Raw genomic sequence first — 144,179 nt, 5'->3', positions numbered from 1 at the left:
AGAACTCTTTGGAGCCACATGGTGGAACATCAAGGAGAAGAAGTTGGTAGTAGATATGATTACTATCATATGGGAGTTATTTCTAGAGAACTTCTGTGAGTGTTTCTTACCAAAGGAATGGCAACAACAAAGAGTAGATGAATTTCAAAATCTGAGATAGTACACTATGACAATAGTAGAGTATGAGAAAAAAATCTATGAGCTTATACCTTATGTGGGGATCAGTGATAGCTTGCCACTGATGGCAAATCATTTTATTCAGAGCCTTAATAACCGTATCATTGGGGGTGTTAAGGCATTTCAGCCTAAAACCATAAAGGAAGTAGTACAATGGGATTTACTGGTAGAGCATAGTGTCACCTTAGGACATGTTGGATTTGTGGGAGCACCTATAGCATCAACGTCCAAAGGTAATAAGGGGGCAGGTAGTAGTAGGACAACTCCTTCTTCTGGAGGTAATCAACAACAAGGAGGATCTTATCCTTCCACTCAAAGTGGTGATGGTTGATCACACTCTAGAGATTCTTAGTACTCTTAGCGCAATAAGCGCAACCAGTATGGCCAGCCATCACAAAGTGCTCAATATTTTGCTAGTACAGGTACTTTTCAGTAGTCTAGTGCACCTAGAGTGCAAAAGAGTTTTGATAAAGAATGCTTTTCATGTGCACAATGTGAACACAATTCCTCCCATTATCCTTAATGGAAATCATAGTTCTCATATCATAGACCTATAGGTTTAGAGCCCATGGTTGGAGATATAGGTAGGTCATAGAGGGTGTTTTCTATGGGGTCTTATCTTCCTATAGAGGGAAAGGGTTCAATGGGACCTGCACAATGAGTGCTTTAGTTTTATTTGTCTTGTAGGCTTCTAGGAGTAAGCCTAAGTCTAGGGGGAGTGGATGTAATGCCTACCCTTAGTTGACTTTTCATTTTGGATTTTTGAAATCTTTTAGGCTAGTTTTATGATTATGCTTCATGATTAGTAGTATTTTTTTCTAGATTGTTGGATATTACTTCATACTCAGTTGATTATATGATGAGTTACTTTGGTACTAGTTATTTCATGTATGCATGATTATTCTTTCGATGATGATTGTAGTGTACAATATTGTTAGTTATCTCATGATGACAGTTAGATGAATTATTTATATGCTTTTTTAATGGATACTTACCCCATACTTGCATGTGTATGGTGTACTTGTATATTTTACTTTATGTATGATATTTCTAATATGCTTGAGGGAGGGATTCGTAGTCACCTGCTAGTCAGGATCTACACAATTCACCTCTCCTCGCCATTGTCTATCTAGTTTAGAATATATGAGTATGCACATGCATGTATTTTTATGTAGATTATAGGTACTGGGTATCAACTTCCTTGAATTGACTGGATGAGCATACCCTATTGCAGTATCTCAATGGTAAAAGAGGGGAGATAATTCTTGAGTCCAAATACTAACCTTAAGCCAATTGTCCTAGAAAGTAGGACAAGTATCTGAGTTTTCTACCCTTCTAAATTTTTCAAGTGACATAAATTCGTGATTTTTACCCTTGAGTTTGATCTAGCTTTTGTATTTAGTCTTGTGGATATGTGATAATTTTCAGTTATAATTAAATCAAATTAAAAGAGTTTTTAATTATTTAATTTAATAGAAATTTTACAAAAAAATTCAATAATTAATTATATTTAATTAATTGATAAATTAATCAAATAAAATAATTAAATTTAAAGATATCTTTAAAATTCTAATTTTGGCATAATCATATTTATTTAATTTAATAATAAAATATTTAGGAGATTCATTTTTAAAATAAAATTTAAATATTATTATTAGTTAAATTTAAAAATATTTTATTAAAATGTCTCGAGAGTTAATTAAAGAAAGAAAGAAATTAATTTAATAAAGACATTTTAATTAAACTGTAAAAAAGTTGCACATGAAAAAATAAAATATAATAAATATAAAGGATAAAGGGTTTTCGTGTGATTGCATGATCAAAGCCCTAAATTGGGGGAGAACTCTTTATTAGAGTTCATTTCTTGATTACCTGGATTTGGAGGAGCAATTTTCGAGAAGAAGAGTTTCAGAAGAAAGGGGATAACTTGTGTGCTCTATGCATTTGTTGTATTAGCATCAAATTCAGGTAGAATCTCGTGTGTTTTCAGCAATAGTTTTTTTGTTTTTCAAATTCCCGCTATTCTTCATGTCTGGATAATTTTGTATTCAAAGTTTTAAATTGGGTCAAAACCCTTCTTGTAAATTTTAATTGTTCATCGTTTTGAAATCATGTGTATATGAGAATTGAGAATTTAGAAACCTTTTTTCTATTAATGTAATAGAATGACATTTTAATCATGTAGGGTTTGGAAATGAAATCAGTTTATAAAATATAAAATTTGATTTTTTATTTGGGTTTTCCCTATCAGATCTAGTTCGCAATTTTATATTTAAAAAAATTATAAATAAAATTTGTTTGGGAAGGGTAATTGCATTTTTTATTTTCATTTATATTTAAAAAAACAAAATTTTAAAAAATAATTGTTGTGCATGCAACAAGTACTACTGCTGATGCAACAATACTCTACTACAGTCGCAGCAGGTAGCTGTGACAACCATAAACCAACAGGCTGGTGGGGCTTTAAATACACCAATATTTGATTTAATTTAATTTTAAAATTATTAATTAATATCTCTTTTAATATAGTTTTATTAATTATTAACTAATATAATTATTGTAGTTTTACTAATTTTTCATTTATAGTAAATATTATTTAATAAGTTTAAATTAAATTTTATTATATTATTATTTAATGATTATGATTATTAATAATCTTGTATTATTTTATTAATAAGTGGATGATTATTATTTTAATAATTTGGTCATTATTATTTAAATTGTTTAATAAGATTTAATAGGGGCATTATTGTTTTATAGAAGGTAGTAGTAATTGTGTGATCAAATTCAAAAGGGAAAATGAGTTTCAATTTTTCGGGAAAATTGTAAACATTATCAAACCAAAAACTTATAATAAAAATGCAAACTTGGACCCTAATCTTAAACCAAAACTATATGTTTTCAAAACCAATAAAACAATGAAACTACATTGTCAGTTGTATGTTTGCTTGTGTATTGGGTTTGGGATTGACTTAGAGTCTTGACCAATTTCAGGACATCTACCAAAGGTTGGGAGTTATTTTTTTGGTGATTTCATGTGATGTCATGATTTTTTATATGTGTACTTGATGTTGGATCAGTCCTATTAGGATGATTGTATTGGTGAAATTTGTGATTTTCAACCCATAATATTTCAGTGCTTTTCAGTTGATTGTTTAAGAACTAATGTTTTTTTAATGGTTGTATGAGACCTTCTTCTTTTACTAATCTTAGGGTAGGTTATCTTTATATCATGTTGGGAAGTAGCTTGCAATGGAGGTCGGAGCCCTAGAGAGGTTGCCTGGGTAACCCATTGTAGATTATTTTAATAAGTGATAGCATTTCATTAAATGAGAGTAAATTTTTTTTATAAGAGTCATTATTTTTCCTTGCCCATGCCTCAAATGCTAGTATAGGTTGGGATGGGAGTAGAGAGGATGCTTGGTTGTGACCTTTATTCATTACTATGCCTTGTTAGTATGAAAGGATACTAGTGTTGCATAGAGTCGCTAGGGGGCCAGTCCAATGAAGCTGCGAGGTTAACCTTAGAGTTGACTCATGCAGTGAGATTTTCTCACTTACATAGTATATTTCCTACATGTCATTGGTACCTCTAGGTTTAGATGTCTTTTGTGTCTTGGTACCTTGATTTAGATTGCTTTTAGGTTTTCCTTGACCTAGATGTTGGATTTGACTTTTGAGTTTTTTTATCTTGTTTGGGACTTCAAACTATCTCCTCAACATGGTTGGAGTGAAATATTTAGGTTTCACGAGGTCGGGTGATAGTTCTTTTTACTCTTTCCAATGAGATCTGATAGTTCAATGTCATTTTTTGAGTTCTCTATTCTATATTACCTTTCATTCAGTTCTTGTGTACTATGATGGATGGTTATACTCTATTGTATTGTATTTGATTTCATAGATCTTATGAGATGATGTAATATAATTTATGATATATATTCTTTTAGCCTTTCATACCCTGTGACTTGTACACTAAATGATTTTACATTCTTATTATTTCCAAGTGGCATCCTATAATTTGTATATTATTTAAATGGATTTGTGCTTGTAGTTACTCTTTAATGTATATTTGCTATATATTAGTTTTAGTATTAATTAAATTTAAATGTGATTCAACATCATGAGACCCTTAAGAGATGTAATCTATGTATGTGTTTCTTATGAATATGTGTATGTTATTGCTTCCACTATATTATATCTATTGTTGTTTTTTATCTTTCAAAAAAAGATGTTTGAAAAGCTTAATGAAAGTTTAAGTTAATTTCTTTTGGGTTCCCTGGTAGGGCTTTACACCCCCTCTCTAACTTTCATTTCCCGACATCTCTCTCCTAGTAATAATAATTTCACATACTCAATTAAATTTATTGTTGAACTATATCCCCCTCTCTAACTTTTGGCTAAATATTTCATACCATATTTTCATTCATGGGGAGGCATGAGGGTAACAAATGTGAAATTTTCTTGGTTGACATTAATGAATTGTAGTAAAAGGAATTACTTTACTTAGTTAGATTGTTATCAAATTACATTTGTTTGTTTTAATTTGAAGTGTTATTTCTTGTTAACAATTATTATTTTTCAAAAGCTAGTATCAATTACCAATCACTTGTGGGTAGTGTGCTTCCAAAAAGTGACAAAGAAAATATTGTAGCTTTCAAACTCCTATAAGTTGTGGTCTAGGAAAACCACAACCATAAGTCAAATAGATTGGTCCAATCCCCTTTTGGAATGATGGAAGGGAGTAAGATTAATGATTTGAACAATTTTGAACAAGTAGAAAGCACTAATTTTGAAAGAAATGATAAAATTGAAGAAGCGAAAGATTTGATTAAAGAAACCAGGGGTGATGAAGATCCCTTTGGTTTAAAAGAGGAGGTAGGAACTGAATATCAATGAACTATTTCACAAACCAGATTCATGGCCTCTAAGGGCATAATAGGTCACAAAAAAAAAGGGGGAATACAAATGATGGTCCAATTGTTAGAGGATGTTGAAAACTAGAAGGGTCAAACCAAGTTAAGATCAGGAAGGGATGAAGTCCCCCAGGAAGCCATTAGGTGCATAACATGGAATGTCAGGGGCTACAATGCTTGGACAAGAGGCATTTCATAAAGAAAGCTCTTGATCAAACAAAAGAAAATATAACTTTCCTTCAAGAAACAAAATTATCAAATGATCTAGCAAGCAAGGTCTTCTAAGAATAACATCAATTTATTAATGGATAAAACCATGAAAATGTGAACTATTGGTACCATCATTAAAGAGGCAAGTGAAATTTTAAATTCTTATCATAAAGTTATCATCTCTCATTCATACTAAGAGGCCAACTAAGTGGCTAATTGGACTTTGGATGTATAGGGAGAGCGAATGATTTTTTGGAAAGACAATCTTGCAAGAGATATTAACTTAGAAGTAAAAATTAACAAAAATATGACACGATGGCTTGTTGGAAACATAAATATTTATGATGAATATATCAAATATTTACATCAATCATAATAAGGTAATGTGAAAGACTAGGGCCATGAAAAGCTTTGATGAATTACATTTTTTTTATCATGTTCAACCTCATTCTCATAAAATTAGGTAGCACTTAAAGTGTTCTAGTGTTTGAAGAAGTGGTGAAAAGTTTTCAAAATAAGTGCCAGGGCCATGGGAGGTAGTCCAAAAGGAAAGAGATGAGTTCTTATAAGGAATGCATGGATATGCCAAAGGTTTAGGATCAACTTTTTAATGGTTGGGTCACTACTTATCATGAGAGGCTCCATAGTTTTGATCCTAAAGAATCAATGGAGTTTTTCAAAGGTTGGAAGGAGTACAATGCTTCAATGTATGTGGTCACTTTTCCATTGAATAGCTATTTCATTTCAGAAATTAATGCTTTTCCTTGAGAGTGTCTTAATTTCTTCAAGGAGATGAGGGTTACAAAGGAAGGTTTGGAGAAATTTTCCAAGGATGAAGATGAAATAAAAGTGTTGATCAATGTGGATATTTTCTTTTCTAATGAACAAATTTAGCCTATTTGGAAACATATCCCGAGTTTTGTTAGGTCCTATTTTACTTTGGTTGGCAAAAAGAAGAGAATTCACTATATTAATTTTTGTCTTAATCATTTCCATTATGGGGACAATTTTTTTTTTCCCTATTATATTTTAAAGTCTTAGAAGGGTAGTGTAGTTAATCACAAGAAAATGGTTTCTTGCCCCATTCTCCATAAAAGTCTTATTACTCTCTTTCTAGAATATAGTAATGGAATAAATCCTAAGTCGGGTCTAAGAATTAATAAGGATGGGGTTCTAGGCATAAGAAGAAATTTGTAGGGTCTGATAAAGATTCTAATAGTATTATTTTTGAGATGGGAATAGGGAATAAAGGGGAAGCCTATTGGGTTCATACATAGGGATATATAGTTTCTATGGACCCTTGGGAAGATAATGCATAAGGTATGCAAACAAAGGATGCTAGTAAGGAGTTTTCTTTTGTTAAGAAGATAATACTCTCTCACTACTGCCAAATCTAAGAAGAATAGAGGTACTCCATCAACAAATAAGGATAATAAGTTTTAGGAGATTAAAAGTAAACAGGGTGCACTGAATGAGGAGGTTCTCGTCATTAACATTGTTCAATACTTTGCCTCTAAATCATAGGATGTACACCTTGCTAATGAGAACAAAGGCCATGAGGATCAAGACCACAAGTTTAGTCTAAAACTAATGGATTTACCTAAAAAGATAAGGGAACAGTTGACTTATCTATAGCAATTGACAACTAGGTGTATAAAAAGTTCCTTTCCTTTAGAAAGAAAATGAAAAACCTAGATGATTAGTTACAAAAAGAAATGGAGGCAAGGAAAATGGAGGGAATCTATGACAACATTTGTAATTCAAATAAAGGAGCTACAGGGCAGAATGAATTAAAAAATTAAGGAGAGTGACAAAAGGGCTCATTCTTCCAGTTTGAAGATTCTAAACAAAGGCAAGATGGACTACGAGGGCATTGAGCTTAATGTTGACCTCGCCACCAAAGGTAAAGATTAGTAGGATGATGATGATGGTTGAAGAAAAGGAACAAGAGGCAAACTCAATAGAAAGATGGTGGCCACAGCTCTAAAGACTTCTAAAGATCTTGACTTGTGGGATATTTAGGGGGATAAAGCTCTTAAGTAGCTAGCTTAGGTTAAGTTTGGTCTCTTTACTATTTGCTGGATGCATTGTAAGATTAATTGTTTTTTCAAACATAACTCTTCTTTCAGACATTTTCATGAAAATCTTGTAATCTATTACTATTATTGATTTTGAGTCCATGTAAAACCTACTTTAATCTTAATCCAAAATATTAAAAAAGACTTCATTTTTTTTAACAGAATGATTTCAAATTGTAATAACACTGATTGAATAAAAGAAAAATAAATAAATTTTCTAATTTCTTATTTAAAATTGTACATAGAAAATAATTACACAAGAAAGATTTCTATAAATTATAGAATAATATATATTCTATATTATTACCTATAAAATATAAACAACAAATAATATATATTTTTGTAATCTCTTCAATTAAGAATATGCTTGGCCAAACAAGTTCTATCTATATTATTCTTATTTATAAAGTGCCTCGAGATAAACTTACTCACAGATCATTTTCCAACGAATACTCTTTTCCAACGATTAATCCATGAATTTAATTCTTCATTACTACTCATTTACTCAACGGGTTTGGTTGGATTCTGAGACAGATTGAATGAAGAAGAAATTTTGGAGGGTGCCCAAATTCCTCTTCTTTGAATAGCACAGTCAACCAAATCTTCACCAGTTGTAGCCTGGTAGCACACTCCATTCCATGAACCTCAAATTAAATGTCAACAAATTGTTGCTTCCTTTAATGGTAAACCAAACTGTATCCAATGAAGCAGCAACAATAAAATCTGTTCCACGCGAAGGCTTTACAGTATCTTCCAAATAATTTTTTGGAATAATAGAAATCAGAGACCAACTCTCATTATTCTCTTCTTTAATTGAAACCAATTCCCATATTCCAACCAGAGTGTGCTCAATAAAAGGAAAACTGCCCCCATAATTTTCTGCCTTCCTGCTCTAACCTCCCCACCATAATCAGCTTCCCATAACACGCAAGTAAGGAAGGCATGGTAGACTAAGAGTTCTTTTCCCTTTCACTAAGATCTATCTATGGAGGAAACCCTCCTTTGATTTCTTTACAATGGAACTCATGGCGGACAACGTCATAACACCCGAGAAGAAGACCAAAGTTGTTAGTAAAGTAAACCACGCCATTGTGCTGTGTGCTCTTCTAATCATGCCTATGAGAACCGAAGGGCTGAAACTGAGTAGGAACAACATTCCACTCATCTCTACTGGAATCATAAACATGAACAACTTTCTGGAACCTATCTATATTAATAACCGCTGACAATCAGTTCTACTGCCGTTGGGTCAATCCACCTCATAGGAGGAGGCAGGAATCTGTGGTCTTTTGTTAAGATAATTGGATATTGTTGAGGTTTGAATATAATATTGGATACATATTTATATTTAACTAGAAAGTATGGTACCTTTCTATTCAATGCTATACGCAACTTTTGATATGCGTGTGGAAAGGATGGGACTAATCCGCTTTTATGAAAAATTGTTTGTTCGCGACAACATCATTTGTACCCAAGTCTCGTCTAAAGTGGTTATTAATAACTTTATGTTTTTAACAAGGGACGCAATGCATCATACTTCTTGCCTAACGCATAATGGTTGTAGAGGCGTAGATAAGTGAGAATAAAGTTAAATATTTCTAAATTAACATTGTGAATGCATTAATTTTTGCCTACAAATGCACTTGTGATCAAATATGATGGTTCATATTCTATTGTTAAGTTCTCGTGTTATATTATTATATCTTTGGGCATTTAAGCCCAAGAATAAGAGGCCAACGTCCCCAATGCGGCACTAAGTGCTTAATATCATACTACAATCAATGCATATACTTTAGACAAATTTGCACCTTCTATATTGAGAACTTAAAATATGTGCAATAAGGGAACATATCCATACTAATATTTGAATTATAGAACTTGAAGAAGTGATGAAGCATTTTTAATCATTAACGCTGCACAAAAACTATGATAGAGATATAGATAGAGATAAATAGCAGTATAGAACAATGACAACATAAACATATATGTAGAGGAAAAAAAGATAGATAATATAGAGGAGGAAGAAGAAGATAGATAAAATAGTAAGATAGAGTGATACCAACATTAAGTTGTGTGTGTGTGAGAGAGAGAGAATTAAATATACTTATTTTTCTTAATAAAACAAATAGTTAAAATAAGATCATGGTTATAATAAAAAATTAAAATATCTTATATTTTAATTAATGAAACTAAGAATTTAATTTTTATATTAAAACTCACATTTATATAGGAAAAAATGAAATATATTGAAATATAAAAATATTTTATAAGTAAAACTAAGTGTTTAATATTACACAATTAGACAAGGTTTCCTATTTAATGTTTTGTATATCAAAATTTTCATAAAATTAAGTAATTTTTAATTATGAAATAATATCTATATAATTTAATATGTACATTTGTAAATAATAAATAGATGTAATACGTATAAATTTGATGTTGATGAATAAACATGATGAATAAATAAGAAATAGAATATAACTATTTAATTCTAATACATAATTTATAAAAACTTAATAATAATTTATATATCTTTTAGAATTGAATTATTTCTTTTTTTTTGGTTATTTCCTTTAGTATTTTTTTGATATAAAATATAATTATTAATTTAATATTAAAATATATATTTAAGTTTCAAATATATTTAAAATAAATGATACACTGTTTAAATAAAAAATATTAATAATAATAAATGATATAATTTATAAATTGTAACACTTATCAATTTTATATATATATATATATATATATATATATATTATCGGCGAAAAAGTGGTATACCACTTAGATATATATATATATTAATAAAACCTGGTTCAATGGTTCATGAAGGGAAGAACTAGTAAGAAACCCTTCAATCATCACCAAATACAAAGAAATTCTGAAAATAATACAACTAGTCCATCTCAATGTAACTAAGAACAAAAGCTCTCATGAAATTTGAGCTATTTACACCAAAATTTGATGTCATACTGTTACCTATCACATTATCTAAGCCCTACATTGATACAAAGACCTCCCAAGAATATAAGCAAATTTACGAGTATCAAAATCACAAAATACCCCTAAGGGTCCCGAAACAAATTAAACTATATGTTGATACAATATATACAATCCACCCTGCAACTAGATGCTACCAATCCGCTGCAAAATTTGAGATCACTGAAAAATACAGAGAATGCATCAACAAACTATGCGACCGATGCCCAATCCATAAAAGAAGGATCATCATCATCATACAGATGCCAACGGGCCATTGGGTTGTCAATTTGAAACACATTAGTTGACTGTTGTTCATGAAAAGCCACCAAAAAGCCAGCTTGTTCATGGGTATGTAAAGAACGTGAAACCTCATGCCCATGAAAGAGTAAGTCAAAAATGAAAACGACTTTCTCTCGAATCAAGTTTGCTTCTACAAATGACATAATATCTTTGTGATTCCATATAATGGCATCTAGTGGGCCCAAATCCCTATTCAAAACTATACTTTTCAGATTTAACAGAAAGCTAGAAAATCTTGGATCCCTTCTAAGAAATTTTTTTGAGAAAACACCCCCAACTGGTGCTAAACCCAATGACAAATCATATTTCCTCAATTCTTCTAAGATCACTGGTTTGTCAAAAGCATTATATCAAATAACCCTATCCATAATCCAAACAGCAATTTCATAATCCGAGATGATATCCATGACATACGATAAGAACAGTGAAACCACATGCGATAGCATGATCATTCTCGGTAAGGCAGGGTAGAGAAAATCTGGACCCAGAATTCCCAAGACATCTTCACAGCATTTCAGACACCTCAATTCAAAAATCTCCTTCAAATTGAAAGTGGACAGCCAACCAAAAATTGGGACTTCGCTAACATAGCATTTCCTTATCACTCTAAAGAAAAAACCATTCCCTTCCATTGTTCTGTTGAAAAGCAAGACCACTTTCGATTTCACTTTCAGTTAGTTTGGGAAAGAAGTGAAAAATTACAAATCTCATCATACTTAAATCGACCTCTTCGCGCATGAGAAAATCCATTCTCATCAATTGGCTCTGACTCAAAACTGAAAAATAAATCATACACGCTAATCTGAAAGCATAGAAAAGTTGTAAATATGATTGTAGATTTTAACATACGAAGTACCAAATGTGATTCACTATCCATTCATGATACACTAATGATTAGCAAATCACGTGTCCACTTGATGACAAAGTCCCATAACTTGAGATCCCTCAAATTCACAAAATTTTCATCGATTATGTAGTACCGATTTTATCCTTTTCAATAGCTTTGAAAAGATTGGGGAATAAAATGAAATCAAATGAACTCATTACCATGTGTGGGGTTTCTAAGTCACATCCCAGGTTGGATAAAATATCCGCAACCTGATTACCTTCTCTCAGAGTATGAGAAAATATAACGGAGTTAAATCTATCTATAATATTCCATGCTTGAGATAAAAGATACCCAAATTTCCAGTTACCCACATGGCGCTGGATACAAGCATTAATCACCAAAGTTGAGTCACCCTCCAACTGAATCTGTGTATAATTCTTCTTTAAAGCCAATTCAACTCCAAATAAAAGAGCCATTGCTTTTGCACAGTTATTAGTACCTGATGGAATTTTTCTTGCTAATAATTTGATGACCCTGGCTTCATGATCACGGATACATACCCCTATACCTGAAGATCCTGGATTACCTCTTGAGCATCCATCAAAATTTAACTTCAAGAATCCTTTCTTCGGGGGAATCCAATGTACTTTTAGTTTGTTTTCTTTTACCCTTGGCCCAGAGATAATGAAATTATAACTGGGAGAAATTAAGTTAAGCCATCTATTTGACATTAAGATATCCCAAGCTATTACCATTAAATGCTCATTAGTTTTCTTCACATAAGCCAAAATCACTTCAACAATTGCACTCTCTAACCCTTTCAACAAACTTCCTAAATTAGAATGAAGCTGTCTGAATATAAGTTTATTCCTCTCCCACCATAAGGCCCAAATAACAAGAGTTGGGATACATTTCCATAAACCAGCATAAAAGGAATGATTATTTGAAGAAGGCCACCCATTGAATAAATCCCAAAGTGTGTTTGGTAAAGGAAACATGACATTTAACTTCTGCATCACAAATGACCAACATTCTTGAGCCACTTTGCATTGGAAAAATAAATGATCAACTGATTCTGATTCCTCTAGACATAACACACATTTAAAATTTTGAACTATATTTAACTTATGTAGTCTATCCTCTATCAGAATCCTCTTCCTAAGTGCCAACCATGTGAAACAACCAGCTTTTGGGAGAACAACTGAATTCCAACAAAACATAAATGCTCTAGATTTCTTCATATCTGAAGTCTGACGTGAAACTGCCAAATAACCCATTTTGACCGAATATTTCCCCTCCTGACTAGGGGCCCAAATTAACTCATCATTATTCGAAGACACCAAGGCCAATATAGATTTACATTCATTAAAAAAATCATTTTTAATCTCCTCGAGTATGGGGAGATCCTCTGGATTCTTCTATGTTACTAAACCTGATGTAGCATCCACTTCTTTAAAATAATCATTAACATGAGCTCCCCAAAATTGACAAAAGACATGTTTCCATTTCCTGAAGGGATACAACGTAGTTAATGGTGGGAGACCATTCCAAGAGTTCTCCCAAAATAACACTAAGGAACCCTTATTAACTTTCCATGAAAGATATTTTGAAATCAGATCCTGTGAATCAGCCTTAAAGTTCCAAATTGCAGAACCCTTTGGAAGATTATCTAGTGTAAAAATCCTGGAAGGGAGTGATGTATCTAAATATTTCCACTGCATAATTTTGCACCATTTAGCATCTGCTCTATCATACATAAACCAAACTAGCTTAGCACCAAAAGCTTTATTCCTTAATTGTAAATTCGGCAAATTTACAGGCCCACAACTTTTGTCAATTGCCAATTCATTAAGAGAAATTAATGGATTTTTCTTTGCTCCTGACATGTTATTAGACCATAAGAAACCTCTGATTATGCTCTCAATATGCTTAATAACATTTATAGGTGCTGATAAAATAGAGAAAAAGTAGTTTGGAACAGCGGTAAGCACAGACTTAATTAACAAAATGCGACCTTATAAAGATAACCACCTCACCTTCCAAGAAATAGTTTTTTCCTGATCCTCCTAATAATATTGGTCCAATAAGAAGGTTTATTACTTCCCATAAAAAAAGGAACCCCCAAATATGAGGATGGTAGTTGATCCTGTTCAAACTGTAAAATCTTACAAATTCTACTACAAACTTCAGGCCTTGTGTTAAAAAGGAAAATCTTGGATTTAGCATTACTAATCTTTTGCCCAGAAAACTTAATATATAAGTCCAATATTGCCTTGATGTATTTGGATTCTTTAATACTTGATAATCCAAACAACAAGGTATCGTCTAAAAACAAAGAATGAGTAACAGCTATCTCCTTGCTAGCAAATTGAATACCCTGCCACTTATCAGACTGCTAGGATTTAATAATAGCTCTGCTAAGAGCTTCTGTCAATAAAATGAATAGGGCTGGAGAAAGTGGATCTCCTTGTCTGATACCCTGAGAGGATTGGAAGAAGCCTTCTGAAGAACCATTGATGAGAATAGAGAAATGTGCCCCTGATACACATGCTTTGATCCACTTACACCATTTTTTCCCAAAACCCATCTTTTCCAAAACTTTAAAAAGGAAAAACCAATTAACTCTGTCGTACGCTTTCATCATGTCCAGCTTTACCACAAAAGAGGGAATTTTCTTTTCTTTAATGAAATGCAAAGTTTCATGTGCCACAATTGCACCCTCCAGAGTCTCTCTACCAGGAACAAAACCCCCCTGTTTTGAAGAAATAATATTTGGAAAAATGCCTTTAAGTTTGAGGTAAATGGCTTTGGTGAATATCTTATATATGGTATTACATAAAGAAATAGGTCTAAAATTTGAGAATGATTGTGGATCACCTTTCTTAGGAATAATAGCCACATTTGTGGCATTAAACTCTTTCAGCATAATACCTTTCTTCCTAGATACCTCTAAAGCTAATAATAACTCCCAGCCAAGAACATCCCAACATTTCTGAAAGAATAAGGTTGTAAAACCATCAGGTCCTAGAGCTTTCTCAGGTGGGAAAGATTTAACCACTTCCCAGATTTCCCCGACGGTAAATGGTTTCATGAGTTCTATATTATCCTCTTTTGAAATTAGATTTGGGATAGCATCAAGAAAAATAGATAGCTGATCATCACACAATACATCTTCATTCCTCGAAGTAAGTAGATCTTTAAAGAAATTAGCCCCAACTTGCTTAATACCTGCTTCTTCTTTAATAATCTTACCAGACTTGTGATCTAAAATAGAAAAGATGACATTATTTGCTTTCCTCTGATTTGCAACAGCATGAAAATATTTCATGTTTCGATCTCCTTCAGAAAGCCAAAGTTCCCTAGATTTCTGCCTCCAGTATTCTTCTTCTCTACTACATAACTCCACCACTCAGCTTGTTTATCCTTTTGCAATGAGAATAATCTTGAGTTCAGTCCAAATTTGAGAATGTCTTCATTAATCTCTGAGAATTGCTGAAAGACAACTTCCTTTTCTTCAAAAATATTTTTAAAAACTTATTTATTCCAAAGCCTGATCTTAATTTTAAGATGCTGCATCTTTTTGAAAAATTGAAACATGTGATTCCCCTTAAGTACTGGGGCACTAGTCCATCATTGTCTGATTAATGGAAGAAAACGGGGATGCCTGAACCACATCCTTTCAAACTTAAAAGAGGATTTCTACTTATTCGAAGACCTATGTGAATTCTTGTTTATATTTAAGGCAGCTGGAAAGTGGTCAGAACTTGGAAAGGATAAAATTGATGAAGAAAAACATAATGGAGTTAAATTCCAAGCTTTAGTAATCAAAAATCTATCAAGCTTCTCTGCAATTTGCAAGAAACCATCCCTTTTATTAAACCAAGAAAAAATACCATTTGAAGAGCTAACTTCTGACAAATCATTCTCATAGATAAACTTATCAAATTCCTCCATCATTTTTGTAGAAGGGAAAATTCCCCCTTGTTTTTCCTTAATGTCTCTGATAGTATTAAAATCTCCTCCTAAAATACAATTCTGATCTCCTAAATCTCTGAGTTTGCTAGAAATCACATTCCAAAGCTTGATCTTCTCAACACCACTCATTGGCCCATATACATTAAATATTGACAAAGAAATATCAAAGTGCTCAAAACGACAACATAACCATCCCATTCCTTTATCAGTTAAATGGCCTGATATTGTTCTAGGATTCCATAAAGTTATTAAACCTCGTGATGCCCCATTACTTGATACATGGAATGATTTCCAATTTTTCCACTTAGAGACTGTATCATGAAATTTAGTATCTGACAATTTTGATTCTTGCAGTAAAATTATGTCACTCTTTGAGTTATCTAATAAATCTTTAATTCTGCTCCTTTTTTCAGTGGCATTAATGCCCCTGACATTCCATGTAATAATCCTCATAATAATGCCAGGGGACCTCTGGTCCTCCTGGTAACTCTTTTAACTGTTTTGAATTTTTCTTCCAATGTAGATTGGATCCTTGCAACAATTTCCTCTTTTGCTTTCACACTTTTGCTTTTCCTACCACGAGTTTTTGGAGTGTAAGCAACATTTTGTTTAATAGTTGGAGTTTCCACAATAGATAAGGTCTGTGAAAAGTCAAAATTTCCCTCCTCAACCTTGTGAATTTTATGAGAATGACAATCATCTTGATCGCAAGCTTCTTGCCAAATCTTATCTGCTGAGCCCTGGTGCCAATCATCCTCCTTATCTAATAAATTTACTTCCTTACTATCTTCTTCTCTACTATTTTCATTTGCTAATACTTGAAATTGCTCAGATATAATGAAGTCAGATATCTCATTTGCCAAGTTATCCATGTCCTTTTCTGCATTGTGACCTCTCTTAACATGCTTCATAATTTGTTGACATTGTGGAATGAACTCAGCCAATGATGAGTTAATAAACATAACTTGATGAGTAACAATATCTTCATAATTCCACTCAAGATTATCTCTAGAAACCTTATGATTAACGTTGAAAGAGATCTCTTTACATAAGGAATAAGTGATCGTTAAATGGAGGACTGAAACAACATATTCCATGAATTTAAATTGATCCTTAAAACTAAAACCTATAATGTAGATAGGGAAATGTAGAGAAAAATGACATTTAGAACTCTTCCTTTGACAAAATAAGCTATGACATTGAGGCATTACCTCTGAAACTGGAAGCAATTGCTGAACAGATAGAGGTTCATGATTATACTTCTTAAGAAGACCCGCTTGCTGTTTGAAACTCCAATCTTCCATGATTGACTCTAAAATCAAGCCACTCTTCCCACTGATCCCTGTAACCACTGTAGCGCTAACCCTTGTACCATCCAACTTCTTAGCAATTGCCTTATCCTGACTTGAATCTACTAAAACTGGAAGCAATTGCTGAGCAGAAAAAGAATTCTGATTGTTTTCCTTTATATAACCCACTTGCTAATTGTATCTCAAATCATTAATGATTGACTCAAACAACGAACCATTCTTCCCAAAATTCTCCATAACTACTATTGTGCTATCCCTTGTAGCATCCAACTCATAATCAATAGCCTTAACACAACTTGAATCCTAATTTTGCAAAATTGCATTCATGTTATCTTGTTGAATTGGAATCTCCTGATTAATCTTGATAGCGTCTACACTTTCGATCCAGCTTGAAGACATCTCTGCACTTCCATCTGAGAACTTCACTGTTTCTTTCAAAAATTTACAATTTTCAGCTCTAGTAGAGTGATCTTCACATACCATAATTCTATTAACATTGTAACCACGACAAGCAGAATTAAAGTGACCTAGCGACATAGAGTGTTTGTCAATTTCACCAAGATCTTGAATAACAATCTTTTGATAACAAACTCCCCATTTCAAATGACAAATTAAATTGTTGGGAAATGATTTTTTATTTCTCATCAAAATACAAACCCTAACTGACCTGAAAATATGCTCATAGGGAATCAAATCATGTTTAATGAAGATTCCTATCCTATTTGCTATGAGTTCAATAATCTTAGGGTCTCTATATTCCAGAGGTAAGTTTGGGAATTCTACCCAATGTGGAAAGAAGATCACATCATCAATCTTTGGAACAAAATTTGGTGAAAAAAGAAATGTAGATAATCCAAAGCCCTTGCAGAACCAACCTTTAAACTTGTGCACTCTATCCCTGTCCAAAGCTGATTGAAATAAAACTGTAAAACAATTTAAGGCTGATTCATGAAACAATAATTCTTTCATACCTTCCCAGTTTTCTTTTATCCAATCTAGAATTTCTTGCCTATCTAATTCGTTCTCTTGAATTTGCACATGTAGTGCTGTGTTTCTCAAAAAATCCACATGCAGTGCTAAAAGCTTTTCTGGGATATTGATCTCAAGCATTTCTTGACTAATGATATCAATATTCTGCTGCTGCATACTTTCAGGTTGCTTTTTCCTCCAGATTTGTTTAACCTTTATATTCTTTTACAAACCCTTTCCATTGTTTGAGACAGAATTTGGATTAAAGGCAGCTCGAATGGAAGAAACTGTGACCTTCTTATCAGACTTCATTGAATGCGAACCTTCTCCCATTTTATCATTTGTAAATTGATCTGACTCTACCAATTCAGCTTGATCCACTAAATCCTATAGATCCTGCCATTAAAGGGTGTATTTCTGTTGTAGATATCAAACGGTTCCTGAAGCTTTTCCTTGCCTTTTTGTTTTAACCGAAAATGAGGATTAATAAAGAACAGTTTAGCTGGTTGAACCACCGCCTTCTTATGGAAAATTTTCTCCCATGGGACATACTGCGCATTAATGTAATCATGTTCTTGAAACCCTCTGAATTTCTTTGCGAATCTCACAGATTGAAATTGTTTTATGTTTGCATTTGATACAAGCCGATCTGCCCTGTCTACCTCTGTGCTTGCTCCTACTTGTTTGAAAGGACCCTGTTGAAATCCTCTGAAATTTCTTGCTTTGAATTTTCTCGCTCGCTCACCCATCACTTGGAGTAGCCCCAAATGGAAATATGATCAATCATACATATTACAAACACTATTATAAAATATAATTAAAAAATAATATTGTTTAATTTATTTTTATAAAAGTAAAATAATAGTAATAATTTAACTACTTTTATTAAAAAATCAAAGTTTAAAAAAATTAGAAATTCAAATATAAAGATATAACATATATATATATATATATATATATATATATATATATATATATATATATATATATATATATATATATATATATATATATATATATATATATAGAGAGAGAGAGAGAGAGAGAGAGATTATGCATTACATGAAGTTTTAGGAACAAGTCATATCAAATAGTAAAAAATAAACATCAATGTAAAACTAATAATAAATATATTTAAAATAAGAAATTAAAAATATTTAACTCTATATTTGAACTTGGTAAGAAAATTAGATTGTGATGATTAATATTGATTAGACATGTTGTGTGAGGTGGAAGATAAAATGATTGAAAAAATAAAATCTTATCAACTTATCACAAATGTCGAAAAGATAAAGTTGTAATTAATGCATGATGAAGTTGTTAGAAAATATTTATATTTTTGTTGAATTTTTTAAATTTTCTTCCCCACCAAAAATAGTATGGACCAATAGAATGAATGAAAAATGTGAATTATAAAATAATTAAAAATTAGAAAAAGATATAAACATTTGAAGTTTCATATAATCTTTTAAATTCTTTGATTTGATTGGTCAGTGTTAATGTCATATTAGCAATGACATGAATCCATAAGTATTCCTACCATAGGCAGGAACTAATAAGTTAGATTTAATTTTATCTATCTATTATTATTTTGTAATTTATGACACAAGATGAATTTAAAATTTATATATTATTTTCAAATTATAATTTATAATTTAATTTACAATTTTTTCAAAAGAATGATGTTATTGAAAATTATAATTTGGTAATAATTAGATGTTTTGATCTTTTTCATCTAAAAGAAAACTAATTTATTGATGTCTTTGAGTTTGATTATCTTGCATTAAAAATATATGTAAATTAATATAGAAAAATTATAAACACATAATTACAAACAAGAAAAACATGCTAATTACTTTAGTTCTATTATCTCTTGTAAAAGAATAAGTTTTGTAACATAATCATTAATCTTACTTTAATATGGCTTAAAGTTCTATAACATAATACTTGATTTTTTAAAATTTTTTATTCATAATGATATTTTTATTCTAGTCATTTAGTGTATGAAAACTGTAACAATCAAAACCTATAATATGAGTTTGTGCCTACCAAACATATCAGTTTTTGTATGGAAGATATCATGAGGATTACACATTTCTCACATTAGTTATATCATCATCCAAAAGGGGGGAACAAGCATTTATACAAGCATACATATATAGAATGCCAAAAATAATTAAATTCTATAAATTATTTTTTGTGCGGTCCTTCCTATAAGGGGCCAATGATGTAATTGTTGTACTCAAATACACCAATGGAAGCGTCCCCAACTTTTGATATCTATGTTGTCACCTCTCATCTAGGAGCATCTACTCCATGTGACTTCTTTATCAAATCATTCTCCTATGTAAAATTAATATTTGTCTCTTTCACTGGTTTCCTTAATTCCTCATGTTCCTTCTTATGGCATGTCATTGCAAGTGTTGATGTAATAGGTAGATTGTATGTCTTCTTTATAGATTATCATAGTACCTTGTGACATAATGAAATATTCTTTGAATTTTATATCAAACTTGGTAAGTGACCTCATCTTACCTTGAAAAATAACCTCATTTATCCATTTCTAAAGGAGCTAAATAACTTTAGCTATAAGAATAGAATAATAAAAAGTTAGTTTACCATTAAAAAATCAACAAACCATGTAATAACTTCAATCAAAAATATGACTAGCCTACTAATCAAAGTGTCTAGGCACTAAAATAATAATTACCAAATCTTAAAAAAAAAACCTTGCAAGTGAAATATATTCTCACAGTGGGCAACACAAAGGAGAAATACCCACAAAAGGCAAAATTGATCCTACAATTTATTTTAAACTAGAACAAGAAATAAAAAATGAGATTTATTAGGTTCAGTTAGTTGGTGCTAGAAAAAATCAAGGGTAGAGTGTCATTTGGAGTTTTCTTAATCCATGCTCTAGTTATCAATTAAGCAATGTAGAATAATGAGTCAGATTTTAACATATTATAGATTTGCTCAGTGGGAACCTCCATAAATTTTGTGTCATCTTACCATTTTAATGGATTGAGAAACTCAATAATATTATTCACTTTACTAGGGAAATATGTACAAACTATCTTCGTGATCAATTTTTTTTTTTTTGAAAAAATGTAATTTTATATTTAGATTGAATCTATACCCACTTGTGGCCAACCTATTCCCAATCAATGTGTCCTTAATAAGAGAGATACATTTTTCATTCTACTATTTAACTATGAAACTTTGTGTAAGAGAAAGAGGCTTATTCTTAATGTTAATTCCCTACCACAAATTTTTTCAAAGGATAGAGGAGCATGGATAACCATCAACAATGCTCTCTAAATAGATTAGGTTTTTAACCTAAATCCTTTCTCTCCATAGGGACTAGAATACTTTTGATCTTAAGTACATAATATGAAAACATGCAATGATAGTCTTAGTTAATTAACAATTATTTCAAATATTTATCTTTCTTGACAATGAACATATATATGGTGTTTCTTATAAATACTTTCCATGGCTCATCTTTCTAAAGAACCTTAAATAACCTAAAAGCCACTATAGTACCAAGAGATGTAAGATCCTTCAATCACAACCCACTTGACTAGGTTCCTATTTTTTCTCTTCCATGAGACCCAAGGAAGTATTTTAAGGATTATATTAATTGAATAAATATGGTAATTAGAGAAAATAAAAAGTAGAGAGAAGTATATAGAATGAGAAGATAATTTTTTTGAAGTGCTTGGATTTTGGTAGCTAGATAGAGAATTATTATTTACCATTTTGGTTTTTTATTCCCCATCTTTTTGTACATTGAAGCCCACATATCCTTAGTGAATGTAGAGATAATAAAAGTGCACCAACATATCTAACCACAAAGGCGGGGCTAACCAAACTTTATACTATAGCAATTGAAAGGCAGTATCGTACTACCCTAGGACTATACACTAATAATGAGATGTTCTGGAAACTAAAGATAAATTTTTAAAACCTTATGAGAATAATATCAAGACATATTGAATTTAAATTAACATCTCCCTACTAGGAAGGAAGATAGCTCTTATTGGAGGTCCAAGAGAATTTTGCCTAAAAAATATAAAAGTGTATATCTACAACTATTACAAAGAGGGAAAGGGCAATGATGTACCTTTCCTAATGAATTTCTAGAGAAGTGTAGGTTATGATATTTTGGCTCTAATTTCAATGTATATCTTTCCTTTCTCAACAAGGGTCAAAATCCACTAATAGTAAGATGAGGGGTAACCAAGAACCTTTAGTATACTCACTAAGAAGGGTCATTCCATATTTATAATTGAGGGAATATTGTTATGTTAATCTTTAGAAGTTTTCCTTTTCTTATAATTATGTCATACTAAAATTTTAGATGTTAATTTAGTTAATGCCACTAATATTTCTATTCACAAATTTTATTGTTTACAATAGCAATGACACTCATCATATTACCAAAACTTTCAATATTTTTTCCTTCTCTATCTACAATCTCTTCTTGGATATTTATTGAACCATTCCCCATGCATTGTACTTCATATTGGGGGTAGAAATTACAACTTGATATTCCATCTTCATTCTATTGGCTACATTCCCTACTACCATGTTTAAATTCTCATTATATAGCTTCTTCACCCCTTATATAACATTTGAATTATAAAATCTATCTTCTTGCATTAATTCTTTCTAATTTAAGTTGCTTAGATCTTCTACATGTTTATAGTTGTTTCTACTAGAATCATTTTAATAAAATAAATGGGATATAGTTCATTTAAATGTGCTAACTCTTCTTATTATTCAATCATTATTTTTTCATTATATATTAAAATTGATTAATAGCCCTTCACAAGATGCTAGATTCTACTTATCCTTTTCATTTGTTAAATCTAAGATTCGATTAATCCATTTAAAGTAGGCTTTTGTCTCTTAATTATGTATTCTTGTTATCTTTGTGTCCTAAGTGGAGATTCATTGACATCATAATTTATATTTAATCTATATAAATTGTGATATTCTCAATATTTTTGTGTATCGACTTCCAATCTACTAGCTTTATAAATGTGAATCCACCACCATTATTAAAATTAAACCTAACCCTAGTAGGAAATCTATTTTTCATATTGGATATTTGTGTTACAATGTTATCAAATTTACCATCAATATTATCTTCTATCTATTGTCTAAATATTGCTATATCATTAACATATCCTTTAAGATAGGCATCATATTATATTTTGAGCAATCAGTGATGATCTTTAGTGAGTCAATAGGCTATATATCTAATCTTAAGTTTGTAAGAAAATTGAAATCATCTATATTTAAATATTTTATTTCAATTCTTATTGTTCCATCAAATTCCCTATCTATTTAATATTTTTACTAGGTACTACTTATGCAAAATAGTTTATAACGACCACCCAAGTAGGAACATATTCCAAATCAACTTGTAATAACTCATGGTTTAAGATGGTTCTTGATGAAGTTAGAATGATTTCATACATGGAATATTGAACTAACTGCCAATGTTCCTCTTTGAGATTAGTGACATGGTTTAACCAACTCCTATGTTCTATAAGTTTCAATTCTTATTGTTCCATTAAATTCCCTATCTATTTAATATTTTTACTATGTACTACTTATGTAGAATAGTTTATGATGACCACCCAAGTGGGAACATATTCTGAATCAACTTGTAATAACTCATGGTTTAAGATGGTTCTTAATGAAGTAGAATGATTTCATACATGGAATATTGAGCTAACTACCAATATTCCTCTTTGAGATTAATGACATGGCTTAACCAACTCCTATGTTCTATAAGTCTAGTGTTGTATCAAGCATTGATAGTTCAATATTTTGGTGCAATGACAACTCTAGCTTGTCACCAGTGTTATCTGAGCTTGGTTATAGGTTCAAATCTCCTAGGGTAATGTTGAGGGTAGATTTTTGGACTAACCACCAACATTCCCCTTCGAGGTTTGTGCCATGCCTTAACTTCTTATTGTGTTCTATGGGTATAGTGGTTGTATTGAGCATTAATAGTTTGATATTTTTGTTCAACTGAAACTCTATCTTATATAAAGAAATCCATCACTTGGTTTGACCCCGAAGTCTCTCTTTAATTTTTTCATAATTGGAAAGAGTAAAAAGTGATGCTTGGGAATATCACCTTTTAAATCAACAAAGAGGTGATAGCCCAAGCCACTATCTTATCTACTATAGGGAGTAAATGGAAAAATATAATTATGGTTACATATGAGGATAGTCCAAGAATGTTCTTTAGCAAGTATGAGGAACTTGTAAAGCTATGAGATTGTTTGAGAAGATCTTTCTTAATTATGGGACTAGGTTTTTCCCTTTATCATGAAGTATTTTATGCTTCAGGGTACATATGGAGAGGGTTATTTTTATTACTTTTGTTCTTGAATTAATTTCATCCTCATGACATGATTTCAATTCTATTTTATTTATTATATTCTTTAGACACAAAGGTTAAGAGTATTTGATAATATAGAAAATATGGGAAGAAATGAGATAATTTCACACCATGGTTAAATGTTAGCAATCTATTACTTCTATTTATCCATGTGTCCTCCCCACACTATTGCTATAAAACCTACTCCACGTTCTCCTAATCCTCCCATCATTGACCTCCCAAGGGGAAACAAAAGGCATAAATGGCTAAAAAATGCTTTCCTAGTGGATTCCCCAATCTTTTTTGAACAAAGAGGGTTAAGTTAAGAAAGGAACATTCCAAGATGGTGAAATATTCCAAGAGGGAACACAAGTATAAATATCTAGGCATCCCATTTTCAATCATCTCTAGCATGGAGGCCACATGGAAATAGGTGAAAATGAGATTACTAAATTTCCTAAGAGATGGGATAATCAATACCTTTCAGTGGTTGGGATGGTCTAGGTAGGTTGAAAGATATTATTATCATCTCCAATATATTATTCTTCATCTTAGTTATTGTGTCATTACAAATACTTGTTTTATAGAAAGCTAAGAGGGATTATATTTGGCCGATTAAAAGAAAACAACAAAAGACACTCAGTCAAATGGGAATGATGTATCATTTATAAAAGGACTAGAGGTTTAGGGTTGAAGGATTTGAGATTGCAAGGGGTGGATCTTCTTTCCAAATGGATCCTTAGATATATGGAAGGATAAGAACCACAAAAATCCCTACTTAGAAACAACGTCACATAGGATCACTATAAAAAAGGAAAATGATGGAAAAATCTTTATCTAAATGATATACTTTTTGGAGAAATCAATTTTTAAGGTCAAAGGGTCTTTAATCGTAAAATCAATTTGAAAAATTTGGGATTGTATTAGACAATTTATATCAGGTAACCAAGTCACTTCAAACAAGGTAATCTATGGTAACAAATCCATATAGGAGAATCTCAATAATAGAATTAAGATATTGGTAAGTTAGTATAGGAGTTCTCAACTAAAGCATGGAATGATAAAGGCATATTTTATTTTGTAGATGTTATAAAATATTATGCCTTATCAAGTTGGGAAGATCTAAGAAACTCATTTGATTTATCCTTGTCTCTATGTAATACCTATTCTATCTGCAAAGTAGCTTTCTTACCCTAATCCTGCCTAGAGATTTTGAGATTGATAACAACACCTTCATGAAGTACTTGATGGCACAATCTTTACCAAGGTCAAGTATAAGTATATTTTTTCCTTCCTCAATAATAATAAATCCATTTCCTTGCATGTTAACTCTTCTCATAAACTAAATTTAGAACACAAATTTTGGATCAAGATCTTTGAAGGTATGGGTCCTCCCTTGTTGAGGCTAAAATTAAATGCTTCCCATGGAGGTTTCTCCTACATAGGGTTCCCTTTAGACTCCCTAGTGGTGAACCAAGTTTGCATGTACATTTTGAACCCTCTTTGTAAAGACCACCCATATAAAGCCAATGCCACATCAGTAATCTCCATAAAATGCAAAAATCAAAGAGAGTAAAGTCATTTGAATATTGACCAGTCAACTTTAGTTGATTAATTATCATTAGATTTAACAAAATGATACATATACATATATGCTAAATTCTAAAAGGAACCATAATTCCATTACCAAACTAGCAAGATGTATTGATTATGTTGACCTTATTGTCAGAGGCTCCAAAACCTACTTAGAAAACATAAGGTGAGAATATTGCAAGAGTGCTTTACCACCCTACCATGAAGTTGTTAAGCTTCCCTGAAATCTTTCCTGACATGAAAGATCCCTAGCCTAGCATCGAGGAAGACTAAACAAGAAAAAATAAGAGGAGAGCAAAGGAATTATGTGCATCACATACTATATATCTTCTCTCTAGTATAGAAGACATTCATTCTCCATTGAGTAATATTCCACATATGTCATCATAACTTTAGCTCCTCTCCTAAGATACCATTACACAAGATGCATATATAAAAGAAATCAAATTTTAGTTTCTTTCTAGTTGATGTTAGTTCACAAAATTATAATCAACTCCCAACATGTGTATATAGTGGTATTTTCAAGATTAGAAAAATATGCTCATATTCAGCACCCTTTCAATTCACTCTTTCTCTTGGAAAAGATAACATAACAAAATCTTATGACAAGGTATTCACAATGATAGAAATCTCTATGATAGATGATGGATGAATATAAGGGATAATTGGGTACCATTATTTTAGTCCACAATGTCTTATAAGAAAAGTACTTCAAGGTGCATGAAGCACTAACTATGCTTAGAATCAACATCCACTAATGATTCTCTATGTATACATCAATATGCTCATCTCATAAAGAAATATAAAAAATATTCTTTAATTTTCCTAAAGTACATTGATAATCATAGTAACCACCATATTTCATAATGACGTCTGAGGAATTTCCAACCATAAGGAAATCTAAATGTCCAATTTCAAAAATCCATTTCCTTGCATGTTAACTCTTGAATCTTCTCATAATCTAAACTTAGAATAAAATTTTTGGATCAAGATATTTGAAGTTATGTGGTTCTCTTGCATGAGGCTTCACTTTAGATGCCCTAGTGGTGAACTAAGTTTGCATGTACATTTTGTAACCTCTTTGTAAAGACTACCCCTACAAAGCCAATACCACATCAGCAATCTCGATAAATTGTGGAAATCAAAGAAAATAAAGTTGTTTAAATATTGACTAGTCAACATTAGTTGAATAATTATCATTAAATCTAACAAAATGATACATATACATATATGCTAAAGTCTAAAAGGAACCACAATTCAGTTACCAGAATACCAAGATGTATTGATTATATTGACCTTGTCCTTAGAGGCTCCATAACCTACCTAGAAGACATAAGGGCAAGAATATTGTAGGAGTGCTTTACCAGCCTACCACAAAGTTGTTTAGCTTCCCCAAAGTCTTCCTTGACATGAAAGATCCCTAGCCTAGCATTGAGGAAGACTAAAAAGGAAAAACTAAGAGGAGAGAAATGGAATTATGTGCATCACATATAATATATCCTCTCTCTAATATAAAAGGCACTCATTCTTCATTGAATAATATTCCACATATATCATCATATCTTGAGCTCATCTCTTAAGATACTATTACACAAGATGCATAAATAAAAGAAATAGAATTTTAGTTACTTTCCAATCAATGTCAATTCATGGAATTATAATCAGCTGCCAACATGTGTGTATAGTGGTATTTTCAACATTAGGAAAATATGCTCATATTCAGCACCCTTCCAATTCACTCTTTGTCTTAGAAAAAATAACATAACATATTCTTGTGACAAGGAATTAATAGTGATAGAAATCTCTATGATAGATGAAGACAAAGGATAATGGAGTACCATTATTTTAGTCCATAATGTCTTATAAGAAAATTACTTCAAGATGCATGAAGCACTAAATATGCTTAAAATTAACATCCAATTAATCATGCTCTATGTATACATCAATATGCCCATCTCATAAAGAAATATAAATAGTATTCTTTAAGTTTCCTAAAGTACATTGATAATCATAGTTACCACCATATTTTACAATGACATCTGATGAATGTCCAACCATAAGGGAATCTAAATGCCCAATTTCATTAAAGAGAATAAAATGAATATAGTCTTTTTAATGTACTAATTCCACATTGGCATAACCTAAGATATGCTTGCAGAAAAATATTTAAATGTATGTATTAAATATCTTCCAACATATAATTTATCTAATTGAGGAATTAAATGATTCCAATAGACTATATACTCATGGGAATTTCCATGACTCATACCAATTAGATACACATTTCATTTAAATAAAAAATTTCATAATGCACCAAATTTTTTACTTGCAATAATTTCATAAAAGAACAATCACAATGCACTATTGCATAGGAATACACTAATTTTTCATAAAAGAAGACACCACTATGTACACTTTTACATGGGCAAGATAATGTATACATAATGTTCAAGGCTATATGCATTTTTTCCTTCCAAGAAAGGTTATACTTAGGTATATAGTATAAGTATAGGAAGAAAAAATATTAAAAAAATATCTCATATGTGTTAAGAATGTTAGCATGTGTGAAATTGAATCTATATTCTTTAATCTATACTCAATCTAATATTACATAATTGATTCATTTAGTACACACACACACACACACACACAGACACACACACACACACACACACACACACACACACACACACACACACACACACACACACACACACACACACACACACACACACACACACACACATCTCTGTGTGTGTGTGTGTGTGTGTGTAAGATTATATTGAATCCAATAATGTAATATTCCTTGTATAGTTTCTCATAGCCGATTGTAATCTATAATCATGTAGAGGTTGTTGACAATGTATTGTCATCAACTATTGATAATGTATTATCCTCAGCTATTGATAATATCTTTGTCTTATTATTATCAGCAGTTTATTATATTATTTCCAACTAAGGTTATTACTATCGAAAATGATTATATTATTTGTTAGTGGCAGATAATAATGTTTCATTGATCTCTATTGTTAAACAACCATTGTGACTTTTGATTGTAAATGGTCACCATGTCCTGTTCACTCCTTCATTTGATTATATAACATGATAGACTGTGATGGAGAGTAGACCAATAACAATGGTAGTCATACTCTCTCATCGCAGTCTACTATATATATCTATTACATATACATTTATTCTTCCACTTTAGTACATTATTTTATTCATCGATAACATTAAGTGATATGAATATAATAATACCATTAAAATTCAACTTTTGCATTATCTAGTAATATTGAAATTGAGATTTACACCAATCAAGACCTCAGCATATTAAAACTTTATATGGTATCAGAGCCAAATTGGTAGAGAAATCTTAATTTTGAAGGAAGAAATGATGACAAATAACATCAGAGTGGAAGAGACAGACTTGAAGGTGCATCAAATATCTTCTCTTGGAAAACTTGTATCATTATGATTCTAGAAGAATTGAAACTTGAAGACTACATCAAAAAAGATATCCCAATACCTCAAGATGAAACCAAAAAACTCACTTGGAAAAGATGTAATAATAAAGCAAGGAAAATCATTGTTGATTCAGTTAAAGATCACATCCTTCCTTCCATATCAGAGATCAAAAGTGCATATGAAGTATTCAAGACCATAAAAAATACATTTGAGATAAATAACTCAAGTAGACTAATCACCTCGAAATCTCAATTACTGAATACTAAAATGGAAAAAGGAGATTCTATTCACTCTTACTTTGAGAAAATTTTTGAAATGAAGAAACAATTATCTTCCATTGGAAACAAAATAGAAGATCGAGAACTTTCATTAATAGCTTTGAGGAGACTTCCAATGTCTTGGGATACCTTCATATGTAAGTAGTAATTAGACCTTCAATTCCTACGTTTTATCAGTTGAAAAATGAATGCATAGCAGAATAATCAAGGTTAATCTCCAGAGGGATCACTTCAAATCAAGAGGGAGAGAATCAAGCTCTTCACACTATCTTGAATAAATGAAAGAGAAAATTCAATAATAATAAAGAGAAATTTAATAAAGATCATTCTCATGTTAAGTGTTATAAGTGTGAGAAGATAGGACACACCTTTAGAAACTGTCCAAAAATAGAGAAAATTCTAGCTCCCTTGCTAAAACAAAGGAAGATGAAAATCAACTATACTATTCTGCACTTTCAAGTGAAGTAAATTCAAATAAATAAGCTTGGGTCGTAGACAATGGTGTATCCCGTCACATCTCTAGATTCAGAGATATGTTTGATACATTTGGAACTTATATCACTGAAGGAGTTACAATTGGAGACAATTCTACCTATCCTGTAAAAGGCATTGGGACATGTTCTATAAAATTAAAAGATGGAACTACACTTAATCTTAAAGATGTTTTATTTGTACCAGGCATAAAAAGGAGCCTAATTTCTATCTCAAGTCTAACCGATGATTTATATCGTGTCACCTTCAACAAAGACAAAGTACTATATTGGCCTAATAACTCAAATATGAAAAGTGCTATTATCATAGGGTCTAGATTTGGAACACTATATAGATTAAACAATATTCAAACTCAAGCTCTTAGTCTTGAAACATCCAATGTTAATGAATTATGGAATAGACAACTTGGGAAAATTGGGTTTAGTTCACTTCCTAATTTAGATAAAATAAATTTTGGTACTTCTAAACTAGACTCATCTCCTATTAGAACTTGCAAAGGGTGTGCTCTAGGGAAAATCATTAAAAAACCTTTTCCCTCTAGTGAACATAAGTCAAAATCAGTCTTGGAGCTAGTTCACTTAGACCTTTGTGGACCCATGCCCACACCTTCTCTAGGAGGTTTCCTTTATTATATATCCTTCATTGATGATTTTTCTAGGAAGACCTGGATCTATTTCTTGAAAAGAATCAAATGAAGTTATATCAAAATTCAAAACCTTTAGAGCATTAGTAGAAAATTAGATAAGTAAAAGGATTAAAACATTAAGATCAGACAATGGAGGAGAATATACATCTGATATCTTCAAAAGTTTTTGTAATTCTGTTGGGATTAAGAGGAAGTATACAGTACCTTATAATCCTCAACAAAATGGAGTCGCAGAAAGGAAAAATAGAACCATCATTGAAGCTGCAAAAGCTATGTTACATGATCAAAATATGCATGCATCATTTTGGGTAGAAGCTTCTAAGACCATTGTATACATTCAAAACAGATGTCCACATTCATTTCTAAAGAATACCACACCTAAAGAAGTCTTCTCAAGGACCAAACCAAATCTAAGTCATCTTAGAATATTCAGATGTCTAGTATATATTCACAAACCCAAAGAAAAGAGGATTAAACTTGAACCTCATGGAAAGAAAGGTATATTTATAGGATATAGTCAAAATTCCAAGAGTTATAGAATTTATATTCCTGGACAAAGATTAGTTGAAATAAGTAGAGATGTAATTTTTGAAGATGATTCTACCTTAAAACTTTCAACTAGCATAGAAGACAAACCAATCTCAGATGATGAGGAAATTAGACAAACTAAAAATCAAAGGGAGCACACACCTGAAGAGAGAGAACCAGATATAGTAATGGGAAGAAAAGACCATTATGGGCAAGGAAGATGCTTGAAGAAAATAATGTGCAACTAGATGAGATCTCAAAAGAAAACAAGAGAATTCAAAATTAATCATGCTACACTGCCCTTATAATTGAGCTAAACAAAATCAAACCATCAACAACTAAAGAGGCCCTAAAGTCACAAGAGTGGAAAGATGCCATGGTAGAAGAATAAAACTCCATAATTAAAAATGATGTTTGGGATATTGTAACTAGGCCTAAAGACAAAACAATTATATCTTCAAAATGGTTATACAAAATCAAATACGCCGTTGATGGAAGCATCAAAAAACACAAAGCTATATTTGTTGCTCGTGGATTCTCTTAGAAAGATGGCATTAACTATGAAGAAACATTTGCTCCAGTAGCTTGTTACAACTCTGTAAAAATAATTATTGCTATCGCAGCATCAAAAGGATGTCAATATTACATTCCTAAATGGAGTCATTAATGAAGAAGTCTACATAGAACAACCTAAAGGGTTTACCATAAAAGATAAAAAATTGTATATATGTAAACTCAAGAAAGCACTCTATGGTCGCAAATAGGCTCCTCAAGCTTGGTATGAAAGAATAGACAACTACCTATCCAAACTTGGATACTCAAAAAATGAAGCTGACTCTAATATATACTTCAAAATCATGAATGATGAAATGATAATACTTTTTCTACATGTTGATGGCTTTTTTGATAATAGGTGATGATAAATTAATTGAAAAATGTAAGCAAGATCTGATAGCTAAATTTGAAATGAAAGATTTAGTGTTACTACACTACTTCTTGGGATTAGAAGTTAATTAGAAGAAAGAATACATTTTCTTACATCAAGGAAAGTACACTCAAGATATTCTAACCAAATTTGGAATGATGGATAGTAAGCCCTTATCTACTTTGATGGAAACAAACTTACACAAGCTAAAGGAGGAAGCATCAAAATTTGAAGACATTGATCCCACTCTCTTCAGACAAATAATTGGATCACTTATGTATCTTGTGAATTCCAGACCCGACATATGCTATGCTAAAAATGTCCTTAGTCATTTTATGTGTAAACCTAAGAAGATTCATCTTATGGCTGCAAACCATATATTAAGATATTTACGAGGATCTATTGGCTTTGGATTAAAATATGATAATGTTGAGATAAAGTTGGAAGGATATACTGACTCAAATTGGGTAGGTTGTTCCTCTAACCACAAAAGCACTACAGGTTGTTGCTTCAATCTTGGGTCAGTAATGATATCTTGGTTCAGCCAAAAATAACCAATTGTTGCCTTGAGTTCTATTGAAGCTGAGTATGTATCTACTTCCATGGGAGCACATGAAGTGGTTTGGTTAAGGAAACTACTATTTGGACTATTTGGAAAATCTATAAAACCAACAATGATCCATTGTGATAATCAAAGTTGTATCCAGTTGTTAGAAAATCTAGTCTTCCACAATCGATCTAAGCATATCAAGACTCCCTATCACTACATAAGAGACATGGTCTGCAAAGATATCATTAAATTAAGTTATATTAGTACAAATGAATAGAATGCTAATATTTTCACCAAACCTCTTGCAAAGTTGAAAATTTTGTACTTCAAAGGTAAACTTGGTATGACATTATTGTAAATGCATTTATTATCTAATATATTCATGATTACAATTTATTTTTTCTTGCAAGCTTGTATTGTAAAAAGTGACAACTTTTCTTGTGAAAGGTGACGACCTTTCGTGTGTTCTAATCCTATTATAAAGTGATGACTTTATTTTAGTTGATCTATCTTCAAACAATGGTTAAATTTGGTGTTATCTTTGGGCTAAGTTTTTCCAGACATATTGATAACCTTCATGGGTCTTTGGGTGATAGCCAAACACCATGAATACCCACTATTTTGAATGTTTGGGTTATCCTTGTTCTTCGAGCTAAATTTTGCCAGACACATTGATAACCTTCATGGGTCTTTGGGCAATAGCCGAACACCATGAAAATTCATTATGTTTTCTGTCTCTCTCTCTCTCTCTCTCTCTCTCTCTCTCTCTCTCTCTCTCTCTCTCTCTCTCTCTCTCTCTCTCTCTCTTTCAGTTTAAAAACATAATGATGATTACAACTGATTGCCTAAGTTAACCTCATTTCAATTTCCCTTGCTAAAGAGGGAGTGTTAATAATGTTATCATGTGTGAAATTGAATCTATATTATTTAATCTAATATTATATTGAATCCAATAATGTAATATTCCTTTTATAGTTTCTCATAGCCAATTGTAACTTATAATCATGTAGAGGCTGTTGACAATGTATTGTCATCGACTATTGATAATGTATTATCATCGGCTATTGATAATATCTTTGTCTTATTGTTATTCGTAGTTTATTATATTATTGCTGACTAAGGTTATTGCTATAAATAATGATTATATTATTTGTTAGTTGCAGATAATAATGCTACATTGATCTCTATTGCTAAACAACCATCGTGACTTTTAATTGTAAATGGTCATCGTGTCTGTTCACTCCCTCACCTGATTATATAATATGATAGACTACGATGGAGAGTAGACCAATAACAACTAAAATCATACTCTCTCATTGCAGTCTACTATATATAACTCTCTCATTGCAATCTACTATACATATCTATTACATATAAATTTATTCTTCCACTTCAGTACATAATTTCATTCATCAATAACATCAAGTGATAAGAATATAACAATACCACTGAAATTCAACTTCTACATTATCTAGTCATATTGAAATTAAGATTTACACCAATCAAGACCTCAGCATATTAAAAATTTACAATATGAATGATCAAGATAGTTATAATTTCTTAATGGGAAACAAATATTCAAAGTTATTTATGTCATCACTTAAGCACTCAGTTCATATTTCATTTTCCAAGGCTACTAATGATGAAGTTGACTCAATTAATCAACAGTTATGTGAAACAATATTCTAGAAGAAAGACTATTAAAAGTTACAATAAATTATCATCACCATAGAAAAGCAACATATTCTACACTTAAGCATCATATTCATAGAATTATAGTTCAAAGTATGTCCATCAATGTCTGGTGAATTTTCTCATAAGTTTCATACGTTTATCCTTCAAAAGTTGCATAGTCTAAGTGGTAACTGCACGTTTGCATCTATTCCTTGATAATCCATGTGTTACTAAAGGTAAATAGACTTATAAGCTATGGCCCTCTTAACAATTCCTTACAGTTTCTTTAAACAAAGGAAAGGAATTCTAGGGTCCACATATTCATATTTAAAATAGGGATTCTATAGGAAAAATTGCCATTTTGTTTGGAATTTCTAACCTCACCGATCCAATACTTCATATCTACCCATTCTAAGGGATTTGTGAATAATTTCATGTATTTTGCAAAAACAATTCACATAAGTAGTACATTGATTTGGAGTGCTAAGATGATAACAAACTTCCAATGAAAAATGAGAATAAAATTACAATGAAAGAGGTTATGTGAATCACCCCTATAATGTAGTCAATGACCAAGATTCTAGAGTATTTATTCTCTTCATATCATAATTAATAACTAGAATTTCCTCTAGATTTTCTATTTGATTAATAGACAACAAACAATCGGTGTAGTCTAATTATGTCATTTCATAGTTATACCATTTAGTTGTTCAAATTATTCTGGATTCCAAAAGGGGAATCTTGCAACATTGCAATCAATGAAAGATCAATTATAAGAAGCATGGTACTGATTATTGGCTAGGAAGATTCAAGAATTGATGACCATCATTACAACCCATTGAAGCACATAACAAGTAAATGCTACACACTTTTAAGAAAAGGGGAGTTGATTGTTGTTTAGTGTGGAGCCTGATCAGTCCCCAAGTGGGAGATTGTTAGATTGTGGCGACTGATAAAGAAAGTACTGTACATACTTCATAAATTCTTTGGGATTCGAGGCATCACCTCGAAAAAATAAATTGGGCCATGGCTGACATTGTAGTCGACATATGGCCAACATATGGCTGACATTTTGTAACCCTAAAATGACATAAAATACTTGTATAAAAGGGTTTAGGGTTAGGTATTTTTCATTATTTTGTGATGCAAAATTGCTTCTTGCGGTGGTATTGAGCTATAAGGGATTATGAATTGTAATCAGGTTGTAATCACTGGATTGTTATAATATTGGACTTGCAGTTCGGTGGATGTAGCCCAGGGATTGGATGAACTACATTAAATCTTGGTGCCTTGTGTTCATTTTTGTGTGATCTATTATTTTTTGTTATTGGTTATATTTGCATGTAGTTTTAATTTCTATCTGTGGTTTTATCCTAACAAGTGGTATCAAAGCCTAGTTGTTTTTTTAGTTATCATCTGCAGGAAAGTTTCACAGTGTAGTGGGAGTCTCAGAGTTGAGTGGAAGAGATGGAAAACAAGGGTAAGCTAAGGGTTGATAGGTTTAATGGGCAAAACTTCCAGTTATGGAAGATGCAAATGGAAGACTATCTGTATTAGAAGGATTTATGGAAGCCATTGGAAGGCAAAACCAATCAGGGAACTATGTCAAATGATGAATGGGATCTTTTGGATAGAAAGGCACTTGGAAGCATTTAGTTATGCCTAGCACCATCAATGGCATTTAATATTACAAAAGCAAAGACGATAGAAGAGTTGATGAAAACCCTAGCGAAACTATATGAAAAGCCCTCTGCTTCAAACAAGGTATTTCTCATGAAGCATTTATTTAATATGAAAATGGTAGAAGGTGGATCTATTGCAGATCATTTAAATGAGTTTAATACTATTACTATTCAGTTATCTTCTGGGGGTATCAATTTTGATGAAGAAATTAGGGCTCTCTTGATTTTGTGTTCTTTGCTTGAAAGCTGGAATGGCTTGGTAATGGTGGTGAGTAATTCTATTCCTGGATCTAGTACCCTAAAATATGATGATGTGATTGATGTTGTTTTGAGTGAGGAAACTCGTAGGAAATCCTCAGGTGGATCTACATTAGGAAGTGTTTTGAATGCACAAAGCAGGGGCAGAATGACTGAGAGAGGAAGTAACTCTGAAAATCATGGAAAATTAAGAGGAAATTCAAGGGGGAAGAGGTCTCAATTGAGAGGACCGAAATACTACTAGTACTATGGGAAATTAGGTCATAAAAAGAAAGATTGTTGGAATCAAAAGAAAAATGAAGGAGATAAATCAGATGGAGACAAGGAAGAAAATGTGGTAAGTAACAAATCCGAAGAGGATGCTTTGTTTTTGTCTTTAGAAAGTGTTGATGATTCATGGGTTTTAGATTCTTGTGCTTCATTTCATGCTACACCTCATAGAGATTATTTCATTGATTATGTCCAAGGGGATTTTGGGCTTGTTTATTTGGGGGATAATCAACCCTGTCAGATTGTTGGAAAGGGAAAAATTAAGATTAAGTTGTAGAATGGGGATTGTTGGCTACTACATAAGATAAGACATGTTCCAAGGCTAAGTAGGAATTTAATTTCAGTAGGGCAACTTGATGATGATGGTTGTGTAGTTACTTTTAATGATAAAAATTGGAAGGTTTCAAAAAGTTCCCTTGTAGAAGCAAAAGATGTGAAAGTAGGCACCTTATATATTTGTACAGGTCATATTGTTCCTTCTAATTTGACGCAGGGAGAACAAATAGCTGTTGTACATTCTGATATAGCATGTGGCACAACAGACTTGGGTACATGAGTGAGAAAGGTATGAAAGTACTTCATTCAAAAAAAGTTTTACTAGGTCTGAAATGTGTTAATATGGATTTCTATGAAAGTTGTGTGTATGGAAAAAAAGAGAGAGTGAGTTTTGTAAAGACTGGGAAAGAAAACAAAAAGGAGAAATTAGAGCTTGTGCATACAGATGTATGGGGATTGACTTAGGTATCTTCCCTTGGTGGATCTCATTATTATGTTACATTTATTGATGACGCAACTAGAAAAGTATGGGTTTATTTCCTTAGACAGAAATCTAATGTATTTCAAACTTTTACGAAATGGAAATGCTTGGTTCAAAATGAGACTGGTAAGAAATTAAAATGTCTCAGATCTAATAATGGTGGTGAGCATTGCAGTCATGAATTTGATGATTATTTCTCCACTAATGGTATTCATAGATAGAAAATTGTTCCAAGGACTCCACAGGAAAATGGAGTGGATGAACACATGAACATGACTATAATGGAACACACAAAGAGCATGAGGTTGGATGTTGGGTTGCCCTTATACATGTGGGTAGAGGCTATCAATACTACTGTATATTTGATTAATAAATGTCCCTCTACTCTTTTGGGCTGTGGTATTCCAGAAGAGGCATGGACTGGTAAGAAGGTGAGTTATTCTTTTCTCAAAACCTTCGGTTATGAAGCATTTTCTCACATAGATTTTGAAAATAGAAACAAGCTAGAAGCTAAATCAAAGAAATGTGTATTTGTTGGATATGGCATTAATGAGTTTGGTTATAGGCTTTGGGATTTTGAAAATCATAAAATTGTAAGAAGTCAGGATGTCATATTCAATGAGAAAGTGTTGTACAAAGATCTGTTGTAGCAACATGGGAAGAAATAAGATGATTATGTAGTGTTGGATGATACTCCAAAAGCTGATGTTCTAGCCATTCCTCATGATGTACAACAACCGCAACAACAAATACCATACACACACTAGTGAATGTTAGATAGTCAACAAGGAAAATTAGACCTCCACAAAGATTTTCTCCCTCTTTGTTTTCTATTTTACTTACTGATGCTAGTGAACCTAAAAGTTATGATGAAGCTATGAAGGTGGATACTAAGATTGAGTGGGAGTCTGAAATGAAAGATGAAATAGACTCTTTGCTGAAGAATAAGACATGGTATTTGTGCAAGTTTTCTGCAGGTAAAAGAGCTTTATAGAATAAGTGGGTTTACAGGTTGAAAGAAGAGGAAGGAGGTAAGAAAAGATTTAAAGCCAAGTTAGTTGTAAAAGGATTTTCACAGAAAAAGAAAATTTATTTTGATGAGATATATTCTCCTGTTGTTAAAATGACTTCAATCCATACTATTTCAAGTCTTGTGGCTACTGAAGATTTGCATTTAGAGCAGCTTGATGTTAAAATAGCCTTCCTTCATGGTGATTTGGATGAAGAAATATGTTAGGCTTAGCTACAGGGTTTTGAGGTCAAAGGTAAGGAGAAATTAGTGTGCAAATTGAAGAAAAGTTTATATGGTTTGAAGCAAGCACCTTGGCAATGGTATCTAAAATTTGACAGTTTTATGCATGAGCATGGATATAATACATGTCATTCAGATTATTGTGTTTATTTTAAGAGGTTGGATGATGATAGCTACATTATTTTATGCTTATATGTTGATGATATACTTGTAGCTGGGTCTAACATGGATCATATTAAGGGGCTAAAACACCAATTAGCACATGCATTTGCTATGAAGGATTTGGGGGCAGCAAAACAAATCATTGGTATGAAAATTTGCAGAGATAGGAAGAATAGAAAATTGATGCTATCTCAGATTGATTATGTTGAGAAGGTGTTGCAACGTTTCTCTATGGAGAATGCTAAAGCTGTCGGCACACCTTTACTTGGTCATTTGAAATTGACTAAGGAGATGTGTCCTAAGACACAAGAAGAGGAGGATAAGATGTCCAAGGTACCCTATGATTCAGCTGTAGGAAGCTTAATGTATGATGTGGTATGCACTAGGTCAGATATTGCACATGTAGTGGGAGTCGTTAGTAGGTATATGAGTCATCTAGGAATTGAGCATTGGAATGTAGTCAAATTGATTCTTAGATATTTGAGAGGCACATTCAATAAGTGTTTACACTTTGGGGGCTCTACTACTAATTTACAGGGCTACATTGACTCAATTTGGTAGGGGATATTGATACCAGGCGGAGTACTACAGATTATGTCTTTACTGTTGGTGGGGCAGCCATGAGCTGGGTTTCTAGGTTACAAAAGATTAATGCTCTATCCACTATAGAGGCAGAGCATGTTGCTGCTACGGAGGCAACCAAGGAGATGATATGGATTTAGTTCTTCTTGGAAGAATTGGGACATCCTCAGAAAGATAATTATTTGTTCATAGATAGTCAGAGTGCCATTCATCTTGGATTGAATTCAGCTCTGCATTCTAAGACTAAACACATACAGTTGTGGTACCATTTCATTTGGTCAGTTTTGGAGGATGGACAGTTAAAGCTGGAGAAGATACATACAAATGACAATCCAATAGATATGTTGACAAAGGTTGTAACAAGGGAGAAGTTGAACTCCTCTTCAGCTTCAGTTGGTCTTTTAGACTGAACATGAATAAAAGAACAATAGAGTCCAGGGTGATTTGATCCAGTGGGAGCCCCATGTGGTAGTGGTATTGCTACAGGATCAGTCTCCAAGTGGGAGATTGTTGTTTAGTGTGGATCCTAATCAGTCCCCAAGTGGGAGATTGTTAGATTATGGTGACTGATTAGGAAAGTACTATACATACTTCATAAATTCTTTGGGGTTTGGGGAATTGCCCCAAATTTTTTTTTTTGGGTTGTGGCCAACATTGTAGCTGACATATAGCCGACATGTTGTAACCCTAAAATGACATAAAATACTTGTATAAAAGGGTTTAGGGTTAGGTATTTTTCATTATGTTGTGATGCAAAATTGCTTCTTGTGGCAGTATAGAGCTATAAGGGATTACGGATTGTAATCAGGTTGTAATCACTAGATTGTTATAATATCGAACTTGTAGTTCGGTGGACGTAGCCCAGGGATTGGGTGAACCACGTTAAATCTTGGTGCCTTGTGTTCATTTATGTGGGATCTATTATTTTATGTTATTGGTTATATTTGCATGTAGTTTTTATTTATGTTCATGGTTTTATCCTAACATTGATATCTATCTTGTGGTAGTTTTTGTGAGAAAGCTTGAATGCTTCATTTTAAATAGAAAATAATCTAATTTAAGCCTAGGGAGTTCCCCCATGATTTAATGCATTCATCATGTTTATTATAGCATGGTAGTAAATTTTAAAGTCTCATATCCTTTTGACTTTAGGGATTCTCACAGATTATGTTTGGTAAGAATCAATTTTTTAAATAGAGAGAAGGAAAAGACGTGCATGCAAGACCATTCCAATACAAAATTACATGTAGCTAATGTATCTCAAAGTGTTCTGACATACATGAACCCAATGTATATATATAATTATTCTCAAATACCATTAAATCTCAACTATTTAGCACAAGCTAGATTAATACAAATGCAAAAAGAAGGAACTTGGAAAGGTCTAATAGTTTCCAAACCCTTTTTGCCAAAATTTCTCTTCTAGTCCTCTCATGTTCAGCCACCTCTAGCCACCTACATCCCCTCCAAATTTCACAGACAATAGACCTTCAGAGCCTAAGGCAGCTCAAAATCTCATGAAGTATCAAGCCCTGAAAAGTATGAAATCCATTTCCTTTTTCTTCTACAAATTGAGAGCATTAAAAAAACACTCACTAAAAAACCTTGTCCATGTCCATCTACAAAACCATATCTGTATTTTAATAAAGGTAACCCTTAATCTATAACTACCTCAATTGCCAACTCCAAATAACGATGCAATATTTTTCTAATAAATAACTAAATTTCTTAATATAAGATGACATAAGTGTCTAGTTATTTTGTATTTTCATTAATATATATTTAAATGATTTTTTGTGTCAAGGAAATGAATCCATGTATCAAAGAAATTCTGAGTTATTTGGCATCTGGTGAAATACGTTGTGATATCCCTCTCCACTTAGAAAATGCATCGTCTAGATGCAGATATGTTAGAAATCACAATCATAACCATAAAATTCTAAGAATTTTGTATCATCATGGTTTATAATCTAGTTTTCATTACTTTTTTTAATGCATGCAATTGCATTCAATTCTATCACAATCTTGACTTTCAAGATAGTAATAACACATTTGAAGTTGTTGGTGTAAATAAGTATTTACTATTTACACTTACTTAAGTTTACTTAGGTTAATGCATATTTTTATTATTTATTTATTAGCCACCTAGGAGTATGTGTACTCTTTTGAGTTTTCATGTTGACAACATAGGAGTTTGCACCTCTTTTATGCACATGTTGTCTACAGCACAAGAGTTAGCACACTAATTAAGCACATGTTGTCTACAACCTTCTAACCTTTTCCACTCATCTAGAATGTTGGATAAGGTGTGTGCCTAGTTGTCAATGCTTATCTTATCTCCTAGTTGTTTCTAGAGACATTTTAGGTGCTTCCTAAGAGGCCTTTATATATAGGCACTCCTAGTGTGTTTACACATCACATACTAAATTGAGCAATGTATTAGGACATACTCTAATTAATTGATCATATCCATTTTTGGTCTACAATTGTGCTTGTGTTTGAGTTCTTAGTTCCTAGGTGAATTTTTCCCTTAGGTAAATTCTTACATGGTATTAGAGCTATACCAAATTCTTACATAGTATTAGAGCTCTTGGAGATTTTCTCATCACATAGCCATTTGAGACCACTATTGCTTCAACACCTTAGCCCGAACCCATAGTACTATAGAAACTGGGAGTGTGTAGAGCTAGATCTAACCTCGCCATTACATCCAAAACACTGATTCGGTAAAAATTGGCTATAAAGTTGCCTATCCTAGGCCAAAGTTGATTGTGAGGCCAAAAAAAATTGCAAACCGACACCCGAAGGACTGATTTGCAGAATTGGTATGATCATTTTAGATCTGTACATTTAATTTTCAGATCTACATTTTTTTATCTACATCTCTACTATTTTTTTTAGATCTACATTATTTTTTGGAAATTGTTTTGGCCATAGGGCCATAGGAGAGATTTTTTGCAGGTGAAGATTGAAGCTTGCTGGTGCAAATTAGATATTTGCATCACATTTAGAGTGTCCAAAAACTCCCAAATCAGATTTTGTTTCATCCAAATCAAACATCTAAGGCAAAATCTAGAGCCATTTGATTTTTGGAGCCATGGGGGCGATTCAGAAAAAATAATAGCAGCAGTGATTTTCAAACAACAATATCTTCCTCATATGGACTCCTTTTTGTGAGCAATTTGTTTTATTTTGGGGTAGAATTTCATGATCTACACATTGGTGTAGGTGGTTTGAGATCTCTGTTCCTGAATTTTTTTGCAACTCCAAAATCTTGATTTTTTCCACTTAAAATTCTTAGTACAGGCTTATCTGGACTCCAAATCAGGTTCCATTTTTTTTTGAAAGTGCATTTTTTTTGTCTACTTTCCAGATCTATAATCATATTATAGGATCTATAGATAGAAATACTACTTTCACAAATAGGTCCTAAATTGGCAAGTGGTTACCAAGTGCCTAAATCATTCATTAGGGGGTTCTTTGATTTATCTTGATTTCTTGGAGGTTCATTGATTGATCTCATGGAGTCTTGTCAGATTTGTCAGTCTGGTATTAGACCATAGTTGACAAAAAGGAACTATCACAAATGGAGTACTTTGATAGTTGATCATCTAAGAGACCATCCAGAATTGTTTCCATATCTCTTTTCAATGCGACCACATTTTAATTGGACACAACTTGTAAACCTTCGTCGCTTTCTATATAACAGTATGACTAAGGAATCTTTTGCTCCTCTTAGAATGGCACATTTTCCTTATGATATTTGGATGTCTATTTGGGAAGCATATGGAGATCCATGTGTTCCTCCATCTCTAGAGGACATTCTCCATCTAGTCACTCCAGCTATGGTTTCTTCAACTCTAGATGAGATCATACCTCCTGCTCCTGTTGCTCCTACTATTCCTATTCCGACCACAGATGCTTTGGATTTAGTGCAGTAGGACCCTTTATGTCTTCTTTCTCTACCTTCATGCATTGAAGTCTCATGGAGTCTCAAATTGAAGATGTGGGAGACACTCTACATGATATTCATCTTATTTTTGAGGTGAATTCTATTGCCACAGTGATAGATTCATGTACTTCAACACTACCAGGTACACATTGTCTTCCAATTCTAGGTGATGATTTTTTGCTAGACATTTTAGCTCTATTCTTAGAGTTATACATAATAGATATGGAAGACTTCTTTTATTACCTCTCGCTTCTCTTTGTTGAGGATGACCCTTCACCAATTATTGTCCATTCTCTACATGATCCATCTTTAAAGGCTAATATGATTGTGGATACTTATGTAAAACATCTGTAGGAGGTCTTTTTGACATTTGAGAAGACTATTAATTTTTTGAAATAGGTTCTACATCACTCCTTGTTTGATTTGCACTTCTTCTCAGTAGTTTTGGAGGAAGCCATCATTAGCATCGACACAGGGACACTTGAACAAGTTTCAGAGACACCATTCATCATCAAGATTCCTTCTTCATACATGGAACACATCTCATAGGTACCCTTGCATTTGTTTCTTCCAAAGGGGAGGAACATCATCCAGTGGTCATGGATCAGCTTCTACATTGGAGCATTTCTTATTGATCAACACACTACCTTTGGGGGGGGGGGACTACCTTTGGGCGGGGTTGAAAATGTACATATCCCTCTTTCCCCACTTTATGAGAACTCTATATTTTCATTATGTACATGGGTACCTAACATGGCCTAGTAGCTAGGACCCATTATGAATTTCATCCTAGTTGTCGTAAGCTTAAAGGAATTCCCCTAAGTTGCACTTAAGGGGGGGTGTTGGTGTAAATAAGTATTTACTATTTACACTTAATTTTACTTAGGTTAATGCATATTTTTATTATTTATTTATTAGCCAACTAGGAGTATGCATACTCTTGTGAGTTTTCATGTTGACAACATAGGAGTTTGCACCTCTTTTATGCACATGTTGTCTACAACATAAGAGTTAGCACACTAATTAAGCACATGGTGTCTACAACCTTCTAATCTTATCCACTCATCTAGAGTGTTGGATAAGGTGTGTTCTTAGTTGTCAATACTTATCTTATCTCCTAGTTGTTTCTAGAGACATTCTAGGTGCTTCTTGAGAGGCCTTTATATACAAGCACTCCTAGTGTGTTTGCACATTACATACTGAACAGAGCAATGTATTAGGACATACTCTGATTAATTTACCATATCCATTTTTGGTCTATAGTTGTGCTTGTGCTTGAGTTCTTATTTCCTGGGTTAATTTTTTCCTTAGGTAAATTCTTACATGGTATTAGAGCTATACCAAATTCTTACAGAAGTAAATACTTTTTTAGAGATTTAGAGAACATACATTTTACCTGAGCATAAGTATAAGTAACCATCTTAAGTACATTTTCTACATGTGAGTGTGTGGGTTCCATTAGGTCTCATCTAGAGTTTTGCAAGGTTAGACTACCTCTCTGACAATATTCCCCCTTTCTTATGATGTGTCATTCTATCTGTTGCATTATAGGAACAACACCAAAATGTCAATACAACATATATCATTAGTAATCCAATGCCATCATATTAAAAGGGATGAAATCCATTCCCTTGTTCTTTTTCAAATAAAGAGCCTTAAAAAAAACATTCATTGAAAAAAATTGTCCATGTAAATCTATGAAATCGTATCTGTATTTTAATAAAGTAAAACCTTAATCTGTAATTGCCCCAATCCCCAACTCCCAATAATTATACAAGTTTTTTTTCCAATACATAACTAAATTTGTTAATATAAGACTATGTAAGTTTCCAAGCATTTCATATCTTCATTAATATATATTTAAATAATTCTACGTGTCAAGGAAATGAACCCCTGTATCAATGAAATTTTGTATCAATGAACCCCTTTCTTATGATGTGTCATTCTATCTGTTGCATTATAGGAACAACACCAAAATGTCAATACAACATATATGATTAGTAATCCAATGCCATCATATTAAAAGGGATGAAATCCATTCCCTTGTTCTTTTTCAAATAAAGAGCCTTAAAAAAAACATTCATTGAAAAAAATTGTCCATGTAAATCTATGAAATCGTATCTGTATTTTAATAAAGTAAAACCTTAATCTGTAATTGCCCCAATCCCCAACTCCCAATAATTATACAATTTTTTTTCCAATACATAACTAAATTTGTTAACATAAGACTGTGTAAGTTTCCAAGCATTTCATATCTTCATTAATATATATTTAAATAATTCTATGTGTCAAGGAAATGAACCCCTGTATCAATGAAATTTTGTATCAATGAACCCCTTTCTTATGATGTGTCATTATGTTTGTTGCATTATAGGAACAACACCAAAATGTCAATACAACATATATCATTAGTAATCCAATGCCATCATATTAAAAGGGATGAAATCCATTCCCTTGTTCTTTTTCAAATAAAGAGCCTTAAAAAAAACATTCATTGAAAAAAATTGTCCATGTAAATCTATGAAATCGTATCTGTATTTTAATAAAGTAAAACCTTAATCTATAACTGCCCCAATTCCCAACTCCCAATAATTATACAATTTTTTTTCCAATACATAACTAAATTTGTTAACATAATACTATGTAAGTTTCCAATCATTTCATATCTTCATTAATATATATTTAAATAATTCTATGTGTCAAGGAAATGAACCCCTGTATCAATGAAATTCTAAGATATTTGGCATATGATGAAATAGGTTGTGACACTATTAGAGTTTGTTAAGCATGTGCTCTTTGAATACTATTTATAAAAGAGGTTTGGGAGATGCTTATTTTTTCTAGCAAGACTGATATATCCATTTATGAGATTATTACTAGTAATACGAAGGTTCATAACAAATATTTTAATAGTTTCTTTGTCCTTCTCTCCACTTTAATATTGTGACATACAATTTGGATGTTTCCTAATGATAAAAATTTTGTGAACAGTACCATAAATCTTATTGGGTCCCCTATAAGACTTAGTTTTCACATTGGTGTATTATGGTTACTAGGTGGTCTTTCATCAATGCACAGGGGCCCAATTATCAAAAAAATATGGATCAATACAAAGATTCACAATAGAGTTGGAAGAACAAAGGAAGACGGTTGGACAAAAGAAACATAGGTCAATCAATGCAAGTCTAATTGTAATGATTGTAGAAGATATTTAAGGCAATGATCCAAGTGACATGATAAATGTTACACAAGGTTTTGTATCAAGTGTTTCTCCTAATGCTATACCAATGATTGCACATGGGTTCACTTGGACAAGGATCACAACTAAGAGAACAAAAATTGAGAATGCCCTTCATATTGCAGATCTTAATGAGACAAGAACCAAAGAAAAACAAATAGAGAGACCCCTACAAAAATTATTCCTCTTGTAGTGATTCCCCCATAGGCAGGTCAACAACCTAAACAAAATTTGGAAGAAGAGTAACCATATAGATACTAGGTATAGCTGAACTAAATATTAAAATGAAAGAAAGGGTCCAAAGGATGGGTTTCTTGGATCAAAATGAGCAAAAGTGAAGTTTAATTTCACATAAAATTGTTATATTTTTTGAGCATCTAATAAACATTGTATCAAGTCTTATTGTATGAACTCTTAGTAGTGGTCTCACTAGGTGAGCCAACCTAGAATATATCTCAACACTGGAAATAAGTTTTTGTACTACTATTTAAATGATATCTAATATAGAAAATGCATATGTTATATGATTGTGTAATATACTTTGTGAACTGATCTCATTATCATAAGTCTACATTTTGATATGGTGAAAATTCTTGTCTAAGTGTAAATGATGATGCTTTCACAATACTCACTAGAAAATAATTATTAAAATAATTATTTTTAAATTATATATTATATTTCTTTGGTGTCTCTACATACATACATATACACATTGATTGCATGCATACATATATATACATATATATATCTATATACATACATACATATACATGTGTGTGTGTATACATATATATACATACATTCATATATACATATATGTAAATATATATGTATATATATACACACACATATATATGTATATTATATATATGTGTTTGCGTATGTATATATGTATGTATGTATGTATGTATTTACATATACATATATACATATATGTATAAATACATATATATGTATATATCTTATATGCGCACGTGCGCGCGTGCACACACACACACACACACATAAACCACATAGACCCATTAATTACACCAATATGATCATACAAAGAGAAGACATATATCAAAGGTGATGATGTACATATGTCTAATAAAGTTACTATCACATAGGAAATAGTGATAACATGAATATATGCACATAGGGGATTAAGGACATCTAATAAAATATATGTAAATATCACATGAAGTGGTTTATATGAATTATATTTTATCATATGTATTTTGATTATAAATCAAGTATATACTATTTTCATAAAAGGATAATTTAAAACTATAATGAATATCAAATATTAATACATCAAATAATATTTTACTTTAAGTTATTTATGCTATTATTTTTGACGTTATCTATGCTATTATTAAACATGTTATTTTAGTTTAATTTTAATTATATATAAATGTACATGAATATTTTATAAGATTAACAAACCTCGCACACATAAATTATGTTAATGGAAGTAGAAATAAGAAAAAGAAAGTAACAAGTGGCAATAGATAATTGTAATAATGTCTTTATATGAATATGAAATTGTAAATATGTAAGTTTTCTTGTGAGTTAAAACACAATTATTGAAGTACTCTTTTGGAGATAAAAAGTTGAAGGTTCATCGCTCCAATTAATCCTAAATAGAAAAGTTCTGAAGGTATAGTTAATCTCTTTTTTCTTAATTCATTCTCATTTCTCTTTAGAAAAAATTCTTCGATAACATGACTAGGTTTTTCAATTACAAAAATTTAAAGAAAGAATAGGGTTTTGATATTAGAAAAATAACTCTTTTCTAATTTTCTGAGGAGCTGTTAATACTTGCAAACTTATTTTGAAAACAACTATATATAGGTATCTTCATATGAAAAGAAATACTTCAATCATAAGATAACATATCGATGCCACAAGTTAAAACTCTTTTTCATTGATATGAGTGAAATGTTTAGGTTTAGGTTTACTGTATTAAAAATTTACATCTATCATATTAGATAAAAGATGGGTAAAATATTATCTGAAATCATTTGTTAATAAGGATTAAAATTATTTTTCAGAAAGCTAATGGAAAAAACAAGATTATGAGTGTTGAAAAGAATAAGAGTTGAAATTAGGTTTCCAATAATAGAACAATTAGAAGTTAAACAGTTCTTTCAAAAGTCGCCAATAACAATGAACCTGTTGATGTGACTAGGTTAATCCTATTTACCCTAAACAACCAGACCGCCTTATCCTTCGAGAACTGACCTCTTTCCCTACATTCCTTTCTCTCAGTATGTATTATAGGGCACACTTTTGAAACTCCTTACCAAAGACAAAATTGTTTTTAAGAAAAATGGTCAACTAGACTATATTTGAAGAAAGCACTTAAAATTGTTTTCCGGTGGCGATTGCTGTGTATAGTTTTAGCAGGAAAGGGAAGGAGGAAGTTAATCTGCGCAGGGCAGAAACGGTGATAGCAGTTTTTCCTGCAACAGTTTTCATCATGGCACCCAAACTTTTATTTCAATATTCAATGGAAAGTGTTTTAAATTTGGATGCTCTGCAAAGTCTTGAGCTGTCAAGTTTTAAAGGTTTTGAAGTCAATGAGAGCAGGCCAAATGAGAACAATGAAAGAAGAGGTAGTAGTGCCGAAGAGCCCAGTAATAGGAAACCATCAATCATTGGAGTTAGAGAGGGGCAATTTAGAGCAGATGGTACTTGCAGCTCATCTATTCCAACAGACACAGTAAAAGATGATACTGATTCTGAGAGGTATATAACAGATAGTGGTAGAGATGATACAGAATCTGAGAAGACTATAATGGATGATGACAGTGATTCTGAAAGGACTATAATAGATGATGACAGTGATTATGAGAGGACCATAATAGATGATTACAGTGATTCCCAAAAAAGCATAACAGATGAAGAGTACAGAATAGATGAAAATAAATACCGTCTTATGCTTATAGAACATTTGAGTAGAAGGCAGAAAATGGCTGCTTCTTCTGCTGGTAATGCTAGAAGAAGAATCGAAACACCTCCTGTCTCTCAGGATAGAGTTTCATGTGAATTATTAGAGATAGGCAGTGGAATTGTTTTAAAAATACCACCCACTTATGATGCCTTGGCTCAATCATTGAATTTGCCCACCCTTTCAGATGTTAAGATAGATGCCTCTGTTGATCTCACAAGTTCAAATTTCAGGTTGGCTGCTGAAAGGAGGGCTAGGAATCAAAATGTCGGATATTCACTGAAATATCCATCTCTTCAGGACAGATTAAGTCAGTCATTACGAGATTCTAATTCAATTCCCTTCAATCTACAAGTTGGTGATTCTGATGATATGGAGACAACAGCAATGCAAGCTTTTGTGTCTGATCATGTTGAGGCCCCGCAAATGCAAATTGTACCAGTGACAGAAAACCCATCAGTCTTAGAGAGATTTGCAATGCCTTCAACACAATATCTAAGACTGACTCAAAACTCATCAGTCTTAGAGAGGTTTGCAACACAGCATGTACCACTGACTAGGAACCCATCAGTCTTAGAGAGATTTGCAATGCCTTCAACACAATATGTACGACTGACAGAGAACTCATCAGTCTTAGAGAGGTTTGCAACACAACATGTACCAGTGACTAGGAACCCATCAGCCTTAGAGAGGTCCACAATGCCTGCAACACAACAATATAGTAGTGGTATGCAAGCTTTTCATGAGTCTTATCATTTTGAGGTCCCAACAATGCAGCACGTAAGAGTGACACAAAACCCATGGGTCTTAGAGAGACCAGCAATGCCCATAACACAACAATTTATTAGTGGCATGCAAGCCTTTCTGTCTGATAATGTTGAGGTCCCATTAATGCAGCATTTACCAGTGACAATAAACCCACCAGTCTTTGAGAAGCCTAGGGGCAACCAAGCAATTGAGTCTTTTCGTAGAACTGAACATCAATTAACTACGATGCTGCAGAATAGATCACAGGATGGCTCGCTTATAGAGGATCCAGATGAGATTACTGTGGAAAGCTCATGGGAAAAGATTGTGAAAAAGGACATCTCAGAGCATCACAAACGTTACATGTTATTTCATCAGAAAGCTAAGTCAACTGCTAAGAAACTTGCAACATGTTGCCAAAAAGAGGTGAAGTACAGATTTACAAGGTCTTTGAAACTGATGAAGCTTGCAGCGACAAGAACCAGGAAGTTGGCTCGAGAGATGCTGGTTTTCTATAAAAAAATAGACAAAGAAGAGGCTGAAAAAAGGAAAAAGGAGGAGAAAGAAGCAGCAGAAACCCTAAAACGTCAGGAAGTTGAAAGAGAAGAGAAAAGACAGCAACGGCGACTAAATTTTTTACTAGCCCAATCTAAAATGTATGCTCACTTTATGCAGCCACATCAGGGAGATGGGGCAGCCTCTACTTCAGAGGCAAACTTAACAGAGGCAGAAGAGGGAGATGATGATGGTATAAAACAAGAGGCCATGAAAGCTGCCTTGGATGCTGCCACTCGGCAAAAGGAAATCACAAACAAGTTTGATGATGAATGTGGGAGGTTTGTTGAGACTGAGGGCTCTTGTAGTAACCCATCTTCAATGCCTTTTTCCTCAACAGTGAAAGCGCCCAATATGCTCCATGCCACACTGACAGATTACCAATTGAAGGGTCTTCAGTGGCTTGTTAACTGTTATGAAATGTCAGTGAATGGTATATTGGCTGATGACATGGGTTTGGGTAAAACAGTCCAGGCAATATCATTTTTGGCACATTTGGCTGAGGAGAAGAACAAATGGGGACCCTTTCTAGTTGTTGCACCTGCTTCTGTTGCACCTAATTGGGTTGATGAAATGGAAAAGTTCTGCCCTGACTTGAATATACTTCCTTACTGGGCTTCACAGAGGACAGTTTTAACAGGAAGACTAAATCCAAGAAATCTTTATAGAAAAGATTCAAAGGTCCATGTACTCATCACAAATTATGAGATCCTTGTCAGGGATGAAAAGTACTTGAAGCGAGTTAAGTGGCAGTATATGATTTTAGATGAAGCTCAAGCAATCAAAAGTTCTAACAGTCAGAGATGGAAAACCCTAATGAGTTTTGAGTGTAGAAATAGAGTATTGCTGACAGGAACTCCTATTCAAAATAACATGGTAGAACTATGGGCACTGTTGCATTTTATCATGCCTACACTGTTCAACAGTCGGGAGCAGTTCAAGGAATGGTTTTCAAAAGACATTGAGAGCCATGCTGAGAGTGCAAGTCTACTCAATGAACACAACCTTAAGAAACTTCATGATGTCCTCAAGCCTTTCATGTTGAGAAGACTTAAGAAAGATGTTCTTGGAGAAATGATGCCTGGTAAAAGAGAAGTAACAATCAACTGCAAACTGAGTTCTAGACAGAAGGCATTTTATCACGCTATAAGGGATAAGGTCTCATTAACTGAATTGATTGATAGCGAGTGTGTGGAAATTCGTAATCTCTTGAACATTGTCATGCAGCTAAGGAAAGTATGCAACCATCCTGAGCTATTTGAAAGAACTGAAGCACGCTCAACAATGTATTTTGGGAAAACTCAAAACTCTCTGTGGCCACCCCATTCTGGTAAACTAGATGATGTATACTATGCTGGAAGTCACAATCCTATATCCTACACTATCCCCAAGCTGGTTTACAAAGAGTGTTCAGAAAACCTACCAATATCCAGCTCAGGATCACCTCAGTGTTTCCAGCAGAAATGGTTAAACAACCTGATGAATGTATTTTCTATAGACAATGTGCATAGATCAGTGTTCCCAATGCAAGAGAATGACATGGAATCTGTTGTTACAAGTGGCACATTTGGGTTTTCTCGTATGGTTGACCTATCTCCAACTGAGGTTGCATTTCTAGCCACAAGCTCACAAGTAGAAAAGTGGTTGTTTTCTCTAACTATTGATCAGAATCCAGATGAGATAGAAGAAGTAAAGGTAAGAGCTGTAGCAAAAATGTTGATGATGCCACCTCGTTCTGCTGATTATTCATTCTTAAGAACAAGTATTCATGGCCTCTCAAAGGCTTTGATTGTTCCACTTTCCTACCGGTTTCTCAGGTAAACATTATTTCAATTTGTTTCCACTGTTAACTTCTTATATGTTGAGTGAAATTTTGGTAAACCGGTGAACGTTATTTGAATTTGTTTCCACTGTTAACTTCGTATTTGTTGAGTGATATTTTGGTTTTAACAGCACATTTCATTTGAGCTTCAATTTATTTGAGTGGTTCATCTTAATCAATATAACAGATGGGTTCTACTTTTCAAATAAACCACCTAAATTGCTCAATCCTCTTAAGAAGAGTAGCTTTTCGTACTGTTTTCTCTTTTGATGAATACACATTGGAGAACCCTTTTGTTTTGATGAATACACATTCGAGAATTGGAGAAGCCTTAGAGCAATCATTAGCATTGAAGAAATTAAGTTTGAAAAAATATGTCAATTGACTATTTAACATTTTGAACTTACAAATCAAACCTTTAGCGTATGATATTTAAACAGTACCCATTTTTTATCTTAACTCACTCCGATTCACTGATTATAGATATTTGATCAGATGTTTGTTTGTTTTCTTTTCCCTTTCAGGAAAGCAAGGAAGTATAGACCATTTTACTCATTTGTTCCTGCAGTTACTGCTCCTCCTATGGATATTGTATGCTCTGACAGAAGATTTGCATATCAGAGAATGGAGGAGCTCCATCATCCATGGATGAAAAGGCTATTTGTGGGTTTTGCTCGCACATCTGAATTCAGTGGTCCTGCAAAGCCAAATAAACCTCATTATCTGATACAAGAAATAAATTCTGAATTGGCTGCCCAACACCCACTGCTTGAGCTGACCCACAGAACATTTGGAACTTCTCCTCCACTCCAAAGTTTTGATTTTTCAAAGATGGTTACAGATTCCGGACAGATGCAGACTTTAGATGCTTTGCTGAAGAAGCTACGCGCTGATGACCATCGTGTGCTACTTTTTGTACAGATGACAAAGATGCTCGACATACTCGAGGATTATATGAATTACAGAAAGTACAAATATCTTAGACTAGATGGGTCTTCATTAGTGGCAGATCGAGGTGAAATGGTGAAGGGATTCCAAAGAAAGTCTGATATATTTGTGTTCTTGTTGAGCACAAGAGCTGGTGGTACGGGTATCAATTTAACAGCAGCAGATACTGTCATTTTTTATGAGAGTGACTGGAATCCCACACAAGACAAGCAGGCCATGGACAGGGCGCACAGACTTGGACAGACAAAGGAGGTGACTGTTTATAGACTGATTTGCAAGGGCACCATTGAAGAGAAAATTTTGCAGAGAGCCGAGAAAAAGAATGCTGTTCAGCAGCTTGTTATGACTGGTCGTGGAGCAAAGGGTGATGAAATGGCTGCAGGTGATGTTCTTCCACTTTTTGTGGATGATGATAATAATGATTATAATCAGAAGATCAAAGAGATGAGCAAGGATAAGATGAAAAAGAGAACATGGAAGTTTGATGAAGATGGTAATGCTCGCATTGAAGAAATGGAAGGAGACAAAGGTGGCGAGGTTGGGAATGTAAAAAGACAACATAAGAAAAGAAAAGTTAGAGATAGTGTGTAAATCAATGGACCTTCAAAGCTTCCAAATTTGAGAAAGAAATGTACAAAAAATTATTTGAAAATCAATGGAACTTCAAATTAGCCTCTCCAAATATGAGAAATAAATGTACGAAAATTAGTGAAGATTGAGCGAATGTTTTGTCCGATCAATTTGCAGAATTGTGTATGATATCATTATATTCTTTTGTTTCTGTTAAAATAAGTATCTCTATCTAAAACTTAAAGTATCTCTATGTAAAACTTAAAAGTAAGTCAATTAATCAGGTAATTTTGAAGAGGATTGATAATTGTTATATTGCTTATGTTTATAATAAATAGTTTAAATAATAAATAATAAATAAATGAGATTTTTTTAATCTTTTACATGCTGATAAGCTGTTTTTCAAAAAATTTAAAAGCTTTTTAAAAATCTTATAATTTTCCTTTCATTAGTAAGAGGTCGAAGTCAAAACTAATTAAATTAAACTGGATTAGATTTGAATCCAAGACCATACTCACAATTTACACTTTTGTGTAAGTTATTTAACAAAAGGTAAGGTGTTTACTAAAAATTTTCCATCAATATGTTTTCTACAAAGTCAAATAGATAGTAAAACTATTTTTTGTATTATGAAAATCTAGGTTATAATTTATTTTACATATCTAGACTCAAACCCAAAATTTCCAGGCTCACAATTTGCCATTGTGTTATAGGGTTTTACCTCTGATTATAAACACGATATGGCTTAAACATAGACAATTTATTTTATTTTATTTAAAATGAAATTATGACATTGTTTTGTATATTAGAAAGTTACCAAAATGGGGGCTGACTTGAGCTGAGAAACAAGGTTGAGAATCAACCCAAAGCCATTAACATCAAATTAAGAAACTCCTTTAATATCAAAAACCTCCAAACTAACATATTTTTATATCTAAAACTATTACAGCTATCACTTAATTAGTTATCATGCTTACAGTTATAACTAGCCCAATTTAAGTTCTTGGCATAAAAAAAAGTCTAGTCATTTTTAACAAAAAAATGTCTCATGGACCAAACAGTAAGATGTAAACATAAAGCACCAAAAAGAAAAAGAAAAAGAAAAAGAAAAGGGGACCAGAAGCTAACTTTCATTCTAATTTTCCTGACTCTCATTTGCTAGGAAGCTGTAGAGCGAGCAAGTACTCTCCATATCTTTGGCATCATTTATCTCCTTCTTTCCAACCTAAAAAAGATGAAGAGTGGTGGCCACTCAGTGCATGACACAAACACAAAAGTTTGTCACCCTGTCAAACTTGCCCTTCAGGCCCTCGTTCTTCTTCATAAGACTAGTAATGGTTTCCTCCAGCTTGGATAAACCATTACCTCCAACTTGGATAAATCGTCCTTAATAGGAGGATTTTTTATTAGCAATTTCCTGAGGCCTAGGAATGCCTCCCTTCTGGTTATCACCTCCCATAGGATTCCCAACTTGAGTCTTTGTATCTTTCTTAGTTCCCTGGCATTGATTTTTATGATCAGTTTCCTAATAGGGGATATAGCAGTCCCCTAATCGCTAGTCTCACCCCCCATCTTCGACTCACTAGTATTGGTCTCAATCTTAAACGTCTCGAATACCTGGGATGGCATTGGACTATCCTGACCTATATCTTCACTACATGTTTCATCTTCCTCCTACTCAGCATAATTCCTCCCACTAGATTTATGTTTAGGTATAGGATGGACCAATTCTTTGTGTTCTCTATGGATTTTGAACTAATTAACTTTTCTTGGCCTAGAGCTGTAGAAGGTTTCTTGTCTCCCAAGTGGCTCTAGTACTTTCCACATCAACGACCTCAAGCTTTTCCACTTTAATCTTCTTAAAAGTGGCAAAGAGATCCTTATAATCCTCGGTTTTTTCGATGGGGAAAGAAGTTTGGGGAGAGTAGTGATGTTAAGAGGGGAAGGGTCAAGTCCTCCATAAAGTTTAAAGCACCCAAACATTAGGGCTTGGTGGTAAATTGTATAGCTGTTACCCTCCTCTACCTTCTTACATGCATTCCAAACAGAATCTTCCATGGAGTGTAATAACATGTAAGGAAAATAAATAATCTCACTATTCCAAAAATGGTTGAGAATAGGAAAATGATAACATTATATTTCCTTAAAATTGTCTTCAAGAGTATTGTACCTCATAATCGCATAACAAACCAACCTCAAGGCTCAAAAAGTTTCTGATGAGCAAACCCATCATGGAGACGTTCAGGAGCCTCGAGGTGTCTAAAGAATTTCCTCAATCTTTCTTCATCAGACACCCTCACCGGTTTCCTCCAATTTTTTCCTTCAAAAGCAATCCTAGTTGCATTCGCAATGAATTCTTCACTCACTTCAGTTAGAATAGAGTTTAAATATTAAATGTATGTGAAAAAAAAAAACATTAACAGTATTTTTCAAAATTCTAAATCGGATTGAATAAAGGTTAGAATATTTCAAATGATAATTAGGCTAATAGGTGTCTATAGACTGCAGAAGTATAATAATTAAAACACCTTACGCAGAGAGATAAAGTTGTTTATTAAAAATGGTACACAAATGTGATGAAATTAACAACCGATGATAATGACCAAGGAAGTCCATTAAAAAAATATTTTTGAAAATTTTAAAGGAGGCGATTAAAAGATAATAATGCAAGTGCCAAGGGGGAGTGGAATACCGACTGAAGTTCAAAGTTGGGTCGGGATGTGTTAGCCCTGAAAGCTGGTAATTGAAAAATACTCACTCTTCTATAGTCTTGAAAAATAATGGTACACAAATATAATTCGGTTGACAGTTAGAAAAAAGGTTATGATGCGATAAGGATGAGAAAATATAATGCGGGTGCAAGGAGGATAAATCTACCAGTGAGCTGATTGAATTGGGATCCTCGGTGCTCTAACTCTGTGCAGGAATAGATAATCAGAGAGGCCGATATGGCCAAATTCATAAGTTTTAAAAAAATGAAGATTTAAAATGAAATAGTTTTATAGTGAAGAAAGATAAATCTCTATCTACTACAAATAATCAAAAAGAATTACTAAATGATTTAAATTTAAAATTCATTATATTTTAGAGGTTTAAATGAATATTTATAGGGAAAAAAAGAAGTTAAAAGCTGCAACAAAAATAATTAGAAATATGAATATTGAAAAAGAAGATTTCAATAAATAGATATACATTTTTGCAATGAAATGAATTTTTTTTTTTACATTTGTAAACTAGTAGTTGCGCACTTTTGTGTTGGCAACGATAAGTTGATAGTGTTCGATAATATAATTATTTTTTAAAATATAAACTTATGTGAATTAGATTATTAATAATTTTTAATTTAAATTAAATAATATTTACTAAAATATTTTAAATAGATTGATAAATATTATTTATTTAAATTCAATTTATCAAATATGAAAAAAATCATTTAAATAAACCCCATAAAAAAATCTATTATGAAAAATTAATAAGAAAAATGAAAAAATGAAAAAATAATGACTGTCTAACAAATATTATATTTGACTAAATAAATTAGAGAAACTAAAAAAGAATATTTAAAAAATATAAACTAATATAAAAAATAAATTTAAATAATTTAAAACTTAAAACTTAAATCAATTTTAAAAATTAAAAGTTAAATAAATATAATTACAACATGAGATAATGTGGAGATCACAAGTAATAATTTTTTAAATAAATAGGAAAAAAAAAAATAGTTAAAAGTGAAGATTTAAAATATAATCTTATGTGAATAAATTAGATTATTAATAATTTTCAATTTAAATATCATAATATTTACTAAAAAATTTAAAATAGATTAATAAATATTATTTATTTAAATTCAATATATCAAATATGAAAAAAAAAATCATTTAAAAAATTCCATCAAAAAATCTATTATAAAAAATTACTAAGAGAAATATGAAAAATAGCAACATCTCTAACAAATATTTTATTGAATAAATAAGTTATAGAAACTAAAATAATAATATATAAAGAACTAAACTAATATAAATAATAAATTAAAATAATTTAAAAACTAAAATATAAATCAATTTTTAAAAATCAAAAGTTCAATAAATAGATATCACAACATGATCTTTTTTTTTAAATAAATAGAAAAAGAAAAAGAAAACAATAGTTAAAAGTGGAGATAGCAACTAATAAATATCAAAACAAGAGTTAAAAGTGGAGTGAGATAAAAACTAACAAATTTTCAAAACGAGAAGGATTTACAATTTTTCAATCAAGCAGACAAATTTTTTGGTCAAAAGTTCAATAAATTGATATCACAACATGAGCCAATTTTTTAAATAAATAGAAAAAGAAAAAAACAATAGTTAAAAGTAGAGATAATAACTAATAAATATCAAAACAAGAGTTAAAAGTGGAGTGAGATAAAAAAATTGGCCGGTAAATAATTAATGGGAAGCATTTATGACTTTCTAGTCAAACTAACAATTTTTCTGGCCAACTGACAACTTTTCTATCTAACTAACAACTTTTCCATCAAAATTTCAATTTTAGGGAACAAAGTTCCCACAAATAGCCTATTGGCTAAAAATTAAAAATGAAATGAAATTTGTTAGGATAACTTGCAAGTACAAGGTTAGAAAAATAAAGATAAAGAAAATTTTCTCTCTATTTTGAATTAAATGATAATAATAAAATATTTTAAAAAAAACATAAGAATTGACTATTTGGTGGCGAACCTTCCAAAGAGGGTTAGAAAAACAAAAATAAACTTATAGTTTGAATAAAAAAATTAACAACAAAACGACGATGTTAGAAAAAGCTTTAAAAAAGACAATGAACTCCTTTCTCAGGAGTATCTCCAAAGTGGTAACCTTCACACAAAATCAAAACAAGGATTAGGAGGCTTTGATGCCATATTAGATATAATAAAGATGAAATGAAATAAAATGAAAAAATAATGAATTAATCCAAGAGAGTTTTTTATGAAAATATTCCCCATACTATAGAAGAGTTTTTTAAGATCAACACAAGAGAGGAGACAAAGATTTTGAAAGGGTAAAACAAAGAAACCCCCTTGTGAATTATATGAATGAGGCAAATTCCGAGAGAGAGAGAGAGAGAGAGAGAGAGAGAGAGAGAGAGAGAGAGAGAGAGAGAGAGAGAGAGAGACCCATAGGCTCATTACAAGCACTACATAGTGAGTGTGTGTTGTCAAGAATGAGATAGAAGTGTCTCTTATGTAGGGATGAGAAAAGGAGTTATTTAGTAACTCCCATGTGAATGATTGTCACATTCATAAGTGTGTGCATAACAAGTGTCATAATCCTCTTAAGGAGGAATAAATTAATTTCTTTATAGAATGAATTTAAAAAATGAGTTGCCCTCAAACATGGACAAGAGGAAAAAATATGTAAGACATACCTTGATTTATCTCATTTAATAAATACAACCAAGGAAAGATAACTAATTCTAACAACTTCAAACAAAATTTCATTAACAATCACCCACTACTCCTTCAAGGATTCAACAAACTATTTAGATACCTCTCATCATGACCCTGAATGCATTTCATAATAGGAATCAAACCCCCTTTGTGTAGATAGGTCCAAGAAGTTTTGTCCTTTCAGATGACTTCCTCAATTCCCGGTGGCTCAATATGAGCATTGATTCTCTCCATGTCTTATTCATCTTCGATTTTGATCACCAAATCTTCTAAAACTTTCATCATATCCTCTATTAAGCAACTAGTTAAACTAGGTGAAATGTGTAGAGAATGAAGAATAATACCTTTATTAAAATTATTGCAAATCTTAATGATATTAAATATTGTTTATCACTATTCCCATACACATCCAAGCTATCAACCACTTGGTTACGCTTGTGGTATGCATGTTGTATAGTGATATCAATAAAACTATTTAATTAAGTCTGAAAATCTCTAATTATTGTCATATCATGCCAAATAATCCTTTGTTCCCTTTTAATGTCCTCAATGACAAGAAGAGGGTCACCCTCAATCACTAATTTAAGAATGCCCAGATTAATAATCTCCAATCCTCATAGTAGGCCTATAACTTCCCCCTCATTGCTTGAGATCTGACCACAATTGCCCACATATCCCTTAATATAATTTCCTTGGTCCTTTTGCACAACACCTCTTGTGACCACAAAACCATTCCTCCTAGATCTATCAAAACTAATTTTCCACCAATTTGGGGGTTGACTTCTATTTTGTAACCTTCCTTTTAAGGAACTTAGTGTTATCTACTTTCTCAATTAAATGATATATTTTCCAAACCTCTGCTCATTCATTATCAAGTTGATTTTGAGGGTATGGGGAGGTTTCCATTTCTAATTAAGAGTGCATCTCTTAACTAATGCCATAGTTATGTGCAAAAGCACATGAGGGGAAAATTTCTCTCTAAAAATATGCTTATTCCATTCATTCCACATGTTCCAATAGATAAAGGGTGGGATGGATTTTCATATCATTTTGATGAGTGAATGTTGGGAGGGACAATTTCAATTTAAAATGAATTTTTGAGAATCCTTATTAAAGATCCAATTAATCCCCATCTAATTTAGGGCATTCTTCCACACCCCAACTATATATGAGTAGCAAATGACAAGTTGGGGAATAGTCTCCTCTATAAAATTACATAGAATACATAGGTTAACCATGTGGAATCCCCATCTTTGAGCTTGTCAATTGTGAGGATATTATTATGCATTATTGAGCATCAAAATAAATTACTCTTGGGGAGTAAATGAGAATTCCAAACATACCTCTAGCTTTTCAAGGAACATCTTGTGACAATAATATTGTAATAGGCCAAGTTCACACTAAAACCACCCCAAGGGTTTTTCTCCCAAATTAATTTATCTCCACTCGAGAATGAAGGCATACAAATTTCTCTCTAAAGGCTCCCAAGCTCTTTGTTTAAAGCAGTATCCATTAAATTTAGATTATCTAGGTTGAGAACATTCCATTTGTCATTCTCAATATAATTGACCACTTTGAGGCCATAGTTAGCCACTCTACACTCCCTTAAAGAAGAGAACTTAGTGCAAGTAAGAGGGGAATCCCCAATTCGCTAGTCTTCACATTACCTAACTAAATTCTCATGCCCAATGCTCCATGCAACTCTTGTACAGTTGAAGGTTTATTTCAGGCCAAACATCTAGAATGAAGCCTCAACCTTGTTGAAGTCTTCGAAATGGTTACACATTTCGTTCCAGCCTGTACCACTTGTAGTGGAGTACATACATGTCTTTGTCACTATTAGTGGCATTCCCTCTTCCATCGGCTTCGCATGCATAACGATGTTTTTGGCATGAACTTGCATTTATGTTGAAGATTTGTTAAGATTTAATAATTTTAAAAAAATGAATTGGAAGCCAAACGAACAAATATGTAGGGAGTCAGGACCATTACTCAGCCACTCCGCTTATTTATAGGTAATTGAGCTACTTCTTTCGTCATTGCTCATCTCATTTTTGGTAGTCAATAATCTGGTAATAGGTATATATTTTTAGTGCTCATTCAATTCTAGTGTAGCTTACTTGGTGGTAGTATGGTAGAGGTGTAGGCCTTGCTCTGTAGTCAAGATGTCCTCTCCAATTCACCTAACATGCAAATTGGAAGAGGAATAGAAGGCCTTTTTAGGTGAAGTCCCTGATGAAAACCTCTTGTCAATCTGCAATGAGGTTGTTCCTACTACATCTACTATTGTGAACTTAATTATTCATGCTATGAAAATGGTTCTGGGGTGTTAGTTTTTGGAGAATGAGAATAAGTATCATGTCAACACTAACATTATGTCCCATTTTCTAACCTCTCTACTTGACCTCAAAGAAGCAAGGGTTGACATTTTTCTACTCTTGAGGAAGACTTTTAAAGAAAAATACTTGGGTAATTGCATTGATATTATTGCTCATGTAGAATTAGGGGCAAGGATCCCTTGGGTGGGTGAAACCCATAAGCTTTTGGAACTTGGCCAGAATGTGGCCTTGCAACCATTTATGTTGGGCTTGACTGCTAGGCAGTTGAAGCACCATAAGAAATGGGTACAAATTGGCTTGGATTTTCTCTAAAAATGGTATAACTTGGACGAAGTGGCATAGGACGACCCGTGGCTAGAAGAATTCACAACCTTAGTCTGATCTTGTGCTTTCTTCAATGATTAGTACAATAGTACTAGGATTTTCCCCTAAAGTCTGGTTTCACTTTCCATTTTGTTTTATCAAATTACTATCACTGTACATGCCTTTAAAGTCTCTAGACTCTACTTTAGATTGTAATTTTCAAGTGACAATGAATATCAATGAAATTTTTGGAGTTCCATATAAAATTGTATTTCATTGTTATGCTTACTTATGCAATGTTTTGTCATTTTCCAATTTTTCTATTAAATTGTTAACAACAAAGTATAACATTTAACATTGAATTAAAATTAACTTATTGAGGTTTCACATTTAACAATCAATTTGATGGATAGTTACTTTTACAATCAGATTTAGCTCTCCACTGGATAGGCTTATTTTACAATCAAATTTAAAGTATCAATGAAAAACTATTTCATTTTTAAAATTAGAAATATTGTAATATATTTAAGAAATATGTTACTAATATTATAAACTTAAAAGGTCATGTTGCGATGACTGTTGGATGAACAAATATCAATGGCTTCAAATGATTTTTGGGCCAAATTTAGCAACACCCTACTAGGTTTTCCAAAAGCCCCAGAAAGAAGACACGTGGAAAACATGATCAAGTATGAAATAACTATGCACATAGCAGCACCATTTGATCAAGTTTGATCAATGACCGAAGATGCTTTTCGATAAAATGTGGGGCATGCTCAACCAATTTTATACATGCAACCAGAAAAAAGACACATGTCATCTCTAGTCTATAGTAACTAATAAATATGCTATATAAGAATGCTCAACTATATAGATTGTAATCACTTTTTAATTAAAACTTTAAGTATGCTATATGAATTAGAATAATTTAACTATACTATATTACGTCCTTAAAGTTAATTATTTTTAAGCATCTTCAAAAGCATAAAATAACTAATAAGATTATTAAAAAAAAAATGTAAATGGTTTAGTTTGAAATTCAATGCACATTACACAAATGAACAAGTGTTAATAGAATCTTATTTTTATTATAACATATTAATAACAATTAATATTATAATTTTAATTTAATATGATGACATAAGTGTTAATATAATAAAGGGGATGCCACCACTACTATTCGATGAGCAAGGATCAATAGCTCAAGATTTATTTTGGGCCGATTTGGGTAGTACTCAACTCATTTCCCCAAATCAATCTAGAGAGAAGAAACATGGGATACATGTAATTTTGACATGGATGGTGGATATTATACTGACATGTGAGATAGGGAATCAAGTCGACCACCATTCGATCAACTTAGATCAATGACTCCAAATGAACTTCAGGTTGATTTTGGCAACAATTGACTTGTATTAACATATTCCTTGGAAAGACAACATGTGGCATACTTGACATAACATCTATTACAACATCCACATTCTTTACAGTGATAGACACCATTTGATCAACAAAGATCACATGGCCCTAGCCGCATTTCAAGCTAATTTTGGCTAGAGTAGTCTTGCTTTCTTAAATGCCAAAGAAAGAAGACACATGCCATACAAGAATCAGGTTAAAAAGAAAACATGTGGCATTGATGTAGACCATGTTGTGGTAATAGGACATGTAAAGATTCTATTGGAGCATCAAAGATCAATGACTCAAGATTTATTTTGGGCCAAATTTGGCTACCTTCAATTTTGTTTCAAAATTTCCCCCAAAAAGAACTCTTTAGAAAAAGTCTTCATAAATTAGCGATAAATATTAGAGTTAATCCTAAATTATACTATAATTATTGTGAATTTATGGTTTCACAAAAAATTATAATAGTAGTTGTCCACTATACAATGTATGCTAGAATTGATATCAAACACATGCTCAAGCAATTTTCTTTTGTGCATACCGTAAGGTTTAGTTTTCATTATTCAAACTTGGATTTCTAGTGTGTGCACAAATTACTAATCCAAGGACCAAGATTGAATAAAAGAAATGGAGCTACAAGCATTAGAATCCTAGTCTTCTTTGATAACTCACAATGTCACAGAAAATAGTTATCAATTATAGTTTCAACTTTCAAGGTAAGAACTAAGATCATGATTCCTGAACACTTTTTTTACTAATAGTTTAGTAAATAGTATTGGCTATAAAATTTAGGGTTTAATTTCCAATTTATTGTGAATTGTAAGCCTAAATTGTTTACTTTTTAGCAACTAGGTAGCTTGAAAAGTTAAAAATTACAAATACAATTTAGGGTTTAAATGTTATTCATGTCTAGAAGTTGTAATTTGTGTTTGTGTATAGTTCTATAATTTTTTCAATGATAACAAAAACATACAAAAGCAATGGCACTGGCAGTGGAATTGCAATCTAAAAGAAAATACAAGGGACCCATAAACTAGTTTTTGACATGCACAAACCTATTAAAATGCCAAGTTTTACTGATGAATTCCATGATATTTTGGATCCTGTTATCTATGGATGGAGTAATAAGGAAATTAGATATGTAATTGAAGATAAGTGGAATGATGCACTAAAATAATCAAAATATATTAAATCGAACACCATGATAGGGACCATTGTTAAAAAAGTTGCAACTTGGACTAGTGGAATTGCCTACTTGGGATTCCCTCAAGTATTCCCTTTTCTAGAATTTGTAGTAGTTTGTGTTGAAAACTATGATGAAAACAAAAAGGCAATTGTGAATCGAAACACACAAGAGGTAATTTTGTCTATCACACAAAGTAAATTTGGTAGACTATTGGACCTAGAGTTTGAAGAACAAAACCCAACCCACATTGATCTGGAAAAATTGGCAAAAACATATGACAAGTTAGGTTTGGATTAAAAAAAAAATGTTATATCATAGGGTTAGAAAATGCATTCAATCTACCTCATGATCATAAACCTCTTTATAGTTTGGATATTTATTCACAGTGGGTTTAGGATACTATATCTCAACTATCAATGTGTTTAGGTTTGGAAAGTAACAAGAAAGTAGATGCGAGTGTTTTGGAAATGATTTTCAATATTCATTATCTAAAACAACCTTTAAGATATAATTATATTGGGCACATTTTACATCACATGAATGAATAATTGTAATGATTAAAAGAGGGGTAGACCCACTATCACATAAGACATTTAGATACATGACCTACTTGTGTTATCTTCTATTATCAAAGCATCATCAAATTTTTGAAACAAACAAGCTCAGCTTAGTTTTGGTAAACCAATATTTGAACGGACAATTTTGATTAGGATGGGTGATCCCTAAGGGAACTACAACTACTTTGTAGACTTCTTTTTGGCACCACTTTATCATAAAATTACAAGCACTCCAATGCCTAGATTGCCTATGTCCTATAAACAATTAATTCAATTGGGAAGTCAAATTCAATTGGCCCATTGGTACTTTATTGAAGAGTGTATTGTATCAAGATTTTATGGTTCAGTTGTAGAACTCTACAAACTTTCTATACATGTGATAGAGAGGGTATTTGCATTGGAATATGTATCATAGATGAAAAGCACAGATGTATTGTTTCATGGTCAGCAAAAGAAAACCATTTCTCCTTCCTTTCTTGTTAGATGTAGAGGGTTCACATTTGAGAGGAGAGCATTCAATGTGGTACAATAATTATTTGCATTTTTAAAATTTGATGTTGCCAGGCACTGGCAATATGACCCACTAAACATAATTGGTACAAAGCTTGTACAAAATGGGAACTTCGTAAGCAAATGTCAACATGAGAGTGTGCCATTGATTGAAAGATTTAAAAATATGGACTCATGAGAAGAGGTCAAAATAGAGATGGAAAAATACTCCAATGAAAAAAATATTTCAATACATGAATTGTTAGCACAAATTAAAGAATTGCATAGACAAAGAAAAAGTGCAGCCTGTGACATCCTATAGTTTCTACCAGAAAGTGGATCATCCAAGTAAAGACATCTTCTAGATGCCATAAATCATGATTGTGTAGCTGCAAAGTGGTGTTGATCAAAATTAATGCATTTTGGGAGATGAGGAAGAATCTCGATGAATTAAACACCTTTATAGATTTTGAAGACTTGCTTGAGGATAAAACATTTAGAAAATTATGGGATAATGAGCATCTAGATGAAACTACAACACAATGTGATGTAGCTAATGAAGGTAATGAGTATGAGGTTTGTAAGGATCCTTCATCTATAGCCATAGGCACTACCACTGGTTCCACCAAATCCACTACTCCAAGTAGTAGTACATTTGATTCAACAATGACTAGACAATATGGTGTACTTAATTAGCATACAAGGGAAAAATATGGCATAGGGGAAAATATGATAGAAAAAAGGGTTATCTAGGTGATGGTGAGTTGGGCATAATAGGTCAACGAAATTGGCATCCACTCTCAATACTAGATGTATCAAAACATGGTCATAAACCAAACATTGGAAATGAGTCAGATAAGCTATCAGGTTCAAGAAAAGGTGAACCCAAGCATTTTTTTTTCCTAGGTGGATATATAACCTCCCAAGCTTTTCCTTTGAAAAAGGTACAATGTGACTGAAATTTGACAAGATTTCTACCCTTGGAGTTGAAGGTCACTATGCAAAGAAGCAAAAGATTTTAGATACTGATACTAGTACAATGTTAGTCTCAACTCCTTCAACTCAAAACCTTTAGAACAATCCAAAAACTCCACTTTCTAGTAGCAGTGGGGCAGGATTAGGAAGGGGTGATGTCATTGGTATTGGTAATCCTCAAAATACAATTATTACAACCTCGGGCATTAGTGGAGACAAGTACAATGTTGCAAGTGCTTTTTCTCCTTTCAAGCATCGTATTGTATCAATAGACCTAAAGTTTGAAATCAATAATTTTGTATCAAATTTTCAAGAAACCACAAAGATGAATAGAAAAAATAATAAGGCATTCAAGAAGGATGTACTTGAGGTGGTTTAATCTCAAGAACTTACATCAAGTAGGATATTTCTAACATATAGCACGAATAAAGAAACGATGAAGTTTATGATTGTTTGTCCCCCACAACTAGGTAATAATCCACTAGAGAGTGAGATAAATCCATCATATTTTTATGTTAGAACACTATCTATGGATTTCTCCAAAGTACAAAATGTGGACAATGTTAGTGTAGCAAAAAAGACCAACTCTATGGTCTACAGTTCACTGTTCAAGGTGGAAAGAGAAAAAAAGGCTTGAGAAGACAATTAAATAGTTAAAACTAGACCTAGAAAATACAAAGGCAAAGGAGAAAGCAACATATAGTAGGTGCAAAGAAATCAAGAAAAGGATTACAAGTGCTTCCTCTCAAGGAACAAGTGCACAACCTCAACCATAAAATATGGAGGCAGAAATGAAAATTCTAAAGGAACAATTGGAAGAAAGCAATAAAAATCTATTTGATATAAATGTAGAGAGAGAATTAAAACTTGAGATGCTGAAGGAACAATTGGAATAGCGCAATAAGAAACTCAGTGATACTCTAGACCATGTTAATATGGAAGCCGATGAAAAACTCAAAGAACTTGGGGAAAAATTGTAAGAAACACATTAAAAATTTGAGGATGAAAGAGCATCTGTAGTAGATATTTTCAAAAGGTTAGAGTCTAGTGGACATACAATTAGTAACATAAATAAGGAATTGGACAATGAGAAGGAAAAAGAAAAATAGTGGGAAGAGAGGCAGAGGAAGTAAAGAAACAAACTGAAAATCAATTGTCACAAATGGTGCAAGAGGTACATAAGGATAATAAAACAATCAAAATCTTGGAGAACAACTTCTTTGAGTCAAATGAGAAAATTAAAAAAAATTTCAAGCTAATTAAAGAAAAACTATGGGGGGGAATTATGGAAAATACCATTCAGTTTTGTGATTGGTTTTAATTACATCAAATTTTTTAAGCTATTTGTGGGAGTATCAAAGAGTAGATTGAGAAGAACAATGACCTTTTAAAGCTCGAGAAGACTACAAGATAGATTATACACATAATCAACACATGTAGTGATAGGTATTTGGCTAGCCAAGGAGTTTAGGACTATGTTAGTGCATCAGCAAAGACATAAGCTATCATTCAAAAATGCCATAGTATAAGGGAAGGAGATGAATATTTGAACTCAATTGGGAGAAAACTCACCAAGATGGATGATAGAGAAAAGGTAATGATAAGTCTTGGTTTGCCTACTCCTTTCTCTAGTAATTCATCAATGATATTCATTGGTAGGGAAGCCTACCAAAAAGAGTTGGAGGCCAAAATGATGTTTGAAGTAGTTAAGTTTCCTTAGGATTCAACTCCTAATGGCATTTTGAATTGCATCAAACCATTGGAAAATTTGAATGCACCATTGGATGTAGCATTGCTTTCAAGTAAATCTTCCAAATATGGAAGTCTAATGAAGTTAAAGGTCATCTACTATAACATAACAAATGTTAAAACACCAAACGAAGCAGACTTCAACATGCTAAAAAAGCTAACCAATTTTTTTTTAGTCATATCACAAGACATCCATCACACATTAGAGTATGTATAATGTGACACTTGGAAAGTGATTTTAATCAACTTTGTAGTGTTTACTTTATTTCAATTTGTAATTGTTTAATATAATTTTAAAGTTTGAACTTTATTTCTTGTACACGATAAACATAGAAAAATTAAAATGCTATTTTACTTACCAAGTGGAGGCTTATCAAATGCAGAGGCAAAAAAATTAACTGATACTGAATTTGATGCCAATCTAAGAGTCTAAGACTCTTCCCATGAGGCAAAATGACCTAAAACTATTGTTGCTCCCTTATTTCTATATTTGTATAGAAGGGAATTCAAGGTCATTTGCTAAATGTTATAGTTGTAAATTTAGTACTTTTAACTCATGATTATGAAATTGGGCATTCAAATAATTGAAATTATTGAATTTTATTATTTGATTTTCTATATTTTCACAAAAATCATCAAGGATTGTCATTGTACCATAACAACATATCATATGAGCATAATAATGCAAATAAAAAATAATAGTAATGGTAAAATTTGAATGAATCTTGATTCATGAATCATGGCATCATCTAACTTAAAATGTACTTGTTTTTTTGACATTAGACATTTAAAAAATGATATAAATTATTATGCATGATAGATGAATCATGATTAGATTTAGATAATAATTCAAAATTTATACATCATATTCTAACTGTTAAACTTGCCACATCATCTCATCATCTAATTCTTCTAATTCCTTGGCATCAAGTTCAAACAGTCCATCATGCTCCATGTTTTCTCCAATAGGCATACTTTTTTCATCCTGATAGTAATCCTCAGCTTCAACATCAATGCTACCACTACCAACAGTAGCACCACTACACGAGTTACTGATCTCATTTTTTGAAACATTGCCCAAACCTATTCTTTGGCATTTCTTTGTGCACAATTTCAGTGCCCTTTCCTAACGAAAAGTATTGATTTCATATCTAGATGTATACAACCTTAGACAATTTTCCAAAATCTTGTGTAGTTTATTTCTTACCTTTAATTTTAGGAACCCCAAAGCACTGAAAACTCTCTCATCCTCCACAGACCCGAATATCATGGTCAAACATAATTCAAAAAGCTTGAAATTTTTTGATATTGAATCTTGCAACACTTCACTCTAAGCTAGATTTGTCCAAAGTTTGGTTACCGATACTTCTTCTCTAGGGTTCTGCATAAGATCATATTGTTCCATCATTGTATAGGCAAAATGATGGGACTACTCTCTTAAACAAGATTCATCTAAAACTCCATTTATATTCATCCCATTGATTTCTTTTCTTTTTTGAAACTTATCTATCAAAACCATTAACTTATCTCAAAAATCTTTAGCACTTCTTAAACTCCAGTGATGGGGAAACACAACACATATTGATTCAAGCAATTTGTGTCAAGGCAATATTTCTCTATTTTTTGAGGAAATATTATAAGAAATATCCTTTACAAAATTCATTACAAACTCAACAATCTGTTTAAACACTTCCTTTTTAACAATTACTTTTTATTGCAAGGGTTTCTTTCCTTTTCTCATAGACACAGGCCTTCCATAGTAGTGCATTGGTATCTCAAAACCCCATATATTGGCACATAATTCCCCCTTTGCATCAATCTTTAAAAAGTTATTAGGATTATCCAAATCTATGATTCTCATCCACCCTGAAAGTTTTTCATCCATAGAAAATGAATCTAAATTTCTATAAAGATTATTGAGGGTTGCGCATGTCATTTTAGACAATGTATTATAATCTGCAATATACATATGTCTTTGTTGGATCTTCTTCACTATATTTTGTATTTCCTCTAGCATGGGGAGAATTACTACTAACGTTAAGAGTGTCTCTACATTACTTAACCTTTCAAGCATATCACCATATTTCTATTGACCACCATGTTTATCATGAGTTGATTCCATTGTACCAAGCAATGATAGATATTTAGAAAAAACTTGATGAGCTGGTCCATCCAAAGAGATCCATCTAGTATCATTATCCTTAAGTAGCTTTCTCCCATTAGTTAGGCCCTCAGCAAACTATTGAAATTTCTTGAATTGTTTGGGACTTCAACAAAAGTGCCTATAGATATCTTTGATTAAAATTTTAACTCTATATATTTGTGGAGAGTTGTTGACAATTGAAAAATCTAGATTCATTATGTGGGCCATGCAGTGAATGCCAACAATCTAAGATGCAACAAATTCTTTTAACTTTGTGATAAGACCATTCTTGTGGCCTTGCATTACTGAAGCTCCATCTACTCATATTCAATTAGGGAACTCTTTAATAGTTCAAATATGTTTTTTTCTGTTGAATTATCCTTCATTTTAACAACAATTAGTAGATTGGGTTGGCAAACAAAATTGTGTATTGTATAGACATGCATGCATACCTAGGAAGTATTGTCTATTTTTGTCACCTCATCTAAAGATAATGCAATGAAATTTAACTTTTTAAGTTTTGTTCTAATATCTTCCTTTTCAACCTTAGTAAGACAACTTTCCCATTCCCATCTATTGTTTACTAACCAGTGACTCCTCACATAATAATGAACTTTTGTAATTACTCAATGATGGGTAGTCCATCATGCACACCCTTTGCTTAAAATATAGAAGACAACACTTGACTAAAGAACTTTACCCATTTCTTGAACTTTCTTTTCATGGAGCCCTTTACTTTAGTAGGCTTCGCCTATGTTTTCTCCTAAAATTCTAAGATTTCTACATTCTTAATATGTTAACATTCCTAATTTATTTTCCATCTTGCAATTGATTTTTCCACTCCATCTATGATTTGCTTCTCATAAAAAAATTTCATATGCTTTTCTATGGTGTCAATTTTTAGTTGCAACCTCTTTTCCTTTTTATTTATCCTTGAGCATATCGTACATTTTCATTTTACCAGAGGCTCAACTTCCTTTGGATTGCCTATAGGTTCAATGAATGGATACTTTTATTAGGATTAAACCACAGACAGAAATAACAATTACATGCAAAAATAACTAATAATAGAAAATAATAGATCACATAGAAAAGAACACAAGACACCAAGATTTAACATAATTCACCCAATCCATGGGCTACATCCACCAAATAGCAAGTTTGATATTATTACAATCCAGTGATTACAACCTAATTACAATCCATAATCCCTTATAACTTAATACTACTGCAAGAACCAATTTCACATCACCACTATAAAAAAATCCCTAATCCTAAGCCCCTTTATACAAGAATTTTTATGCCACTTTAGGGTTACAACATGTCAGCCATATGTTAGCCACAACATCGGCCACGACCCAAAATTTTTTTTTGGGTCAATGCCGAGAAGCCAAAAGAATTTATGAAGTATGTACATTAATTTCTTGAAGAGTCAACACAAAATAACAATCTCCCACTTGGGGACTAATTAGACTCCACACTAGACAAAAATCTCCCACTTGGAGACTGATCTTGTAGCAATACTGCTACCACATGGGGCTCCCACTAGATCAAACCACCCTAGACTCTACTATTTTTTTATTCATGTTCAATCTAGAAGACCAACCAAAGCTAAAGAGGAGTTCAAATTCTCCCTTGTTACTACCTTTGTAAACATATCTACTAGATTGTCATCTATATGTATCTTTTCCAACTTTAACTGTCCATCCTCCAAAACTGACTGAATGAAATGGTACCTCAATTGAATATGTTTTGTCTTTGAATTGAAAGTTGAATTTTTGGCAAGATAAATAGCACTCTAACTATGTATAAATAAATAATTATCCCTTTGAGGGTGTCCCAATTCTTCCAAGAAGAATTGAACCCATATCATCTCCTTGGCTACCTCTGTAGTAGCAACATACTCTGCCTTTGTAGTGGATAAAGCATTAACCTTATGTAACCTAGAAACCCAACTCACGGTTGCCCCACCAATAGTAAAGACATAACCTATAGTACTCCTCCTAGTATTAATATCCCCTACCAAATCTGAGTCAACATAGCCCTATAAATCAGTAGTAGAGCCTCCAAAGTGTAAACACTTATTGGATGTCCCTCTCAAATATCTAAGAATCCATTTGACTATATGCCAATGCTCAATTCCTAGATGACTCATATACTTGCTAAAAACTCCCACTGTATGTGCAATATCTAGCCTTGTACATACCATAACATACATCAAGCTTCCTATAGCTAAAGCATAGGGTACCTTGGACATCTTATCCTCCTCTTCTTATGTCTTGGGACATATCTCCTTAGTCAACTTCAAATGACTAGGTAAAAGTGTGCTGAAAGCTTTAGCATTCTCCATGGAGAAATGTTGCAACACCTTCTCAACATAATTAGCTTGAGATAGCATCAATTTCTTGTTCTTCCTATCTCTACAAATCTTCATACCAAGGATTTGTTTTGCTGCCCCAAAATCCTTCATAGAAAATTTTGACATATCAGTCAAGTTTTTTATTAGTGACAACACTTATTCAAATTTTTTATGGTTACCAAGCTCATTGAGCAGTCTAGAAGTGTTTTCCATGTATTTCAGTAGCCATCGAGCACTACAATTCAACCTGAGCATTCCAGTGGTTATCGAGTGAATTTAGTCAGTATGAAGTCTAACAATTCAACTCGAGCATTCTAGTGGTTACCAAGCTTTGCAATTTCTACTGAGCTAGTAGTTCATGTAAAGTGAAGCCAGTGTTAACTAAGCTATATAGAGATTAGTGTTTATTGAGTGTAGTCATGGTAAACAAGTTATTTAGTTTATACCAAGTTACATAGTATCTACCGAGTCACTAGTGCAGACTGAGTTCAAGACTACATTGAAGTGATTAGTATGGATTGTGCTTCTACTTCTACCGAGTGCATGACAATGTCAAGTAATGAAAGTGGACATCGAGTATCAGAACTTCACCAAGTTAGTCTTTAGAGCTTGAGTATCTACATATTTTCTGACTTTGTAATATTGGTGTTAAATTGTACGATGGCCAACTTTGTAATTATGTAAATTGGATTGATATATATGTAATGTATAGTATCATATCCAAGTGTGATGATAATGTGATAAAGAAGCATGTGAATGTGAATCAGCAATAGACAAAGTGTATTATAAGACCATATCACTAAAGAAGTAGTAAAAGAAAAATCCATCACATAAAGGTGATCAATACTTCAAGGAATCTCTATCAACAATTTAGTTGTAAGTCAAAGATCTATTGCTTCATCCTAATAGGTGAAACCAATTCAAATCCTTCAACAAGGTAGACTTAACAATCTTTTCTCAAATCTCTTTATCAAGTGCATACTACATTATGTGTTTGTAAAACCTCTAAAAAGGTGAACCTAGTAGTCCTATTTGCTCCTAACAAGGTAGATCACTAGAAGTGATCAATGTAAGCCTTAACCGACCAACTTTATGCTACAGTATTGAAGTTTTGTGGGTATCATCCCCACACCAATTTTACTTTCTATTTGGAAGGTTTCTAGGTCATCAAATCATTGTGTTCAAGTGTTATGAATGTTTTATGTTTCTCATGCATGCAAGTAGATTAGATTTGATGAACTAAATGGTAATTGGATTATTACAATTAAGATCTAAATCTGATAAAGTTTTTGAGGTTACTAATTCACCCCTCCCCTCTTAGTAACCTAGCTAGTCTTGAATGTTTTCAATAATTGGTATCAGAGCTTTGTGGTTCTTAGGAGAAATTTTAACAGCTTGAGCAAAGATCAATAAAATGGATATATTCAGACTTGATAAGGCAATTGATAATGAAAAGTTAGATATAGAAATGGCCATTGCACAACTCAAGAAAGCTAAGGAGAAACTTTCCTAATCCCTGAAAAGAAGGAAGGAACTTGCAAATCAAATGAATGATCATTAGTACATTGAAGAAAGAATTGAAAACTTTTTTCCTTCAAGCAATTCAGATGAAGCAAATGATGCAATCAAAGAACTCTTAGAGAAGAATGGTTCCTTGAAAGAAGAAGTAAAAAAGCTTAAAAGAGAACAAGAAATTCAGCCAGTAAGGTTATGTGAAATTTTGGAATAGAGGAACAAGAAGAAAGAAGAAATGAATGGAAGAAACAATGAGATCTAGAACCAATCCCTTCAACATGTAGATCTTATGGATCAAATCTCCAATGCAAATGAGGAAATCATGAGCCAAAGAGATATCAATGAAAGATTAAGAAATGATCTAAATTTGGAAAGACAAATCAATGAAAGAATAAGAAATGAGCTGAGATTTGAAAAGAAAATTAGTGAGAGATTGAAAATTGACCTAAACACTAAAAAAAAAATCAATGAAAGAATGAGGAAATCCCGAGCAGACATAAATCAATTAAATCTATTGAATGAGAAAAATATCTATAGACAAAAAGGTAAAGTAGGAATTGGATACAAAGAAGAAGGTGAATCCTCTAAACAAGGTGCTCAAAGCAATCAAAGATCTACTTGCAATCACTATGGTAAGATAGGTCATACATCAAAAAAATGTTGGAGTAATGGTAAAGAAAAATTCAATGGTAAATGCTATAGTTTCAATCAGCATGGTCATAGGGCTAATGAATGCAATGAGAAACCAAAATTTTAGGGCAAGTATCAAAAATGCAAGAAACAAGGTCAGAAGGCATCTGAATGTAGATCTAAGTCATTCAATCTAGCAGAACAAATTGTGAAAGAAATATTCGGTTGGGACTACAATACTTGGTGTAGATGTCATTGCTATGAAGAATATGGACACATTGGCATGAACTATGTTAAACATCACACAAGGAAGAGAGATAACACCATAAGATGTTTCACTTGTACCAAACTTGGTCATCTATCCAAGAATTGCATGAATACAAGTAGAGTTGAAGATGAGAAGAAAGAAAAAGTAGATAACATTTGAAAGTAGATGAGGAAACAATGGATTCCTAAATCTACTAAGCATGCTAGTTCAAGAAATAATGGTCATGTCACTCAAGAAGTGGGTGACTCCACCATCTCCAACTAAGTTCTTAAGGAAGAATTGGAATTGCGTTGTCAAGATTACATCCAAACAGTTCCAATTAAAAGGAAGCAAAGATCCAAATCAATAATCAAGATTTTAAAAAAGGAGGGTCCTCAAGTGAGATTGATATTAGTTATTATCAAGTTGACCTCTCTATCGAGCAAGGTTGGGTCATGGACTCTACTGAGCAAAGTCAGGAGTAACAAGAACATGTTTGATTACTGAGTTATGAAGCCTTTACAAAAATCTAAACAGATAGTGGATGACAACCTATCAAGCATGATGTCATCAAAACTACCTTCATATCAAGAATCAATGGAAATTTTTTAACAAAAAGTAGGAAATTGAATTCATTTTCACCAAGAAATCTAAGTGTTATTCCGAAGAAGTGAATTGTAGAGTGATCAAGCAACTTTCAGCAAGATTTACAGCTAAGTTCTTCAAAGTTTTCACAACTTACTAAGTAGCCATGACATCAAGTAGCAGCAGCAAAGCAAGGAAAGGGTCAGAGATGTTGGTTTGAGGAGTAGAATGGAAAGCACCTAATTTCAAACTTGTGTTGGCGATTGCTGAAACCCTCAACCCAAATGGAGTGCAATCACAGATTTCTCCAAAGGTACTTCTCATTAATGACATCCAAACTCATTTGAAGTGTGCAATTTAGTAAATTGGAATCCTGGAAATGGATGATGCCCTAGGTGAATTAGGTGTAAATGGGATTCTTAAACCTGAGCATAAACATTTGGAAGACAAGGGTTTAACCCACATTCCTCACCTACCCTGAAGCTTTCAAATAAAATGGATTAGATTCATCCATATTCAAGTTCACAATGGTTAGTTATTGCTTGACCAACTAGTCATGATCACCGAGAAGATGATTCATCACATTACTAGCCTTCCCATGCTCACCAAGGCCAAAGTAACTAAAACCCTAGGTTAGGTGGAGTTGGAAAAGAAAACCCTAGCTGAGTGGGATGACAAAGGCATGAAGATTAGTAGTGTAATTGATGAAGAACTAAAATTTAGTATACATGTGATAGCACACAAGATTTACAATTCAAACCATCTCAATAGTGTGTCGTGTAAAGCTGTTAACTTGGCATACAAGGTTGTGAAGAACAATCTATCATATGACCTTGCAGATCTGTTGTTGAAGCAATTCAACAAAAAAACATGGAAAGTATTAGAACCTCTAAGAAAAACCCTTGCAAATTCAATTCTTTGTTGACTTTCTTACTTTGCCATGTTCATAAGTTTTTCCCTTCAAAAGGCATGATAGTATGGAGAAAAGATGTGCTAGTATTATATCAGATTAATGAATATATTTCTAAAATGGGAGAGAATTTTGTTAGCATTATGGATTACTAATTTGAAGTTTTCAAAGAGAAAATGAATCATAGATTCAGAATACCCAAGAAGCTAGTAGAAGACTACAAATATGATGTTTGTTTTATGGTAGATTGTGATAGAGTCTATATTTAGGCAATAAAACCCAAAATTGTATGGGTAAAACCTCTTCCCTATGAGGTGAATATCGATGAAGCAAAGGACATAATTAAAGCTTTGATTAATGAACCTATTGATCCAAAGGCATCATATTTTGGAACATATGATGAGGCAAAGGCAAGGATAGAGCTAGAGATAAAGCTCCCACAAGTGGTTAACAAACGTAAGAGGAGGATAGAAAAATTAAAACCAAGCACACCTCTAATGTTAACCAAGCGCAAAGGAGAAGATATAGATGAAGAAGTAGATGATGAGTTAGTAAAGGAAGAATAACCCTTGAAGAACAAAGGCAAGGTGATCATCACCAAGCCACCTAAGCCATCCACAGTAGTTTTTACAAAGAGGTCTAGGAAGAAAGGTAGTGAAACTATCTTTAGCAAACCTCCTCCCACCTTCCAAGAAAAATTGAAACAATTGGAAGAAGGTGCAGGTATAACAAACTTCAAATCCTTGAAGTATGAAACAAGATCAAAGGTAGAAAAGAAATAGGTTGAAGAACTAGTGTTAACCAAAATGGGAAAATGGAAGTATTTACCAAATCATATAGCCTCCCAAATCTCTAATGAATTATTAGAGAAAATTAAGCCAAGATGAGACTTTTCAATGCAAATAGCAAAAGATATTTATGTACAAACCCTGAGGCAATTGCTACCTAGCATGACAAATGCAGAGGTAAAAGAGTCCTTAAAGAAAAATGAAGATGAGATGACTCTTAGATTTAATACGTGTTTAATTTTGATCAAGGATATAGAGCATGTGGTTAAGAATGCCACAAGCATGTGGAATAATGTTTATCATTTGCATAAACAAAGTGACTTCCTAGTAGAAGTTAAGGATGATGATAGTGATGATGAGGAAGAAGAAACTTACACTAAGCCCACACATTTTGACAATGAAGAAGTTGGAGAAGATAAAGAGGAAGAAGCTTTAGAGGAAGACAAAGAAGATGATAAGGAGACTAACCCTATGAAGATAACAGCTACAATTATTGCCTCACTTCCTAACTCTCCAAGCAAACCAAGTGCTACATCAAGCTCAAAGACAACTTTAGCAAGTTTGATTGTGACAACTACAGGTACTTCAAAGGTCCAATCACTCTTCACCCCCATATAGCTCAACACATCAATAATAGAAGTGACTACGACTTCATCTACTGAGCTACAACCTCCCTCTTCTTTAGCTCCTGAGAATGCAATCATTAGCAATGAGGACATTGGCTTCTACAATTTTGTGCTCTTCTGCATTAAGTACTACAATTTTGGATTCTATAATTTTGGCTACTATAGTTTTGGATTTTCTACGCATACTAGTTAGTATTCCATCTATTGGTACTGTATAAATTTTCACTACTAGTTCTACTATCTCTACTATTGTTTCCATACCAGATTTAAAGGCATTAAGTACAAGGACAATTGAACCTAAGGCTCATCCAAGTACAATATTTTTGAGTAAAGGAAAGGATATAGAGGAGGATATAGACCTAGATGAGGAAATTAAAATTCCCAAATGGGACTTTGATAATCTCATTGTGGATCAAATGCATATAACTGGTCAACTGCTCCAAAAGAAGGCAAGGCAGAAGAAATTGAGAGAGGAGAGATAGAGAATATAAAATTATTGATGATGTTAAGAATATTTTGTCTGAGGATATAGGTATTGAGGTTGATACTTCTAAACCTATTTTATTGCAATTAGAAGAGGTAGTCCAAAAGTTTAATGAGGACTCTAGTGGTCAAAATCAATTAACTGAGAAAGTAGAAAAGAAATTTGATAATAAAATGCTTGAACACAGTGCTCAGCAAATTTCCATTCAACAAGTTGAGCTTTCCTCAAATTTTCCCAATCTTGAAACCTCTTGCACCAATGCAACATCACTTTTTTTTTGAATTTATGTGATGTTATTAAGTTCAAAAAGGATATAAAGAGCAAGCTAACAAAGATTGATGAGGATTTGAAAGCTAGTGCACAAAAATTACAACTTGACCCTAGTTCAAGCTCTGCACATCATATGAAGATCAGATTTCTATCAACTATGCAGGCAAAGTTGTTGAGAGAAGAAGTGAGGATCCACTCATCATTGATAGATATTTAGAATATGATCCTTCCTATCATGGATACAATGCAGAAACACATTGTTTATTCAAAAACACTGATCCATGACAATAACTTCTCTATTGCAGATCACATGATAAAACTCTCTACAGAAGTGCAAATTGCTCTCCATACATGCAATATTTTGTAAGAAAATTGGGATAAAGCTCTAGCACTTATTCTTAAGGTACATTCTGAGTTTCTATCTCGTATTGGTGTCTCTATGTAAATAAGTCTTGAATATAGTTTTCAATAAATCTTTGGCATTATTGTCAAAAAGAGGGAGAGACTATGTATATTGTATCGGGGAGAATCATGCAAAGGAGAAAATGTATATAGCAGAAGAGAATATTTTAGATATAGTATACTATATATACTTACAAAGATAAATTTTGAAAAATCTCAAAACAGTATATTCTACCAAGCTAGTATCACATGGTGATTTATATAAGTTTTGGCTAATAAGTGTTTTTGTCACTAATGCCAAAGGGGGAGATTGTTGACATATCATTCAAGTTTTTTATTAGTGAGAACACTTATTTAAATTTTGTATGGTTACTGAGCTCATTGAACAGTCTACAAGTGTTTTCATGTATTTTGGTAGCCACAAAGCACTACAATTCAACTCGAGCATTCTAATGGTTACCAAGTGAATTCAGTCAGTATGAAGTCTAACAGTTCAACCGAAGCATTCCAATGGTTACCAAGCTTTGTAGTTTCTACCGAGCTAGTAGTTCATGTAAAGTGAAGCCAATGTTAACTGAGCTATATGGTGATTAGTGTTTACTAAGTGCAGTCATGGTAAACAAGTAATTCAGTTTATACCAAGTTACACAATATCTACTGAGTCACCAATGTAGACCGAGTTCAAGAATACATTGAAGTGATTAGTATGGACCAAGCTTCTACTTCTACCAAGTGCATGATGATGTTGAGTAATGATAGTGGACAATGAGTATCAAAACTTCACCAAGCAATCTTTAGAACCCAAGTATCTACATATCGGCCGACTTTGTAATAGTGGTGTTAACTTGTATGATGGTTGACTTTGTAATTATGTAAATTGGATTGATATATATGTAATGTATAGTATCATATCCAAGTGTGATGATAATGTGATAAAGAAGTATATGAATGTGAATCAGCAACAAATAAAGTGTATTATAAGGCCATATCAATAAAGGAGCAGCAAAAGACAAATCCATCACATAAAGTTGATTAGTACTTCAAGGAATCTCTATCAGCAATTTAGTTGTGAGTCAGAGATCTACTGCTTCATTCTAATAGGTGAAACTAGTTCAAATCCTTTAACATGGTAGACTTAATAGTCTTTTCTCAAATTTCTTTACTTAGTGCATACTTCATTGTGTATTTGTAAAACCTCTAACAAGGTGGACCTAGCAGTCCTAATGCTCCTAACAGGTTAGATCATCAAAAGTAATCAATGTAAGCCTTAACCAACCAATTTTATGTTGCAGTATTGAAGTTCTGTGGGTATCATCCCCACCCTAGTTTTACTTTCTATTTGGAAGGTTTCTAGGTCACCAAATCATTGTGTTCAAGTATTATAAATGTTTTATGTTTCTCATGCATGCAAGTAGATCAGATTTGATGAACTAAATCATAATTGGATTATTACAATTAAAATCTAAATCTGATAATGTTTTTGAGGATACTGATTCACCCCTCCCCTCTTAGTAACCTAGCTAGTCTTGAATATTTCCAACAACAAATGCATGTGCTAATTGGCATTTCAACCCCTTAATGTGATCCATGTTAGACCTAGCTACAAGCATATCATCAACATATAAACATAAAATAATGTAGCTATCATCATCCAACCTCTTAAAATAAACACAATAACCTGAATGACATCTATTGTATCCATGCTCATGCATAAAACTGTCAAATTTTAGATGCCATTGTCGAGGTGCTTGCTTCAAGCCATATAAACTTTTCTTCAATTTACACACTAAGTTCTCCTTACCTTTGACCTCAAATCCTTGTGGCTGAGCAATATATATCTCTTCATTCAAATCTCCATAAAGAAATATTTTTTTAACATCAAGCTACTCTAAATGCAAATCTTTAGTAGTCACAATACTTAAAACAATATGAATAGAAGTCATCTTATCAACAGGAGAAAATATCTCATCAAAATCAATGCTTTTTTTTTTGTGCAAATCCATTTACAAATAACTTGGCTTTAAATCTTTTCTTACCTCCTTCCTCTTCTTTCAACCTATAAACCCACTTATTCTATAAATTATCGTTTACCTGCATGCAACTTGCATAAATCCCATGTCTTATTCTTCAGAAAAGTGTCCATTTCATCTTTCATTGAAGACTCCCACTAAATCTTAGTATCCACCTACACTACTTCATCATAACATTTAGGTTCACCAACATTAGTAAGTAAAATTTAATACAAAGAGGGAGAAAATCTTTCTAGAGGTCGAATTTTCCTTGTTGACCGTCTAATATTCACTGGTGTGTGTGGTATTTTTTATTGTGGTTGTTGCACATCATGAGAAATGGTTGGAACATCATCTTTTGAAGTATCATCCAACATTGCATAATCATCTTCTTTCTTCTCATGTTGCTGCAAAAAATCTTTGTACAACACTTTCTCATTGAACATGACATCCCTACTTCTTACAATTTTATGATTTTCAAAATCCCAAAGCCTATAACCAAATTCATTGATGCCATATCCAAAAAATACACATTTCTTTGACTTAACTTCCATCTTGGTTCTATTTTCAGAATCTATGTGAGAAAATGCTTCACAACCAAAGGTTTTGAGAAAAGAATAACTCACCTTCTTACCAGTCCATGCTTCCTCTAGAATACCATAGCCCAAAGGAGTCGAGGGACCTCTATTAATCAAATATATAGTACTATTGACAACCTCTGCCCACATGTGTAAGGGCAACCCAAAAATAAAACTGACGGTCCTTGCATGCTCCATTATAGTCATGTTCATGTGTTCAACCACTCCATTTTCCTGTGGAGTCCTTTGAATAGTTTTCTTTCTATGAATACCATTAGTAGAGAAATAATCTTCAAATTCATGACTACAATACTCACCACCATTATTAGATCTAAGACATTTTAATTTTTTACCAGTCTCATTTTCAACCAAGCATTTCTATTTCTTAAAAGTTTGAAATACATCAAATTTTTGTCTAAGGAAATAAACCCATACATTTCTAGTTGTTTCATCAATAAATGTAACATAAAAATGAGATCCACCAAGGGAAGATACCCAAGCTAGTCCCCATACATTTGTATGCACAAGCTCTAATTTCTCTCTTTTATTTTCCTTCCCAGTCTTCACAAAACTCACTCTCTTTTGTTTTCCATACACACAACTTTCACAAAAATCCATATTAACACATTTTAGACTTGGTAAAACATTCTTTGAATGAAGTACTTTCATACCTTTCTCACTCATGTCCCCAAGTCTATTGTGCCACAACACTGTATTAGAATTTATAGTAGCTATTTGTTCTCCCTGCTCAAGTACAACAATTGTTCCTAAACATTCATTTTTCTTTGAAATAATTAAAGTAGAAGGAACAATATGACCTGTACAAAGATATAAGGTTCCTACTTTCACTCCTTCTACTACTACAAGGGAACCTTTTGAAACCTTCCAATTTGTATCATTAAAAGTAACTACACAACCCTCATCATCGAGTTGCTTTGCTGAAATTAAATTCCTACCCAGCCTTGGAACATGTCTTACCTCATACAGTAGCCAGTGATTCCCATTTTGTAACTTAATCTTAACTTTTCCCTTTAAAACAATCTAACAAGATTCATTATCCCCCAAATAAACAAGTCCAAAATCCCCTTGGACATAATCAATGAAATAACCTCTATGAGGTGTAGCATGAAATGAAACACCACAATCTAAAACCCATGAATTATCAAAAAAATTTAAAGATAGAAGCAAAGTGTCCTCTTTAGGTTTGTTACTTACCACATTTTCCTCCTTATCTCCATTTAGTTTATCTCCATTTTTCTTTTAATTGCAACAATCTTTCTTTTTATGCACTGGTTACCCACCACTAGTACATTTAACCCCATTTTTAGACCAAAATTTTTGACCATCTATTAAAATGTTTTAGATTGGTTGGAATATGGAAGGAAAAATATCTCTTTTTAAAAATTTATGCCCATGTTGGTCAAAATTTCAACCAACATGAGCTTAACATGTTAAAATAAAAAAGGGGCTAAGTTAGGGTTTATTGTTATGTTTCACGGAGTGTGTGTGGGAGCTGCACAGGCATTCCATTTGGAGTGTGGGAGCCGTAGGAGTACGTAAATGACATCCCCAATGATGCAATGAGATTCACAGTGATGGTGATCACTTATCAATCTACTATTTGAGCAGAGAGAATAGTATAACAAGGGGTGCAACATATGGTGCTTATCAAATCATTCATGTGGAGGTAACAAAGTTGGTGAAGAGAGGTAAGAAATGATCTAAACCACTCTTAATTGATGACACCATAAATGATATTGTAAATAATGGAAGCCATAATACATTGAGCAATAGGTTTTCAAAAATCAATGAAAAAAATAAGAACAAGGTCATTAGTGTCATCCTACTTAGTATGAGAACATACAATAGGATACCTCCAAAAATAAGAAATGAATTTCCTCTAGAGGGATACTAGATGATGCACTGGCAAGGGTAAGACCAGAATATGTGTCATTAGAAAGAAAGGCATTAGTCGATGCATATAAACATGATTTTTCCATGCAAGATAATGTAGCTTTAGTGACTACAGAAAGAGAGAATGAAACATTTTAGAATGCTATGAATCATGAAGTGCAAGTTGCAATATTAGAAACCTTATAATGTTTTCTTGAAGAAATTGACTCAACATATATGCACTAATAGGGCAGCCAAACTAGTGTTTGATGGCCAAGGAAGCTCAAAAAATTTGAAAAGGTCAGCTTTAACAGTCAATGTGCATATCTTATCACAAAATTTGATGCTTTAAGTGTAGTTCTCTTATTTGTTTCAAACTCCAAGTCTATGCATCAATGCAAGAATTGAAATTCTATACCCATGGAAATTTTTTTGGTTTATTGGAACACACTAGGTGGTGATTGGATTTTATGATGTCTAGACACCAAAATAGTATGTGCAGGCTAGAAGATGGTATATAAACTAGAGAGGTGCTAGCCAATAATACATTTCGGAAAGAGTATAATGTCTAGTTCCAATGACAAGAAAAAGGAAGTTTTGTTACAAAATATTCTCATTTCACTTAGCAAGTGCTATTTTGAAATTCAAACCTTTTAGAGCTGGGTATAAACAAATTGATAAGATGCTAACATTTGTCGACACTCTCATTGTCTAAGAAATTGGATAAATGATGGTCATCCTGTTAGTTACCAATTCAAATGCGGATCTTGAATCGGATCGGGGATTTTTTCATGAATTAGAGAGACATATAAAATTTATGTGTATATTTATTGTCTCCTTTAAAATATAAAGATAAGATTACATTCAAACACACCTAGTGCAATTTTTTTTTCATGAATTAGAGAGACATATATCATTAGGTTAATTTTTTCTTGAAACCTACAACCAATGGTCAATTGCATTAAAAAGGATCCAAATTGTATGTTGAGTTTTGTCAAGAAAGTTAGAAGTATTAAGTAAAGACTTTTTTTTTAATTGCCAAATATGTACTAAAAACAATAAGAAGATCACTTAATAGTTCATAGAATGAAGTCTCAAAATATGAATTATAGTTGAGATTTATTTTAATCTCTTCAATAAAAAAAATTGTGTACTATCTCCAAAAGTGCTACTTATCTAATTTGCAAAAAGTTTGTTGTAAGTTCATTTTGTATGCCATAATTTTATTCTCTTGGTTTGGGAGTACAGCCAAAGAATGAATCTGCCATAATATAACATAAAGTGTTCACCATACAAAAAAAAATGAGGGAGTTGATTCGATATACTTGCTCATCAATGCAAAACAAAAATCCATTTAGTGAACCTAGTTTGTCAGTCTCAACAATCACTAGCATCCTTTCTCAACCTAGTTGGAAGATATAATTAAAACTACAAATCTAATCTTTAAATTTAGTTACATGTGAAGCTATTTAATGCTAGAATGCATTACATAAAATATGATGTTTCAATATTTCTTGCAACCAGAATTCTTCTCTCATTTTGAAACTATCAGTTTTTGAAGCTCTGAAAAAATTGTGAAATCCAAATATATTCAAATCTTTGAAAATGCTCATGTAAAATATGATGATAAGGGTAACATGATAGACTAGAGAATTTAAATCTCTATAAATCTGTATAATCATGTAATGCTTGGTGTTTCAAAATTGCCTATATCTAGAATCATCTTTTCATCTAGAGATAAGGGGTCTATTATTAGGCATTATAGGCAATCTTTAAACTTTTCATAGCATTTAAATATCTCCAAAGCACTAAAATTTTATATGTAAACTAGGATAAGAAACTGATATGTGAGTATCTAGTCACCATGACCACTGGTTTTATGGTATTTGAGTGCTTATATCTATTCATAAAATCTTTTAGTATCTTTTTCAAGGCATGTGCAATATGAAAATCTCCATTGGCATAATGCGGGACCATCATGAAGAGTAAAATTATTTCCTGTGTTCTTGTTTGCAACCCTATTTAATATATATTTCTCATCCCATAGCTTCTCTATTTCTGGTTCATGTGTTATTGAATTGGCTCTGAGGGTGAAGCTTATTAGAGGTAAGTTTTTTTTACATGTTTAACACTAATGGCGTGATAATGTTCTCATGAAATTTACCCTTACAAAGATTTAAAAAAATGGCTTCAGATGTAATGTCTAAACGTTCTATATATAGTCCAAGTTACATTATTTATGGCTTAGCAATCTCAGCCTAACATAAAATATTTGTATCTTTGGTAGAATTTAGGGCACATAGAGTCTGAAGCAATGGACTGTGTATTTTTTTTAATGCATGTTGTCCTGTTAGGAGCCACAATAGTCTTTCTTGTGAAAATTATATAGCTTTAGCATAAGGTGAAACATCGTGATCCACAATACAATTGACAAAATTAGCCCAATTTCTATCTTTCCACCTACTCAATAGAATATTTAAAGAAAATATGATGAGCTATATAAATTAAGAATATCCAAGCATTCATTTAGAAAATATGATGAGCTATAGAAATTAAAAATCTCCAAGCATCATTTAGCAAATATGATGAGTCTGAGGATAGATAACCATGTGCAAGAATTTCATATTTCAAATAGAAATTCTTGATTCATGTCAAAATAAAATGAGGCACAATTTGATCTGTAAACTAATTTCAATCATTGAGAAGTTTACAATAGGGTGGCTGAATTGGGTTTTCATTTCCTATCAACTATATATAAAATTTTCAATTGTGACCTAGAAAGATAATTTGCAACTTTGCTTTAGCTCCCAAAATTGTAAAACTTAAAAAACAATGATATCAAAAAATAAATTGTACCTAATTTGGCTGATCATCTTAGTAGAATAGATCAATCCCAACTTCAAACTCATGTTGCTCCCATACTAAGATATCTAAGAAAGAAAAAGATATTTGTTTTGATTGAATGTGAAGTAACCCCTAAGGTTGTGAAGCATTTGGAATCTCCCTATGAATATCTATAATAGTAGAAAATTTGGGCATTACCCCATCTTGTAGATGCTACAGTGTTGTGCTCAGATGGAATCTCTTTCAATGAAATGCAACCACCAATCTACTAATTTACTGCTAGCATCACCAAAAAGGTCAATTACCCTTCTTTCAAGATGTCATGTTTCTGATGTTAAATTTCACAGCAGGAGCCATTTACAAGACAATTAAGTTTCTTGAAACCCTAAAACCCATTCTTGAAATATAAGATGATGAGGAAATGTTAGAAGAGGTTTTCATGGTTTTTTTTTCCTTCTCTAAGGGAGAGAATGAGCATAAAGTAGGAATTGTAAAAATTGATGTACCATACTTCTACTGAAAAGCCTTGGAAATTATAAGAGTTGTCTCCCTCTCAGCCCTAGAGGTATTCCTGTGATTGGAAACCTTCATCTTCTCAAAGATAAAAATAGGCCAATTCATCAGATTCTACACTCACTTTCATTGATCTATGGCCCTATTATGCATCTCAAATTTGGTAGCCACCCTATTTTAGTGGTAAGTTCTTTAGAAATGGCTAGAGAATGTCTCAAGGTAAATGATAAATCCTTTGCTTCCCACCTTGAGATTACACAAGCCAAGCATTTGGGGTAGAATCATTTTATTCTGGGTTGGGCTCCTTAAATTTCCAATGGTATTTTGAAAAATACTAGTGGTATCAAAGCTTCCATTGACATCTGGTTTGTTATTATTAAAAAAATGTAGAAAGGGTTGGATTTCTATGGGATTTCTATAGGTTCATTGCTAAACACACTTTAAGCCTTCTTGTTTAGGGAAATATGGTACTAACTCAGGATTTATTGGTTTAGTGAGTTCTATTGGGCTTTATGGAGTGAACTTTCTTTATGGATGAGAGAAGCACTTTAATTGAACTCTAAGAAGCACTTTGGAAAATTGACAAGGGTTTGTTAATTTCCAATGGCTTAAGTTTGGTATGTATTTTAGAAACTCTAAAGAAGTATTTCTACCATTAGAGTCCCAAATTACAACTCAAAGATTTCAAAAATTCTCCAACGTGAGCACATCAAGAACAATTAAAGGTTCAACAAGAGAAGTATCCTGGAAATGACAAACTAGATTGTTTTCAACAAATACAATCTGCATAATTACAAAATCCAAACTAAGTATCATGGGCATGTCAATAGCATCCGCACCATCCAAAGCTCTCTTTTTGGCACAGGTAGCAATAATGTTGGCAAAGGTTGTGTGATTTAGCTTTGTACTTGCCAATTGTATTTTCTTGAATATAAACACACATGTTATATCTGTGTTTAAACATATATACTTATATGTACATATTCACACACACACACACACACACACACACACACACACACACACACACACACACACACACACACACACACACATTGAGATGTTTTATGCATTGCTGTCATGATATAAACCTTCTCTCCAAATGAAAGAGTTAAGCAAGACCTATCAGAAACTAAAACAAGAAATGGGTAATTTTTTTTGTAGCAAATAGATGCATTGCCAAATCGCTTGAAACTGGGGATGGATGTAGAGTTGTATTTAAGAAAAACCCACAAAGAAGAAAGTACAAGGCCAGAAGAAGCAACCTTAAATCAACAATGTTGACTAGGTCAAGATTAGAAACCCAATTCGCTATATACATATACGTATAGAGATTTATATATGTATATATGTGTGTATATACACACACACACACACACACAATTGTATTTATGTAGATATATATGTTTAAATGTATATTTCTATATATGTATATATGTATGTATGTTTAAATATATATTATATATGTGTGTGTGTGTGTGTATACAAACTATCTCCAATAAGTATATATACCTCTATATGTATACATATGCAGATTGGTAGTATAGCAAGTGTCTTTAACAAGCCTACTATAATCAGAGGTATCAAATATACTGAACTAATCTATATACATATATGTGTGTATATATGTATGCATATACATATATGCATACATATTTATATACACAGGTATGTATATTTGAGTTAGATAATTAGTTTGATAGGTGCTAAAATTCAACAACAACAAAATCGCATGCTCTAGCTCCTTCGCACGCTCTGTGAAAACCAAACAATGAAATAAAAAACCTTTTTTCTTTTTACCTAGACCATTGCATAAAGAAGCTGACCATTGATTGCAACAATAGTGTTTCTCAAAATTTTCCATGGAATTGACTACAACAACATAAAAATTCTAGCAAATTTTGACCAACACGGGCATGGATTTAAAAAGAAGAAGATATTTTTCCTTCCATATTCCAACCAATCTAAAACATTTTAATAGATGGTCACAAATTTTGGTCAAAAAATGAGGTCAAATGTACTAATAAAAACACATATATTGTTTTTTGTGTGTGAAAGGAGCTTGTAGTTGGAAAAAGTACTCACATATATTATTTTTGGGATTACTATTTTGGAAAATAAACAAGATGTGGTTGACAAAGCCACTTTCTTGAGAGTTGCTAGTGTTGGTGAGTAGTGAGAGATACTTGCTTGAATATCAAGAGTTTTATGCATGTTTCTATTGGAAGCTCTATATATGATATCAATTTTATGATTCTATATATGGAAATCATTGCATAAACTCAAAAGAGATAAGTATTCTATGTTTATGTCTTTAAGTATAGATATTGAATTTCTATTGTTATATTACTAGGAATAGTTTTGATCTCTATATTTGATGGCAAGATGCATCAAAATGATGAGAGATTGATGAATGTGAGAATGTTGATTATATTCATTGGGATTGATACCCAAGCCACTGACTGCAAGATAATTACTTGTAGATTTGGATCTTCATCTACCATTGCTCCACCACTTGGAATCCCATTGAACAGATGCCCACTAGAGATGATGAGTCAAGCTTAAATCAAAGTGTTAAGTAAAGTTTTATAAAAAATCTCTGAAACATTAGATACCTTGGATCATATTACTAGTATATTTTCACAAGTCCAATCTATCAGTTGGAATGCTAAATACTGTAACTTAAATTAAATTGCAAGTCTCTCTTTAGTTCTCTCAGATGCTTAGCCTACTATTGTAAATTAGAGTTAATTTTCAAGTTTCTCTTATTCTCCTAGATAGTTAGCCAAATAAATTTGCAACTAATTTATTAAGTTTCATGTTAAGACTGAATTCCTTATAGCTATTATGCTACTCAATGTCTCTACTTCAATCCAAAGCATATTTTGCCAATTGCATAGTTTTTTTCTTGAGGGCTGCTTTTGTAGATGCTTTCCATTCAATATATGTTACAACATGTGGGTCTCTAGGTTGTGTGTGTGTGTATATCTTGGATCTTGTTTTGTCATGTGTTTTTGTGTGAAGCTTGTGTTTCTCCCTCAGCATCTTCCCCATTTGGTTTCATGATCAAGATTTTTTAATGGATGGCAAGATCCTTAATTTCTTTTGCAAGGTCTTCTTCTCATGGGCGTGATAGACCTCCTTGGTGCTTTGAGTGCCATCACAATTTACCGTGTTGGTCAAAATTTTCCTTGAAATTTTTTTTGTCCAAATACTTCAATCTATGTAACTTCATACTTTGGAGCAAATGTCAGATAGGGATTGTCCCACCCTCCTCATATTTCATATCTCCTAAATGATTTCCTTTGAGCATCAACAATTTTCTTGGAAAATTAAGTAGCTTTCTTTCTTAGTTTCAATGGTGTGAGCTCTTTCCTTACCTCTTGGTCTATGGAATATAGAACTTTGAGCTCAAGCATCTTATATCAATTTTACCTTGAGATATTTTATGCGTTGTTGCCATGATGGAAACCTTCTCTCCAAATGAACAATTTCCTAATCCATAGCCCACAACAAAGATGAAGACCATCAGTTTGTGGTGCAAGTTAATCTCATATATATATATATATATATATATATACATATATGTATATACATATATGTATATATATCTATATACATATATGTATATATATATATATATATACATATATGTATATACATATATGTATATAGATATATACATATATATATATATATATACATATATGTATATAGATATATACATATATGTATATACATATATGTATATATATATATATAGATATATATACATATATGTATATACATATATGTATATATATATATATACATATATGTATATACATATATGTATATATATATATATACATATATGTATATACACACACATATATGTATATGTATATGTACATATACATATATTTATATGTACATATACATATACATATATGCGTATATATATATACATATATGTATATATGTATATATATATATGTATATATATAATTTATTTATTTATATTTACAATTGTATTTATGTATATATATGTATGTATGTTTAAATGTATGTTTCCATATATTTATATAAGTATGATGTCTACACACACACACACACACACACACACACACACACAAACTATCTTCCATAAGTATATATACCTATATATGTATACATATGCATATTTGAATCATTCATATGCTTTCCTCTGTATACCTATACCTACAATTCATGTTCATGGAAAATACAAGCACCATTATCTTGTTGTCTTTGTGAATGTGTAACATGTTTAGTTTTGGTTACATATAATTATAATTGGCCAATGTTCATCTATGTATAGGTAGAGTTTTGAACTAGAATGTGCCATCCCACAAAAAAATTTCCATCTCAGAAGATTCATATGTTTCCAAGACACTTTGATAGTTTTTGGGATGTTCAAAGTTTGAATCTTGCAAAAGAGTATAATCTTTGGATGTTATTTTGAAATCCTTGGGTTTTATTCTATACAAAGTTATTTGAAAGTGAGGATCAATTGAGATTTTTTATTTTTTTAATATGTTTAACTCTTTTGGTCCTAAAGTCCTCAGTTGTTTTGAATTCCTCCTATTATATGGATTGGGTTTAATTTCTCAATAAACTTCTAGTAAGAATTCCAATTTTTTTCTTCAACAATTCTAGAAGTGTCTCTAATTTTGAAGCCAATCCAATGTTGTCTAGTCATGTGGAATCTAGATGTGAGGAGGTTGTGAATAGTGAGCCTCAATATCTTCAAGTCCATACTTGGCTTGCTTCCCTTGATTTTATGTGGGGTGATCTAGATGAGAACTAGTTGACTACTGTTTAAGCATTGGAAATAGATTTGACATGGGATGTGCCTTATAACACTCAAAATTGGCAGTACTTCAAAGCCAAAAAAATAGGAGCAGAAACTTGAGACTCAAGTTTAAGCATCTTTGGTGGCCTATTCTCCACCTAGGCAAATGTATATTTAGAGAGACTATAAGTAGTTGTGGAACATTTGATTTTCATAAGAAACATGATGTGGGACTAGGAACTATTGATTAGTGGGAACTTAAAGGGGTGTTTGTTAGATCACTGAATTGTGTAGGGTAGGAATGATATCTTTGTATCTCTCTTACTTTAATATTATTCTCTATAGATTATTGAGGATACATAGGATTACGGAGGAAGTTCAACTTTTTATTTCTTGTATTAATACCTGTAATCATATTGGATTTAATTTTTGGTGTTAAATTAATATGACATAACTATTTAAGTAGTTATCATGTTGTGCATGCCCCAATATGCTTCTGTGCAAAAAAAAAAAAATCTTTGTTTCAAAGTTATGATAGCCTATAATTAGCTTTAGAGATGGATTTCATAAGTGTTCTAGAATGTGACATTAGAAAAAAATCAATACCAATGATTTATAGAAGTGAGGAGGTCATAGATGCTTGATGTTAAATGTTTACTTGATAAACATCAACTTGATTTTTGGATTATGATCTGAACATCAGAGAAACAATTTTGTTTCAATTACGACTGATTTGTAATTCTCAATCATTAATGTCAATTAATTAAGATAAAGTCTTTTGATTCTCAATAGACCTTTTTAATATTGACCAAATTTGATAACAAGGTGCTAACATTAGGCAATTAAATTCTTTTATTATGTGTCCTCCAAGGCACCATCCTCAGCTCACCCAATATGTTTCATGGTTTATAGGCATTAATCTCTACCATTCTTATATTTGTACTATCCATTTTAAGCACCCAAAAAAAAACTAAGAGTTGGGTAAAGGAGTTTAACAACACATAAAAACTAGTAGTGTTATACCATGACCACACTTTGTTCATGAATTCTGTCAAAAAATTCACATGCCTTGTCTATGCTTCCATTTTTCAAACATGTCTACCATGGCAATTGTGACTAAAACATCTAACAAAAATTCTTTATGCTTCAATCCATGTCCATAGCTTATTCCAAAGCTCTTGTTTTGGCACAGGCATCAATAATGTTGGCAAAGGTTGTGTGATTTAGCTTTATATCTACCAATTGCATTTGCTTGAATATAAACACACATGTTATATATGTGTTTAAACATATATAAAAACATAGTTTTCTTGGAAAATTGAGAAACTTTCTTTCTTAGTTTCAATGGTGTGAGCTCTTTTTTTGCCTCTTGGTCTATGGACTACAGAACTTTGAGCTCAATGGGAAGCCCATAGCAATACCAACTAGGCACATAGTGCACCTTATACCCTTCAAGCAACATATATTTGTTGATAAAATCTTTTATTATCTTGTTCAAGGCATGCCCAATATGAAAATCCCCCTATATAGATCCTACTCATGATTATGAAGCCACATATCCTACACATGACGAAGGCCCTGATGTGAATCACAGTGATAGAGGTACATATTCAATTTTTATTGAAAATTAATTATGTAATTATTAATAAAATTTGGCATCTTAAATTGCAATTGGTGTAACCTTTATGTGATAATTTTTGAGTATGGAAAACTTCATGGTAATGGAGTCGAGCATGATGTTAGTGTTGAGCATGTTGAGGTTGGGGCTAAACAAAATATGGTAGATAATGTGACACTATCAAGTAAAGAAAAAACCCTATTATGTTATTTAGATTCATGAAATACTTATAACATTAAAAAAAATGTTTAGAATTAAACCCATTTATTTCTCATTACAAGGGCACATCAACCTTATGCTTGAAAAGAGAAGAGAAGCCTCATGTTATAAGATTAGAATCACAAGAGCCATAGGAGAATGTTGAAGATAGTCATGATGTGTCTATTAGCCTTTATGCCGAAGATAGTCATGATGTGCCTATTAGCCTTCATATCATGAGTATGATCTATGTCGGGAGTACAAGGATGTAGTGAAATGTCATGCACATTGTTATCATTGTTTGAAATTAACATCAAATAGATTATTTCTCACGAGGTTCTCAATTTTAGTTATTATTGATTAGGCATATTTACCTTTGTGTGAACCAATGCAACAAAATATTCTACATTTCTTTGGCCACTGGAATCTATGTCGTCGCAGGCAACCACTACTTTATATCCTTGCTTGAAGCCAATTTGTTTCTCCTCTTTAGTGGGCACTAGATTAAGTTTATATATTATAGAGACAAACAACAATATATTATTCTCCTTATCATAAATTGTTGTTTGTCCTCTAGAATAATATATATATGTATAGAGATTTATATATGTATATATAAACGTGTGTGTGTGTGTGTATGTGTGTATATATATATATATATATGTACATACAATTGTATTTATGTATGTATGTATGTATGTATATATATGTATGCATATATATGCATATATATGTATATATATCTATATATATATATGTATGTATGTATGTATGTATGTATATATATGTATATAATATATATATATATACATATGTATATAATATATAAATATATATATATATATACATATGTATATAATATATATATATATATACAAACTATCTCCCACAAGTATATATACCTATATAACTATACATATGTAAATCTTAGTCATTCATACGCTCTCCTCTATATATGTATATTTCTATTTGTGACCAAAGCTAGAAGTGTAAGGTGTTAAATAGTTTTATGGATTCCTATTTTGAGAATAGGTGACTTGTGAGATTATTTTTTTAGGGGGGTACGACCTATTAACTCCTTACCCCTCTTCTTTTCATTGTCATGGAATATTGTTTTTTTATTGAAGGTTATTCAAGGATTGTAACATTTACCTCTAGTCTCCACCATTTCTTTAACCAGACCAGAGATCTCCTCAAAATTTTGTCGCTCCAATTTCCTCTAACATTAATATTTGTAACACTCTCAGGCATTGTTATTTGTAATCCCCAATATGTTGGGAAGGGAATCTGGCAGAGACAAATTTTGATCCAACCTTGTATTTATTTTTGGAGGTTCTTTTATCAGAAATCCTCCCCTTGTATAAAAGGAGGTATGCCTTCTTAAAGACCCTTATAAAGGACATCTTTAATGTATACAGGACTCCGGTCCCAGGCTATACCGAGGGTTTTCTTTTCCCTATTTTTTCCCCCTAGTTCCTACAGTTGAACAGGGCAAAACTTTTGTAAAATATTTTGATAATATAATATAATATAAAGTATTGATTAGTATTGTGTATTAATGAATTTTATATCATATTAATAAATTTTATGTGATTGTATTGGTTGAATGTTATAGTTCATAAATGGATGAACGAAATGAATGAAGTATGTAATTAGATGTTAATGGGGAATTTAGATTGATGTTAGGGGGAAGGGGGTGAGGCCAGATGAGTTTCCATCTTCACATGGTTGGCCTTGTTAAGTAGAGAATATTATAGTATTCTTGAAACCAAGTGAAGCTCAAACTAACATACCAAGGAATCACAAAACCCAAATCCATGCACCTCTCATCTTCTCATCCCAATAAGTCATCTTTTCTGCCACTTTTATTTGGAAGGGTCTAAAGCTAGAGTTCATGTGAAAACATGTTTCATACTATATATATATATATATATATATTACATCCATTAATCTTTTCAGTTGCATTCCTTGACAAACCTAAGTGGTTCTAAGTCCGCTCTATGTTTTCCCAAGGTCTAGTCTAAGCAAGACCATTGGGCTTCTGAGAATCTTAGATGTATGTAGGCTGAATGGCTAGGCCAAAGTCCTCAGATATTTCCAAAAGAGATTGCATTTGAAAAAGAAAACTGACCTAACCCACCCTAAAATGCTTTTTTAAAAAGAATTTGACTCTTTGTTTAAAGCAACAAGATTTTTTTTAATTGGCATGTACCACAAAACTAAAGCTTTAAAGGCCTTAGTTTGGTGTTTTGTTTTATAAAACAAGAAATACAATTTGTTTTTGGTTGTGCTTCATCGAAAATCGATATTTTTTCCAAAGCTTCTTTGATTAAATTATAAATAATTGAATTCCATTTTTACTTGTCTTTCCAGGTTAATCCCAATTCTAATAATGCTACTTTGATATAAACCATTTTAATTTATCAAAAACACTAAGCAATGAACTATCATTCATGTTCTTAATTTTTAACCTCTATGCAATTTAGATATATATGTATTATGACTAAACCCCATTGTATCAAACTTGGAATAAAAAACTATGAGTTTTTGAACCCAAACCTGAACACAAACTGGCAACATAGGTTATGGCATAGAAGCCAACATTAGTGATCTAGAGAAGTTTCCTCTAGAATCAAAGGGTCTAACTCTATGATCAATATTAATCTTCTTTTGGCCATGAGTTAGCAAAACCCTTCATTGAGAATCTTACCTAATAGACAACTCACCTAGTTTGCATCATGTTGTAGTCTTATTCAGTAGCATCCATTATTTTGCCTTGGATTCTTTTGGAAATGGAACTGGTAGCTTGTATATTTTGCAATGTAAAATAAAATTGATAGAGGCCTTGTAGTAATTCTTTCATTCATAGGCATGTTTTTTTAATATTTGCTTCCTTTTGTCTATTGAGCTCTCTTCCAACAAGGTGACACAGACCACCATATTCAGATGTGTCTGTAAGATGAGAATTGTTTTTTTATTAATTCTAGGAGTGGCATTTGAAAATATGATTACCATAATAGAAGCTCCAATTTATGAATAAATGGATAGACAATTCCCACACTAAAAATTGGAAGTGCATTTACATCCATGAATAAGCCATCATGAAGGGAATTTCACACTAAAGATGACAATGTCTTATAGTATACTCAATATCCATCTTACTTTTTGGAGAAACACATTTCACCTCTGTATATTGATAATATATTCTTTAATATATTGATCAAATGTTTTACATATTCCAAAATGCCCATTTTTATCTTTTATAACTAATTTCTTTCTTTTCCTTTTCAATTCTTTGCCTGAGCTTATCATTATTAGTAAATATTTGGTTATGGTTGTAGGCTTTACTGGCATTAATGATCCTTATGAGCCACCATAAAATTGTGAGGTATAAATCCATTTTCAAAAAATGGTAAATCATTTGTCTTTTTCCCAGTTTCCCTAAATGAGCACTTGTCTTTTCTAGTATGTCCAACATGCCTGCATTGAAAGGAAAAATTGTTGTAAAATTTTAAATGGCAAAGTGTTTCACTTTCCACCCAAAGCTCTAGCATTAAAAAGTTGCTTTGGTGAGATAAGAACACACTCATGCCTATGGTTTTTGTTTTGATAGGAAAGTTGGAAGTCATGAAACCATTGGTATGACTTCAAGATGTAGAAAAATAAAATGTATAAATAGCTAATAAAATTATTTAGTATTAGTAAATAATAAAATATTCTAATAGTAGTAAACTTCATCTTCAATCTATTTGTTATAATCATTTGGATTTATGTGTTGCAGATTGTGATGGAAGCAATTAATGGAGTGTGTCCTTCACCAAAAGATATGGCAAAAAAGGTTGTTGCATATTTGGAAGAAAATGTTTTCCTAGAAGCCTGATAACATACCTTGCTATTCTTACACCTAGTTGCTCTTGTGGCAATTATTTTAAAAAAACCACATGGAGGTGGTTGTTATGGTTATTCACTTACAACCATAGGCCAAAATTTCCTCCCAAAGTAGAGATGAGACAAAGGCCAAGGAATAACTAAATAATATATTTGATATTTGAAGTGTTAGAAAAAATTGTTTTGTTTTGTTTTTTTATAATTGTGCAATTAATTTTACATGCATCCTGCACTCTCTCATCTTGATGATGGATTACAGAGAGTTATCTGAAATGATGATGCTAAAAAACACACACAATCAAATCCAAAATGAACTTTCATTACAAATGGATTATGGAAATTTGATATTGTTAATTTTGCATGCATGTGATTTCCACAATCCATTTGTAATGCAAGTTTGTTTTGGATTTGATTGTGTGTGTTTTTTAGCATCATTGTTTTAGATCACTCTCTATAATCCATCATTAGGATGAGAGAGTGTAGGATGCATGCAAAATGTCAAATCATAGGCAAGACATGTGAACTATTTTAAAGAATGCCTCAAAAAAAATATCAACCAAGCATTGGTCGAAATTTTGACCAATGCCTAAAAGTGTTCAACTAAGCATTGGTCAAAATTTTGACCAATGCCTAGAAGTTTTCTACCAAGAATTGGTTGAAATTTCAATCAATGCTTGGAAGTTTTCTACCAAGCATTGGTCAAAATTTTGACCAATGGCTGGAAGTTTTCTACCAAGCATTGGTCAAAATTCCAACCAATGCCTGGAAGTTTTCTACAAAGCATTGGTTGAAATTTTGACCAATGCCTAGCAATTTTTGACCAAGCATTGGTCAAAATTTTGACCAATGCTTGGTAGAAATTGCACCAGGGCTTTGGAAAGTTTTTGACCAACAAGTAAGTTGGTCAAAATTTTGACGAGAAAAAATTTGACCAATTTTGTTGGTCCAAATTTGACCAACCCAGGTCAAAATTTCCACCAATATTGGTCAAAAAATGATGTCAAATGTACTAGTGCACAATACTAGCAGTCATTTAGTCCTCTCGATTGAGACCTCCTCCCCTATTACTTTGCTCTTGATTCCCATGATTTCTAGAATTACTTTCTCTCTCACTTGTTTTTCCTCAACTTTGTTCATTCAAAGCACTTCCTGATGTAGATCCACTTGAGGATTTCCTACGAGTTTCCTCACTCAAAATAACACCAATCACATCATCATATTTTAGGGTACTAGATCCCGGAACAGAATTACTCACAGCCATTACCAAGCCATTCCAACTTTTAGGCAAAGAACACAAAATCAAGAGAGCCCTAATTTCTTCATCAAAATTGATACCCATAGAAGATAACTAACTGGTAATACTATTAAACTCATTTAAACGATCTACAATAGATCCACCTTCTACCATTTTCATATTAACTAAATGCTTCATGAGAAATACCTTATTTGAAGTGAAGGGCTTTTCATACAGTGTTGCTAGGGTTTTCATCAACTCTTCTATTGTCTTCACTTTTTTAATATTAAATACCACTGATGGTGCCAAGCATAATTGAATGATTCCAAGTGCCTTTCAATCTAAAAGATCCTAGTCCTCATTTGACATAGATCCTCAATTGTTGGTTTTGCCTTTTGATGACTTCCATAAATCCTTTTGATAAAGATAGTCTTCCATTTGCATCTTCCATAACTTAAAGTTCTACCCATTAAACCTGTCAACCCTCAGCTTACCCTTGTCTACCATTGCTCCCACTCAACTATGAGACTTCCACTCAACTATGAGACTTTCCTATATAGGATAACTGAGAAAACAACCTCGCTCTGATACCACTTGTTAGGATTAAACCACAGAAATAAATAACAATTACATGCAAATATAACCAATAACAAAAAAATAGTAAATCACATAGAAAAGAACACAAGACACCAAGATTTAACATGGTTCACCCAATCCCTAGGCTACGTCCACCAAATAGCAAGTCTGATATTATTATGATCTAGTGATTATAGCGTGATTACAATCTGTAATCCCTTATAGCTCAATACCATCACAAGAACCAATTTCACATCACCACTATAAAATAATCCCTAACCCTAAGCCCTTTTATACATGTATTTTTATGCTACTTTAGGGCTACAACATGTCGGCCATATGTCATCCATATGTCGGCCATGGCCCAAATTTTTTTTTGGGGTGATGCCCTGAACCCTAAAGAATTTATGAAGTATGTACAATATTTTCTTGATCAATAACCACAAACTAACAACTTTGAGGCCTAGTCTATTTGAAAATTCCTTATTGATACATCCCAATGCCAATTTTTGTTGGATTTTGCACCAATTTTTGTATTGTATTTCCTTTTTCTCGTCCTTGGTCATGCACCATTACCATCTTTGGAATTATCATCCAAATCTATTATATTATTTTGGCTACTCTAGCTATTGACCTATAGATCTTGGCTACTCTAGCTATTTACCTAAATATCTTCTTCAAGTTCATTGTGATTAGATATATTAGGTTCACCAACTTCTTCAATATGCGATAGTAGAATTGGTAGTGGAAATCATTGGGAATCTTGTAAATGCACTTGTGATGATGTTGCTTCTTGCTTTTTACCACCAAAATATGATGCCAAGGTGCGAGTGTGCTATGCTGGCCTTTCTTGACTTCCACCACCATTTTCGTTCATGTTCAACATCTCTGAAGAAATATAGGCTGCCATAAAATTCAAGTTTAAAAAAAATTCACAATCGACTATAGTGTATTACATATATTTAAATCTAAATAGTATTCATTAGTTGTATGAAGTACACTTTAAAATATAGATGTCCTAAGTCTCCTTGGTCACTAAACTGGTCCCAGTTGATAAATGACCACTAACAGTCTAACTTGTATCTACTACATATAAGAATGAACTAAATTTACATAGAATAGACAGATAGGGGTCTGAGTTAATTACCTTTGGCTAAAATGCAATTGTCACACTCATGGCTCACCTGAAAATGATCTTAGCAGTATGAGGAATTGAGACTTTGTAACTGAATACTGATTGGAATTGAGACAACTTACTTATCTATGAATGTATTTATACCACTCTTTTGTGGCAAAATCTATGGGAATATTATAGGGCATACCAAATATTTGGTGAATCCCACATAAGAAAAAACTATATTCTAGAATTTCCATGACAAATATGGTTAGTCCATTATACGGCCATGCATAATATACATGGTGAAGTTGAATTTGTGTGCACACACATCCACATATTTGTGTGGGGAATGTCGTCCCTCTCCTAAAACATTTTTTAAAACCAAGGGTGAATTGAGGCTGTCCAAAAATATTGTGTGGGAAATCATAGGTGAAAGAGTTTAATTTTCTGTGTGCCAAAAATATTTCTAATTGGCTATTTCATTTCAAAACATGATTCGATGACATAAATCCTCTGGTGATGGGCCCAGTGGTTTCACTTATATTTGCTAAACTTGGGGCGATGCACCAAATTGAATATCTGTAAAAAATATTCCAAATTGATGTTGGTTGCTGAGCAACAATTTCCATTTTGCTATCATTCACCACTATAGTGAACCCTAACTTAGGAGTTGAGAATCCAACTCTGATAATGTGCCAAGATCACTTGCAGTGCAAATAACCTGCTAAAGAGAAACCTAGGGAGCAAAGAGTTTGAAGCAAAAACCACACAAGAATGATTCACAATAGGAAATTAGAATTGCTATGTGAAAATGGAATGAATTTACAATGAGTGAGAGACCGCTTATAAAGGCCTCATGGTAGCTTATAGAGCAAGCTAGAAGGAGGTAGAAGATAAGGATGAAAACTCAGCACACATCCACAAAAGGTGGAAAAGATAAGCATGCCAAAGGGAACAAACTCCCATGTTGTCAACAACTAACCTCAACATGCATTAAATACTAAGTATTAAATAAATGCATGAACCTAAGTAAGCTTAAGTAAATAGAATAAATAATTAACAATCAATTAATTATTTTACTCTAACACCCCCCCTTAAGTGCAACTTAGGGGAATGCCTTAAGCTCACAAAATAAAGGAAAAAATGCAAAATGGGTCTCGACAACTAGGCCATTTTAGGTACCCAAGTACAATGCAACTAAATGCAACCTCTATAAAATAGAGAAAGAGGGAACACCTTATGGGAAAAACCCTCCTCCAAAAAGAGGTAAAAAAAACATGCTGAAAAAAACATGAAGTGAAGGAAGGAAGGCCTCAACCAATCCCCCCAAGGATAACTTCTGTAACCCCAAGCATTGACCATAGTTGAAGAAAGCGTGATGATGTGAAAGGCTTAGTGAAGATGTTTGCAACCTGACTGGCAGTAGGAATGTACTCCAATGCAATACCACCATCCTGAATCAACTAACAGATGAAATGCATATGTAACTCAATGTGCTTGGTATACTGATGTTCAACCAGGTTGCGAGAAATGTGGATGGCACTCTGATTATCGTACCACAAAAGAGTAGGGTGATCAGGAGGAAATCCAAACTCAGTCCTCAACTGACGAAGCCATAAAGCCTCCTGACTAGCAAGAACTGCAGCCCTGTACTCAGGCTCTATAGATGAAAGTGCTCGAGCATGCTGCTTCTTGCACGACCATGTGATGGGGCCAGAGCCAAGGAAAAACACAAAGACAGAAGTAGACTTCTGATCATCAACATCATCGGCCCAATCTGAGTCAATGTAGCCAACAATGCATGGAGTCCCCGTAGTGTAGTGAATTCCATACATAAGTGTGCCCTGAATGTAGCACAAAATATGCCTGGTAGCTTGCCAATGACTCTCATGAGGGTCCTGAGAAAATTGAGAGACTAGGCCAACCACAAAAGATAGATTAGGGTGGGTGTGTTAGGTATAAGAGGCTGCCAACCAACTGCAGATACAAAGTAGCATCCACTATGGGTGAAGAACAGGAGGTAGACAAAGTGACACCTGACTGAAATGGTGTAGGAGCAGCCTTACAATCAAGCATGTGAAAGCGATGAAGCATGTCAAGAGCATACTTTTGCTGATACACAAAAATGCCAGTAGGAGACTAATGAATTTGAAGATCAAGAAAGTAGTGCAGCAAACCAAGATCAGTCATCTCAAACTGGTCCATTAGTGCATGCTTAACATCTTAGAGCATGGATGACAAACTAACTCTAAGGATAAGATCATCAACATACAAAATAAGAATCAGAATCTCATCACCAAGATGTTGAATGTACACTATGGGATCAAAATGGTAGCGAGTGAAGCTTGTAGACAGTAGAAATAAGTCCATCTTCTCATACTAAGCCCTAGGGGCTTATTTGAGACCATATAATGAATGTCAAAGCCTACAAACCAAGGTGGGATCCTGCACAAAACCTAGAGGCTACTCCATATAAATCTCCTCAGTGATATCACCATGTAGGAAGGAACTCTTCACATCCATCTGATAAACTGACCATCCCTGTGAAGCTGCGAGGGATAAGACAAGGTGAATAGAATTCATCTTGGTGACAGGGGCAAATGTCTTGGATTAATCAACACCCTCGACTTGCAAAAAACCCTTCGCAACAAGATGAGCCTTATGCTTATCAATGGAACCATCAGCAGTGTACTTAGTGCAATAAATCCACTTACAATGTACACTAGCTTTCTCCCGTTGGGAAGAGAACAAAGATCCCATGTGTGGTTCTTCATCAAAGAAGAATATTCCTCCTCCATTGCACTATCCCATTATGAATGTCTTGTTTCCTCCACAAATGACTGAGGATTGGTACTAATAACATGACTGAGTAGGCTAGAAACTACAGTGTGAGAATGGGTGTGACAAGATGTGGATGGGTCACCAGCTAGAGATCCTGCAACATCAACAGTAGGTCAAGCCCATTTAGGCATCTAGGGAGGATCCTGTGGTGGAGGTATATCGGGATCACCATGATCATCATCCTCATCATCTATGAAACAAAGTGGAGATGAAGAGGGAGTAGTGGGAGCTAGAGGAGGCACTGGAGGTGAGGAATGAACTGTAGGAGGGATCTCATCAAACTAGACATCCCGTTGAAATAGGACCTCTCTGGAATCATGATCAAATAACATGTAAGCCTTAACATCCTCACAGTAGCCAACAAAAATCAATGGTCAGCTCTTCGATTCCATTGCTTTCCTTTGAGCAGTAGGTACAAATGCATATGTTGTACTCCTAAAACCTCTGAATGACGACACATCAGGCTTGACATGGGACCAAGCCTCCTCAGGAGTCATATGTTGAAGTGCCTTGTGAGGCATCCAATTCTGAATGTAGTTGGCACAATTTACTACCTCTGCCCAAAAACATGAATCCATGGACCTAGACTAAATCATACAATTTACCATCTCCCGAAGGGTTTTGTTCTTCCTCTCAGCCACACCATTCTGCTGAGGAGTGTAGGGTACTGAAAGATGATGCTGAAGACCATGCTTAGAACAAAAATCTTTGAAAGACTGGTTCACATACTCCCCCCCATTATCTGTGCATATGCGCCGAATAGAAAGTCCAGACTACTTCTCTACAAATGCCTTAAAAACTTGAAATGAATCGAAGGCATCAGACTTGTACTTAAGAAAGTACACCCATGTGCATCTGGAGAAGTCATCAATGAATGTAAGCACATATCTAGTACCTAAAAAAGGAGTAGAAATGACATGAGGTCACTATGAATCAGCTCCAAAGGTGCTAAAGCACGAGTGGCTCATTCATGTGGAAAAGAATCTCTATGTTGCTTTCCAAGTGCACATCCCTGACAAACACCATCTAGACAAGAAATCTGGGGAAGCCCAAGAACAAGTGCCTGTGTGCTCACCTGTTGTAGATATCTATAATTGACATGCCCAAAACATTCATGCCAAAGGTTGCTTACTAAATCTACATGTGCAACTAAACATTAACCTGTGTCATTAGAAGACTCAAATCCATCAAATCTATAGAGGTGTGATGTAGAGTCAACACTCCCAGTGGCCATAATCATCTCTAGATCATGTAAGTCCTAAATAACCACATCATGCAGTGAGAACTCGATTGTCTTCCTAGAGCCAGAGTGGCAAATCTAATAGATAGATAGAAGGTTCATTGAAATATTAGGAACACAAAGTATATCCTGCATAGAACCCCCAGCCAAAGCAACAGTGCCAAAACCCAAAACTGAAAGTTGTGAAGAGTTCCCAATTGCAATCTGTGTGAAGGTGCAAGGAGCAAGTGAAGTAAGCAACTTAGGAGTGTTTGTTAAGTGGTGAGAAGCCCTAGAATCAAGAATCCATAAAGGCACTGAAGGCATAGCCCGTGCAGAAAGAGCATGACCTTTCCTTGTAGATGGAGATGAAGACTAAGGAGTGGAAATGTGATGCTCCTTCATGGCTTCCTCTAAAGCCTATAATCATTTCCAACATCGGGAAATCGGATGTCCATCTTTCCCACAAAAGCTGCAGTTCTCACTGGATTTCTTCTTGATCTTGGAGGTAGACTCACCCGACTTTGAAGAATCTTTACCCTTGGGAGGCTTTGCTGGAGGATCACATTTGGATGTATCTTTCTTTGATTTTCCTTTCTTCTTGGATTTCCCCTTAGAATTTTGAGCAACCAATGCTTGGTTGGAAGAGCCAGAGCCATCCACCTACTAGATCTTTTCCTGTTCCCTAGTCAACCTGTCACAAAATGTCTCAAATGTAGGCATCTTTTATCGGTCTCCAAGGGCATCATGGTGGAGTAGAAAGTAGAAGAAAAGACTTGATACTACCTCTTTAGCTTTGAGAGTATCAAAAATATGCACTCATTATCCATTTTGTTCTTCCCACATCCCTATAAAATTGCACATAGGGATTTGAACTTCATCAGAAAGTCCTCAATGGTGGGAAAGTTGCTTGGTGACAAAGAAGTCAATTCTGCATCCAACTAAAGTGCTTGAAACTCATTCACCTATTCAAAAAAAGTCTAAAATTTTTGCTAATAAGCTCATGGAGTAGTCAAACCATCCAGGTGAAATAATAGACTGTCTGAAATGTTGAGTGCAATCAGCCCCATGGCTTCATCCATCTTGTTCTTGTGCTATAGAACCTCATAAGGTCATGTAAGATTAGGCTGATTCTCATCTAGACAAGACCATAGACCTCTTGACATTAGAAACCTAGTCATTTGTTCCTTCCAGGTGTGGTAGTTGTGTGCTGCGAGACAAGATATAGATGGATCCACCATTAAGAGAAAGAAGAAGACAGAAGTAGAAGGGTCTTAACTAAAGTAAATTATAGAAAAGAAAGAAACCCCCCCACAAACATACAATAATATCTCCCAAATACCACAAAAACAACTAAGGAAAGCAAAAAAATTGGAAAAGAACCTGGATTTGTTGATGCAAAATAGGAGGAAACACAAGCCTCTACTTTGATGCAAAAAATGGAAGCTCAAATGAACTCAAAATCTAACAAAACTAGACCAATGTCTCTGTCTCTAAGTCATCTTTCTGACACTTCTTTCAGATTGAAAAAAGACCTCCATATGCTCAAGTTATAGCCAAAAAACCAACTGCTGCTCCAAAAATGCACTTGCTGGAAAATTATAGACATTGGCTTAAATTTGACGGCTGTATGCCCGTCATGGGACATTCACTGGGAAAAAATATGTTACCAGAAAGATGATGTCAGAAACCAGGAAGTGATGCAAGCATGCTGAGAAATGATGTCAGTACGCCTCCCAAAAAAATGATGTACACCCCTGGAAAGATGACGTCAGCCTGTCTGACAATGACGTCAGCTATCAGAAAGCTGATGTCAGCAAGTCTGAAATGCTACAGAGTAGTGGTGGAGCAATAACTGTTAGTAGCAGTGGTGCTCAAGAGGAAAATGCTGTGACACTGCTTCACTGCATGGCGGGCTGTTGGTGGTGGCGGAGGACTCCGCTGTGGTAGCGGTGGGCTATCGGCAGTGGCAGCGGACTCTGTTGCAGTAGCGGCAGGCTACTACCGGGCAGAATATACAAGTCGGTAGCAGGTGAATGGTGGTGGCGTGGTGGCTGCCGAGTGGCACTTTGGCGGTCACTTTTTAAATTTTTTTTTTTTCCTTTTTCGTTCATACAGTCCATATGATAGTGACCTGGAGGCTTCAAAAAATCTCCAAAAATGCCCTATGTCCAAACTTGAAAAGTTTTATATGAATTTTGATTGTAAACGGCCTTTCAAATCCAATGGTAGTGTCTGTTTGGGCTGAAAGTTCTCCAAAAAATTGCTCTACCCCTAATTTGAAGAAAAATTGCACAAACAAACTAGGGTTTGTGACTTCAAATCACGGCTTCAAAAATCCTTCGAACAAGAAGCAATAGGGAGACTCTGATATTTGACTCTGATAATGCACCAAGATCACCTGCAGTGCAAATAACTTGCTGAAGAGAAACCTAGGGAGCAAAGAGCTTGAAGCAAAAATTGCACAAGAATGATTCACAATAGGAAATTAGAATTGTTATGTGAGAATGGAATGAATTTACAATGAGTGAGAGACTGCTTATAAAGGCCTCATGGAAGCTTGTAGAACAAGCTAGAAGGAGGTAGAAGATAAGGATGACAACTCAGCACACATCCACAAAAGGTGGAAAAGATAAGTATGCCAAAGGGAACAAACTCCCGTGTCATCAACAACTAACCTCAACATACATTAAATACTAAGTATTAAATAAATGCATGAACCTAAGTAAGCTTAAGTAAATAGAATAAATAATTAACAATTAATTAATTATTTTACTCTAACACTAACTGATACTGAGCCCAAGGCAATAGAGAAAAAGAAGATTGTGATAGTAGATCCCAAGGTGAAGAGGGAATTGAAGAAGAATGTGAAGAAAACTATTACCCCTCCTACCCTTGAGCCTAAAAGAAGAATAGTATAAGGCAAGGAGCCAAAGTAATACCACTTCCAACTGCTAAACCAAAGAAAAGTCTAGTGAATAAAAGCTCACCAAAGAGAAAGTGGACCGTAAAAGGGACCGAGAAGGGTCCACAAAAGAGGCCAAGAAGGAAGCTACTCATCATTTTTGATGATGAGGAGTATGAGGAAGAGAGAACTGAGTTCAATGATCTAAGAAAACTTTAGATTGATACTAGGCAACCTCCAATGGACATTGACCAAGTATGTGAGAACATACGAAATTCAACTAGACTAGTAGGCTTCAAATCTATTAAATATGATTCTTTGAGTAAGGAAGGTAGGGATACAATTGAAAAAGAAATGGTAGATATGTTGACAAATTTAAATATATTCCTATAGAATTAGGAAAATACATTCTAGAAAAGTTTTACAATAAACTTGATGCTAAATGGAAGTGGGAATTATTCACAGAAAGGAAAATAAGAGATGCTACATTAGCCTAGACAATGCTTGATTTAGGAAAGACACATGTCTATTGCCCTAAGAGATTTTGCTAAAAAATTTATACCAAAGACAAGAGCTTACAAAATTTTGAGGAATAAAGTAGATAAGGTTGTTAAGGAAAATGTTTTGATATGGAAGCTGAAAGCATTTGGGTTGTTACTTCCATTAGCAATAGAGGAGAAAGAAGAAGAAGTCGGAGATGCAATTGAGTTTGATAATCAAGAAGACTATGATGAGCCTAAGAGCTTGGAAGAAAAAAAAATAAGGAAGAAGGAAGAAGAGAGTGAACAACATGATGTTGTCACCACAAAAGATATCCCTAAAGAGAAAAACCATAATCTAAATATTCTGACTAGGGATGAACTGAAAAAGATTATACTTCAAATCTTAGACACTCTTCTTCCATGCACCAATCTAGTATGAATACAAATATAGGATTAAATAATGAGACATTCTAACAAGTGGATTAGGGAAAATCTCTTAACAAAGTTTTTTTAATAGACCTAGTTAAATCTCCTAAAAAATTGCTTACTTAGTTCTAAGTTTAAATCCTTTAATTGAGGTAGACCTAATAGTTTTGTAAAGCTCCTAACAGGTCATACCCCTTATATGGTAGATCACTAGAAGTAATCAAACATTGTAGCTTAAACAAGAACACTTTATTTTTGCAGTAGCGAAGATTTTTGGGTATCATCCCCACCTCAGTTTTACCTTCACCTTGGAGGGTTTCTGGGTAACCAAATCTTTGTGTTATGTGTTTACATTTACTTTTCATATTAATGAATGTAATGCATAGTTAGATCTATTTCCATTTTACAATTTATGATTACATGGTACATGATCTAATATATGAGATGGATTAGGAGTGAATGCCATGAATCTACATTATATTTTGTTTCAAGGAGTTAATTTTTTTAATATATTTTGATTCACCCTCCTCTCAATATCTTGCTTCCTAATAAGACATCCAACATTTGTATACTCCAATAAAAGACCCTACACCTTAGGGGTCATACCATGGACTAGGCCAAGGTCCAGTGGAATTCCAATGATGAGTTCTCTTCTACATAAGAGGATGCTAGTAGATGCAAGAAATTTTATCCATATTTATTTGTTGATTTGCAAGAAAAAGCCTAGTTCTATGGGAGAAGGATGTAATTCACACCCTAGTGACATTTTTAGAGATTTACTTTTGATCTTTGATATCATGTTATATGTTCTAGTTGTGTTATAAATTAGATAGCATTTCATATTTTATGCTTATTGGATCATTACAAAGATACATTTTACATAACATTAATATGAGTCCATTATTGAGATTATTATTATGGTGATCGTGATTTTGGACTAACAATGTTAACCCACCATATGATACTATTTGACATATCTTCTATATCCATGTCACTACTTGTATAAATCTATGTTTTATACAATTTCTTAGTGTTGTAGGTGTATATAGGTACAAGTATTATTAAGCCTCTATATAATATGTTGGTTTGGAGATGATGCCATGATCCATGTAGGCACTCTAAGATAATAATTCTATCTAGGAAGTCAACTACCCAATTTGGAGACTTTTGGGTTAGTATCTTGAGTTTGATATTTTGTGGATCTATTTTTATTTATGTTTGATGTATAGTTGTAACCTAAATATCATTTGGAAACAAGGTATATTTGTCTAAGTATATATGGGTATACACACATATGCCTAATATACAATTACTATTGGTTGTATGTGAGATACTACAATGTGATTCGAGTCCAATTGTATAGTTCTTTTGAATAAATTAATAAGATCTAAAAGAAATATAAATAAAATATTTTTTATGTTTGACAACTTTAGTTGGATAATAAACTCATGAAACTATGCTAAAGTTATATATATGTGATATATATATTTGTGTTTAGTTAAATAATATATTATTATGTGTGATATTATTATTTTTTAATGTCTAATTATTGAATAGACACGACATGTTTCTTCATAGCCTTTTCTCTTTATAAATTAGAGGTTTCTTCCATTTGGAACAAAAATAACAAAATTAAATGATAGTGTTATTACGTTAGCAATAGTCCTTAGAAAAATAAAAAGTATAAACAAAAAGAAATATATATTAAAAAAAAGGATAACTAGGAATTAAACTAAAAACATTTTCTAGACTCAAACCCATGACCTACCACCTTCTAAACACACCAATCAACATCCCACCTATCATTCTCTTCAAAACCATCGATAAGGAAATGTATAATAAAGTGTGATTTGAAAGATGAGTCAGCAAACATGAATTAGTAAAAGACCATGGGAGTGGAACACTTGACCTCATGTTTCGAAGATTAGTGATTTTATCATTGTATTTAAGAGTATATTATTGAACAAAGTGTCTATAGCTAAAGAAAAGCATCATATACTCAAAATGGCTTTTTGCATTTTGAGCTAGATTGTCTAAAACCAAAATGTTAGCTTACTCCTATGATACTAGATATTATAAGATATCTCCTATATTCCTTATGCTATGAAGTAACCATATCTTTAGCTCTTTGGTTTACTTCTAAGGATGGGAAAGTCATCATTAGAGTCATCATCCTCATTTGTCTATTCCTACAAATCTAATCTCAAGTTCACTTTTAGATGCTAGCTTTACTTTATCTTTTACCCAATTTTTTAATGATGACTAGGGGATGATTTGAATTCTATCCAAGTATATAATTTTGAATGATGGTGGAACTACACATCCCTCCTCCCTCATATATTCTATCATCCATAATTTATTTGTAGTAGGAATATTTTTGACAATTTTAGGAGGAAATGGATATTCCTTTCCATTTCCTTCGTATTCTCCTTGAAAATTCCCATGTCCTTAAAGACCACTAAAAATCTTCCACAAAAATTTATCAAAGCATTAATTTGGATAAATTCAACTTTCATATAATGTTTTAGGTAAGGAATTTCCATATTTTCATTAATTTTGGCCATTGCTTTCTCTAGACATCCTAAAATTTCCTTAATGAAAAAGTATTCAAAAAATGTAATGACTTCCTATTTGTGATTTCTTGTCATTACCATCTGATGCAACCAAGATTAAAGAATCCTCAAGGGAGAACTCTAACCTTCAACATGAGTAAGCCATAATCGAAATACTTAAAGAAGCACAGAGATAATGAGCACAATATGGAAGAATCACTAGATTATCATCAAGCTGGTCTGTAAACATAGTTCATTATATCACCATTCTCAGTAACAACTGCTACCAAGATTTTAGTTGATGATCCCAAAAATTATCAAACTTCTACAAAATCTAACCTTTTAATTACTTCTAACTTAGTTTGGTAATCTATCACTTTGACTAAACAAGTGAATGCTACCTACTACTAATCTAGAACCCCTACCCTACTTATATACATCATTGCTAACCAAAAGTTGGCTTATCTAACCACTAATCTCTAAAATAATGTAAGTACATTACAATTAAATAGGCAAGGACCCAAATCATTAGATATAGCTCATATGCATAAATTGTGCCTTGTGAACATACAAGAGGGTCAAAGAAACATGTTACAACATATGATATTATGTTAATTCACATTGTGATTTATAAATCTTCATTGCAAGACAAATCTAACCAACCTTGATGTTAGAATAGGAAATACATAAATCAAACCAATCTTTATATTTTTTCATTTGGATACATTAGATCATGATGCAAACCTAGACATAGGAAGTCCATGATGTCTATATTATTCCATAATGATCACATAAGAAAATGGGCCAACTCTAGATTGATCAAAAACTAAAATAACAAGAAACTATCCCAATAAAAAGGGAGCAAAGAAACATAAAGTAAATATTTTTGGGTGATGAAATATTGCCAACAACCTAAGAATGCTCTTGCATCAGACACCCTAGGTGAATAAAAATTGTTCCATACATAAAATTTATGAATATTTGGAAGAATTCAGAATGTAGATTCCCTAGACATTCTTTATCCACTTGTCTTCTTCATTTGAACAAGCAGTACTGCTCTCAACCACTCTTAAAACTATTGACACAAGTGTTAGATGCATCTCTATTAGAGAAACATCCAAAATAAGATGATTCCATAAACCGTTCTCTTACCCAAATTACCACTACTAATTTTACTACCACAATCTATAACCAACTATTGATTAATCTTCTACTACTTGACACTATCTTTGACATCTAAATCAACATCTTGCAATCCATCAAAAAAAAATTCCTCAATCTAATACCAACTTACCTTTGGTACCCTATTGTAACACAAACTTCTGTTCATCACTATCAATCAAGTTAACTATTTCATTTTTTCTCATCAAATCCTTCAATAACTATGTTACCTTAGAAATCCTTTCAACCACTTGTTGTAGATCCATCACCTTTTGGTCCAAAACAATCTGATTAGAAAAGGTATAAGTCTTTATCATACTTGGAAGAAATTATGTTGAACAATTCAATACTTTTTTTATACTCTTGTAGTCAACTTGAACTCCTTCCTATCCCCTCTCATTATTTCAGTCAAGGGTCCATAAACACTACTCAAACTATGAATAAACTTTCTATAAGAGCTAACAAAAACATGAAAAGATCTTATCTTAATAGAAATCCTTTGAGCTGATCATTTAAGGATATCATTTACCTTCTCTAGGTCCATTTTTAGATGTTCCATTGAAATTGCAAATCATATCTATACACTAACTACCCCTTCACAAAATTGTACTTCTTCAAATTTATCAATAATTTCTCTTCCCTAAACTTCTCAAATACCCTATGAGTATGCATTATATACTCCTTAAATTTCTTACTAAATATCAAAATATCATCTAGATAAATAATAAATTTTTTTCCCAAAACTCTTCCAATACCTTATTCATGAGCCATGTGATCATGCTTAGTGCACTGGTTAGTCCAAAAGGCATGACTAACCACTCATGAAACCCTCCCTTTAACTTGAAGGAAGTCCTCCATTCATCTCCTTCTATGGTTCAAATTTGATGATATCCACTCTTTAGATATATTTTTGTGAAATACAAAGCTCCACTCAAAAAATCTATTATTTCATCTATCCTTAGCAAGGGAAATTTGTACTTGATTGTGATCTTTTTGATATCCCTAAAAATATGTACACATTCTCCATTCTCCATTATTCTTTGGTGATAATATTTTTGGTACAACACACAAAATTAGACTCTCTTGAATCAAACCCTTTTATAATAATTCTTGTACTTTTCTACTCAACTCTTCACTTTCTACCAGTATCACTATTTATGCTACCATATTTGGAAAAATTTATCCTAAAATCAGGTCCATTTTATGACTGATCTTCCTTACTAGTGGTAATCCATTAGGCACATTATTGGTACAATATCTTGAAACTCGTCCAATAAATCTACTACTCCTAGAGGTAGATCTTTTACTTCTTCTTTACAATTTTTTAGAATTAAAGAAAAATACATATGCTCATGTCTCATACCATTTAGGAATTTCTTGCCATGAAAAAAACTCATTCTAGCATTACTTTATACGTTTTATTCTATATCCTTCAATAAATTTAGCTTATGTCTCACTCCATCCTTTTCTAGGAAATAGTTATTCACACAACCATTATGTACAACATTCTTGCTAAATTTCCATAACTTACCTAGAAAAATATGACATGCATCCATGGATATGATGTCACATAGTACCTTATGGTAGCTCCCACTATTGAACTTTACCAAGTACTTTTCATTAACCAAGACACTATGGTCATCCTACACCCAAGCAATCTAGTATGTATGTAGGTGTTTCTCTATCTTGATCACCTTTGATAAAAGTTTGTCATTTATCCCCTTGTCAAAAATCACGTCATAACACTTATCCTCACACTTTCACCTGGTACAAAACAACCAGCTCCTTTGTTTAGGTTGATCCTCATTACTTAAAAAGACTCTTTGATTGACTACAAATTCTTCTCTTTCAACATCTTTAGAATATAATAACTTGGAATCTTTATCTACATGTGTATCTATTCCCTAACCTTAAACTCCCCTATCTTCCCTCCCTTTTCATTGAGGACATTCATATGTTCCATTACTTTCTCTATAGTGGAAACGTGTTCCATGAAAACCTCCTCTTCTTGGTCCTTTCCCTCTTCCTCTTTCTCTTTGATACCTATTATTGAACATGGAAGTGATTGAAGGTATTTATCCTCTAATTTTGACTATTATTGGTCACATTATAATTTTTTTGATCTTCCTTTTAGCCTCCATAAGATGTCCATCATGTATATTCCACCACGACCTTTTTTGACCTTTTTCCCTCTCAAACTTCTTGTCTAACTTTTCCTCCACTCTTAGGGAGAAATAGTATGCCTCTTCAATACCATTCATTCTAATGAAACTTAAATTATCTTGAATACTTTGCCTCAACCCATTAAGGTAATGGGAAATTTTCTCTTTGTCCACTTTTGCATGACTTATTCTAGTGAGGATTCGGTAGAGATCTACTATATACTCTTGAATAGGTCTTCCCGCTAGCTTCAACCCTTGAATTTTCTTTAGAAGATCAAGATTATATTTGATAGGAATAAATTAAAACTTAAATTTATGAATCATCTGATCCCATCTTTTGATTTTTTCATCTCCTCTTCTATATCTCTCTAATTAAATTTCCTATTACAAAATCTTCACATGACCCTTCAATCTGACCTTCACAAAATTAACCTTATCAGGATCTTTGATATCTTAATTTTCAAAATATTATTTTAAATCATCCAATTGATCAGTTTCTCAAGGTTAAGATGCCCCAAAAATGTGAGGACTTCAATCTTGGGTCCCTGCTCAAAATGACCTTGAAAAGTCTATCTTCCATAAGGTTCCTAGCTTCTTCTTCTCCTTCCGATTCAAAATTTTCTTCTTCTTCAAATTCATCCTCACTTTTTTTTCTCTTAATGTATTATTCATTCTTCTAAAAATATCCTCCTTTATTGCTTGCACTTGTGTCTAGAGGGCTCTAAAACCCTTAGGTGTTACACTTTTGGTTCTTCTACTACATTCTCTTTGTGGAAGCATTTTAATTTCATGCTTATCAATGAAACCCTTAACCATGGTCTTGGTTCAAACTACTTCATAGTCAATCATTTGTCTACATACTCAAGAAATCTCACTTTAATACCACTTTTTAAAGGGTGTTCTCATTAATACTAAAATCACATAAGAGAAATAAAAGAATAATGACAAATTGCGAGAACAACAAATGGTTTTCTTATTATCTCAAACATTATGGAATTACAAATAATTAGACATACAACATTATGAGAGATGAAAAGCCACATGATTGTTTTCTTCAAATTTAATATAATTTGAATCCATGAACAATGATCTACAATTTCCTGGACAACCCTATGGCCCTTCCTTATATTGGCAATTTCCACCACTCAAGAAGGTTCTAGAATTTTAGTCCTAACCTTTGAGGCTGACCAGCCCTAAATTATTTTATTTTTCACATTTATTATATTATATTAGACCCAAAAAAATTAAATATTATGATTTTAGGTAACACAAATTTTGGAGGTCATACCTTCTTAATCGTAGACTTAATTGGCTATTATAACGACTTTTTAGAAATGACAACTCTTGATCTTTAGTGCACTAACCATGAAGCATTATCAACTGGGGGTTTGACCTAATTTTGGAACCTCTAAGGTCTTCAAAATTAAGCTCAAATAAGTTGTACAAAAAATCCTTGATACTCCACCAATACAGATGGTATGGAAATGGAACACAACTTGCATGCCGATATAACAAAGATGAACTACCACCTATGAAATTAGGATATTTTAAGCTTGTATCATGAACTTACTAACAATAATATGTTTCCAAAAATAGGAACATTGCACTAAAAAAAAACTTATTATAAATAAGATAGAAAAAAAAATATTTTGTGAATGATGCATGATTTTACTTACACCTAGCATGCTCTTGCATCAGACACTCAAGGTAATTTGATAAGTGACCCTATCACATCTGAGGTTTTTAGAGGGAAACCTTGATGATTATCCTCCTCCCTTGTTAGCCATGATGAATCATATATCCTTTATATGTCTCATTCCTTGTGATTCTACTAAGAGAACTATATAATATTTCTTCAATCTCTTGTGCAACTGAAGTAGTTGCTGGGACACTCCACTATACTCCTGTGATCTCATCTTCAACACCCCTTATAATGCTTTGTCAATTATGAAATATTAAATATTGGTGATACATTTAGTTCAGTGGGCAACTCTACTATAAATTTCATGAATTATAACTCTTCAATATCTTACACGGTCCAAACTTCTTCATTTTCAACTTATTATATGTTCCTACTCAAAATCTATCCTTCCTCAAATGAATTTTGACATTATATCCAACTTGAAATTCCCTATGTCTTATTTTCTCATCTTTCTTATCCTTGTACTATATATTTGTTACAAAGTAAATTCCATCAAGATAAATATGGGGGGTGGGTGAACTAATTATCAAATTAAAATAACTCTTAATATCTTTATTAATTTAGAAACATGTAAACTATAAGTATAATAACCATAGAAAGATAACCATAACTAGGGAAATCCTTGATCAGAGGAAAAACCCTAGAGGGGATGGTACCCAAAAAATGACTTACTAATATAAATTTTCCTTGTGAAAGAATGTACCTTGCTAGGAGTCAATGAAATACTCTTAGTACATATCAATCCTTGTTATGAGATTCCAACCCTATTAGGAGTTGTGTCAACCTTTTTAGGAGTTGATAAGAAGATAGAAGGACCAACTATCCAAATAGTCCTTGAGCTATCCTCACTAAATAGTATGACATGTACCTTTACAATATCCAAAAAAACTTCTTTGCCAGATATAGTACTTTTTTAGTTCATCATGCCTCTACTACATAGAATACTTCTTTGATCGAAAGATATTCAATATCAAATTCACTAGAACTGAGTGATGTAAAGTTAGTTTATACCAAGCCTATAGAAGTCAATAGACAACATGAATGTTAGTTATGATAGAGCATCAAAACGTTTAATAGCCGAGTAAACCAGTTTTGACATATGTTTTTGTAATTACACAAACACTTATGTAAATCATTTCTAATTGACTTCTATATGACATTTAAAGATTGTAGAGATAGTTGAGGAGCAAATTGAGCATTTTGTTCGAAGGCATTAATCCCAAGAAAGGAAAATTAACCAATCAAAAAATTAGAAGGGAAAAATGGAAAAAGGATGAATTTTGGATCATTGATTATAATCTAGAACTTTCTAAAATTATCTCTTTAATAAGGGCTCTAACCCTAAATAAATATGGCAAGAAAGAAGAAAGCATGAAGGTGAAACAAGCTAAGGATAGAGCAAGGAAGGTTAAGTTTGATAGAGAGATCAAACTAGGCATCCTAGAAAATTAGGGCAAAACATAGCAACTCAGATAAGGAGATCAATTTTGGACATTGAAGGGAGGAGATATCTAAACAAATTTTAGGAAAAAACCAAAGTATTAGGCACTAAAACATTCTAACAATTGAATCAAGGAAAATATCTTAAATAGAGTGGTTTTAATAGACCTTGTTCAAATCTCCTAACAAAGTGCTTACTTTATTGTGAGTTTAAATCCTTCAATTAAGGTAGACTTAATAGTCTTATATTTCCTTTAACCGATTAGACCCTTGATAGGGTAGATCATGAGAAGTGGCCAGATTATAGCCCTAACAGGCAAAATTGTTGTTATAGCAACAAAGATTTGTGGGTTTCATCCCCACCCTAGTTTTACCTTCAACTTGGAGGGTTTTTGGGTTACCAAAATCTTTATGTTATGTGTTTATATTATCATGGATGTTATTCTTAGATATGATTATATGGTATGAGATCTAAGATATGAGATGGATTAGGAGTGAATGTAGTTAATTTATTATATTATTTAAGCAGTGAAAATTTTATAGATCTCGATTCACACCCCCCTTCTAAGTATCTTGTTTCCTAGTAATACTTCCTATTGGGACTCAAAATTGCCTTCCCAATTTGAGTGTCATTCTAAACTTTGAGTCTAATTGAACCCTATAAACACATTTAATGCATGTGTACCCAATTGTCCTTTTGAGGCCTAAGAGGTGTTTAATTTTTCTAACACCTTGCATTTAGAATATTCATGTGTTCCATGTTGCAAAATTGTCATTATGAGTTATCCCGTGAAGTTTCATTTTGAGCAATGTTCAGATCTGCATTTTTGCCTAAGTGTCAAGTAGCAACATGAGGCCTAGTTTGCAATTGAATATCTCACACCCAATAATGTTTCATGACTCACTACTTTAGGAGTGCTTAGTATGCATATCAAAGACCCTATGTTTTAGATTTCAAGTTATTTTGATATGTTTTGACTAGGTTTTGAATCCCTCAAAGTTCGTTGTTTACTGTTGTCATGCTGATGTAAATTATTCAAAATTCTAGGTCTTGTTTGACCAATTATAACTTTGACCCAGGTGACCAAAATGAGAAATTTCCTTTTGCATTGCATTTTAGAGGTCAAATACTTATTATGCTTCAGATTTGAGCATATGAAAAATCTGTTTGATCAATTTTTCAAATGCAATTCCAAATGTAATTTATAAAGTTTTGTTGGTGTAAATAAATGCAGATTGATTAGTACTCCTATTTGGGATGTCATAACTCTGAATTCTTAATTTCTTGAACCAAATGGATTGTACCGTTGTGTTCTACTCTAAAAATTCTTTAAGTGTTCCAATTTTCAATTCCTAACGAATCTGTTCGCACACTTTCCTAGGTCCATTCTGATTGCAAAAATCAATATGTTGCCATTGTTCCTAGTCCTACAAATCCAAGTACCCCACTTTGACCACTCACCAAATGCGCCCAGTTATTCATCATGAGCCCAAATCATAGATTTATATTCTCCTCATGACAATGAAGTAATGTCCCATTTTTTGTACCCTCAAATGTCAATTTGACCCATTTTTGAAGCCAAAAGCAAATGCAATTTATGGTTTTTTGACATGTTTACTTGCAGGCAGTTCTAAGAAGGCAACTTTGATGGTCAATCTCTTTTGACCTAGGTGTCATCATAAGAAAAATTTTGACAGAGTATAAGAAAATCAAACAAATAATTAGCATGTTAGTTTTTAGAGCCTAATTAGGTGTTTCAGTCAGTTTTTAAGGCCATTCAGAGGACCTCTTGGAACAAAAATCATAGCTTGCATGAACATGGTAAATTGAGTTTTTAATTGATCAATTGATTGCAGATTTCAATACAATTCAAATCCAATCATTTCAAAGAGTCTATTTAGTGGATTCAATGGGTCAAGTATTTCAGATTTAATTTTTTTTAGCCGGACCCACTTTGTGGCCTAACTAACTTCATCAGTTCTAACAAAATATCATCTAAATTGATTTGTCTAAGGGGGTTGAAGCATTATTGATCATTAAAAGTTCCTTTTCATATGCACACTACAATGAATAATAGAAGAGAATGTTGAACACATGAAGGGGGCATACAAAGGATAGGTTGCCATGAAAATTTGAATGTCCCTATTAGTTGCTAAGTTGCATACTACAACCTAATGTGGTCATGAATATAAGTCTCAAGGAGTATGAGAAATGAATGTTCATTTACAACTTATGACCAAATTTTATGGGGTATTTGGGGAAAGAGTTTACAATACATGAGCCATATCAACACAAATGAATCTTTTGTCTGTTTCAAAAGAAAAAAAAAATCTATGCTTTGCCTCTCATGTGTGGACACCTTTTCATGGTCTTTTCAATCAGCAAGGTGTTAGAGGAAGTACCAATTGTTAAGGGCACTTCCATGTGATCAACAACTAGTTTTCTTAGGAAATTTTAGATTTTCTCATAGATCTACCAATTGTTTAGATTTGTAGGGTAAAGGTTGCATGCTATAGTGAAAGAGGTGTTATGGAATTTATGGAAGGAATAAGGATGAACTTACTACACCAAAATTGGAGGTGAAGTTGTGGGATTTAACCTAAGCTCTAGTGTTCTAGATGCCAAATGAAGTGGCAACTTGGGTGGTCTTGATATTTTGATTGGCCATGGAAAGACAAAGAGGCTCCATCCACCTTGTAAGAAGTAGATCCACCTTTCAACATATGTCAAAAAGTTTACAAACCACTTTCTAAATAATGGCAGCATTTAAAGGCAAGCAACTCATTAGTTTCAATTGGTGTGTGTAACCATCCACCTTGCATATTGAGGAGACTACAAGTACAAGTTGGCATTTCAAATAGGGAAGGATGCTAGTAAAATATAGAAGAGGATAATTGTGCTTACAAGTGGAAGATAGAAGAGGGTGAAGATGTCATGAATAGGAAAGATGCAACATGTGACAAAGGCAAGCACACACAAGATGAACTAGGTATGAGACCCACCATGAATGATGTATTGTGGGGCATTAAAAAATTACATTGACATGCCAAGACGTGTTTTAGAGGGCTTTATAACCTATTTTGTGAGAGATTTTTATTTTATTTGCTAAGGATGGTTATCCCACTTTGAGTGCATTGGAAAACTTTTGATGTTTAAGTACCACCATGTACTCTTTATAAGTATCTCTAAAGAGAAAGGCTTTTGAAGCTAAACCTTGCATGGTGGGCTCATGGAAGGATGCCCAACTTGATGATAGGGGATAATTTTGAACAAAAATACAGAGGGAAGACACAAAAGATGACATCATCCAAGGACACATGGCGTGCAAGTGCTCGTTCATAGCTATAATAGTGCAGTTAGGGCTAACCACGGTTAGGCCTAACCACCAAGTGTCATTTTGTAGTAGTTAATGAAAAATGAGTTGAAACTACCTTGATGTTATGAAAGGCCCAATTTCATAGTTTTGCATGGCTTAACCATGGTTAAGGCCTAAAGGTTTTTATGGTGCGCAAATGCATGAATTCACCCGGTCTCATGAGTTAAAGTGTAGTTAAGGGTTAAGCCCATGATGAAGCAAGAAGTTGACATGTGGCAAGGTGTAGAGAGTAACAATGATAGGGTAGAGGTGAGGTGGCTAGAGCCAACCAATCAGAGGCTGACATGTGGCAATCAACAAGAGGATTGACACATATTCAAAAATAAAGCAAAATTTGAAGTGATGAAAAATTATTATTTTATTGATTTTTATGTCAAATTTTTCACATCCATTCTATGATATGAAAATTTAAATGATTTGAAAAGTTTCTATAGTTTTGACCATATACAATTTTTAATTTTTAATTTTTAATGTTAGAACTTGAAATGGGGATCTAATTTGCAAATGAATGTCAGAGGGGTGATTTTTATTGAAAATGTACAATGTAATATATTGTTAGAATTGGTAGAAAATGAAATTTTCAAATCTGTAGTTAGAATTTTGATAGGTATTCACTACTATAGCCTATAAGTGGTTTTGTGTTTTCCAGGGCATTCTTAACAAAATGAGTAGAATTCATCATTGAGCACCAAAATCAATTAGAGGAGTAGGCTTCAAGTTTATTGTTATTAGATTCATGGTAAAAGTGATTCTAAATTTTTTATTTTTCCTTGAGAGGTCATTTGATAGGTATTCTTGCCCTTGCTTTAATATCATATCTGGCATCAAAATTAGTTACACTTTTCATCATTCTAAAGATATTTTCAAGGTACTCTTCAATAGCAAAGAGGAGATCTAATTTTAGTTACAGATAGAACATAGAAAGATTTTTTGCATCTATAGATGGATATTTTACAAGTGGATAAATGGAAGCATCTAATCTAATCCAAGAATTCTCTTGTCTTCTTAATCTCTTCTCTTACCTAGGGTTGTTGACGGTTGGTTGTTTCCAAACTATTGAGTAGAGCTCTAGCTATGATCCTACCATTCATGCCCAACATTTCTTTTGTAATGAAAAACAAGTAATAAGATTACAGATAGTTCTAGTTTATGTAGTAGTTTCAGAAGTTGTTTCCATGCATATTTAGTGTATATTTTAAAAGAAATTAATACAATGAGAAAGAAATTTCTTAGTTTCATTCTCATTCTCATCTCATATCTCTATAATTTACAATTTTTGGTGGTTTAGGGACAAAGAACTTAAACCCTTTTGCATCCCCTTATGGTTGTATGTCTTGTATGTTTTGTTGTTGGAACAAAGAGCCAAGTAAATGCTTGATATATTTGACAAGGTTGCTGGTTATTTGAGAAGGATATTGCATGAGTATGAGGTCTTTATGAACACTAATGTCTAATTCACAAAGTGATAGAATAGATCAAGAAGTCTTGATGTATGAGATATATCAATGATTTTCAAGGATGTATGTCAGTGATTTGTGAAATTGTCCAAAAGATAAGGCATTGATCAACTATATGATCAATATGTTGTGTTGTTCATGTATAGGTTATGCTGAAATCAAATTTATAATCAAAATCCTTTTCCCTTTCTATTGTAGAGATGAAAAGTGTTTCCCTCAATTAGGTTATCTAGTTTATATGTCATGATCCTAGCTATTTCTTGTCTATGTTGTTTGTATAAGTGTTAGAAGATTAAGGGTATTATCTACTTTGTTAGATTCAAGTGTATGTTTTAGCACAAGTACTGTATGAAGAATCTATAGGTTCACCTACCTAGGTTTTGTAGAGCCTGAAGAAGAAGAAGGAGTATAGCCTTATAGTTGGCCCGTTGTCTCAAAGGGTATGTTGTAGATGGGAAGTAGTTGCCCCTTGATGTATTATGTTCTTATCGGGATAATTTGAAATGTGACATTTTAAAACACCAACACTTCCAACAATTGGTGTCAGAGCCTAATTATCTCGAAAAAAAATTTAACATCTTGAGAGTTTAGATCTTGGAGATGGAGGATTACAAATTGGGAAAGATCATTGAGAACCATATGATTGAAATCTTGATCATACTACAATAATTTGAAGAAGAAAATGAAGAGTTAAGGAAATCCTTAAAGAAAAGGAAAGATATAGCCATCCAACAAAATGCCACTATATATAAGGAAGTTGATGTCAAAGAATTTTTTAACAATGATGCAACAATAGTGGATCTATTGAAGAAGAACAACATTCTAAGTGAAGAAGTCAAAGGACTGAAGAGAGAACATGAAATTCAATTAGTAAGACTATGTAAAGTGACTAAACAAAAGAAGAAAGCTAAAGAAGATAAGATTATGGATGAAGAAGACAAAAGACAAATGGTTACCATACTTGAAGAAATGTCATCTAATGTGGAAAAGCTTACAAACAATTAGCTACACATGATGAATCTGTTGTTACATGCAAATCAAGAGTTGAACATAAAGGACATGCAGATTACAAATCAAAAATCACAAAGTGACCAACTAAGGAATGAATTGAGATCTAAGAAAGAACTTCTAGAGGTAATGAAAAAACCTAGTCAATCCATCAAATACTTTGAAGAACTAATGAGATCACCAAGGACATCTAATGATACTTTTGGTCTACAACATATCAAGAACTCTTGATCTACTAAAAAAGGAGAGTCATCAAAGAATGGAGAACAAATAAATTAAAAACCCAAAGGCAAGCCAACATGTAATCAGTGTGGTAAACTTGGACATATAGAAAATATCTATAGAAGAAAGAATGATATGCAAAACCCCAAACCTAAGTTTACTGGTAACTATTTAATTGCAAGAAACAAGGACAAAAAGAACATGAATGCAAGTCAAAGGCAAGTGATACACCTACTACTTCTAGATTTGAAGAATATTGTTACATCTATAAAAAATATGGACACAGAGCTCAAAGAATATAGATTCAAAGAAAAATCCAACTAGACATCTAAAAGGAAAGTTCAAGCACCTAAGAAAAGAAACTCTTATAATTGGGATTACAACACATGGTATAATTGTTATTATTGTGGAGAATATGGACATATTCCATAAAATTACATTAAGACACATTTCAAAGGTAACTATACAAAATGGTTGAATGGAAACCTAGTCCACTTTAGCTGTATTGAGGTTGGACATGTTAGTAAGAACCACAAGACTTAAGCACTAGCACTAAACAATGATCACAATAATGGAAAAGGAAAAGTTGAGATGAAATAATCATGAAAAAAGATAGTAGAGTCTAGAGGTAGTAGATCAAGTGGAGTGAAATCACCAAATCCAATGGATTAGGTGATCACACCACATCCAACTAAATTAAAAGGTATGTAAAGGAATATATACTTGAATGATATATCATACATCAATTCCTAATAAGAAATGTGATTAAAAATCCATATCAGCATGAATCAGGATGCACTAGGATAGATCAGAGAGAAGAATTGGGCAATGGAATAAGTTACACTATGAAGTGTTGAGGATTAGTAATAATGTGTATATTGACTAAGAATTACTATATAGATCAAGAGCTTATATTGACTGAGCTAATGCATTGGTTGAGCTAAATGGTATTGAATGAGTCAAGTATTAGTGACCGAGTATTTGAATGGAAAAAAATATGAACATAACTTGTGGAAGATGAGATAGCTATTATGCAACTACCAAAGTACAATGCATTTACTATAGACCTAAATCAATAGATTGAAGGTATATATCAAAATTTTGAAGTCTTTTTACATTTACTAAGAAATTTTAGTGCATAGGTGATTCAAGGCAGTCAAGGTGAATGCAATGAAAGAACAATCAAATCATAACATGGTGTTGGAAAAATTTGGAGAATACAGTAAGTGAAGTTTCTATGCTGAGTTAAGTTATTCTTGAAGTTGTTGATTGGAGTAAATTTTCTTAAACCTAGTCTTAAAATGACATCCATCGTATCCATTTCTAAGAAAGAGATGTTGAAGGAAAGTAACACACAAATTGTGAGGAACAATCAATGTCATCCACCTAAATTTATAGCATACATTGATATTACAATGATTGGTGATGAATTTGGCACCCTGTCATCAATTCCACCAAGAGTGTTAATGGTTCACAATGTGCAATCATGTTATATGTGTAAGATTACAAAAATTGGAGACTATGAACTATGAGTAGCTTATGGTAAGTTGTGTGATAATGGAGCTTTGAGATATGAAAATAAGATTGTTTCCAAGAAAGGGATTACCCATGCCCTAGTGTTTCCAAATTTATTCAAAAGTGAATGGACCAAGGTTGTGTTAAGCCAAGTCCATGATATGAAAATTTGGTTAGAAGGTCGACTAGTGAAGATAAACAAGGTAATCATTCACTGAGTCACTAGTTATCCTACCTTGGATAGACCAAAGACAATAAAGTGTGTTGTAAAAGATGTCATTGAAAAATTAACGAAGGCTAAGTGGAATGACCATGGAATGTCAATTGATGGGATTGCAGATCTAGTTATTGAATTTTTAGTATGTGTGATTGCACACATATTCTATTAGTCAAGCCAAATGAACATTATTCCTTACATTGTATTCCACCTAGGTTACAAGATTGTAAAGAAATATCATCGTTATGATTTGGACAAGATGTAATTACAACAACTATCAAAAAATATTGGAACAATAAGGAAGGAAAATAATAATTCTTGTAAGTTTAGATCTTTACTCGTTTGTATATTTTTTATGGACAAAATTCATTTCCTAGTGTTAGCACAATTACATGGAATATGAGTAGACTGACTGTTGAGAAGAAAAAAAACATTATCAAATGATTAGGAGAAAATTTTGAATCTATCATGGATAATTATTTTGAAGATTTCAAAAAAAAGATGAAGGAGAGGATGAGAATACCAAAATTAGTGGTAGATCATTATTTGATGATATATATTTTATGGTGGACACTAATTTTACCTATGCATAGGAAATGCTACCAAGGATTGCATGGTTAAGGCCAATGCAATATGAAGTTAATGTAGCTAAAGTTACTATGGAATTGAATGCATTGTTATCTAAAGAGATAGATAAGAATGTTGAGCCCTTCAACAATTATGAGACAACCAAGTCTAAAATGCTATTGGAAACTAAAGCACCCAAGATGGATAAGAAAAGAAAGATGATGACTATAGATCTTGAGGGAAAGCTTGGCATAGGTCAACTTCAAATAATTGAGGGTAAAGGAGAGGAGGAATAAGAAGAATACAAAGAATTAAAAGTAAAGGAGTTAGTTGTTGCCAAGCTCAAGGCAACTAAGAAAAAGAAGGTAATCATTGTTGACCTACAGTGAAGGAGGATTTGAAGAAAGATGTGAAGGAAATAGTCACAACTCTAGAGCCCAAGTGGAAGAGGAAAAAGATTACAAGATCCAAGGAAACTCAATCCCTAGTTGAGAAAGCTAAAGGAAGTCCAATGAAGAAGAAGCTAACCAAAGCAAGAAAGAAAAGATTACCTAAGAGGCCAAGGAGAAAACTAGTTGTTACACTTGATGAGGAGAATGATAATGAAGAAACTAAGTTTAATGATCCAATTAAACTTTAAATTGTACATAGACTTCCCCTGATGACCATTGATTAGGCGTGTAAAGAAATTAGGAATTTACCCTGTTTTCTAGGTTCCAAAAAAATTGAATATGATTATTTAAATAAAGATGATGATAAAAAGTTTGAAAAATCTATGATGGATATGATGATAAGATTTAGATAGATACCTAGAGAATTAGGTGAAGGCATCCTTGAAGATTTGTACAATAAATTAGATGCTAAGTGGAAGTGGGCATTATCCACTCAAAGACAAATAAGAGAGATAACTCTCACACATACAATGCTTGATTTGGGAAAGACACATATGTATATAGCCCTAAAATATTTTGTAAAGAAGTTTATACCTAAAGAGAGGGCATAAATTTTTTTGAATAACTAATCTCATGAAGTAGAAAAAGAGAACATTACTATATGGAAGAAAGCATTAGGATTGCTTGTTTCATTGACTAATGAAGAGGAAGAGGAAGAAGGAAGAGATGCAATAGAGCTAGAAGGTCAAGATGATGAAGAAGAGATTACAAAGCTAGAAGAAGAAGTGAGGAAATGAGTAGAAGGGAGTGAAAAAAAGATGTTGTCACTATTGAGGACATTTTTGATTCATCACCACTGAATCAAAATGTATTAACTAACAAAGATTTGAAAAATGCTAAATCAGATGCCTCAGGTACCTCTTTACCATGCACCAATCTAATTTTGTTACAGATTCATGATTATCCATAGATTAAAAGTGCAAAAATTGTTGGTTTTCATGTTACACCAGTTACAGTGGTTTTTGACATGAGTGTTGAGCAACAGGGCAAGGAAATTATTGTGTTTCCACAATTCACTCATGTTATAGATGGCCAAAAAGATGAGCAAGAGGAAAAATAGGAAAAAACATTAGCAGAGCTAGAGAAATCAAAAGAACAAGAGGCTGTTTAGACTCTTATACAAATACTGAGTTTCGTGTCAATAAATACATTAAATTTTACACCTATACAACATGTTATATCAACTCCATAGGATCCCAAACAAATGGTTGGATCGAGTGCAAAGGGAAAACAACTGTAGGCGCCACTACCCAATGATAGTAACCCTTGGTCACAAATAATGGTACATGAAATTGATACACTAGAGTAGACAATAAGTTTGGATGAGTTCATCACATTGCCCACATATGACCTAAATAATATGACTCTAGAACAAATGTAGGAATTGTAAACTTTATTGAGTCATAAGACAAAGCAAGAAAAACTAACGAGAGAAATTAAAAAAAAATTGGTATTACATGATATTAGGCACATTTTTGTTGATTATTTTGGGATTCATGATGTTAATGAGAAACATCAAATTTTGGATCAACTTTTGTATATAGTTAATAAAGTACAAATAGAGGATATAGAAACCACTAATAAATTGTTGAGATGGTCTGATAAGAAATTTGAGCACAAAGTTTTCGAGAAAGTCTCAACTAAACTTGCAATTAGGTAGGTTGAGCTTTCTAACCTTACCACTAGTTTGGAAGGAATTTTTTCAATTGTTCATTCTTTGTACATGAAAATTTTGTGATGTCAATTTCTTCACATTAGAGAACCAACATTCTATTGATCCATTACAAGTAGACATGAGGGCTTGTACTATTTGTTTGGGAAAGAATGTAAGTTCAAGCTCACATTCTTTTAATAAAATGGTATGTGATCAGGGAAGATTAGCCAAGCTAATGGATAAGGACACTAACACATGCCAAACATTGATTTCAAGTCAATCTATGCTATTACCTCATTTAGAGATAATTCAAAAGAAGTTATCTATGGATCAGAATCTAACAAGGAAAGATCCCCATCTTTCAATAGTAGAGAGCTCAATTGATCTAGAAACTCAACTAGAAATTAACATTCAAGTCATGGAATCAATGAAAACAAGATGGTATCAAGGAATTGATGAAATCTTGGCTTCTCATAGATCATTTTTGGATAAATATAAGCTTACCCCTACAAACCCCAAGCCACAAGTGTCAAAAACAAGGGAGAAATATCTCATATACAAAAGGGGGAAAATGAAAAAAAAGGAGGAAATTAAATCAGAACAATATAAAGAGGGAAATCATTTTGAATTCATGGAGGAGTAAGTTAGAAGATCAAATAAGAGGTAGAGTTATTAGATGACAACATCAAAATTCACAGACATGTATATATAGTAGAATCAAGTTTTGAAGACCAAATCACAGTCTTAGGGGGAGTGCTACTTTGTAATTTTGAATGGATTGCTAAGTCATGAAAAGTTCTTGTTTATCTCTAAGCCTAAGTTGTCTATTAGTGTCCAACACTTAGTCATTCTCTAGGCAATATTGGTTGGTTATCACTATGACCGAGCCATGCAACAAAGGTCGAGCTACATATAATTGTTTATATTTCATTACATGAAGAGAAAGTCAAAGGTTGTCAAGCACCTTAGTAGAGACCGAGCCAACATACATGCCAAGAAAAACAATAATGACTGAGCGATGTAAAGTTAGTTTATGCCAAGCCTACAGAAACTAAGCGACAACATGAATGTTAGTTATGACCAAGTGTCAAAATATTTGATTGTCAAGTAAACCTATTTTGGCATACATATTTGTAATGGAAAAAAAACTTATGTAAAACATTTTTAGTTGAGTTCTATGAGATATTTAAAGATTGTAGAGATTCTTGAGGAGAAAATTACACATTTTTTCAGAAGGCATTAATCCCAAGAAAGGTAGATTAACCAATCAAAAAATCAAAAGGGAAAAATGTAAAAAGGATGAATTATGGATCATTGAATATAATATAGAATATTATAGAATTATATATTTAAGAAGGGATCCAAACATAAATCAATATGGTGAGAAAGAAAAAAATGTGAAGGTATGAATATGCTAAGAATAGAGCAAGGAATGCAAAGTTTTATAGACAGATCAAAAAGAGAAGCCTAGTAGTGAAGGGCATAACAAAGTATATCAAATAAGGAGATCAATTTTGGACATTGAAGAGAGGATATCTATAAATAAATTTTAAGAGAAAACCAAAGGATCAAGTAGTGAGACATTCTAACAAGTGAATCAGGTCAAACTTCTTAATAGAGTGGTTTTAACAGACCTTTTTCAGATCTCTTAACAAAGTGCTTACTTTATTGTGAGTTTAAATCCTTTAATCAAGGTAGACTTGACAATCTTATAATGATTTTAGCTTATAAGAACCCTCACAGGGTAGATTATCAGAAGCGATCAGATTATAACCCTAACAAGAAAACTTTGTTGTTGTAACAGTAAAGATTTGTGGGTTTCATCCCCACCCTAGTTTTACCTTCACCTTGGAGGGTTTCTAGGTTACCAAAATCTTTTTGTTGTGTTTACATTTTCATGGATATTATGCTTAGATATATTTAATTTTAGCATTATAGTTTATGATTATATGGCATGAGATCTAAGATATGAGATGGATTAGGAGTGAATGTAGTTAATCTATTACATTGATTAAGCAGTGAATTTTTTTATAGATCCTGATTCACTCCCTCCTCTCAGTATCTTGTTTCCCAATAAGACTTCTAAAAATTGATAATAGAGCCTAGTTCTCTTGAAAAAAGTCTAATATCTTAAGAGTTCAAATGTTAGAGATGGAGGCCTACAAATTGGGAAAGATTGTTGAGAACCAAATGGTTGAAATCTAGATAATATTGTATCAACTTGAAGAAACAAAAGAAGAGTTAATAAAATCCTTAAAGAAAAGGAGAGATATGGCCATTTAGTAGAATGAAACTCTATATAAGGAATTTGATGTCAAAAAATTGCTTAACAGTGGGAATTCCAATAATAGTGATCCAACAATAGCATATCTATTGGAGAAGAACAATGTTCTAAGTGAAGAAGTCATAGGATTGAAGAGAGAATATGAAAATTCAATCAGTGAGACTATGTGAAGTGACTAGACAATAGATGAAAACTAAAGAAGATAAGATTATGGCTGAAGAATATAAAATACAAATTGCTACCAAACTTGATGAAAGGTCAACTAATGTGCAAAATCTTACAAACAATCAATTGGACATGATGAATCTGTTGTTACTTGCAAATAAAGAGTTGACCATAAAGGACATCGAGATTAAAAGTCTAAAATCACAAAGTGACCAACTAAGGAATGAATTGAGATCTAAGATATAAATTTTGGAAAGAATGAACAAACCTAGTGAAGTCATCAAATACTTTGAACAAATGATGAGATCACCAAGGAAATCTAGTGATACTTGTGGTCTAGGACATATCAAACACTCTTCTTCTATTGAAAAAGGAGAGTCATCAAAGAATGGAGAACAAAGAAATGCAAAACCCAAAGGAAAACCTACATATCATCATTATGGTAAACTTGGACACACAAAAAACATCTACAAAAACAAGAATGGCATGCAAAACCCCAAACCTAAGTTTACCAGTAATGTTTATAATTGCAAGAAACAAGGACACCAAGCACATGAATGCAAGTTAAACACAAGTGATGCAAATAATACACCTATATTTGAAGGAATATTTTACATTTGTAAGAAATATGTACATAGAGCTCAAGAGTGTAGATCCAAAGAAAAATACAACTAGACATATAAAAGGAAAGTTCAAGCACATATGCAAGGTAACTCTTACAATTGGGATTACAAAACATGGTATAATTGTCATTATGGTGGAGAGTATGGACACATTCTAGAAAATTTCATTAAGACACATTTCAAAGGTAACTATAAGAAATGGTTGAATGTAAGCTAGAGGTTGGACATATTAGTAAGAACTGCAAAACTTGAGCACCAATATCAAACACACTAGGATGCTCGTGCATCAAACACACTTCCTCCTTTTATGAGATTCCAACCCTATTAGAAGTTGTACCAACCATGTTAGGAGTTTATGGGAAGATAGAAGGACTCACTCTCTAAATAGTCTTTGTATTTCCTCATTGAATAATACAAATATACCTTTACATTGTACAAACAACAACATTTTTTCTAGATACAATAATTTTTCAGCTCACTATGCCTCTACTACACCAAATACTTCTCTAATCAAAATATATTCAATATCAAGTTCACTCAATCTCATATACAAGTTTGTGTACTCACATTACACTAATATTCGTACTAGATGATTACAACCAAGAAAATCATCCCTCCTTTATACCAAGTCCTAAAAATAATAATTGTGTTGGCTTTGAGGCTTTCCCAATTTACAATAATAATATAGAACCACTTTAACATATTATATTACATATTACATTATGCCATTACATCTCTTTTACAATTTCATACAAAATCCCACACCTCAGTCCTCATAACTCTACACACATGTAACATCATATTTTTCTCACTTAACCAAGCCATCTTCAACATTTCTTCTACCTCTTACTTAGTGCACTCAACCAAATTATGTCTCTATTAGGAGATACAATCCAAACATAAACAACTACTTCTTAGAAACTCTATCGAAACACTGCCTTCACCTAATCTACAATATTTCGAGCTATTTTTCACATAACCACACACAACTATACCATCTAGATACTCTATTGAAAGTATCCTCAAGAGTCCATAACCTCATCTTTAGTCCATGAACTGGAAAAATCTAAACTCTATTTGCTTCTCTATTAGTCTTCACAAAATAACATGTGTTAACATCAACGAAAAACTCCATCATGAACACAAAACAACCTCTAAAATTATTTCTCCAAAAATGCTAGGATACTCCCCCATAGGAATACTAACACCATTCATGCTAAGAATCTCTTGTGTTGGCATTGATGACAACATAAATGAAAAACATCTAAGTTCCATAAGTACCAAATGTCTTTGCTGCAACTACTCCCCCATTCATGCTACCCACGAATATCATATGATCTACAACCATCATGTGTAAGGAAGGTGTTAATATCCCCCATACATCTACATCTTTTCAAATCCTCTTCATTAATCCTTTTCAAATCCTCTTCATCAATAAAATCTCTCTATCAAGAACATTTCTCCTCATTAATATCAATATACATATCAAAGTATATTTTTATGTGCTATTCTCACTCTTTCCCATTGACATCAATATATAAGAATTTTTTCACATGTTACTCTCCCCCAAACATAATTATTAATACATAATGATGTTTTTCTTGTATTGCTCTCCCTCATTGACATCAATGAAAAAGGCATCATTATGTCAATTCACTTCATAAGATATATGCAATAAGCTCAAGTGTTCGAAGATGCTATTAAATATCAGTTACCAAGAGTCCTTCATAAATCAGCTCAAACATAGATACTCCCCCATAGAGGAAGCACCAAACATCTATTCCAAATAAAGGATACTACTTTGCTACCACTAGACTGATGCAACCACTGCACCAACTACTGAAAAGTAGGCCGAGACATGACCCCAAGCATACCTCTCAAGTACTCAAAGGTATCCTTAGCTAAAAGGTTTTGTAAATATATTTTCCATTCTGTTCCTTTGTGCTAACATACTTCAATCTAATCTCTTTTTTTGCAACCTTCACTCTATAAAAATTATACTTAATAGAAATGTACCTTGTGTTTGAATGTAACACTAGATTCTTAGGCATACTCACTATACTTGTGCTATCAAAATATATGATAACAAGATCTATAAAATTCATCCTAATATCCTTCAATGTTTGTTTCACCCAAATGATTTGATTACAATTATTTTCTATGGCTACATACTCTACCTTTTTTGTACTCTATGAAATATAGTCTTGTTTCTTTCTTAGCCAAGAAACCAATCTACCTCTTAAGAAAATTTCTCTACCACTTGTACTTCTTATGTCATCTACACTTCCTACCCAACCCACATGAGTGTATGCACATAAGGTAAATTCATGTGACCTATCATACCAAAATTCAAAATTAGTTGTATCCTTCAAGTATCTAAAAATCCTTTTTATTGCTCCATAATGTGACTCTTTAGGATCTTCCTAAAATATCACCATAATACTAACTGCATTAGTTATATTAGGTCTAGTGTGTGTTAGAAATTGTAATCCTCCAATTACAGACCTATACCTTTTCTATTCAACAGTAAGAGTTTCATCTTTTCTAGAAAATTTGTGACCAATCACCATAGGTGTTCCAATAGGTTTGTAACTTTCAAAAAAAAATATTTTCAACAAGTCAAATGTTTAGCTTGTGATATGAAGATACCATATTTGTTTTGAACAATCTATAATCACAAGAAGTACTTCATCTCACCAAACATACTCATCTCAAATTACTTTTTCATTTCTGCTATAAATGCTTCACTTTTTTCATCATCACCTCCAAAGATTATGTCATCCACAAATACCTCAACAATTAGTAAGTCATTGTCAATATCCTTCAAATATAAATTACTATCAATGTTACCTTTTTCAAATCCCAAACTTGTCAAATACTTATCCAATATTGCAAACTAGGCTCTAAGTTCTTTTTTGAATCCATATAATGCCTTCTTCAACTTACAAATAATATCTCCTTAATTTGTCAAAGGAAAACCTTCAAGCTTCTTAATGTAAACTTCTTTTTCAAGTTCTCCATTTAGAAATTTTGATTTGACATCTATTCGATACACTTTGAGTTTCTTGTTAACTGCATATGACAAAAACATTCTAACTAGCTATATTCTAGTAATAGGTGCAATTGTTTCCTCATAATTAATACCTTCTTGCTATCAATAACCTTTACATACCAGTCTTGCTTTGTTTCTCACAACCTCACCTTGTTCATTCATCTTATCTATGAAAACCCACTTAGTTCAAATAAAATTCTTATCCTTAGGTCTACGAACCAATTTCCAAGTGTTATTAGTTTCAATTTGTTCTAATTCGTCTTTCATAGCTTGAATCCAATAATCATTCTTACAAGCTTCATTGACATTTTTAGGTTTAATTTTGAGAAATCAGACATAATTCTTTATGTGCCTTATTGCCAACTTTTAGTTTGTCTCTTGTCAAGTTAGAATTGTTAGTACTCTTTAAGTCTCTATTCAAATTACATGTCTAAGTAGCCTTTAGGTGACTTACTTCGCATCACTCTTGAGGCTCTCACTTTCTATCTTTTCTAGGCCATCCTTGCCTTGCCTTTATTATTCTTCCATGTGGATTTCTTACTATTCAAATGTGTCTGAGGTCTAGGTGATTTAGGTTGGGATGGAATGTTTTTTGAGTGTCTTCCTGATGAGAAGTAAGTTATTCTTGTTTCCATATCTATCTCACTCCAGCATTACCATTTCTTTCAGATTTTGAATAATTAAGTTAGTTTTCCCCTCTGGCAAACCTCATCAAAAATGCATTTGAGGAATGAAGTCATGATGATGTTAACAAGCTATCTACATGATCATATCATGATGGAAAAGATCCAAGAAAGTATAAATTGAAGTTAAGAAAGTCTTGAATCAAGTTTCAAAGGTAAAATCTATTTCAGTGAAGAAAGACGGGTCTGCAAGTTTCTAGTTACTCATTAGTGGAAACAAAGGTGTTATGTTCTGCTTCCGAAGCTAATATGACTTGTGCCAATTCTAAGCCTTTACATACAAGTAGAATGAGAATGATGTTGGAAGGAATTATTTAGAGCCCATAATTAATGATCCATGCTTGAGATCTCACCTTAGAAGCTATCAGATCGAGACTAAAGGGAAAATGATGTAAAGTTCTCCTTGCTTTGGAAAATGCTATTTTTAGAGGGCTTTTCTACCCTTGGATAACATAAAGGGCCAATTCTCCAAAGAATTTGAAAGTAGAAAGCCAAGTCACTTTAATATGTGATTAATCTTCAAAGATTCTCAAAAGATGCTTTTGAAAACGTCAACTATGAAGGTGCAACCCTGACATAAAGAAAATCAAGTGTTTAGTTCTTATTGTGGATAATTAAAGAATAAAGTTGACTCAAATAATAAAGTGTTTAGCATCTCCCACACTATGAACCTGAATCAAAGAAAATTGCCCTTACGAAAAAGTTGACTTGTGCTCTCTCCCCCATATATTTGAAGTGGTCAAACATATTTTCATTTCGAATCCTGAGGGGAAATAAGGAACTTTTTGCTAAACTAATACTTGGTTTTGGTAAGTAGATTCTAAAGATAAGACTTTACTTTAAGTAAAGTGAAAATCCTCTTGGGATTATGAATTATAATATGCATGGAAATAGAAAGTTTTAAATAGTCATTGATTATGAAATTTAATGCAAATCTTGCCATTATAATCCTTGGCTGGACTTAATTTCATTGATGTGGTGCCAACATTCATATTTCTACATCTATTTCTTTGGAATTGTCTAAAATTTATTTCCTCAAGTATTTTAAAATGACTAATTATTGAGAACTAAATCTTGTGCAATCAGAGCAAATGAAAATCAGAGCTACAAGTTATGATAAGCTTATAGGCTTGGAGGGCGAGTTGAAGGATTTAACATACATGTCATTTAAGTTTTATGATTTAGGTGATCTCCATAGAAGACTAAACTCTCAGCCTATTCACCTAATCACTCAAAAGCTAAAAGAAAGTGAATTGGTGGAAGGTACTAGTTTTCCCATGGTTGTGTAAGCTCTAGAGCTAGTAAGGGAGTGCATAGAGATATATAATATAGAAATGAAGAAAATTATATTTCCTAACTAGTCTATCCTTCTCTCAATTAGTAAGACTTTAATGTAGTCTATGTTTGACATCCCCATGAAGGAGAAGTATTGTGACATTGACTTTGGCTCTTCTACATCCATGTTCAATGAGAAGAATATCCTTAGAAGGAAGGATATGCATAGGACCTAGCTTCAAACACCTATCTCAAAGAAAAGTAAGATTCCCAAGACCATTTTTGGGACCAACTTGAAAAGGGAGATTGTGTATATCCTTGCCTTTCTACTCAAATTAAAGGGAAAGGAGGATATTCTAGAGTTTATTGAGTACCACTTCTTTTTTATGCAAGCCATTTGTGCCGATGGAATGTAGATAGACTAGGCCAAGATCATCTGTGATGAGCTTGCCTCATGGTTGAACATAGCCAAGGGATTCAATAAATTTTACATGTCTTCATATTTGATCTATGCCTTGTCTATGCATCACCTATGGCTAGGCCTTCTTAGTATTTAGAATTAAGATGAACATACAAAGGTGTATGAATTATACCCACACCTATAGTTGTAGAGAAGCTTCAAGGAGTATGTGGAAGTGAACAATGCCTTTACAATGAGGTTATGCCATGAATTGCAAGGTTGCCTTGGAAGGAGATATTCACCAAAAGCTATTTTGACTATTAGCCAATTTAGATGCTCATTCATCCAATTTCCAAGCTTTTCCTACCTACGGATAGGTTCTTTTAATGGATTTCCCAAAAGACTTCCAATACCTGGAGGATAAGATTGTTCTTATCAAATTTTTTTGACAAATTCTTGAAGTGAACATCTTGTGTTCAAATGTGAAGAAGATAGCTAAGATTTCCTTCCCCATAGTGGTTGGACCCTATTCCCATGCCTCTAGATCTAATGGTTAGAATCTAGTGTAGAGTTTTAAAATTAAGATTAAATTGATTGATTATGATTTACTCAGGCCTCAATATGACCCAGTAAAATTCATGAGAGATCATTTGATATTTGGATACACCTATAGACACATTCCAGACATTAAAGATTATTGGGTTGGATATCTTAATGAGTACCAAACTTGGGAGAAGTTTTGGTCCCATTTGACTATTGATGAAATTAAATTGTATAATTATTCCATTGATATAAATTTGATCTTGCGAAAGATGGATCCTACATGCATCCCTTGTCTTACGAGAAGATCAAAGACACTCCCATTATTTCTACCCCACATGCAGGTCTTGTCATTAACACTATGGAGGTCTTGATCCACAAAATGATCAAGAGGTTGGACAAATGGGTAGAGTGGACTTGAGCAAGGATGAAGACAATGGGAAGCATCAGTTCTACTAGTGGAGTATCTTCTAGAGCTTCCCAATCAATACAATGACTACCACTATGGTTGTTGCTTCAACATCTCTAAGCCCATTCCAGTCTATAGGCCAAGGTGGAGACCAACCTCTAGACAAGAATGTTCCAATCACTCCTACCTATAGAGGTGGATCTCTTCTAGATATAGGGAAAGTTGAGAAAAAGGAAGGGGACAAGGACAAAGAGAAGGAGAAAGAGCAAGAGAAATCAGTAGCCAAGCTTGCCTCCCCTATTCAAGTCATCAATATGGATGGTGACACTAACCCCATGGATGGAAAAGATACATCACAATAAGGGGATACTTTGGCCATATCAATGACTAAGGTCACTGCTTTCCCTACTACTTCTTAGAGCAAGAAAACTCCCCTTCTTTCTAGAAATTTGTTTGATCCTACTATCTTTTCATCTACAATTAATGTCCTCTCAACCGAGTAATGGTTGGAGGAGATCATTGATCAAATGAAGTAGACATATGAAGAATCCACCCCATCAAAAGACTTGATCACTTAGGAAACTTCTTCTTAGCCACCCTTAAAGAAGAAAAAGAATTAGAAGTCCATAGAAGCATTGGCTACTGATCCTTCTACTAGACACATGTTGGTGGAGATAACAGAGCCTCAAAAAGAGGGGCAGTTCCATGAGTTTACTACAGATGACTTCTAGATTAGAATGATGGATCTCGGTATCCCTATTCATGACTCTATGGTAAACATATAGAAGTCCACCAATTTAAATATTAAGGATAGGCTAGAAGAGTTAAGAGTAGAAAAATAGGTTTTCAAAGCCTTGAACAAAGAATTGATGGAGTATATCAAGTCTGCACTCAAGAGTACTTCAATAAGTACATTTGAGCTAAATGTAGAAGAGAATAAGAACTTACTTTTGAAGTTGCAACAAGAGAAGCAATTTAGACAAATTGGCTGAGCATGGGTAGATTAGATGAAGGCACAAGGTCCCCCATTAATTGAAAATTTAGGAAATCTACTATTGGACACTAGCAAGTTGAGGGAGACAACTTCTACCCATTAGATCACCATACAAATTGTAGCAAATAGATTGACATAATAGATGGCCCTATTGCAAGAGGTGATCAACATGAAGACCAATGTTGGCATCTCCCATGGGATCCTCAAAATAGGAAAAGAGCCTTTGTTTCATTGGAAAAAATATTTGGAATTCATAGTGGAGAGTGCTATGAGATCTGTGAATGAGCTTAAGGATGTGCATGACATGGTGCAAAAGGTCATAGAAGCATTATTTGAATATGTCATAGAAGTATTATTTGAATATTTGAAGGTACTGCACACAGAATCTTATGTGTCTACTAATGGTAGACTAGTAGATATTAAGAGGATGAAGTCAAAGTTCCTATCATTTGTTGATGAAGCTACTAATCCACTCAATTTCTAGATGTCAAAGATCTAAGAGCTTTCATCGGCTAACTCGATCATAAGATGGGCATTGGAAAAGTTTCAACCAAATATTGTTAGAGTGGATGAATTGACAAAGATGCATGACTACTAGATGATTCGAGCTGACAATATCATCATCCCACGTGTCATGGAGCTAGACAAAGTAATTGATGAAATGAAACCTTATAGAGCTAAGGCACTTACTCCTAAGAAGACATGATGCTTTAACATTCATCTAGAAATTTTCCATTCACTCTTCTCTCTCTCTCTCTCTCTCTCTCTCTCTCTCTCTCTCTCTCTCTCTCTCTCTCTCTCTCTCTCTTTGTAGCCATTTATGGTATTCTCTCAGTTAGCTTAGTCTCTATAATGGGCAATGATTCAATCATGTCCTATTTTTAGTTTATTCAGTTTAGAGATTCTTTGCATTACAATCATTAATGTAACTAACCATTTGAGAAGGCCTATATCTGTAACCTTTTGAAAAGTTAATAGGATTGACAAAATTACTTGTGGGAGAATGCATATAACTGGGACTACTATGTGTGACTCTAAGTCTACTTTTAAATCTACTATTCATTTAGCTATAGTATAGTATTTGAAGTGAATATTCTATCACTGAAAATTGAATGAATTCAAGTGAACTTGGTTTTATTCCCTTCATTTAGCGGATTGTAATCTTTACTTTCTTTAGCATAAGCATTGTTCTGTTCTATGTGCTATATGTTGTAGTTCATATGTGTAGTTTAGTTCATTATACATAAGGGCTAGAAATTGATTAATGGAGTAGCTAAAAAGTAGACAATCCAGGTATTGTCAAAGATTAGTTAACTTAACAATTCGAGAATTTTTCACTTTGTCATTCATTCTACTCTCTTGTTATTGTAGTTAGGCATGCATGTTTCCATCTTTGCATTTAAGGTAAAATAGATTTCACTTGAAGGGTGACTCCCTATTTTTGAATTTCTTAGGTTGTTTAAGGTGTTAAACAATCTAGTCTTAGCCTCTTTTTCTCTCTGGTTAAGAGCATAGCCCCAAAACCTTAAAAAAAATTCATTGCAAATCTTGCATCTAAAAGGGAGCTATATCTTTCAATTCAGGGGTCTTTGATAGAGTACTGCATTGACCCATTCTGTTATTAACTTCTTTGTTCTCCAATAGCCATTGGGCTTTTAAGAGTGATGTAGGAGCATCCTAGGTGTAAGAGTAATCTTGCATCACCCAAAAATATTTTATTTTTAATCTTTTCTATTTTAATAAGGACCACTAGACACGGTAGTTACTATTTATGGGAACTTTCTATTTGTAGTAAGTTTTTCATATGAGCTCAGAGTGTTCTCATTTTCTATAGGAAGGCTCATTTTAGACTTGTAAGCCTACCACAAAAATCTCATTTCTCAAGCATAAGTATCAAATAAGTTATTGCAGAGTTTTTATGGAAAAATTTGTAAAAAAATCTTCAGGCTCACTGTTGGAGGCCTTAGAGTGCCTAGATGAGGTCCGAAGAACTTGATGGAAGGGTTCTTGTGTTCTTCTAAGCCTATAGATCATATACTGGCATTTTTGAAAAGTGGTTATAATAGCCAATCAGAGCAATGATTTGTGAGTTATGGCCTTCCAAAGTTGGGCCACCCAAATTATCTAAAATAATTGTCAAAGATGTATTTGGCCAACATTGTATGTATTATTAGGGTCTGTCAGCCCTAGGGATTAATTTTCATTGTCTAGAACCTTCTTGGGAAACATAAAATTGACTATTTAAGAAAGGCTCAAACATTGTCTAAAACAGCTCTAGGTAGTAGTTTACAGCTTAGTCTTACAGATTACTATAATGAAGGCACCTATGTGGATTAGCATATTGTACTTATGAATTCTATAGTTCCACATTTGTGACACAAATAAGAAGTCCATATTTTATTCTCACATTTTCTATTGTTTCTTTGTTTCTATTATGTGTTTATGGTATTAAGGGGAGCACCCTTCATCAAGTGGTATCAGAGCTAGAGTTCTTGAGAATGTGGATAGATCACCAACTATGAGGTAGTTCACACCAGGACTGTGATTTGGGTTGAGCTTGTAGACAAATCATCAATTGTGAGGTAGTTTGCACTAAAATTTTAGTAGAAGTGACAAAATGCCTCTACGAAGAGAGTGTCATGGAAGAGCCATAAGTGTTACACTTGAGGGTTTCCTAGCCCTCCAAAGAAAAATGCAGGCATTGGAAGAACAAATGAATAGAGGAATAAATCTTCCCATAAGAGATGAAAGAGAGGATGAGGACAAAGTAGAAGAAAATTCCAGAGTAGAGGTAGTTCTAAACCCGGAGGAAGAGAGGCTTTTTAGGGCCATCTCCAAGATTGGAAAAGACCTAAGTTTGAAGTTCCCACATTTTCAAGAAATCTTAATCTAGTGGAACTGATCAATTGGATCAATGAACTAGAGGAGTACTTTGAGTATGAAGATATTGAGGATCTAAATCGAGTCAAGTTTGTGAAGGAAAATTTGAAGGGACATGCGAAGATCTAGTGGTAGGAGGTTCAGTTGGAGCAAGTAGAAAGGGAAAGGAAAAAATCACTAGATGGGAATAGATGGTAGCTAAATTGAAGTGACAATTCATTCCCATGGATTATGGGCTTGATCTATTGAAGAAAATGCAAGGGTTGAAGCAAGTGGAAAAATATATTCAACAGTATACTAAAGAGTTCTACCAAATTCTCATTAGAACTGGCCATGTAGAAGCTGATAAGAAGAAAGTAGCTCATTATCTTTATAGGTTAAGGCCAAGCATTCAGGATGAGCTGAGTCTAGTTTGAATGAATAGTATTGAGGAAGCATACCAATTCACCCTAAAAGTTGAGGATAAATTGAGCAATAATTTTGACAATAGGAATAGCCAAAGAGGTCACAATGAAAGATCTGATAGACAATATTAAGGAGGCCATAATGATGATCAAAAGAACAAGGATGAGGTTGGAAATAACAGTTAGAACCAAAGGGGAAACAATTCCAATCTTTTCCATGATCAGAATGATAGAGGGTAGAGAGGAAGAGGCAGAGGACAAGGATCTAAAAGAGGAGGCTTCCATGGGAAATTTTTTAAATTTGAATGTACCCAACACCAAGGAAGGACAAGTCAAAGAACCAAAGGCTAGGCCAGAGTTGCACATGTTAATAAAGATGCTAGATTCTCACATTCTGAAGATGTTGAAAGAGGAGAAGTCCTAGTGAATAAAAGAGTCTTGTTGAGTGGCGAGAATGAACCTGATCAAAGAAGGAGCTTGTTTCACGCAAGGTGTAGATGTGAAGATAATTGTTGTGATGTGATCATTGATGGTGGAAGTACTAACAATATAGTGTCAGAAATGATGGTCACCAAATTGACACTAAAGAAACATAAACACCCACGTCCATACTATATTGCTTGGGTGCAAGATGACCAAAAGGTCATGGTCAATGAGTAGTGCTCAGTGAAGTTGAAGATAGGAAGCTACTAGGATGAGGTACTATGTGATATCATACCTATGGACATATGTCATATGTTGTTAAGTAGGTTGTGGTAGTTTGACAAGCATGTTGTACATGATGGATGACCAAATACCTACACTCTGACCAAATTTGTTGGGTATTTTTGGCATACATTATGGAAGAAGTTGGAGATATATTTGAAGTTTAGTTGATCACATCATCCACAAACTAATAGATAGATAGAAGTTATAAATCATAGTTTGGGAAACATGCTGAGATGTTTGGTTGGAGACAAGCCAAAAGGATGAGATATGATTTTACCACATGCAGAATTTACATATTAATTTTTTTTTCAAAAGGAGTACTAGTAAATCACCATTCCAAATTATATATGGGAGTAGTCCCAAAAATTCTTCTTAATTAAGGAAGTTGGATAAAGGAGAGATTTGTAGTGCTGAAGTAGAGGAATTTTCTAAATATTTGAAGAACATCCATAGGGAGGCGAGGAAGCACATTATAAAAATGAATAAATAGTACAAGGCTAAGGAAAATGTGAAAAGGAGGTATAAGGAATTTTAGATTGGAGATGAAGTCATGGCTCATTTGAGGAAGGAGCATTTTTGAGTGGGTACATATAATAAACTAAAGATGAAGAAGTTTGGACCATGCAAGATAGTGAAAAGGCATGATTTTGGAAATGCTTATGAAGTGTAGTTGCTTCCTGAGTTGAATATTTCACCAGTATCTAACATTTTAGATTTAATAGAGTATTATGAAGGAGGTGATGGAGATGAATTTGCAAAAGCACAATGGAGTATTTCAGCAACTAGTTTAGTTACAAAGGAGATCGAGGAGATACTGGAAAGTCATCTTGGCAAAAGTACAAGTAACAAAACTTATGAGGAATATCTTGTCAAATGGAAAGGGAGGCTAGTTGAGGCTAGCAAGGGAGGAGGTTAACCATCTTAGTATCCTCTAAACACCTAAGACATGACGGGGTTACTTCTCAAATTACCCTAGGTGTTTGATGCAAGAGCATCCTAGGTGTAAGAGCAATCTTGCATCACCCAAAAATATTTTCTTTTCATTCTTTTCTATTTTAATAAGGACTATTAGATAGGGTGGTTACTATTTATGGGAACTTTCTATATTTAGTAATTTTCTCATACAAGCTCAGGATGTTCTTATTTCCTATAGGAAGGCTCATTTTAGAGTTGTGAGCCTACCATAAAAATCTCATTGCTCTTGAGCATAGGTATCTGAGAAGTTATTGTGGATTTTGGGTCAAACAATTTGTAGAAAAATATTCAGGCTCATTTTTGGAGGCCCTAGAGTGCCCGGATGACATTTGAAAACTTGATGGAAGGGTGCTTTTGTGGTTCTAAGCTTGTAGATCAAGAGTTGGTGTTTATAAAAAGTGGTTATAATAGCCAATCAGAGCAACAATTCATGAGTTATGGCCTTCCAAAGTTGGGCTACCCCAAATATATAAAATAATTGTCAAAGATGTATTTGGCTGACTCTATATGTATTATTAGGGTCTGTTAGCCCTAGGTATTATGTTTCATTGTCTAGAACCTTCCCAAGCGGCATAAAATCACCTATTTAAGAAAGACCCAAACATTGTCTAGAACAACTCTAGGCAGTAGTTTGTAGCTTAGTCTTTCAAATTACTTTAATGAAGGCACCAATGTGGGTTAGCATATTGTACTTATGAATAGTGTAAATCTACATTTGTAATGCAAATAAGAAGTCCATATTTTGTTCTTGCATT

General features: G+C 32.9%; 1 protein-coding gene across 1 annotated transcript; it reads left to right on the top strand.

The window, feature by feature from the left end:
• The first annotated feature begins 29,980 nt into the window (after nucleotides 1-29,980).
• On the top strand, nucleotides 29,981-106,683 carry LOC149533103 (chromatin-remodeling ATPase INO80-like). Its single transcript, XM_089805803.1, has 4 exons — nucleotides 29,981-30,081; nucleotides 48,833-52,504; nucleotides 53,034-54,003; nucleotides 106,462-106,683. The coding sequence occupies exons 1-4, from the start codon at nucleotides 29,981-29,983 to the stop codon at nucleotides 106,681-106,683; spliced, it is 4,965 nt and encodes a 1,654-aa protein (XP_089661929.1).
• Nucleotides 106,684-144,179: the final 37,496 nt, after the last annotated feature.

Source organism: Cupressus sempervirens, chromosome 10 (assembly GCF_028749045.1).
Source record: "Cupressus sempervirens isolate cs-2001-9-10 chromosome 10, ASM2874904v1, whole genome shotgun sequence".
Lineage (NCBI taxonomy): Eukaryota > Viridiplantae > Streptophyta > Pinopsida > Cupressales > Cupressaceae > Cupressus > Cupressus sempervirens.
The sequence above is the reverse complement of the archived record's forward strand: the minus strand, read 5'-3'. Positions and strand labels throughout refer to the sequence as shown.

Coding starts and splice junctions, on each gene's coding strand:
- LOC149533103 (XM_089805803.1), top strand. CDS start 29,981: ATGGTGTATCCCGTCACATCTCTAGATTCAGAGATATGTTTGATACAT. Junction 30,082..48,832: donor GAGACAATTCTACCTATCCT/GTAAAAGGCATT, acceptor TGCTGTGTATAG/TTTTAGCAGGAAAGGGAAGG. Junction 54,004..106,461: donor AAGGTGGCGAGGTTGGGAAT/GTAAAAAGACAA, acceptor AAATGATGTCAG/TACGCCTCCCAAAAAAATGA.